At 37.5% G+C, this 144,179-nt stretch overlaps 2 protein-coding genes, 2 long non-coding RNA genes and 1 other non-coding gene across 5 annotated transcripts; 1 reads left to right on the top strand and 4 right to left on the bottom strand.

Annotated features, from left to right (window-relative positions):
- Window positions 1-63,172: 63,172 nt before the first annotated feature.
- On the bottom strand, window positions 63,173-68,160 carry LOC140512489 (uncharacterized). Its single transcript, XR_011969773.1, has 4 exons — window positions 68,068-68,160; window positions 67,028-67,164; window positions 65,688-65,786; window positions 63,173-63,493 (listed from the first exon to the last, which is right to left on the bottom strand). It is a non-coding gene; the product is annotated as an uncharacterized lncRNA (long non-coding RNA).
- A 2,869-nt stretch (window positions 68,161-71,029) lies between these two features.
- Window positions 71,030-94,153, top strand: CNOT11 (CCR4-NOT transcription complex subunit 11). The gene is made up of 7 exons (XM_072621609.1): window positions 71,030-71,563; window positions 74,877-75,041; window positions 79,788-79,940; window positions 84,354-84,556; window positions 85,689-85,891; window positions 92,258-92,354; window positions 92,437-94,153. Exons 1-7 carry the CDS (start codon window positions 71,068-71,070, stop codon window positions 92,632-92,634), a joined length of 1,515 nt encoding a protein of 504 aa, XP_072477710.1. The 5' UTR covers window positions 71,030-71,067; the 3' UTR covers window positions 92,635-94,153.
- Window positions 94,154-95,407: 1,254 nt separating this feature from the next.
- Window positions 95,408-104,366, bottom strand: LOC140512488 (uncharacterized). The gene is made up of 3 exons (XR_011969772.1): window positions 104,227-104,366; window positions 103,782-103,856; window positions 95,408-95,533 (listed from the first exon to the last, which is right to left on the bottom strand). It is a non-coding gene; the product is annotated as an uncharacterized lncRNA (long non-coding RNA).
- Window positions 100,268-100,381, bottom strand: LOC140512954 (small nucleolar RNA SNORD89). The gene has a single exon (XR_011970006.1). It is a non-coding gene; the product is annotated as a small nucleolar RNA SNORD89 (small nucleolar RNA).
- A 1,272-nt stretch (window positions 104,367-105,638) lies between the features above and the next one.
- RNF149 (ring finger protein 149) lies at window positions 105,639-126,864 on the bottom strand. The gene is made up of 7 exons (XM_072621610.1): window positions 126,179-126,864; window positions 114,726-114,976; window positions 114,168-114,236; window positions 112,513-112,595; window positions 109,988-110,084; window positions 108,122-108,317; window positions 105,639-106,368 (listed from the first exon to the last, which is right to left on the bottom strand). The coding sequence occupies exons 1-7, from the start codon at window positions 126,651-126,653 to the stop codon at window positions 106,325-106,327; spliced, it is 1,215 nt and encodes a 404-aa protein (XP_072477711.1). The 5' UTR covers window positions 126,654-126,864; the 3' UTR covers window positions 105,639-106,324.
- Window positions 126,865-144,179: the final 17,315 nt, after the last annotated feature.

Below are 144,179 nucleotides of genomic sequence, written 5' to 3'. Positions count from 1 at the left end.
ACAAAATTTGTATGCCAAAAATTAGTGAAAGGTTTTCAAATTATAAATTTTGAAACTATTTTCTATTTTAGAGGTTTAGTTTAATCTATTAACACCCAAAGTTATAATCATCCTATTGCTTTTAGTTTTTAAAATTAAAATGCCAGGGAACCAGGTAGCTGCAACTTGTTTTACTTGAAACAACATAATTACATTTTTTCCATCACCTGGCAATACCCTTTTTTTGTAGTAATACTGAGCCAGAACAAAATCAATGGATGTTGCTTTATTTGCTTATTTTTAAAGTAAGTGTACCAGGTAGCTTGTTTTACTTGCAGTAATTCATTCCGAGATTTCACCATAGGAGTGGGATACAACCCATGTTGGCTTTTTTTAAAGTGGTTTTCAATTATAATGATTTGATTTCAAGAAATACTAAGTCCCTCCCTCCTTTCCATCATATTCTTCTGGAGCATAACTTATGGAATACAAAAATTCATTTTTTTTTGTTGTTTTTGTTTCCTTGATGATGCATGGAAAAAGTGAAGCTCTCATGGGACAAGTATATTCTTTTTATTTGTCTTTTTTTTTCACTTCATTGCTGTTTTCCTTTTTGCACTTCACAGACACTGTTGGGGTTTTTTTTAATAAATCAAAGGTCTGTGGCAACCCTATAACAAGCAAGTCTATCAGAGCCATTTTTCAGCAGCATGTTCTTACATCTTGTTTCTGTGTCACATTTTGGCAATTACTGAGATACATCTTTTTTTTTTTTAAAGAAAAATAATCCTGGGGGAGGAGCCAAGATGGCGGAGTAGAAAGACACACTTATGCTACCTCCAAAACCACAGACCATAAAATACCTATAAAGAAGAACTCCCAACAAATTCTGGAGCAGCAGAAGCCACAGAACAACAGAGTGGAGGAGATTTCTGTTCCAGAGAGCCCTGAAAAACCAACACCAAAGATCTGTCACACCCGGGACCTGGAGCAGAGTCCAGCCCTGCTTTGGCCACACGGCACCGAGAGGAGCAAATCCAAGCAGGCTTCAGAGACGGAATCTCCAGCAGCTGTGCAGGTCCCTCCACTCACAGGCAGGTCCCTCCACTCACAGGCACAGAGAGGTTTTTTGGCTCACCAAGACGGGAGCTGGGTGTCTCGATAACTCAGGCCTCCTCGGGAGGCAGAAGTGGAGGCGGCAGAGGACAAGGGCTCCCAAAGCAGACAGGAGCTCGGATCCATTGTTGAAGGTCTCCACATAAACCCCCTAAGGGAACTGACCCCCGTGTGGCAGCCCTGCCCCCATCTGAGCACCTGAACTTAATCTCACACTGAATAGCAGCCCCACCCTGCCAAAGCCCTAAGGCTGGGAAGCAGCATTTGAATCTCAGACCCCAGCACTGGCTGGGCAGAACTGGAGGCAAGGTGGGTGTGGAGAGGACACTCAAAAGTCAAGTCACTGGCTGGGAAAATGCCCAGAAAAGGGAAAAAAATAAGACCACAGAAGGTTACTTTCTTGGTGAAGAGATATCTCCTCCCATCCTTTCAGATGAGGAAGAACAAGGCTTACCATCAGGGAAAGACACAGAAGTCAAACCTTCTTTATCCCAAACATCCAGAATAAATATTCAGTGGGCTCAGGCCATGGAAGAGCTCAAAAAGGATTTTGAAAATCAAGTTAGAGAGGTGGAGGAAAAGCTGGGAAGAAAAATGAGAGACATGCAAGAAAAGCATGAAAAGCAGGTCAACACCTTGCTAAAGGAGACCCAAAAATATGCTGAAGAAAATAACACCTTGAAAATTAGGCTAACTCAATTGGTAAAAGAGGTTCAAAAAGCCAATGAGGAGAAGAATGCTTTAAAAAGTAGAATTAGCCAAATGGAAAAGGAGGTTCAAAAGCTCACTGAAGAAAATAGTTCTTTAAAAATTAGAACGGAACAGATGGAGGCTAATGACTTTATGAGAAACCAAGAAATCACAAAACAAAACCAAAAGAATGAAAAAATGGAAGATAATGTGAAATATCTCATTGAAAAATAACTGACCTGGAAAATAGATCCAGGAGAGACAATTTAAAAATTAGGGGACTACCTGAAAGCCATGAGCAAAAAAAGACCCTAGACATCATCTTTCATGAAATTATTAAGGAAAACTGCCCTGATATTCTAGAATCAGAGGGCAAAATAAGTATTCAAGGAATCCACAGAACACCGTCTGAAAGACATCCAAAAAGAGAAACTCCTAGGAACATTGTGGCCAAATTCCAGAGTTCCCTGGTCAAGGAGAAAATATTGCAAGCAGCTAGAAAGAAACCATTCAAGTATTGTGGAAATACAATCAGGATAACACAAGATCTAGCAGCCTCTACATTAAGGGATCAAAGGGCATGGAATAGGATATTCCAGAAGTCAAAGGAACTAGGACTAAAACCAAGAATCACCTACCCAGCAAAACTGAGTATAATACTTCAGGGGAAAAAAATGGTCTTTCAATGAGATAGAGGATTTTCAAGCATTCTTGACCAGAGCTGAAAAGAAAATTTGACTTTCAAACACAACAATGAAGAAAAGCATGAAAAGGTAAACAGCAAAGAGAAGTCATAAGGGACTTACTAAAGCTGAACTGTTTACATTCCTACATGGAAAGACAACATTTGTAACTCTTGAAACTTTTCAATATCTGGGTAGTTGGTGGGATTACACACACACAGAGAGAGAGAGAGAGAGAGAGAGAGAGAGAGAGAGAGAGAGAGAGAGACAAAGATCACAGAGTGAATTGAATAGGATGGGATCATATCTTTAAACAAATGAAATTAAATGGAGAGAGAAATATATTGGGAGGAAAAAGGGAGAAGTGGAATGGGGCAAATTATCTCTCATAAAAGAGGCAGGCAAAAGACTTTTTAGTGGAGGGAAAAAGAGGGCAGGTGAGAGAAAAACATGAAGTTTACTCTCATCACATTCCACTAAAGGAAGGAATAAAATGCACACTCATTTTGGTATGAAAACCTATCTTACAATACAGAAAAGTGGGGGAGAAGGGGATAAACAGGGTGGGGGGGATGATGGAAGGGAGGGTAGTAGGAGGACGGAGCAACTTTAAGTCAACACTCTTGGGGAGGGACAGGATCAAAAGAGAGAATAGAAGCAATGGGGGGCAGGATAGGATGGAGGGAAATATAGTTAGTCTTTCACAACACAGCTATTATGGAAGTCATTTGCAAAACTACACAGATATGGCCTATATTGAATTGCTTGCCTTCCCAAAGGGAATGGGTGGGGAGGGAGGGATGAAGAGAAGTTGGAACTCAAAGTTTTAGGAACAACTGTCGAGTACCATTCTTGCTACTAGGAAATAAGAAATACAGGTAATGGGGTATAGAAAGTTATCTGGCCCTATAGGACAAAAGAGAAGATAGGGACAAGGGAAGGGAGGGATGATAGAAGAGAGGGCAGATTGGTGATGGGGCAATTAGAATGCTCGGTGTTTTGGGGTGGGGGAGGGGACAAATGGGGAGAACATTTGGAACTCAAAATTTTGTGAAAATGAATGTTAAAAGTTAAATAAATAAATTTTAAAAAATAAGAAAAAGAAAAAGAATCCTGTATTTTCAGACACTGCCAGTATGAGGATTTGTTTTGCTTGACTATGTGTACTTATTTTGTTTTCTTTTTGCTCTGAACTTAAGAAATATAACCAGCATTTCCATGACAAAGTAGAATTTTTTAAAAGGCTTGCATATGAAACTGCAAATCAATTATTTATAACTTGCTTTTCTTCTTACATATGTAATAAAGTTATCATTTAACTTACTTTTTCATTCCCCTTCCCCCACACTAGAGATGGCTACCATTAAACATGTGTGTGCATATATATATGTATATGTATATATGTACGTATATAGGTACATATATACACACATATATGTGTATATGTATATAAACACATACACATGTGTGTATGTAAAAATATATTAAGCATACTTCTATTTATGGTTCTTTCTCTGGATGCAAATAGCATCTTCCTTCAGAGATCCTTTGTAATAAATTTGGGTGTTTATAATAGTCAAAGTGATGGTCATTCACAGTTGCTCTTAAAACAACACTTCTTTTAACGTATACAGTATTCTCTAGGTTCTGTTCATTTTGCTCTCATTATTTTATGCAAGTCTTTCTATATTTTTCTAAAATCAGTGAGCTCATTATTTCTTCTATCAGAATAGTATTCCATCACAATCATATACCACAACTTGTTCAGCCATTCCCCAATTGATGGGCATCTCTGCAATTTCCAGTTCTTTGCCATCCCCAAGGGAATTGCTTTAAATATTTTAGAGCATAAGTTCCTTTCCTTTTTTTCCTAATCATCTTGGGAAATAGACCTAATAGTGGTATTAAGGAGCTTAATGATTCTTTGAACATAATTTCATATTGCTTTCCAAAATGGTTCGGTTAGTTCACAGTTCCACTAACAATGAATTAGAGTCCCCATTTTTCCATATCCCCACCAGTATTTTTTCCTTTTCCTTTTTATCATTTTAGCTAATCTGATAGGTGTAAATGACATCTCAAGGTTATTAGAATTAGTATTTCTCTAATCAGTAATGATTTAGAGCCTTTTTTCAAATGACTATAAATTATTTTGACTTCCTCAGAAAACTGCCTGTTCATGTCCTTTGACCACTTATCAGGTGTGGAATGACTCATATTCTTACAAATTTGATAATATTCTTCATATTTTTGTGATGTGAGAACTTTGAGAAACTGTCTATAAAATTTTCCCCAAATTTTGTGCTTTCCTTCTAATTTTGTCAACATGGATTTTGTTTATATAAAATTTTTATATTTGTTACAATCAAAATTATCTACTTTATACCTCACAATGCTTTCTATTGCTTTATTCAAAAATTGTTTATCCATAAATATGAGGACTAATATGTTTCATGTTCTTCAAATTTTCTTATAATCTCCCTTTACATCTAGACCATGTAGCTATTTCTACCTTATCTTGGTAAATTGTGTAAGGCATTAATCTATGTCCGATATCTGCCAGACTGCTTTGCAGCTTTTCCAACAATTTTTACCAAATATTGAACTCTCATCCCAAAAATTTGTTTTCATACTTGTGAAACACAAGGTTACTATAGTCATTTGCTGCTGTAAATTGTATGCCTGCTGTTTTCCACTGATCTACCTTCCTTTTTCTTAGACAGTACCAGATAGTTTTGATGATTACTATCATATAATACAGGTTAAGATGCAATACTGCTACATCTCCTTCTTTACATTTTTTCACTGATTTCTCTGATATTCTTGCTTCAGATAAATTTTGTTATTCTTAAGTAAAAAATTGTTTGTTAATTTAATTAGGATGGCATTGAATACATAGATTAATTTAGGTAAAATTGTCATTTTTGTTGTATTGGCCCTATGCTTCCATTAACAATAAATAGTTCTCCAATAGTTTAAATTTGACTTTTTTGTATCAAAAGTATTTTATAAATTTGTTCCTATGTTCCTGTGTTTGTTTTGGTAGGTGTACTCCCTGGTATTTTATATTGTCTAGATCCCTATATTCCCAGAGTGAATGATACTGCCCCTGGGGGGTGCTGGAATAATCCAAAGTGGCAGTAGTAATCTCAGATCCAATTGGGAGCTATTAAATAAAAATTAGGGAGTGGTAGAAGAATAAAGAAAGAAGAAAAGAAAATTTTGAAAAAACATTTGTGCATGTTTCATCTGCTGTGTAACAAAGTTAAAGTCCTTGTGGTTACATTATTTTCCAAATAAATACACAAAATGCAAGTTATAACCCATCAGTGGTCAAGTCCACAAGCGTTGGCAGAGGAACATGTTGTGCATTGTCAGGAAGTTCAGCATGTGTCAGCTTGCATATGTGCATGCAATAACCTGTTTACAACATGATACTCTATGATCACATGATACAATATTGTGTCATCAAGATTTCAGTAGAGGGAAAAAACACAAATTTATAATGAATTACTAAATTTAAGCTGTGCCTTTTTAAAATATATATTTTCTATTTTTTTTTGAAATGACATAAATTTCAAAAACAAACTGTTAAAGACTTAAAGAAAGTAGATTTCCAGGGGGGCACTGAGTAACTTTTTTAAAGAGAAAGGTAGACCAAGTAAGTTTGGGAACCTCTGGTCTAGAGTTAATTTCAATTGGATATCATTTGCGATCTCTTCTTGCAGAGTTTCGCTGGTGATATATAGAAATGCTGATGATTTATATGGGTTTACTTTGTGTCCAGATAATTTGTTAAAATTATAATCGTGTCAAGTAACTTTTTAATTTGGTAGGACCTCTTCTTTGCCTTTTCTTTCAAATAATTTATTTAATATTTGAATTGCTTGGTCTTTAAATGTTCGATAGAATTCACTTTGTAAATCCATCTTGTCCTGGTGCTTTTTTTTTGGAAGCTCATTTATGGCCTATTCAATTTGTTTATTTAAAATAGCTCTATTTAAATATTTTAATTCCTCTTCTGGCAATCTAGGCAATTTATATTTTTGTAAAAACTTCCATTTCAGTTAAATTGTTAAATTTATTGGCATATAGTTAGGCAAAATAAGTCTTTAAAGTTGTTTTGATTTCATCTTTGTTAGTGGTATATTCACCCTTTTCATTATTAATATTAGTGGTTTGGTTTTCTTCTCTCTTTTTAAATCATATTACCTAATGGTTTATTATTTTGTTGGATTTTTTCATAAAACTAACTCCTAGTTTATTTACTAATTCATGCTCACTTTTATTGATCTCATTTAATTTTTAGGATTTCCAATTTAGTATTTAAATGGAGATTTTTAGCTCATTCTTTTTCTAGTTTTTTAATTGCATACCAAGTTCAATGTTGTACTCTTTCTCTATTTAGTTGACGATAAATTTTCCTTTTATTACTGCGTCCTCTAATTACTACTTTTTATTAGAGATAAATTTTCCTCTAATTACTGCTTTTGCTGTCTCATAGGTTTTGATATGTTGACCCATTATTGTCAATCTCTTCAATGAAATTATTGTTTATTTTTATGATTAGTTCTTCAATCCTTTAAGATTAAGTTGTTTAATCTCCAATTGATTTTCATTGTATGTTTCTCTGGTCTCTTATTAAATAAAATTTTAGTGCATTGTGGTCTGAAATGGATGCCCTTAATATTTCTGCTTTTAACTATAAAATGTTTATGTCCTAATATATGGTCAATCTTTGTAGAGGTACCATGTATCACTGAGAAAATGATGTATTCCTTTCTCTTTCTGTTCAGTTCTCTCCAGATATCTAGGTTATCTAAAATATCTCTCCAGATATCTAACTTATCAAATAAATTTTCACTTCCTTGATTTTTTTCTTGTTTATTTTTTGGTTAGGTTTATCTAATTCTGAGAGGGGAACATAAAGTCTTTCACTATTCTCTATTGTCTATTTTCATTAAGTTTTTCTTTTAAAAATATAGATGTGATAATATTTGGTGCATATAGGTTGAATATTGCTTGTCTGTGGTATCATTATCATAATGCCATTTCCCTGTTTATCTCTTTTAATTAAGTCTATTTTAGCTTTAGCTTTATCTATAATCATGATTGGTGTCCCTACTTTTTCTTACATCAGCTGAAACATAAAAATTTCTACTCCAGTCCTATATTTTAACTCTTATGTATTGAGAACAAGTATTTTTTTATCCTTTTTACCTTATAATCAGTAGATCATCACTCAGATCAGGAGGTCCTAACCTTATTTGATCTCCACACCTTTTGTCTTTCAGAAAAATATCTTACGACTCCTATTTAATATGAAATTTGAAATAAATTCTAGATTTTACTGTGCATATGTACATAAGAAATGAGAGATTAAATTTTGAAAGCATTTTGAGATTTTATTTTCCCCAATTACATAGGAACACAATTTTAACTTTTTTTAATTTAGAGTTCTAAATTCTCTCTTTTCCTCCCTCTCCCACCTTCCTAAGACATCAAATAATTTAGTACAGGTTATACATTTGCAGTCATAAAAAATGTATTTCCATATTAGTCATGCTGTGAAAGAAAGCACAGAGAAAAAAACCATTAAAAATAGTATGCTTCATTCTGCATTCAGACTCCATCAGTTCTTTTTCTGGAAGTAGATAGAATTTTTCAACATTAAGTACTTCAGGGTTACATTAGATCCTTGTATTGCAAAGAAAAGCAGAAGATATAGACTTTTTTAAAGGGTTGGATTTGTTAACTTTTCATTTATTTCTTTTGCCTATTGCATTTTCATTTTAAAATCTAGTTTTCTCAAAGACAATGTTTAAAAATCATTCATTCTAATAAAATTCATTTAGCACTGGAAGATAATTCTTTTTTTACTTATTTTTGCATTTTTTCATTGTAGATAAGGAGTTTTAGTGGGTTCAGACTGATACTGCTTCACAAGAAAACTTAACAAAGTCTGTTTCAAGATTTTTTGCTGTGACCTACGAAGTTAGGATATTAATAATGATTTCAGTGTATATTCAATCAGGGGTTACGTTGTTTTAGTGACTTTTAGATTCTCCCAAGCTATATAACCCTTTAGTTCTAGGTAATTTTCTTACATAATTTACTGCCACAATACATTTGGATTTTTATTATTTTTGAGAAGCAAATAATAATCTACTATCTCTAATAAATCATTATTTTTCATATTGTTAGAGTTCTGATTACATTTTTATCAAATTTCTTAACAATTGTATTAAGATTTTCAACCACTCTAAGCTTTATTATTGTTGTTCCAACTTCTGAATTTGAAACTTAACCATTCTCTCCTCCTGGACACTCTCTTCTGTCTACTTTATCATGACACTACTCTCTCCTACCTCTCTGAATCATTATTCTTGTTATCTTTTTCTGGTCATCATCCATGTCATATCCCCTCATTGTGGGTGTTCTCTCAGGTTCACTCCTAGGCCATCATTGCTTTTCTCTTCATATCCTGTTTCATGATAACCTCTTCAGTCCTTAAGATTAAATTATCTCTATGCAGATGAGGCATATATTTGTTTTTCTGTAGAAGGCACCACTGCCCTTCCAGTCTCTAAGATATATAACCTCAGTATTATCCTAGATTCCATCATACATATCTAATCAGTTGTCAAATTTTGTCATTTGTATATCAAAAGCATCTTTCACAACTGATACTTTTGTCTTTACTCATTCAGGTACTTTTTAAGTTCAGGTTATCATCCCATCTCATTTTAATTATTGCAATAGCCCCCTACATAATCTTCCTACATCAAGTCTCTCACAGCTCTAGTCTATCTTATACATTGTTATCAAAGTTGCTTGTATTAAATACCGAAATTTTATTAAATGACTCCCTGTTAACACCCATGTGATACCCAAAGCCACTGTTATGAATATGCATACATATTTCCAGGGTAGATTCACAAAATATAATGAACTCTCTTCCTCAAAGGCAAAGTCAAAATATTTATGTAAAACATCACTATTAGGATACCAGGAAGTAAGATTTAGCAAGGTACTCCTCACCAGTTCAGAGAGTGCCAACATCTTAATCATTCATTCTGTTCGGTCTCCCTACAAATAAGTTCCCCTACACAAAATTCCTCCATCCATTGGTCAAGCTCCTCCCACAGTGGGCTCCATGTGACTCAGGAGCCATGTGACTCAGGTTTTATTACAGTTGTGAGCTGGACCAGAGTCCAAAGCAGGTCACATAGGCCTATTACTGGATAGGGATGATCTTCCTGTTCTATTAGCATTACACTCCCCTACTTAATCAACTCCAGTGGCTTCCTATTGCCTCTAAAATTAAATATAAATATATGTATAGTTTTTAAAGCCCTTTACAACTTTGTACCATCATTTCTTTCCAGCCATATTGGAAATCACTTCCCCCTCCATCACTCTGCAACCCAGTCCAATTGGTCTTCTCTCTGACCCTCACACATAACACTCTACCTTGTATTTCCATGACTTTACAATGGACATCCTACATCTGGAGCTCACTCTCTCCTTTCTTCCACCTCATGGAGTCCCTCTCTTTCTTTAAAGAGACAGTTCAGGTGTAATCTTCTAGATGAAGCTTTTCTTGATCACCCCAACTGTTAGGGTCCTCTTTTACTATATTGTATTCATTTCTATTTATTCATTTCATTGGGTTGAATATACATATATATGTACTTGCAGTCTGTTCCATTAAAATGTGAACTCCTACTAATCATGGATATTTTTTACTTCTCTCCCCAATGACTAGCACATTAATAGGCCTGTTGATTCAATGATTTACACTTAAACTCTAGTTATAACTGTGTCACAATTATTCCTTCCATCTTCTAGAGATAACTTCTCCACCTCTTAGCCTATAAAATTTACTATGTGATAGAATATCAGGCTATCTAATATGTATAATATCAATCAGGAATTCTTTTTTACTTATCCATTTCTTTAGTTTATCTACTAATTTTTGTCTTTGTGGTTTTCCTTAAACACACTTCATTCATTTCCCCACTTGTTGTGGGGAACACAGCCTGTAAGTGGAATAGGCTGCCTGAATGGGGATCCAGCTAGCTGGGTAACTCAGATCATCCTCCCCCTCTTCTTCTCTTCTCCAAAGGAAGGTAAAATTTGGTTGCCTGAAGCTGCCCAGCTAACTTGGGGTTTACTGACTAGATTTCTTTCTGTCTGTCTTTCTTTCACAAAACCTTAAACCCAGTTACTCTGAAGCTCAAAGACTGGACTACAATATGTCCCTACCCAAGCTCCTCTCAATGGCTGTATTTTGGGGGCTCCTGGCTTAGAGTGAATGTCAGTGGTAACTATTTCTCTTTGAAACAGCTACTCTGAGGTGTTTGCTCTCCCAGCTTCATTTTTTTTCTAATTAAAGAGCCTTTACTTTGACTCACTTCTTAAAGAGGCCTATTCTCCAAATTAGCATTACCTCACTCTAAGAGTAAGTAAAGGCCTTAGCCTAAAAGGGCCAGGGTCTCCCATTGCACCCTGGGCCTTCTCCAGTCATACAGATGACTCAGGAGGAGAAAGTGAGGTGGTGACCTTGCACAAACCTCCCTCACTCAAATCAAAGTCAACTGCAAGTCATGTCATCATTTTCCTAATGCCATGGTCTTCCTCGAAAACGAGGGACAAACACAACCTATTGCAATGGTTCTTTTTATTTATTTATTATCTTTCTTACTGTTTGGGGGGAATTAAAATTAGATAACTTTTCCTCAATTACTCAATTAATTTATTTTGCAAAACAAAGATATGACATTCAAAATATAAATCAGCAATAATTATCTTCAAATGAAGAAATCAACTATCTTAAATAGGGTTGCAAATATGAGAGGACATTATTTGCTATTCTGCAGCTTCTTCTACCCTGATTCTGACTTCATTTTATTTTGAAGGTATTTTTTCAATTTATACTCCATTTCCTATTTCCCAACGCAAATATGAGTTTCTCCCTATCTTTTATCTCTATGGAACCTGATGGTTGATAGGGAGATAACATTGTATTTCTATTAATGATCCATTCAAATTCCTTAAGAGATCATTAATGATATAGGATGTAAAATTTATCAAAAAAAGATCCATATTTTTATTATATTTCCCATTTTATTATATTCCCCAATTTCTCTGATACTTGCTTAGAAGAATAACTTTTGATTCAAAAGTAACTTTACTTCAATTTTCCAAGCAGAATATTTATGAACATTTGCAGAAAAGATATTTGGAAGCATAACAAGGTTATGCCATGTGCCCACCTCTATGTAGAGAATACAAAGGAGCTGATCCAGTATGAACTGGGCCAATGAAATAAATATAATTTTGTAGAGCTACTCCATATTAAATAGTTAAATGGAAGTAGAGTGCTAGTTACTAGGCTCCTGAAATAAGCGAACACAGTCAGGGGTCATTAAGCTAATGGCATTTGATAAGAGATCACCTTTAACTGCTCCAGATACCTTGTGGGGTTAGATTAAACTCATTCCAAAGCACTTTTAAGAGTTATTTTTGTATGCTTTGAATTACAGTGAACTAATTACAATTATTTAAACATAGCACTTCTCACACATTCACCTGAAAGGTTTTTCATTGCAATTATACTTGCCAATAATTCCAAAACAGATTTTCATGACTTTCCAGAATTTTTATTTTAGTTAAGCACATATAATTAGAATTAGCCATTTAAACTAAAAACAAACTCAATTGCTATTTTCCAGAGGACTTTTAAAAATCAAACAAGTCCTGGAGGTGATTACAAAATTAAACAAATAATTAGAATTACAGGAAATAAAGGTTTTGAGTAAACAAAATCATAGCAACTAAGATCAGAAGGAAAGCAGTTTATTCACTTTGCAATTTTGTATTTAAAATTTGGATAATATACACTGAACTAACAGAAATGTAAAATCAGTCAAAAAAACACTTTTAAATGCACCTACTATGTGCCAGGCATTGTGTAAAGAATACTACCAAAAGCCATTACTCAACTGATACATGTTCAAAGGCTATTGCCAGGCCTAGAGGCCTGAGGGCTACCCGAGTCTTACCTTACCTCTATCGCAGGTCTTCGGCTGGCCAAACCGGATAAACGTATGAGAGAAGAGACTTTCCGGAGTCGAACAAGGGTTAAGCTTTATTCAGGGTCCTGGTTACAAGTGCAGGGGGAATTCTTCCTTAGGAGGGAGAGAGAAAATCTCCCAAGGAGGCAAAGATCTTACGATAAGAGATTGGAAGCAGAAGTGTAAGTGGGGAGAGAGGGGGAGGGGAGAGCGAAGAGAGGAAAAACGGAGCCCTCTGTCCTGTAACGACCCCTCCCGAGCTAAGAGAGCCTTCAGGATTTCCTGACCCTAATTAAGCTCTCCGGCCGCATAGTTTGCACCTGAATACCGTGCCTGTTAGATAACAATAGGTGTGCCCAGATCTGGGACAGTCTCGAGGAGGATGCTCCTCCCATCACGTTTCTCACGGGAAGAGGTGGAAATACACGAGATTGCTCGGTCTCACTCCTCGATTCCCTGGTGTTTTATGGGGGGCCTCATGAGAACTCTAAGATTTAGAAGTTCCCACCTTTACCCGCCCGAGACTGTCCACATGGAATTGAGCTTCCATCCCCAGCAGCTATAAACAAACCAATCTTAGAAAAATTGTAGATTAGCATCAACGGTGTAAAGGATTTCCCCAGATAATAGATAATAACAAATGCAATTCAAATCAATCTAGTTAATGTGTTTTATTAGGTACTAACACTGCTAAGTACTATGGGACATCAAGTGCATTTTACACACATACACACAAAGATATATAGGTACTGACACATCATAATAGAAATGTAATAAATGAGTGCCAAGTCTATTCCACTTGTCTACCTCTCTGTTTCTTAGCCAATACCAAGTGGTTTTGATAATTGCTGCTTTATAGTACAGTTTGAGGTCTGGTACTATAAAGCAGCAATTATCAAAACCACTTGGTATTGGCTAAGAAACAGAGAGGTAGACAAGTGGAATAGACTTGGCACTCAAGATGCAGTAGGCAAGGAATATAGCAACCTTCTGTTTGATAAACCCAAGGACCCCAGCTTCTGGGATAAGAACTCATTGTTTGACAAAAATTGCTGGGAAAACTGGATAACAGTGTGGCAGAAATTAGGCATAGACCCATACCTGACACCGTACACAAGAATAAAGTCCAAATGGGTACATGATTTAGGTATAAAGATTGATACCATGAATAAACTGGAGAAGCAAGGAATAGTGTATTTATCAGATCTATGGAGAAGGGAAGAATTCTTTACTAAAGGAGAGATAGAATGCATTATGAAATGCAAAATGGATAACTTTGATTACATTAAACTGAGAAGTTTTTGCACAACCAAACCCAATGCAACCAAAATCCGGAAGGATGTAGTAAATTGGGAAAGAATTTTTACAGCTAAGCTCGGGGATAAAGGCCTCATTTCTAGAATATATAGAGAACTGATCCAAATGTATAATCATACAAGTCATTCCCCAATTGATAAATGGTCAAAGGATATGAACAGGCAATTTTCAGAGGAAGAAATTAAAGCTATCTATAATCATATGAAAAAATGCTCTAAATCACTATTGGTTAGAGAGATGCAAATCAAAACAACTCTGAGGTACCACATCACACCTATAAGATTGGCAAACATGACAGAACAAGAAAATGATAAATGCTGGAGAGGATGTGGGAAAGTTGGAACACTAATTCATTGTTGGTGGAGCTGCGAGCGCATCCAACCATTCTGGAGAGCAATTTGGAACTATGCCCAAAGGGCTACAAAAATGTGCATACCCTTTGACCCAGCAATATCGCTACTAGGACTATATCCCCAAGAGATCATAAAAATGGGAAAGGGTCCCAGATGCACAAAAATATTTATAGCAGCACTCTATGTAGTTGCCAAAAACTGGAAGTCAAGGGGATGTCCATCAATTGGGGAATGGCTGAATAAATTATGGTATATGAATGTAATGGAGTACTATTGTGCCATAAGAAATGATGAACAAGAAGACTTCAGAGAGGCCTGGAAGGACTTATATGACCTGATGCTGAGTGAAAGGAGCAGAACCAGGAGAACTTTATGCACAGCAACAACCGCAGTGTGTGAGAGTTTTTTCTGGTAGACTTAGATTTTTGTAATAACACAAGAACTTCTTACCAAAAAAAAAAAAAAAAAAATCCCAATGGAGGATCTCAAGGCAAAATGCCTGCCACACTCAGAGAGAGAAATATGGAAGTCACTCACATATTGTAGCAGATCATGTTTGTGTATGTGTATGTGTTTGTGTATCATGTTCTGATTTGTTATACGATTTCTTTCATTTATCTTAGTCTGACTACATAGCATGACTATAGTGAAAATATACTCAATAGGAAAGTATATGTAGAATCTATACAGAATTGTATGCAGTCATGGGGAGGGGGGGGGGGATAAAATCACAATTGTATGGCAGTGATTGTTAAACATTACAAAATAAAAAAAAAAGAAATATAATAAATGTAAATCTAAACAAAATATTGAAATATAAGTTGATCCAGGGTAGAGGACTCTGAGGTTTTGCCTCAGACTAAACATATTAACACAGTTGAAAAGAGACAAGAATAGGCAGTATTGGAGATATTATGAAAAGATAAGTAGACTGACGCAGGCCCAGGTAGAACTATGAATTGATCCAATTTTGGAAAGCAATTTGGAATTTTATGATTAACTTATATCATTTGATCTAGAGATCTCTTTAATAGGTATATTCCCCAAAGCTGTCAGTAGTTGAAAGAAATGCCCTGTATACACCAAAATACGTGGAGTAGCCCTTTTTCAGGGACCAAAAATACTTGGAAAAGAACAGTCTACTGGGGAACAACTGAACAAATTGTGGTTCATGAATATGATGGAACATTACTATAAGAAATAATGAATTTGATGATTACAGGAAGCATGGAAGATTTATAAGAACTTATGCAAAGTGAAGGAAAGCCATGAAAACACTGTAAACAATTCCTACATCAACAACAACAAAAACACATGAGAAACTGAATATTGTGAAATAACATGACTCCCCAAAACATATGTGTTTAAATCATTTGTCTCCTTTCTTTGCTGAGATGAGAGATTAGGGCATGTCACATTTAATATCAGCTTGATTAATGTTTTGTTTAGTTCTGTCAAAATAATTTGCTTTGTATTTGTTTTTTTCTTTTATATTAATTACTATTAGGGATTGTTCTGTGCACAAAGGAGTGATATCTTAGGGAATCCAGATGTCTTAAACAAAGAAGATGTCAATAAAATTAAATAAATTAAATATATAATGGAAAGAAACCATTTGCCATTGCCATGGAAGCTTGCAGAAAGACATTCACATAAGATTCCTCATGTACCACATAATGCTGTTCTTTCTTCTGAACTATGGAATATCTATATAGTTTTCAAATCCCTGTTCTGCATAATCTTTCAACTCTATATTATATTGATTTTTTTAAAGGATCAAGTCTCTCTATCTTACCTAGATTGTGGGTACTGGGGCTACACATGAGCCTGATTCCATTCTGATCTGTATAGTTGGCTTAACCTGCTTGTTTCTAACTTGGGTGAGTTTTTCCTTCCTTACATATCATGATATAGCCTTTCATTAACATTTGTTGTTGTTCAGTAATTTTCATTCATATTTGATTCCTCTCAACTCCATTTTGAATTTTTTTTGGCAAAGATACTAGAGTAGTTTGCTACTTCCTTCTCCAGCTCATTTTACAGAGGAAGAAACTGAAGCAAATAGCTTGAAGTGATTTCTCCAGAATCATTCAGCTAGTAAATGTCTAAGGTCAGATTTGAATTGAGAAAAATGAGATTTACTGGCTCAAGGTACAGCTTTGTAAACACTGCATTATTTTGCTAACCATTTCATTAACGTTGCTAATCAAATAAATTGACTTAGAAGAGAAAGGCAGATTTAAGAAGCAAATATGTGGTTCAGAAGATGTTGTCTGGGAGGCAGAGCCAAAATGGTGGAGTAGAAGGATGAACCTGTAGAAGGTCTCCTCCTATTGCCTGTAAAATACCTGTAAAAAATGACTCTAAACAAACTCTAAATCAGCAGAAGCCACAAAATGAAAGAGTGAAAGAGATTTCCAGCCCAAAATAGCCTAGAAGACCAACAGGAAAGGACTACTGCACAAGGTTCATAGCAGAGAGCAGCCCAGGCTTAGCTGCAAGGTGCAGCTCATATAAGACTGGAGAAGGTTTCGGGTCACAAAATCACAGGTGCCAGTTCCCAGATTCTTCAACCCACAAATGCCAAAGACAGCTTTAAAGGTCAGTGAGAAAACTCTTTCACCTGTGTGAGAATGGAGCAGGGTCCTGCCTTAACCCTAGCCCCAGGTGGCCCCAGGTGGCCCCAGGTGTTGGCAGCATCCATTTTTAGAGCCCTTGGCCTAAAGATGCTGGGGAAATTAAACAGCTGATCTTGATCTCAGCCTTGAGCAGTAATCCTGGGGTGAGGAGGAGCACTGGTTGGTGGAGCTTCTGGAGGCTGTGGAGAGGGATTTCCACGTGCAGATCCTGGGCAGAAGTGCTTGTGGTTGCTCCAAGACCAGAGCACTGGCCAGGAGAGGAGCAAACTCCTCTCCCTTGATTGTGCCACCTTAGAGGAACTAAGAACTTACAGGTCCCTAGAGGATACCCTCTTCTTGACAAAGGACTCAAAAGTGAAATTACTGACTGGGTAAATCTCAAAAAAGGGGAGGGAAAATAAGACTATAGAAGGTTACTTTCTTGGTGAACAGATATTTTCTTTCATCCTTTTGGATGAGGAAGAACAATGAATACCATCAGAGGAAGACATAAAAGTCAAGGCTTCTACATGCAAAATCTCCAAAATAAATATCCAGTGGTCTCATGCCATGGAAGAGTTCAAAAAGGATTTTGAAAATAAAGTTACACAGGTGGAAGAAAAATTCAGAAGAGAAATGAAAGCAATACAAGAAAATCATGAAATGCAAGTCAACAGCTTGCTAAAGGAGACCCAAAAAATGCTGAAGAAAATAACACCTTCAAAAATAGACTAACTCAAATGTCAAAAGAGGTCCAAAAGGCCAATGAGGAGAATGCTTTAAGAAACAAAATCAGGAAAAGGAGGTTCAAAAGCTCACTGAAGAAAATAGTTCTTTAAAAATTAGAATGGAGCAGATGGAAGCTAATGACTTTATAAGAAACCAGGAAATTACAAAACAAAACCAAAAGAATGAAAAATTGAAGACAACATAAAATATGTCATTGGAAAAATAACTGACCTGGAAAATAGATCCAGGAGAGGCAATTTTAAGATTATGGGACTATCTAAATGCCATGATCAAAGAATAACCTAGACATCATCTTTCATGAAATTATCAAAGAAAACTGTCCTGATATTCTAGAACCAGAGGGTAAAACAAATATTGAAGGAATCCACTGATCACCTCCTAAAAGAGATCTGAAAAGAAAAATTCCTAGGAATATTGTACCAAATTCCAGAGGTTTCAGGTCAAGGAGAAAATATTGCAAGTAGCCAGAAAGAAACAATTTGAGCATTGTGGAAATGCAATCAGGATAACACAAGATCTAGTAGCTTCTACATTAAGGGATCGAAGGGCTTGGTATATGATATTCCTGAAGTCAAAGGAGCTAGGATTAAAGCCAAGAATCACCTACCCAGCAAAACTGAGTGTAGTACTTCAGGAGAAGAATGGTCATTTAATGAAATAGAGGACTTTCAAGCTCTCTTGATGAAAAGACCAGAGTTGAATAGAAAATTTGACTCTCAAACTTAAGAATCAAGAGAAGCATGAAAAGGTAAACAGGAAAGAGAAATCATAAAGGACTTTCTAAAGTTGAACTGTTTGCATATCTTTTCTCATATTTGGGTAGGTAGAGGGATTATATATATATATAAACAGAGGGCACAGGATGAGTTGAATAGGAAGGGATGATATCTAAAAAAATAAAATTAAGGGGTAAGAGAGGAATATATTTGGGTGAGAAAAGGAGAAATGGAATGGGGCAAATTATCTCTCATAAAAGAGGCAAGAAAAAGGATTTTCACTGGACAGGAAAGGGGGCAGTGAGAGACAAAAAGTGAAGCTTACTCTCATCACAATTTGCTTAACAAGGGAACAACATGCACACTCAATTTGGCATGAAAATCTATCTTACACTACAGGAAAGTAGGGTGGAAAGGGGTAAGTGGGGTGGGGGGAATGATAGAAGGGAGGGCAAATGGGAGGAGGGAGTAATTAGAAGTAAACACTTTAGGGGAGGGACAAGGTCAAAAGAGAGAATAGAATAAATGAGGCGGCAGGATAGGATGGAGGGAAATATAGTTCATCATTCATAACATGACTATTATGGAAATCTTTTGCCAAACTACAGATATATAGCCTATATTAAATTGCCTGCCTTCTCAGTGGGGATGGGTGGGGAGGCAGGAAGGGAGAGAAATTGGAACTCAAACTTTTAGGAACGAATGTTGAGAATTGACCTACTTTATGCTGACCTGAAACTGAATCAGATCTGAAGTCGGACTTAAGTACTTTGAGCAATCTTCTTCCATTATACATCTCAAGAAACCCACATGACTTATCTGGAAACTGACTCCATGCTGGCCAGTCAATTACTATTTTCCTTATTCCTATTTTTGAATTCTATATAAAGTGTACCTTGCAGACATTTGAGGGGAATAGGCCACCTCTTCTTTTTCTGCTCTCCTTTCAGCTACATGACAATAAATTTATTTCAAAACTATTTGAATTAAGAATTTTGTTCTCAGGTAACAAAAGATATAGCTTGAAACCTTAAATGTCACTAGTATTAGTGAAAAAGAGAGTATTTTTCTTCCAGGGAACAGTCATTAAAAGAATTGCATAATAATTCTTCAGGGATTGAATAAAATGTATTTTGATTTTCTCAGTACTTTTCAGTGTTCAAGTTTTGAGTAATACTAGATATAGGAAAGAATGCTTTTGATAGTCTACCTAAAATACTATAGATAGTTGATTGTATGTGTATGTGTGAGTGTGTGTGTGGGTGTCTATTTTAAGATTGTTTCATATAAAAATAAAGAATTCTAGTCTCTTCACCAACCCTTCTCAAAGGGAGACTTTTTTCCAAGAGAGGAAGCAGGAAGTTGCCCACAAAATCACTGCTCAGACCTCCAAAAAGAAATGGGGTACAAGGCTAGACGTATCTCTATCTTCTCCCTTTTATATTGATTATCTAGGACACATGATCAAGTTCAAGCTAACTTTTTATCTCTTTCTCAAGTGATATTTTTTTTTTGGAAGGAAGGGGTACCCTAAGCTCTATATCTAAGGTTTGACCCCTTTCACATCTAATACTAGTAGAAATACCAGTTAGCAAAGTATCCCATTTATCTAAATCACTGCAAAACAGATATCAAAGAAGGATGCATACCAAAGAATAAAAAATGAAAGTGCTCCCCCCACTGAGAGATAGCTCAATTAAGAGAGAATATTCTGGATCTCATGCAAAGGAAAACTAACTAAAGTCTCCACAAGTAGCAAGTTGGAAATAGGAATTTGATGGAGATTACTGGCTCTTCTTATATCTTCCCAGAGCTTTTCCTTAGACAACATGAAGTAGAATTGGCCTCTTCCTTCTTTCCCTTAAAGCCAGAAGCCAGGAGCACCTGAATGATGGAGACTGGCTGAGAACTGAAGATTTCTTCTCCTGCCAACTTTACCCCACCCCTCACACAAGCAAGGCATTCATTTCAACCAATAAGGAAATGGATTTTGGGACAGGGATTATATAAGCATAAAACAAAAAACATAGGAAAACAAAATTACTTTTATAATGTACTTTATAAATGTAATTACTTGTGTATGAAACTTTTAAAAGGTGTTGTGGTTTTACACAAATAATTAACAAGTGTTTTCTTTAAATTAATCAAACTGGTGAACTGTTAAAATGAAAGAAACCCCAGGTCCAAAAAGTGGGAACTGGAATGATCCAGAGTCTGATCACAGTTTATAAAGATTATAAATGCATTTATTTCCTGAGAAAGAGTTTGCAAGTTAGAACAGTAAGACTGAGTCCACAGATTTCCACATAACTACATGGTATACAACCTATTTGTGTAAGATCTTTTGAAAAGCAAATTGCAGTTTAAAGCCCAGTTGAAAAGGGTAAGGTATTTATACTTTTCAAACAAAGGAAGGTAGGTAATTGGGGAGAAAGACAAGAATTTGGCAGGTCCAGGAAAGGAATGAGTCAGAAGCCCCATTCACAAAAGGAGGAGGAGAGCTAGTAAATGAGGCAGTAAGGAATTCCAGTTGTCAGAGCTGTAGCCTTTTGATACACAAATCAAAAGATTTTCTTGGTGATAAGTACAGCAGGTAGTTCAAGACTTGAGTATAAACAATAAGATAAGAGGTTGTCACCCCAAACCATAAAACAGGATGTGTCCAAGAGCCCTATAATTAACTGTTGGGGAGTCTATAAAGATAAGGATGTCTGTTGAAGGTCCATAAACCACCATTTGGCTCAGGGTCTGCTTCAAAGCTGGTAAGAGTTTAATTGACTTCAAAACTGCTGATTTCCTGCATGTCCAGCTAGGTTTACTCTTAGTAACTGCAAAGAATTATTGGTATGTCAAGCAGCCCTGTATTTTAGCTAATACAGCCAATCTTCATATAGCTCTTCTTGGTTACCTGGATAATTGCGGGGCTCAAGCAAACTGAGGTAGTTAGAATATCTATTTTCACACTGGCTCTGTGACAGGGGAAAATGTTAAATGGAGAAATTTTAAATGGAGAACTTAAAGAAATTGTATATAATAAAGCAAATATTTATAAAATTTTGTTCTTATTGTAAGAGCATATAAATACTGAATAAATGTAACTTCAAGAAAAGTTATCACTTTGGGTGAAGTAACCTTGTAATGTTTTCTCTTCACAATGAATCACAGAAAAGTGCAGTCAAAGAAAAATTTAAGGGGAAATGAAATATAGCTCATTAATACCTCATCTTGTAAATAAACCTGAAAATTTTAAAATATTTTTGTGAGGAATTAAAGTTTTTATTTGTCTGTTAAGTGTAAATTAGTAACCCCTCTGTTTTGCTCTAGTTGTCTAGATAGAAAAACTATAATTTGAATTTCAAAAGATCTTTGAAAAATAAATTGTATACCATGTATCCATATACCATGTATCCAATCTATCATCAAACTACCAAATGCACTGACTTCATTAAAACGAAGTGTGCCTATAACTTAAGTTGAAACAGAGATGGTTTTATGGCATTAATACTTAAGGGAAAAAAGCATCTATTTTAATAGGGATGATATTTTCAAAATACTATTGCTATTAAGGCCTATTTTTATCAAGAAACATTTTTAACACATATGTTTCTTACTGAAAGTAATAACAATTAGGTTTGTCAGATCCTAAGAACAAAGAAAAATATGAATTGAGAAAGTTTTCTAAAGTCATAAGCAAAAATAGTCAGATATTCAATTTATCCCATGTAGTCCTATATTTGGATGCCATCTTTTCTTATATAGTTAAAAACATGTCTTGAACTGTTCTCAATAAGAAAAAAAGCTAAAAATATGATTACGTTATTAATAAATTCATGCACATCTGTCAGAGGGAACATTGAATCAGGTTTTAAGGGTTAAAAAGATCCTTTGTACCTTTGGAATTAGTGCCTTAATGATCTACTAATCTTTAGGCTCATGATATGCTAATCTTTCTTCAGTTTGAAACTTGAAGCAGAACCTCCATTAATTCCTTCAGGGAACTGAACTGCAATTACTTATATATTTCACTTTTTCAGGCTTTTGTGTTTGATATTGCTTACATAGTTATTTAAATGACTCTTTGGATCAATTCTGAAAGTATGACCATGTTTTCTCCAATCCTTAATGATAGAGTTCATGCTTTCTCATCTTGAAACACTCAAGATTCAGGCTGCTTCACAAATCAAATTCCAGACAAGATGATTTGTTGAGGTGGATAGTTCAGAATTTCAAATTAAAATGCATACATGCCTATATTCCTGAAGAAAAATAAACTAGAAATAATTTAGAGATTGATGCTGGTTTCGTGTCATTCAGAATAATCTCCACCTTTCCTTATTCTTGAATTTAAAAAGACACCTCTTTGAAGTGGTGAGGGGCAATGAACGAAGAACATTGTCAGACTCAAATATTACTGAACTTTCTCTTTCTTTTTTTCTTTTTGAAAAGTATGGTCTCATTTGTAAGGGAGGAACATAGGATATATTCAGAAATGAGATGATGTAAAAAACAAAATATATCAATAAACATAATTTTTTAATGTTAAGGAAAACATAGTTTAGTATCTTTTGGAGAGAAATATTAAATGGAAATGCATTATTCACAGTATTCTAATCCAGAGCTACTAAGTAATTCCTGAGCCTCTGTGGCAGCTACCATACAAGAAACTATACTATATTTTGATTTGATGTTCTATTGTGTGTTTTTTTAACCCTTTATTATAGACCACATTCATTTTGTCTGAATTCTGTGATGAATATTCGTTCTATATGAGTTATATATACTTGGCTCTGCTGTCAATAGAATAGGTGTCACAGTATCACTTGACCTCAAGGAATAGTCACTGTTTGGTAACCACTCTATTCCTGAATGATTATTGGAGGCTGAAAGTAAGCCATGGGAAGGTTTGGGGGCCAAAGGAAAATGAATAAAATTGCTGACATCACCATTCTTTCCCTGCACTAATTTTTTTGTACTATGTTTGAAATATAGCAGGTAGGTGGCAAAGTGGATAGAATTCTTGGCCTGGAATAAGGAAAACTCATCTTCCTGAATTCAAATATGTCCTTAGACACTTACTGCGTGACCCTAACAAAGTCACTTGATCCTGTTTGCCTCCATTTCTGTATCTGTAAAATGATCTGGAGGAGGAAATGTCAAACTATGCCAATATCTTTGCCAAGAAAACTCCAAATGGAGTCAGGAAGAGTTAGACATGACTGAACAACAACAGCAAATGTTTGAAATGAAGTATCATGAACAGCTATCTCCAAGGAAAAAATTGTGTAGGATGAAGTTATATTCAACTTTCTAGAGACACAATAGTTCTAAGCACATAAAAGTATCCCTAGAAGTATATGAGTTTATGTTATTAGTTTGCCTTAAAGTCCTTTCTAATTCCATCCTCCTTTTCTATGGCTTCACAAACACTGCAAACTTAGCACACTTCTTTTAAAATACAAAATGACTTTCCAAGCAAGTAAAATAAATTATATGAAATGTTTAATACAATGACTACAATGTTGCAAATGTGCTAAAGAAATAATAAGATAGTGCTCAAAGAACGGTCATTCAAAAAGTAAATTATGCAAATACATAAGTAGCTACACATAGATCAGATGTATATATATATATATATATATATATATATATCATATATAGGATGTAGGGAGTGGGTGGGGATATATGTTTGCACAAATATAAATTTGTATGTATTTAAAATTAAGTCAGGACAACATGAAATAAAAATAAAAAACCATCAAAATTCATTAACTGAAGAAACTCATAGTCATTATCATGATAAGGTATTTCACATTCATTCAAAAAACATATGCAAAAATTACATTAAAGTATCTTATACCATGTTTGAATCAACTATCAAACACTATGGATAACTCCCAAATGTTGTACATGTACCTTATCCTTTAACCATCCCCACAAAAGAAAGTGAATCAACAATCTTAAGAACAGATAGCCAAAACTAGAAGAGTGAGTCAAACTAAACTCCCATGCTCCTCTGATCTCCAATATTTGGTAAAAGGTTTATGGGTGATGGAAAGCAGAAAGTGAATAAATGAATAGAGAAAAAAAGAGGAAAGAAAACAAATAAAGGAGAGGCAGAAACCATCGCAAGTAAGATGCATGAGGCAGAGGGGTAGAAGCAGAAGGGAGTTTTAGTGAGAGGCAGAGAGTAGAACCTTGAAGAATATTTGGTAAGGACATGAGAATAGGATGTCAAGCCTATACAAAAATTCAGATCAACAAGGTGATCAATAAACAAAATAAAGGATTTGTTCGGAGTCAAGGAATTGAGATCTGGAACAAGGGGAGTTACAAACAGAGATTATATGTGCTCAGAAGGGGGTTGGGGGAGAGCTAGGTAGATAGATGGAACAAGAGTTCACAAATTATTTGTTTATTTATTTTATATACATTTAAAGTTCTGGACTATCTCCTTCCCTCTCCCCAACTCTGCACTAGTGAAGGCCATCATTTCATACCCACAAGAGTGCAAGCACACACATACACACCTGATAAATAGAAGAACACATGGTATTGGTTAAATATATATGTAGGACCAAAGATATGGGGGACCTCTTGGAGGGGTGGGTAAAATAGGATTGAGAGATTGGAAGGAGAAAATAAGGTAATAAGGATAAGGCAAAAAGACAGAAAGAATACGGTGAATAAAAACAAAATGGAGGGAAAATTCCCAAATAATAAGTATAACTGAATATGAATGGGATGTTTATACTAGCTTTCTTTGTGTAGCAAAGAAATGGAATTTGTAAATATTCCCATCAATTGGGAAATAACTGAACAAGTTATGATGTATGGTGGTAATGGAATACCACTATGCTATAAGAAGTTATGAACTCAGCGATCTTAGAAAGACAAGGAAAGGCTTACTCAAAATGTTAGAGTAAAGAGAGAAGAACCAAAAGAACATTGTATATAGTAGCAGCAACATGGTTTTAAGAATGACTTTGAATGAATAAGTCATTTTGACTATTATAAATACCCAAATTACTGAAGAAAGATACTATCTGCATCCTGACAAAGAAGTGATAAATAGAAGTGTATAGAATAATTTTACATACACACCTACACAGACATATATACACACACATCATATTCAGTTCGCACATTTACTCTCTATGTATACTCCTTCTAACTACCCTAATGATAAGAAAGTTTTTAGAAGTTACAAATATTGTTTTCCCATGTAGGAATTCAGTTTAACCTTATCAAATCCCTTATGATTTCTCTTTTCTGTTTACCTTTTTATGCTTGTCTTGAATCTTGTATTTGGAAGTCAAATTTTCTATTCAGCTCTGGTTTTTTCATCAGGAATGCTTGAAAGTCTTCTATTTTATTGAATGTCCATTTTTCCCCTGAAGGATTATATTCAGTTTTTCTCGGTAGGTGACTCTTGGTAATCCTAGTTCTTTTGCCCTCTGGAATATCATATTCCAAGCCCTCTGATCCTTTAATGTAGAAGCTAATGAAGAATGTACAAGAAGTAAATCTTGTGTTATCCTGACTGCGGCTCCATGATATTTGAATTGTTTCTTTCTGGCTGCTTGAAATATTTTCTCCTTGACCAGTGAGGACTTTAGCTATAATATTCCTGGGAGTTTAAATTTTGGGATCACCTTCAGGACTGATTGGTGGATTCCTTAAATTTCTATTTTACCTTCTAGTTCTAGGATATCAGGGCAGTTTTCCTTGATAATTTCTTGAAAGATGATGTCTAGACTCTTTTTAAAATCACAGCTTTCAAGGAGTCCAATAATTCTTAAATTATTTCTCCTCAATCTGTTTTCCAGGTCAGTTGTTATTTCACTCCATCTTTTGTGGGTTCTGTCCCTGAAGAATTCATTTAGAGTCATTATTTAAAGGTATTTGGAGGAATTTGGGGGAGAGCTCAGGTGAGTCCCTGTCTTTACTCTGCCATCTTGGCTCCATCCTGATTCAATATATTTTTAGAAACAATTTATATAATCAGAAGATGTAATTAATTTTTTAAAAAAACAAAATGACACATAAGGCATTAGTTTAAAAATTAATAAGGATATAATTATCAATTACTACTGTTCCCTAGCTACGAAGAATCTTTAAATTATATAATTAAGAAACATTATGAGAAGGTTGAGGGTGAGTAAACATGCTGTCCCATCTACAGGAAACCTGAAAAGGTAGATAATAAACTGTCTGTGAAAGCTGTATTAATTAGCAAGCTTACATCAGTCTTATTAGCAATATTTTTAGTGAAGCCAAGGTGAAAAATATTATTGCTTTATGTGCATAGATTTATCTTCATTTACATCATCACATCATACTTTATTTTTTCCATATTGTTCCATCATATAGCCTATAATGGCAAAAATAATTCTGGAAATTCTATGATAGACAAAATTCCATTTAATATTATGGCTTTGGAGATAATTAGAAACTATAGAAACATATTTTGCAAGACAAAAAAGAGGTTTTTTGGTTTTTTTTTTACTAAAGCAATGTTGTTAGAACATAAATATTTAGATATACATTTTTTTTCCTGCTTTAGATTTAGATTTCATTATAAAGTCAACTTGTTTTCTTTTTTTTTTATTTCCTCAGCCAATATGTCTTGAATGGACAGCAGAACCTGAGAGACAGGAGATCTGGTATTGGTAAAGGCAGAAACCTGAAGCAGAAAAGAGGGGACAGGATTGCAGAGACTGAGAAAAACCAAGATTCAAACAGAAGAAAATTATTAACTAGACAGAATATCAAGAGAGCTAGAATTCTGAAACAGACTTACCAAAAAATTGAAACTAAATCATTAAGACAGGGTTAGAAATCAAGTAGAGATCACAAGTAGTGATCAAATAGTGGCTGCAAGGTGACTCAGTGGATCAAGTGCTGGAATCAGAAGGCACTGAGTTCAGATTTGGCCTCAGACACTAGCTGTGTGACCATGGGCAAGTTTTCCTTAATCCGTTAGAGAAGGAAATAGAAAACCACTACAGTATCTTTGCCAAGAAAATCCCATATACATTCTGGTCAAGAAGAGTCGGACATAGCGGAATGACTGAAGAAAAACAGAGGTTACAAACTAAGCAAATCTTAAGTATGAAAAATAAAACAGAGATTTTATTGAGTTAGTAAAGGCATCTCCTTGTGTGAATCATCTTAACTAATGCGGTGTGCCCATTTGGCAGCATTAACTGTTCGAAGCCAAGTATAAAATGAAATATGAATTTACAGAGTATAGAGGGCTGGAATCAAGAGTTAGAGAGCAAGATAAAGAAGTATCAGACCAGTACTTGAGATTTCAGAAATAAAGCTAAAAGGGAACTTAGAAGCCATTTAATCTACTCCCCTCATTCCATAAATGTAGAAACTGAGGCCCAGAGATTGACTTTAAGTCATATAGTTAGTAAATGGCAAAATAAAGATTTGAACTCAGTTTCTATAACTGCTGTACCATGCTTTTGCCACCACCACATAGTCCCACCACTGATATGGTTTACCTTAGCCAGTGATATGTGTCTGAAAAAGTATATGAACTTATGTCTATGGAACAATGCTCAAATTCAATATGCTATGCTGCTTCCTAGATCACTTCTACATTTAGAATATGGGTATCATCAGACTTTTCTAGCTACTTCCCTTCTCTTCACACTGATCTCTTATCAAGTCCATTGGGCCCAATTCTAACAAGAGGGAATCTCAGGTGACTTTTGTCAAATAGAAAAATGGGAAGACAATGTGATCCACTGAGGCTTCTTAACAACCCACCAAGCAACTATTGCTCTTAAGCAGGTCTTTTGCCAAAAGGAAAATGAAATCCATTTTTTAAAATTATATTTTGGAAGTTTGTATTTTTGAAGATACTCACTTATTTAGAACCAAAGTCCCCAACCATGATGAACCCAATGATTCCAAGAGAGAAATGAAATTTTATATCTCATTTATCTCTCTTATGCATAACTTAACAAATATTTAAGTACATATATTTGCAAGGCACTGCCTGTAACAGCAAAGACCCCCACATACGCAGAAGGGCATACTGTACAGATTCTTAGATCTGCTTTTCTAAAAGGAAAGCAACTTTTGAGGGGTCAGCAATCTACAATCTACTTTAATCAAGCACATATATCATTCACTTAGTTTAGGGAGGAAAGTCAGCACCCTGAACTTCAGAGAAAATACAGAGAAGTAAAAATCAACAGACAGAGCTTCCAACTGATTGATCATAAGCAATACATACATACCAGAGAGAGAAGTACCAAAATCTGGGTTTTCAAAATTTGAGAAGTGAGGGTGTGGGGTGTGGGGGGAGTGGGGGAGGAGGGAAGCTCCTTAGTGACTACTCAGAGTCTCATCTAGCCAAACACTTTTAATGAGTAAACCACCCCCCCCCAAAAAAAACCTCACCTCAGAGTATTTATACACTTTTCAGAGCAGAAGGGCAGGACTTTGTGACCCACTGCCTCAACAGAAACCAACAAAAGGTACTGAGGCCTATTAATGGGTAGGGAAGATCTTTAACTCTTCTCCCCTCACCCACCATTAACCTTAAATTACCATTACACTGTGCTAAGCATTGGGGATACCAAAAAAGTCAAAAAGCAATGCCTACCCTCCAGGAGCTTATAGTCTAATGGGGAGACAACATACAAACAACTGTATTTTTTAAAAAGCAGCATGCGGGATAAATTGGAAATAATTAATACAGGGAAGCCACTTGAATTAAGAGGAATTGGGAAACTATTCCAGGAGAGAGAGACAGAGACAGACAGACAGAGAGATTTATTGGGACTTAAAGGAATCCAAGAAGGTCAGTAGGCAGAATGGAGAGAGTTCCAGTTATAGGGTGTCTCCTATGGGGTGCCAGGAGAACAGTGTCACTGCACTGAAGGATATGTTTTGGGAAGTAACATGCAAGAAGACCAGAAAAGTAGGAGGGGGTTAGGTTATGAAAGGCTTTGAATGCCAAACAAAGCATTTCATATTTGATCCTGGAGGCAATACCTACTAGTCATAGCATGCCTCTCTAGCTCCTTTTTCACTATAAATGGTCAAGCAAATCAAAACTTTATCTTAAGTCAAAATTCAATTATAACTAAATCACTTTCAAAGAAAAGAGAAAAGCTTTTTAACACATATTCTCTCTCCCTGGGTGTTGGGATTGGAAGCTCAAATCTGTGTGGATGGTCTCGGGCGGGTAAAGGTGGGAGCTTCTAAATCTTAGAGCTCTCACGAGACCCCCCCCAGGAAACGGCAGGGGATCGAGGTGAACCGAGCTAGCTCGGGTATTTCCGCCTCTCCCCGGGAGATACGTGATGGGTGGAGTCTCCCTGCCCTTGAGGTCGTCCCGGATTGGAGCACACCTAGTTACCTAACAGCACGGTATTGAGATGCAAACTGTGCGGCTGAAGGTTAAGTAGGATTGAGGAAGCCTGAAAGCTCTCTCTTAGCACGTGTGGAGCCAAGAGGACAGTAGGCTCCGCTCCTCTTCTTTTCTCTCTCCCCTCCCCCTCTCTCCCCGCTTGTACTTCTATTTCCAAGCCCTTAAGATCCTAGCCTCCTTAGGAAATCTCCCCCTCTTCCTCCTAAGGAAGACCCCCCTGCACTTGTAACTAGACCCTGAAATAAAGCTCAACCCTTGTTCGACTCTGGAACGTCCTTTCTCTCATATGTGCATCCAGTTTTGGCCAACCGAAGACCTCGGAGGTGAGGTAAGAAAGACTCGGGTAGCCCCAATACAGGCCTCTAGGCCTGGCACCTGGGATGGACAAAGGAGACAAGAATGGAAAAAAGAGGAAGCTTACTTTGAACAAATATTCAATTCAAGTCTCTCTCTCTCTCTCTCTCTCTCTCTCTCTCTCTCTCTCTCTCTCTCTCTCTATCTCTCTCTCTCTCTCTCTCATCTCAGTTCTGGGTGACATTCAAATGACTTAAATGGCAATGATTATGGCAGTTAATAACAATAGCAGCAGTTATGGAAGCTGTGGTGCTGATCTCCAGGTCAGCCTACTGTCTATCCCTTGTCCTCACTAAAATCACATGACAAGCATCCTCTTGTGCCAAAAGGATTCTGTTCAAATTTCCTTGCTCATTTCTTTCTTCTTACAATATTTCTTCTCTCCCCAGAATTATTCTGACCATCTCCTAAGATTGGTAAATTTTCAGTTTGAGTATTTACAACTTAGGAATTGTTAAATGCTAGAAACAAAGTTTAACTGAATGTATTATTGATTATCTATACTTAAGATGAGAGATAAAAATCTTAATAAAGCTAATTAAACTTAAATATAAGTGTATTTTTTTTCTCAGACAGTTGAATATTAAACACTTATCAACACCCTCTTGCTTTCTTTAAGGACTGGGAAAGGGTGGAATGTTTTTTTCCGGGCCAGTGACAGCATCATTTTTCCCATAAAGCATTGTATGCTGGTATGAGCAATGTTACTCTTTCCAGCAGGAACCAGTCTCCAATTAGCTACCCATGCTAATTTGTTGCCAAACTGAGCTTTTACCTTACCCAGGTAATATAATAATGCTTTTAGGGAAATAAAAGATCAATTTTCTTTCTGAGTGCAGAATGTCCATATGAGGCCTTAAGTTTTAAGAAGCTGCTTTGTAGTTAAATGTCTAGTAAGTCACTAAAGGTCATTAAATTTCAGAGATGGAATTTGAAACCAGATGTTTCTGACTCCACGACTATTCCCTAAGTCTTCAGGAAACCCTTGATCACTAAAAAAGAGGGTGAGAAAAAGCTTGAGGATAAAATAAAATCAGTGAAGGGAAAATTAGAGCAAATAGGTTTTTTTTCACCCCCCAAGTCACCATGCTTAATCATGAAAGTGACGGAGGAATGCAGAGCACCTAGGAGGAAAGGAGTTACTTCTTCTGATTCTCTCCATCTTGTATGTACAGTCTGTGTAGGCCTCATCTTTAAGCTACTGACCATTCAATTTAAGCATATCCTCTTACAGTCTTCTGCTAGTTCTTTACAGTAAACCTGTTATCATTATTATTCCAAGACTAGCTTAAAGGTCAATCATTTAGACAAAAGATGATTATTTCTTTAAATACTTTAGTAAGATGTTTTGATTTCATCTAGACAAAGCCTGTAGGAAATTTAGCTTAGCATCTTTCAAGGGTAAAAAATAAAACCAATATTTTTGCCTTTTTTTTTCCTTTAAAAATTTTAACCACCTTCATGTAAAGAAATACATGGAAATGATGAAGCCTAATAACTGCTTACAGGTAATATTTGTTTTGAATATCTTTTAATTCTTCAATGTAGCCATAAAAAGTAACTGTTTAAAAAGTATATTGCTACAATCTGGGGAACAATAGGGAAAGACTGCCCTCTTGTGACAATGTAATTTAGAACTTCCGTGAAAATTTCTCAGTCTATTTCATGCTCTACTGACTAAGATTATTCTAGGTTCAGTCACTTAGAACAGAAATAAAACTTGCACGTAGGAAAAACTAGTCTTTTCAGGAGAATCAACAATTGAGTCTTTGTTAGATAAGTGAATGTTCATGAAATGATTTAGATCTTTAAAAAATGTAATAATGTTTATATCAATTCTTCATTGTTAAGCATTAAGCAGTGAACCCCTAAATAGCAAACTAATCAGTAAAACCTGTGTAGAAAGAGAGGGAACATTCAGGTTGAGTGGATATAATGAGACAGTTCAGACAAGATGCCACAGGTCTTTCAAAAATAGAGACAGAGAGGGGCGGAGCCAAGATGGCAGAGTAGAAAGACACACAAAGGCAGGCTCTCCACACACAGCCCATAAAATACCTGTAGAGAGGGACTCTCAACAAATTTTGGAGCAGCAGAAGTGGAGAACAACAGAGTGGAGGAGATTTCCAGCCCAGGGTGACCTGAAAGGCCCACGGGAAATGTCTGTTGCACTGGACGCAGAGCAGAACCCGGAGCCCAGTCTAGCATTGGCCTGCCAGAGGCTCTCAAATAGCCCTTGGGGGTGGAATTTCCAGTCACAGTAGCAGCAAATCTCCAGTCCCAGCAGCAGCGGTCCAAGATCCCTCAACCCACAGGCAGCAAAGGTCAGTGATGGGGTTTTTTCAGCTGGCCAGGAAGGGAGAAGGGCCTTCCCATAGTTCTGGCCTTAGGGAGCCACCACAGAGGCCACAGCAGGCTGAAGCAGTTCCCATCTCAGCCCCTACAGCAGCCCGCATCCATTGTTGGATCGCAAAACCACTGGGGGCACTGACTAGCTAATTATTACCTCAGCCCTGTGTAGAGGCCCTGAGGGAGCTGGTCTTTGTCTCACACTGAATGGTGGCCCTGCCCCCACAGCTTGACTGAATCCCAGCCCCCCAGTGCTGGCTTGGTGGAACTGGAGGCCAGGTGGCTGTGGAGAGGTAACTGCTAAGATTCTGGGCACAAAAATCTCTCCTAACTCCCAGACCAGTGTACACGCTTGATTGTACCACCTTGAGGGAACTGAGATTTTACAGATCCCCAGAGTATACCCTACTCTTGACAAAGGATCCAAAAGTCAAGTAACTGGTTGGGAAAAGGCCCAAAAAAAGGAAAAAAAAATAAGACCAAAAACAGAGACAGACAGGTGAGGCAAATGAGATGGCAGAATTACTTCCACAGGAGTAGCTCTTTACAATGTTTTATTTCAATTGGAATAAAGAACCACAACTCCATAGATAAGTGCTATGAGGGAAAACATTTGTTATGTGATAAGCCATTTAATGAGCAAGATTGTATTTCATCACGACTTGTTCTCTTTCATTAAATTCATTATAATAGGATAAGATTAGTACAGCTTTGAGTATTTTAGGTCCAATTAAAACTTTTTTTTTGCCTTAATTGGCAGAAAGGACTTTCTTATGTAGAACATTGATTGAAAGCAAAAAACTCTTCAGCAAAGAAATCACGATGGAACCTTAATGAACTTAATGCATTGATGATAAGTAAAATAAGTACCCAGAATAACAGCAGATTTTCTGTCTTTCTGTGGAATGGTTTCCATTTACAAGAAAACAATCTTGCCCTGTAATCTCTGGCCTAGCTTTAGAGGAAAGCATGACACTGAAGTACCATACATTTTCCCTGAGGTCAATGCAACATTGGGGCATTTTAGTAATACCCTACATTTCAAAGCACAACCTCTACAAAACAATGTGGGAAACCATTCAAAAAGATTCGTAATGTAATCTGCTGGAATTAAGCAATGCCTTCAATGCCTTAGGACATTCATTGACAACTCTTTATGGCTGTAATTCTCCTGGCTCAGTACAGACTGTTTGCTATTCATCTCTACTCAGTGGACTGTGATCATTCCATAGAAAGCAAAGAGATGGGCATTCAAGATCATTTACTCGGTATAATCATAGCAAATCTATCTGTTATTACTGAAGAATTCTTAAAAGGATAAACATATTTAGGCTTCAATAAAGCAATTGACATGTAAGTCAAGGGTTCAGTTTAACTGGACTGAGGAACATCAATTCCATGGATAAGACTAGTGCAATGAAGAAAGATGGCATGGGACACTTGGTTTTGTTGGAGTATCATCTCAATTTATCCCAATTAACCAATGAATATCCAATGTTGTTCTGTTCATCCTCCATTGCTGAAGAAGCCCATGCCATCAGAGAAATGATGACATGACTTGCACTGGATTTGGTTTTGAGGGAGGGAGGGCTGTGCAGGTCACAAGCCTCACTTCTCCTACAGAGTCATCTGAATCCAGTGACCAGACATTCATCAGGATCACTGGAGATGACCCAAGGTATACTGGGAGACCTTGGCCCCTTTAGGTCAAGGTCTATGCAGGTACTCTGCCAGGCCTAGAGGCCTGAGGGCTACCCGAGTCTTACCTTACCTGTCCCAGGTCTTCGGTTGGCCAAACTGAATAAACGTATGAGAGAAGAGACTTTCCGGAGTCGAACAAGGGTTAGGCTTTATTCAGGGTCCTGGTTACAAGTGCAGGGGGAATTCTTCCTTAGGAGGGAGCGAGGAATCTCCCAAGGAGGCAAAGATCTTATAATAAGAGATTGGAAGCAGAAGTGTAAGTGGGGAGAGAGGTGGAGGGGAGAGCGAAGAGAGGAAAAACGGAGCCTTCTGTCCTGTAACGACCCCTCCCGAGCTAAGAGAGCCTTCAGGCTTTCCTGATCCTAATTAAGCTCTCCGGCCGCATAGTTTGCACCTGAATACTGTGCCTGTTAGATAACAATAGGTGTGCCCAGATCCGGGACAGTCTCGAGGGCGGGGAGAGCTCTCTCCCATCACGTTTCTCACGGGAAGAGGCAGAAATACACGAGATTGCTCGGTCTCACTCCTCGATTCCCTGGTGTATTCTGGGGGGCCTCATGAGAACTCTAAGATTTAGAAGTTCCCACCTTTACCCGCCCGAGACTGTCCACATGGAATTGAGCTTCCACCCCCAACATCTCCCCTTTTTTGTTTTGCGCTGAGCGCACATGGCTCTAGAGCAAATAGCAGCTGGAGGCTGAGTGGGTTAGGAAGGCCTTTAGCATATGAGTACCCCACAACAAGAACTTCATTTACACAGAAATCTGCAGCTAGCACAACTGACAAAGAGAGGCATCCAACAAAACAAAGATGAAACTAAATGGCTGAATTACGACAAGGGGAAGGGCAATCACTAATTCCAAAGCATATTCCAGGAGAAGTAGCTCAGTGCTGGCGCCTTACACATCACCACCCCCTCAGTCATGCAAATGGATCTCAACAGCCAAGCCTGTGGTATTCAGGCCAAGCCTGTGGTATTCAGGCGAAAAGTTGGTCACCTCCCCCCTCCACCATGTGTCCTGGGTTTGTGATGCCAAAGTCCTCCTTCAGCCGCTGAAAGGAGATGTCTAGATGGAGTGGGCAGCAATGTCAGTGGTTGGGATGAGTGCTGCTTCCTCTCTGGGCAGCAAGGTTAAAGCTGTCAGCAGCAGACTCAGGTGGTGCATGATCCTTCTCCGGGGTCTCCGGGATCTCCAGGCTCGTCGCCTCCTGCGTCTCCGTCATTTCCGACCGGTTTCCACCTACGGATCCTTCTAATGGGAATCCACACGTCCCCTTTTCCTGTGGAGACACAAACATACCCTGGACCCCATATTAGTATCTTATACGGACCTTGCCATTTCCCTGAGGCCATATCCTTTACCATGGCCCATGTGTCCTTATTTCCAGCCTGGGTATTACTTTCCTTGCGGGGTTATCGTGGAATAGTCACAATATGTCTCATAGCTGGAGTAGTATGTGAGTTTTTTGAGACATGCAAAAAATTGTGTGTATACACAGCTGTATCAAGCTCTGATTGTTTTAGGCGACCTCTTCCCCTTTTTTGTTTAGCGAGGATCGCCTTTAAGGTGAGGTTGATAAGGCTGTTACTTTGGTATTGCTGCTGCCAGGTGCTTACAAATGCTTGATTAACATCTGTAAGGAACCTGAATTTTATGGATTTTTTCTTTATAACAAACACAGGAGCATTCCAGGGTGCTAATTGCTCCTTAACCAGTATTTGTAGTGCTTGGAGTTTTTCTGGAGTCAGGGGCCATTGCTCCACCCAAATCGGGGTGTCTGACTTCCAATTCAAGGGTGGGGACTCCAGTGCAACTGCAATGGCCCTTACTAAAAATTTGATAGCCTCATCCCCAGGCGGCTCATGATGTCTCTTCCCCAGATGTTAAAACTAAGTCCTGGAATCACCAACGGCCATACGGTCCCTTGGCGATCCTCTGCCTCCCACTTTACTGGGTGCATTGTCTCTAAGGTATTTTGGCACCCTCCTATTCCCCACACTGGTCTCTGGCTTCTTTGAGCTTCCAGTGCCGGGGTACTGAGCGACCGCTAAGGCAGGTCCTATCCGCTCCAGTATCAAGGAGGCCAGTCATGGGAATTCCATTGAGCCAGATTGTACACTCAGGTCTATTCTGTCCTATTTCCTTTAGTAACTGGATTTGAACTGAGTGCTTTAAGGGAAGGGCAATAGCTATGGGAAGCTGATTGTCTATATGAGCCAGCTCGGCTACCACATTGGAGCATGGAAGTGCTGTGGTGCCAGTGGGATAAACTCCTGTATATATAACTACGGGTGCATGAGAGGGGTTCTGTAATATCAGGGATTCCTCCTATATGGGGTCTCTCAGGGGAATCATAGTAAACTGATGAGCTGCAAGCTGGCACTTATCTAAGCTGTAAAGGTGTTGCATTCCTTCCTCTGGCCCCATAATCTCCTGTATTCTCCCTCCAAGGGGCCGTCCCAATTCTCTGCCAAAGGGTACACTTTCGGGGCCCTCGAGGGGCCCCTCACCCCGTTTCCCGACTTCCTACATTGTCTAGCTAGGTGACCTGGCTTTCCACATGAAAAACAAGGGTCCTGGCCCCTCCCTGTACTTATTTCTTTCCTACACTCTTTCTTAAGGTGTCCCGGTTTTCCACAGTGAAAACATTTTCTCTCCAAAGAGATATTACTTAAGGCTGCGGCCAGGTACTTCCCTTGCACCTGTGCCAAGTAGACCTGACTTCCTACCCTGTCACATCTCTGTATCATTTCTTCAACAGATGCATTCTTTGGCAGTCCCAGCATTGCCTTTTTGCAGTCATGATTACAATTCTGCCGCAGCAATGTCTTTAACACTATCTCTGTCCCTTGATTCTCCTCTCCCATGTCTCGACCCACTGCCTCCTGCAGCCTGGCCACAAAATTAGTAAATGGCTCATTGTTTCCTTGCGTAATCCTAGTCATGGGAAACTCTCTCTCTTTCTTAGAGGCTATAACCTTCCAGGCGGCAATAGCCATTCCGGCAATCAAGACATAATTGGTGGCCGAGTACTGTAATTGATTCCCTGTAGCCTCAAACTGCCCTGTTCCTGTAAATCACTGATAAGCCTGGAGGGCCTGAGCCCCCAGCCCACTGGTAGTGCTCTTTACCTTCTGAGAAAATTCTGATACCCAAATCACATTCTGCCCAGGGGTAAGGCAGGCTCTAGCTAAGCTCTTCCAGTCATTAGGAGTCAGAACGAACTGACCACTGAGAGTCTCAAGCATGGCTATGACAAAGGGTGAATTGGGGCCGTGCTTGGTACAAGCCTCTTTGAGAGTCGCTACTCTCTTCCACTCTATGGGTATGTGGCTCCTCCGAACCCCACCGGGGACACTGGGGTCCGCTATTTCTAGCACAGGGAATGTCCCTACGTCTTCTCCATTCTCTATAGCCTTTCGTATTCCCTTTTCCAAACTGGACTGTGGCCCTAGACTGTCTGACCAATGGAGCATGCTATAAGGAGGCGCAGAGGGAAGACACAGTGTATGCTCCCCTGTCTCGCCTTTCCCATCTGCTAGATGGTGCTCCGAATCTATTTTTTCTCTACACTCCTTAACTATCTGCTTGCCAGGGTTCTCCCCTCCCCTCTCTCCGCTTCCACTCTCATTCCAATCCCGCCCTGGTCTCTCCGGGCCTTCCAAAAGACTTTTAATCACACGGAATATCAGGAAATCTAAATCCTCCAGCTCCCCGGGGCATTGTTGTTCATAAGCGGTCATTTGTTCTCCAACCGCTCCCCATCTTTCTCTTGATATTCCGGTCTGCTCGAGCCAGGGAGAAACTTTCCAAATCCTTTTACAAAATTCTCGGAGGTCGTTTAACTCTATAGTGACCCCCGCCTCCCTGCATTCCCTGTAAAGTATCTCAGCCCAGACCTCCTGTTCCTCTGGCTTTATTACTGGCAATTGATTCCCCATCCCTGCCCTTTTCCCATGGGTGTGGGAAGCTACTCACTCTTTCTCTCCTTCCAAATCTAGGATTTGGGACTCGCATCTTTCATAGCCCCTTCCGGGTGTTCCCAACCACCCAGGATATCTGCGCTCCTGTCCCTGTTTGGAATGCACCAACTGCCAGGCCTAGAGGCCTGAGGGCTACCCGAGTCTTACCTTACCTGTCCCAGGTCTTCGGTTGGCCAAACTGAATAAACGTATGAGAGAAGAGACTTTCCGGAGTCGAACAAGGGTTAGGCTTTATTCAGGGTCCTGGTTACAAGTGCAGGGGGAATTCTTCCTTAGGAGGGAGCGAGGAATCTCCCAAGGAGGCAAAGATCTTATAATAAGAGATTGGAAGCAGAAGTGTAAGTGGGGAGAGAGGTGGAGGGGAGAGCGAAGAGAGGAAAAACGGAGCCTTCTGTCCTGTAACGACCCCTCCCGAGCTAAGAGAGCCTTCAGGCTTTCCTGATCCTAATTAAGCTCTCCGGCCGCATAGTTTGCACCTGAATACTGTGCCTGTTAGATAACAATAGGTGTGCCCAGATCCGGGACAGTCTCGAGGGCGGGGAGAGCTCTCTCCCATCACGTTTCTCACGGGAAGAGGCAGAAATACACGAGATTGCTCGGTCTCACTCCTCGATTCCCTGGTGTATTCTGGGGGGCCTCATGAGAACTCTAAGATTTAGAAGTTCCCACCTTTACCCGCCCGAGACTGTCCACATGGAATTGAGCTTCCACCCCCAACAGTACTCCCTTAGAGTGAAGTAATGCCCATTCATTGAATAGGCCTGTTTAAGAAGTAGCCAGAGCATGGCCTCTTTAATGAGGCAAAGAACATAAAGACATCAGGTTGGGAGGAAAACAGCAACAGTTACTATTGATAATGATTCTTAAGCCAGGAGGGTCTAGAAGAGAGTCTTCAGGCAGGGGCAGGGGGCCCATGAGATCCAAGGGGAAACTATTACTTATAAAATAAGTCGTTCAATAAGCAAGATTGTATTTCACCAAGATTTGTTTTCTTCTTTGAATTCAATACATTTCAAAAAGCCTTTTCTGTTGCAACTTTGAGTACTTTTTGGCCCACTTAAGACTTTTCCCTTCCCCTTAATTGGCAAGAAGGATTTCCTTAAGTAGAACATGAACTAGAAGAATTCTACCTTGGAGAAAGAAATTCCTACTGGAACCTTATTGGACTTGATGCATTGATGATAAGAGTAAAAATCTAGAAAGTCAAATACCCTGAAATAAAGCAGATTTTCTCTTTCTGTGGGATGCTTGCCATTTAGGAGGAAACATTCTCCCCCTATAAATCCCTGGTCTAGCTTCAGAGGAAAGCAAGATAATGAACTCCCATTCATTAAAGAAAGACAACACTGGAGCATTTAAGTCTTTCCATAGATGTCAAAACACAACCTATAAGAAGAGTGCTGGAAAGCTTTCAACTCCCTATATAGGCTTCCAGGAGCCAAGATGGCAGAGTAAAAAGTAAGTTACTCTCACCCTCCCTTTTTTGACCTCTGAAAACCTAGAAAATATCACCCCAGGAAAAACCCTAGAAGAGCTGAACCAGCAGAAATAGTGGGCACAAAAGTCTTGTAGCCCAGGAAGTTTGTGGGATTAACTACAAAGGTCCCTCTCACTCTGAAAGAGGAGAGCAGCGCAAGACAGATGTCCCAGCAAGGCCCACCTCAGCAAAACAGGGGGAGATCCTGAGCCTCACAGTGGGAGAGCAGGCAATTGCCAACACCAGGACCCTGAACTGTCTCAACACAGACAGGATAACTGGTAGACATCAGCTCAGAAAACTATCACATGCACCAGCATTCTCCAGCAGCCAAATATCCCAGTGCTTCAGCACAATTCCAGTAAACAAAACTCCCAGAGACATAGCTCCAGGTAGGTAGACTTACTCCAGCAGCCAAATATTCCAGTGCAAAGTCCAGGTGAGCAGACAACCCCCTGGGGCCAGACTTTCCAACCCTATCATGAGAGCTCCAGGGTTGCCAACCCCAGGCCAGCACCAGATAAACTGTCACAACCCAGTGGCCTCCAGTTCTCAGAGCTTGAGGCCCCAGCACAAAACCAATAACCAGGTCCCAGGCTTCCAGAACAAGAAGTTTAGGTCAGTACCCCCTGTATTCCAGCAGGGGAGCTCAACTTTCAAAGCCCCAATAATAGGCAAATACTATGAGCAAAAAGCAGAAACAGGCAATGACCATAGATTCTTATTATGGGAAGATCAATGTACAAATTCAGAAGAGGACAACATTGTCAATATACCCACATCCAAAATGTCAAATGGGAATATGAACTGGTCTCAAGCACAAAAAGCCTTTTTGGAAGACCTTATAAGGAATATAAAAGTCAAATAAGAGAGGCAAAAGAAAAATTGGGAAAAGACATGAAAGGTATGAGAGAGTCAATAGCTTGGAAAAAGAAGGACAAAAATTGACTGTAGAAAACAAGTCCTTAAAAAATACAATTGGCCAAATGGAGAGAAAAGTACACTGAAGAAAACAATTCCTTAAAAAGTAGAATTGGCCATATGGAAAAGGAGGCACAAAAACTTGCTGAAGAGAAGAACTCCTTAAAATGTAAAATGAAAAAGAGTTGCAAAATCTAATAGAAGAAAACAATTTGTTAAAAACTAGAATCGGGAAACTGAAAGTTATTGACTCTAAGAGATATCAAGACTCAGTCAAATGGAAACAAAAGAAAGAAAAGTGGGAGAAAATGTGAAATACCTCATTGGCAAAACAACTGACCTGGAAAATAGATTCAGGAGGGACAAGTTAAAAATTACTGGCCTACCTAAAAACAATGAAAAAAATAGGCTAGACAGCATCTTTCAGGAAATCATCAAGTAAAACTGCCCTGATATTGTAGAACCAGAAGGTAAAATAGTTATTGAAAAGAATCCACCGATTGTCTTCTGAAAGAGATCCCAAAAAGAAAACTCCAAGGAATATTGTATCCAAATTCCAGAGCTCCTAGGTCAAGGAGAAAATATTACAAATAGACAGAAAGAAACAATAACAGCATTGTGAAACACAATCAGGATAACATAGGATCTAGCAGCTTCTACCTTAAGGGATCAAGGGACTTGGAATAGGATATTCCAGAGGTCAAAGGAGCTATGATTAAAACCAAGAATCACCTACTCAGCAAAACTGAGTATAACACTTCAGGAGGGGAAATGGTAATTCAATGAAATAGAGGACTTTCAAGCATTTTTGGTGAAAAGATCAGAGCTGAATAGAAAATCTGACTTTCAAACACAAGAGTCAAAAGAAGCATGAAAAGGAAAACAGAAAAGATAAATCATAAGGGACTTACTAAACTTGAACTATTTACATTCCTACATGGAAAGGTAATATTTGTAACTCTTTAGACTTTTCTTATTATTAGGGTAGTTGGAGAGATTATATACATATAGACAGAGGGCACAGGGTGAATTGAATAGGAAGAGATGATATCTAAAAAAATAAAGGGGTGAGAGAAGAATATATCAGGAGAAGGAGAAAGGGATAAATGGAATGGGGTAAATTATTTCTCACATAAAAGAGACAAGAAAAAGTTTTTTCAATGGAGGGAAAGAGGGGGAAGGTGAGAGGGAAAAAATGAGCCTTACTCTCATCATATTTGGCTTAAGGAGGGAGTAATATGCACACTCAATTTGGTATGAAAATCTGTCTTACACTACAGAAAAGTCAGGGGGATGGGGATAAGCAAGGTGGGGGGGGATAATAGAAGGGAAGGCAAATGGGAGGAGGGGCTAATTAAAAGTAAGCATGTTTGAGGAGGGACAGGGACAAAAGAGAGAATAGAATAAATGGGGGCAGGATAGGGTGGAGGGAAATATAAAAGATAGTTAGTCTTTCACAACACGACTTTTATGGAAGTCTATTGCATACCTACACATGTATAACCTATATTGTATTCTTTGCCTTCTCAGTGGGGATGGGTGTGGAGAGAGGAAGGGAGAGAAGTTGGAACTCAAAGTTTTAAAAACAAATGTTAAATATTGTTTTTACATGCAACTGGGAAATAAGATATACAGGTAATGGGGTATAGAATTCTATCTTGCCCTACAAGAAAATAGAGGAGATGGGAATAAGGGAAAGGAGGGGTATGACAGAAGGGAAGGCAGATTAGTAGAAGGCATAAACAAAATGCATGCTGTCTTGGAGTGGGCAGAGGGCAGAGATGGGGAGAACATTTGAAACTCAAAATCTTGTGGAAGTGAAAGTTGAAAACTAAAAATAGATTAAAAAAAAAAACATGCCATTAATATGAGCAAACTGTTTATATCCCTACAAGGACAGATGACACTTGTAACTCTTGAGAACTATATTATTATGTTATTTAAAATGGGCATACATATCAGAGGGCATGGGTATAAGTTGACTTTGATGTGATGATAAAAAAAATATAATTAAGTGGTGTAAAGGGATTGTACTGGAAAAAGAGGAAAGAAGGAGGCAGACAAGGTTAAATTATATCATTTGAAAAGGCACAAAAACCTTTTAGAGTAGAGGGAAAAAAGGGAGGGAGATGAGCATTATTTGAATCTTACTCTCATCATATTTGGCTCAAAGAGGGAATAATACGATCACTGAGGTACAGAAATCTAACTTACCCTATAGGAAGTAGGAGGGGAAAGGAGAGGGGAAAGACAGAAGGGAGGGAAGAAGTAGTCAAAGTAAAGGGGAATAAAAGGGAAGGGCTGATAGAAGGGAAGGCAGACTGAGGGAGGCAGTGGTCAAAAGCAAAACACCAGTGAGGAGGGAAAGTGAGAAAGGAGAGAGAAAAGCATAAATAGGGAGGAAAATAGGATGGAGAGAAAAATACAAATTGTAATCATAACTGTGAATGTGAATGGATTGAATGCGGATGGAAACAAAATATTTGTGCTCCTTTTCTTTTGTTGTTTTGCTTTGTTCCTTTTTTTTATCATGGTTCCTCCCATTAGTTCTAATACTTCTCTATATCATGACTAATGTAATAGTATGTTTAATATGAATATAAGTACAGCCTACATCAGATTGTCCACCATCTTGTGGAGGGGGGAGGAGGGGGAGGAGAAGAAAATTTTAAATTTAAAATCTTATGGAAGTGAATGTTGAAAACTAACAAAAAATGAATTACTAAAAATAAAAAGATCCCTATTTAATCTACTAGAATCAAGGAATGGCTTTAGTGCCTTGGAATATTCACTGGCAAAGAGATCTTTGTTATAATCCTTATGGTTGAGTACATATTGCTTGATTCACTTCTATTCAATGGACTGTAGTCATTACATAGAAAGCAAAGAGAAATTCACATGGGCATTCAAGATTATTTACTCGTAGAATCATAACAAGTCTGCATTTTTAGTGAAGAAATCATTCTTAAACAGATAAGCACATTCAAGCTGGAATAAATTAATTGAGATGGAACTCAAAGATTCATTTCAATTGGACTGAGGAATAAGAATTCCATGGATAAGATTCATTTTTCAAGGAGGGATCATGAGGGGATATGGAGCCAAGATGGTGGAGAAAATTAAAGGATTCACCTCATCTCTCCCCAAAACCCCTCTGAACACCTTTAAATAATGCCTCAAAACAAATTCTAGAGCAGGAGAACCCACAAAAGGATGGAGTGAAACAATTTTAGAGCCCATGGCAATTTAGAAGGTTAGTAGGAAAGCTCTAGTGCACAAGAATGAGCAGAATATAGAGGAGGATCTGCCAGTACAGACAAGGCCCCCAAAAACCAGGAGCAGCCATTTGGAGCACCTGAATCAGCAGTGGATGTGGCTGCTTCCAGAGCTTTCAACTCACAGACAGTAAGGGAGTCAGACAACTGGTCAGGAGATTACAGGAACTGGGGTAGGACTACTGTATTGCTCATACTCAAATGTGGTTCATAGTCCAGGGTGGCAGTCCTAGGGCAAAGAAAAGTACTAACACACCAGAGCTTTCAGCCACAGTGGGGTTGGGCTGCTGATCACAGTTTCAGGGTAGGAAAGAGAGCTTGTGCAACTCACACAGCAATGGACAGTACAAGAGGGCACCTCTCCTTAGACCATATTACCTTGGAAGAACTGAAAACTTACACATCCCTAGAATTATCTCTAAAAAACAACAGTACAAAATCTTTGAGGCTTGGAACAGTGCAAGCTCCACCCTGGAAGCAGAGTTGTACTTCAGCAAAAAAAGAAACTGGAAAATGAGCAAACAACAGAAAAAAAAATCTGAATATAGAAAGTTACAAGATAAAAACACAGACTCAGAAGAAGACAACAAAAGCCCCTGACATCCAAAGCCTCAAAGAAAAATATGAATTGATTTTAGGCCATAGAGGAGCTCAAAAAAGGATTATTTAAATCAAATAAGACAGGGGAAAAATTTGGGAAAGAAATGAGAGTGATGCAAGAAAATCATGATGGAGGATCTTTGACTTTGTTTTCTTCTGTTTGCAAGCTTTGGTCTTCCTTGTCACCAAAGTAAGATTCTATAGTCTGATTTTTTTCCTGTTTTTGCTCACTTCCCCAGACATTTACTTGACTTTCGAGCTCTTTGTCAAAGAAGTTGTCTGCTTCTGGGCGGGGGGGGGGGGTGGGGGGTGCAAACACTGCCAGCCACTCCATCCCCCCACAATCTGTGGGCCTAGAGCTCCAGAAGCAGTGACTGCAGCTGCCCTGATGCTGCTGTGGCTGCTGAGGGTTCCTCCACTCTGATCCCCTCTGCTGCCCTACAGCTAGGACGAGACCACCTCACTCTCCTGAACTAGTTCCACAGACTTTTTCCACTGACCTTCCAATTTATCCTCAGCATTTTGTGGTCATAAAGTCTGGAAACCACTACAGATGTGAGAGATTCAGTCCCCCCCAAGGCCTGCTCAGATCCCCTCTGTGCACTCACAGTCCAGACTGGACTGTACTCTCCTACCAGCATGGCACAATAGATACTTCCCAGTGACCTTCCAGGCTGTCTTGGGCTAGAGACTTACTTCACCCTGTCATTCTGTGGGTTCTGTAGCTCCACAATTTGTTTAGAGACATTTTTTACAGGTATTTGACTGGGCTTGGCAGGAGTGCTCTAGAAAGTCTGTGTTGTTACTCTGCCATCTTGGCTGTGCCCCCTCCCATGAATATTATAGTCAAATTCCAGACCTCCAGTTTCGAGGAGACAACCTTGCAAACAACCCAAAAGTTGATGGAACTATATTCAGGACAACATAAGGTTTAGCAACTTCTGTATTAAAGGATCAGAGGACTTGGAATATGATATTCCAAAGAGCAAAAGAGCTAGGATTAACACTAAGAACCATCTAACCAGCAAAACTAAGTGTAATCCTTCAGAGAAGATATTCAATGAAACAGAGGACTTTCAATCATCATTTGTGATGAAAAGACTAGAGTTGAATAGAAAATTTGACTTTTAAATAAAGACTCAAGATAAACAGAAAGGGAAATAGTAAGAGACAATAAGGGTGAACTCTTTATCTTCCTACATAGGAAGATGATACTTGTAATTCATAAGAACTTTCTTATTAGAGCAGCTAGAGGAGTATTTATAGACAGAGGGCACAGGTATGAGTTGAATATGATGGGATGATATCTAAAAATAATAATAATAAAGTTGAGGGGTAAAAAAGAGGATACACTGGGAGAAAAGTAAAGGACAGGTAGAATGAGGTAAATTATCTCATAAAAGAGGGAAGAAAGGGTTTTTGCAGTAAAGGTAAAGATAGAGAGTTGAAGGGGTATGCTTGAATTTTAATCTCATTGGAATTGGCTCAAAGGGGGAATAAAATCACTCGATTGGGTATATAAATCTATCTTACCCTATAGGAAAGAAGGAGGGGGGTAGGATAAAGCAAGTGAGGCTCCAGTAAAAGGGAGGGTAAATTGGGGAGGTGATAGTCAAAAGGAAAACACTTTTGAGGAAGGACAGGATGAAAAGAGAGATAATAGAACAAAACAGGGGGAAACAGGATGGAAGGAATTACTGTTCACAATTATAACTGAAAAAAAGTTGAAGTCTCTGATAAAGGACTTATTTCTCTATATAGAGAAATGAGTCAAATTTATAAAAAGAAAATTTTATATTTTTGTAAATATTCTTCCATTTCACTTAATTTGTTAAATTTATTGGCATGTAATTGGATAAAATAACACATTATCATTGCTTTTATTTCATTTTCATTAGTTCACCCTTTTCACTTTTGATATTAGTGAACTTCAATTTCTCCTCTTTTTTAATCAAGTTAACCTACTGGTTATCTATTTTAATTTATTTTTTTAACAAAACCAACTCCTTGTTTTATTATTCAATGATATTTTATTTTTAATTTTGTTAATCTTTTCATTTTTCTAGGATTTCCAAGTTAGTGTTTAAGTGGGGATTTTTAATTTGTTCTTTTCCTAATTTTTTAAATTGCATACCCAATTTATTAGTCTGCTCTTTCTCTGTTTTATTGACGTAAGCATTTAGAGATACAAATTTTTTCCTCTGACTACTGTTTTTGCTATATCCCATAGATTTTGATATGATGTCTCATTATTGCCATTCTCTTTAATGAAATTGTTTCTATGTTTTGCTCTTTAAACCACTCATTCTATAAGATCAGGTTGTTTAATCTCCAATCAGTTTTAAATCTGTTTCTTTTGTCCTTTATTAAATATAAATCCTATTGCATTGTAATCTAAAAAAGGATACTTTTATTATTTCTGCTTTTAACTATAAAGATTTTAGGTACCTAATGTATGGTCAGTCTTTGTACATGTCTTTGTACATTTGTACCATGAGCCACTGAGAAAAAGGTGTATTCCTTTTTAATTCCATTCAGTTCTCTTTAGATATCTATCATATCTAGTTTATCTTACATTCTATTCACTTCTTTAACTTTTTCTTATTTATTTTTTTGTTAGATTTATCTAGTTTTGAGAGAGGAAAACTAAGGTCCCCTATTACTATACTACTACTATCTATCTCCACCTTTAATTCACTTAACTTCTCTCTTTAAGATTTACATGCTATAGTATTTGGCTCATTTAAGTCTAGTATTCATATCGCTTCATTGTCTGTGGTACCTTTTATCAAAATGTAGTTACCCTGTTATATTTTTTTTAATTAAACGTATGTTAGTCATAACTTTGTCTGAGATCATATTTTTACTGCCTTTTTTACATTATCTGAAACATAATAAATTGTACTAGAGGGCTTCATTTTAACTCTATGTGTATCTCTCATTCTTAAATATGTTCCTTGTAAACAACATATTGTTGGATTCTTATTTTTAATCCATTCTGTTATCCATTTCTGTTTTATGGGTGAGTTCATCCCATTCACATTCAAAGTTATAATTACTATTTGTGCATTTTCATCCACCTTATTTCTACAAACCATTTTCCTTCTCAGTCTTTTTTTTTATCCTATCCCTGTAACCTTATCTTCTTCCTTTACCCTCATATTCCTTATTATGCTATATCCTATATTATATCTAAAAGTCACTCCATCACCCTGTCCCCCAGTTTTCTCATCCCTTTAGATGTTCAAAAGACTGGTAAACTATATATGAATGTAATGGAATACTACTGTGCTATAAGAAATGATGAACAGGAAGACTTCAGAGAGACCTGGAAAGACGTATATGAACTGATGCTGAGTGAAAGGAGCAGAACAAGGAGAACTTTGTACACAGCGACAGCCACAGTGTTCGAAGAATTTTTCTGGTAGACTCTACTTCATTGCATGCAAGGACTTAAAAAATTTCCAGTGGTCTCTTATGGCAAAATCCCTTCCACATCCAGAGAAAGAACTATGAAATTCAATCGCAGAATGAAGGAAATCATTTTCTTTTGTATTATGTTTTGGTTTGTTTTATGATTTCTCCCATTTATTTTAATTCTTCTATGCAACATGACTAAGGTGAAAATGTATTTAATAGGAATGTATGTGTAGAACCTATATAAATTTGTATGCCGTCTCAGGGAGGGAGTAGGGAGATAGGGGGGAAGGAGGGGAAGGGACGGGAACAAAATATAAGATAGATGGAAGTGATTGTAGAATATTGAAAACAAATAAAATTTTTAAAAAAGACTTGTAAACTTCCCCAGGCATATACACTGCTTCCTCTTCAAACCAGATTAGGGTAAAATGCTAACATTACTACTTCCTGCTCCATCTGTATTAGTTATCTTTCAGTTACTTTTTTTATGAGAAAATTACTCCTTTTTTGCCTTTTCCTACTCAACTTTGTTTATGAGCATCACCACATCATACATAACTCAATGTCAACCTTTCTTTCAAACTACCTTAGTAAGGATGACAATTTTAAGAATACTGATAATATTTTCATATCACATTGTAAGTAAATAATTGGACCTTAATGAGTGCCTTATAATTAGCCTTTAATGTTTTACTTATTTTTCTGATATTTTATATCAAATTTTCCATTAGGTTTTTTTTCCTTTTTAACCACTTGAGATTATTTTATTTTTTCTAATTCTATGAAAAATACTTTTCAACGTTCATTTTTATAGAATTTTGAGTTCTAAATTTTTCTCTCTCTCTCATCCCTCTCCACTCCCCAAGACTGAAAACAATCTGATAAAGATTATTCATGTACAATCATGTTAAACATATCTTCACATTAGTCATGTTGTGAAAGAGGAATCAGAACCAAAGAGGAAAATGCCAAGAAAGAAAAAATTAAAAGACAAAACAATGAATAAAGTGCTTTAACCTGTATGCAAACTCCATAGTTTTTTCTCTGAATGTGGATAGCATTTTCCATCCTCAGTCTTTTAGAATTGTCTTAAACCTTTTATTGCTGAGAAGAGTTAGGTCTATCATAGTTGATCATCATACAATGTTGTAGTTATTGTGTACAATGTTCTCCTGGTTCTGCTCACTTCGCTAAGCATCAGTTTGTCTAAGTCTTTCCAGGTTTTTCTGAAATCCAACTGCTTATCATTTCTTACAGCACAGTACTATTCCATTACATTCATATTACAATTTGTTCAGTCATTCCCCAACTGATTGGCATTCCCTCAATTTCCAATTCATTGCCACCACAAAAAGAGATGCAATAAATATCTTTGTACATGTGGATCCTTTCCCCTTTTTTCTGATCTCCTTGGAATATAAACCTAGTAGCAGTATTGCTGGATGAAAAGGTATGCACAGTTTTATAACCCTTTGGGCTTAGTTTAAGTTGCTGGTCTTTGTGTTACAAATACCTGAAAGTCTTTCAGTTTGTCAAATATCTATTTTTTCCCATTCAGGATTATATTAAACTTTGCTAACTAAGCTATTCTTGGATGCCACCCCAGTTCATTTCCTCTTTGAAATATGATGTTCCAAGACCTAAGGTCATTTAGCATAGAAGCTGCTAGCTTTCGTGAAATCCTGACTGTTTTTCTGCAGTATTTAACTTGGTTTTTTCTTATTGCTTGCAATATTTTCTGCTTAACTTGGGGATTTTGGAACTTGGCTATGATATTCCCAAAAGTTTTCTTCCTGAGATTTCTCTCAGGTGGTGAACATAGATTTTTTTTTTTCTATTTCTACTTTATTCTCTTCTTCTAGAACTTCAGGGCAATTTTCCTTAATCATTTCTTGTAATAGTGTGTCAGATTCTTTTTCTTATTACAACTTTTAGGTAGCCTGACAATTCTTATATTGTCTCTTATTGATCTGTTCTCCAGATTAGTTGTTTTTCTAATGAGATGTTTCAGATTTTCTTATTTTTTTCTAGTTTTATTATTTTTTGTAGTCTTATAATGTCATTTGATTCCTCTTTTCCAATTCTACTTTTCAAGAAGGTTTTTTCTTCCTTAAGTTTCTGGACCTTTCTTCCAACTGGTTAACTTTCTTTGCATAATTTTTTTGAATTGCTTTTATTTTTTCCTAATTTTTCCTCATTCTCTTTTATTTGATTTTTAAATTCCTTTTTAACTTTGTCTAAGAGTTCTTTTTGTACTTGTGACCATTTGATGTTATTCTTTGGGGTTGGAGTGGCTTTTTTAATCTCACCATGTTCCTCTGAATATGAACTCAGATCTTCCTTTACACCAAAGTAGCTATCTATGATTGGGTGCCTTTTCCTTTAATTATTCATTTTTATTTTTATTTCATGTTATTTTACTTTTACCAACTTTATATTATTATAATCAAGTTTTAATCCCAAGTTGTGGATAGTGTTGCCCTAGGCCTCAGGTCCTTCTTACTATTGTTTTATGAATTCTGTCTGGGGTTTCAACTGCAGGGACTCCTCTCCTCACCTAAGCTACAATTAGGACTCCCTGCCACATTGCCCAGAAAAATATTCTTTCTCCTTGTTGTCAGGGTATGTGCCCACAGCCACAGCCCAGCATCACTTCTGGTCAGCAGGGCTAGTCTTGGCTTCCAGAAACAGCAGGAGGTCTTTCATTCTACCCATTTAGCCATCTGCTGCTTCTGGAAAGAAAGTTTCTGAGGTAAAAGTTCCTGAGGTGAAATGGCTTGAGAACTAGTTGCTTGCCTCAGAACCTAATCATTTGTTGATACAGTAGAATCATTGAGAAGGTGTTTACCCTTCACTCAAGCCAAACTTCAGTCCTGGAGACTTTTCTGAGGTCTTCTCAAAGACCATTTTTAGGAGGACATCTTTAGTTTTGCTGCTCTGCATTCATTTTGTGGTAATTTTCTGTCTCTGGAAGAAATCTGGAGAGTCTGGAAATTTCTAACCTACTCTGCCATTTTCATAGAATGCTTTCCCTGGTATATAAGGCAAAAAAGGGATCCTACCAAACTCCTTTTGTGAAACACATATGATATTGATACCTAAACCAGGAAAACTATTAATATAATTGATTATATTAACAATAAGATTTTTAAAATCATATGATGATTGTATCAATAGATGCAGAAGAAGCTTTCAATAAAGTTCTATACTAATTTTTATTAAGAACACTTAAAAGTATTAGGATAAGTGGATTTTTCCTTAAATTTATAAAAAGCATTTATCTAAAGCCATCAACAAGCATTATTTATAATGGGGAAAACTGGAAGCCTTAAAATGTGATCAGATGTGAACCAAGTAGAAAAAAAATGAAAGAGATGCCAGGAAGAAAATTTTCAGGAATACCATAACCACTGTCACCAATATTATCCAGTATTACATTGAAAATCATAGCAGTAGCCACAGGAGAAAACAAAGAAATAGAAGGAATCGGGATAGGGAATGAGGTAATAAAACTATCTCTTTTTGCAGATGATATGATGATGTACTTGGAAATTCTCAAAGACTCAACTAAGAAGTTAGTTGAAATAATTAATTTTAGCAAATTAGGAGAATATAAAGCAAATCCACATAAGTCATCATCATTCCTACATGTCACAAACAAAATTCACCAAGAGAGATAGTAAAAAAAAATTTTTTTTCATTTGAAATAACTTTAGACCAGGTCTGAACAACATATGGCCCACAAGATTTCAGGCAGCCCCCCAAAAATGCAGAGAATGTAAAAGAAAATAGAAGTATAACAAGTGCTTTATCTGTTCTCTGCTTAACATACCTTCAACCACAACACTATTGTGTCCATCGTGTAACTTAGTGGATGGATTGCCACTGTGAACTCAATCCTGTTTGTCACATGACCCCCAACAATCAACCATCATTATTCTGTCTCTAGTCTGAGAGGAGCAAGAATTATATTTTCACTGTGTTTTCTGTCATTACTGGAATTGAACAAGAACAAAGTGAGTGCAGCCACACACCAAACCAACTGATGCCACTATATGATGACTTGCAGCAATGTGAGAACTTCTTCCCCTCCCTCACTGCATGGCTACTCTCCAAGTTACATGAGTGTCTGATGCTCTCTCCAAGGTCAGACACTCAGTTCAGTATTTCTTTGTATGTGGGCAGTTTCTGTGGAGATTTTTTGGTTTTGACATTAAGATTTTGGGGTGACTTGCCTCCACTTAACAAAGCTCAAAAGTCAAGTAATTAGCTGAGAAAATGAGCAGACACTTTGGGGGAAAGAAATAGACTGTAGATTCTTACTTTCTTGATGAAGAGGGATTTTCTTACATCATCAGTGACAAGGAAGATTAAAATATACAACCAGATAAGGGTCGGCATCTCCAACCATTATTGCAGTTTTCATTACTTCTTCCTTTAACTTTCTCATACAGTGAATACCAGGGTCTATCTCCACTAGGCCACATAGGGTCAGTGGGATACTGCTTACTGCATCCCTTGGCAGCTAAAGCTAACAGATTACTTCCATTGTTACCTCCTTAAATATGGTAATCCCTAAAAGCTTGTTGTACAAAAGGAGTCTGACTAATGCCTATGAATTTGAAACAATCTATTGTTATCTATCCATACTCCTCCAGCCACTTCATCACTGATTCTCACCATCTAAGGTACTAATTAGACTCCCATTTTGGCGGTGAATCAACTTAAAATATCTGTGACTTCCTGCTGAGTAAAATCTTCAGTTACTTCCTTAAACACTCCTTCAGAGTATTGGATGTGCACCCACATTCCTAGAAGCCTAGAAGCCTCCTCATCCAAATTTGTCTTATTTTCCTCCCATGCATCTTCCTTCCACTGGGCCCCAATCAGATGCAAAGGTTGCATTCACTTTCCTGCTGTAAACTTTCCTCTTCTTTCTTTTTTCTGAGACACTCCCACAATTTTCTTTTTTATTGCTTCCTGATTCTTTTTAGCTTGCTCTTCTAAAGAAAAGTTTGGGCACTGTAGCATAGAAAATTTCTCGTGCAAATCAGCTAACTCCTTTTTCAGCTAAACCTTGTCCTCTAGGAATGTGTCTCTACTTTTACATGTAAACGATAATTTGTTAACGCCCATCCTCTTCTACATACCCTCACCATTTCTATCCCCAGTTCTAATGGTATTCTTTGCAAACATCTTTCTAAATCTCTGAGTTCTCCCTGCTGTAGCCTTGGTTCCCAATTTTCACAAAGTCCTGTGCCTTTAACCCATTCTCTTGCAAAGGAGGAATAAGGTATGTGTTCCCATACCAAGATACCCATTTTCTTCCCTAGAGCCTTCCTGTCTCCACGTAGAGGTTCTATATTTCGCTATCCCATCCTTGTCACCATTTGTAGTGCTAATGTGATACCCACAGCAGACTCTATGGTTATACATATGCATTTCCAGAGTAAATTCATGAAATATAAACTCTCTTCCTCAACGGTAAAACCAAAATATTTGTTCAGGTACTAGAAAGCCAATTCCATCATGGTAACAAGGAAGTTCATACACATCACCAATATAGGGAGCCTTGCCATCCCCAAGCCTTCCTTCTGTTAACCTTCCCACAAATAAGCTCCTTTAGGCAAAATTCCACCCTTTCTCACTCATGCCAGCAGCTCTGCCTCAGCTCCACCTCACTCTCTTTTCTTGCTCCATGCATTCAGCAAGCTCCTTGTGACTCAGGCTATGGGCTGGGCCAAAGCTCAAAACAGTTCACATGGGCCTATTAAAGAACAAGGAAGATTTTTCAAATTCCCTTACCATTAAAAATATGAGATAAAAAAAAAAAATGAAAGATTGAATCAGAACACAGAATGCTTAATCCAGAGCGGAAAAATAGATACTTCTTTACTTACATGAGAGACAAAATATTGTGCCTTGTTTGTCAAGAAGTAATAGCCATTCTGAAGGAATAAAATCTTTGTCACCATTTTGAATCAAAATGTCCTGACTTAGGCAAATTCGACACCAATGAAAAACATATTAATGCATCCAAATTGTTGAAAAAGTCTCAGTGAAAAATAATGGTTTTTCAAGAAAGTAAACTCAGAAAATTATGTGACTACTAAGGTCAGTTTTCAGATATCTAAAGAAATCCATTTTAAAAATGATTTCAGAGTACAATAAACTGATTGCTAACAAGAAGTGTATGTAATACATTACATTAACTAAATATAAACAGCAAGAAAACCTGAAAAATGTATTAAAATTTGTATTAGTAAAGTGATTTTTGACATTAATGTGATTTCATGATAAAAAGAAATCTTAAGTAATAAATAATTAATTGATATTGATTGAAATTTGCATTTTAATATGGTTCATTTGCAAAATAGTTTAATCATTAATTATAAGTTTACTTGGAAAGTGAGGCACTAAAAACCTATCTGTGGCTCTAAGAAGTTTATTCTGTTTTAATTTTGGTCCCTATCTGCTGCCAAGTTCTGTAGGTCTGCTCTGGACAGTAAAAAATACCTAAGAGTATACCTACCAAAACAAACCTGTGAACTATGCAAACAAAATTATATAAAAAAACCTTTTTGTACAAATAAAAAATTGCAAAGATATTAATTGTTCATGGACAAAAAGGGTCAATATGATAAAAATGGTAATTTTGTCCAAACTAATTTAGATTTTCAACACCATCCTAATTAAAATTACCAAAATTTATTATACTGGATTAGAGGAAATAACAAAATTCATTCGGAAAAACAAAAAGTCAAGAATATCAAAGGAAATAATGAAAAAAAATATACAGGAAGGAGGTTTAACAGTAGCAGATCTTAATCTATACTATAAGACATTAATTATCAAAACAATCTAGTCCTGGCTAAGAAATAAAGAGGTAGATCAACAGAATAGAGTACTGATACAATTTACAGCAGCAAATAAACATAATAACTTTATTTGACAAGTGTAAAGACTTGCCAAATAAGAATTCATTAATTGGTAAAAATTGTTAAGAAAACTGGAAAGTAGTATGGAAAAAACTGGGTCTCACACAATTTATCTAGATAAGGTCAAAATGGATAACATGACCTGGATATAAAAAAAGATGTTATAAGAAAATTAGAACATGGAACATATTACTTATTAGACTAATAGTTGGTGAAGTATTTATGAATAAACAAGAGATGGACAATAAAATTAGGTGTAAAATGGACAATTTCAATTACATTAAATTTAAAAGGTTTTTTTTTATATTAATGTGTTTAATCTTTTTTATTATAATACTTGAATGTGTACATGCTTTTCCTTCCTTCTCCCTGCCCCCATCAAGTAGAAGCTATTAGGTCATGAGCTCATTCCAATTACCTGAAAGGAGAATCTGTCATTTCAGCCTCTTATTAACCATTAGTCAAGTAACAGTGGCCTCCTTTAAACAAGGGACTTCTCCCCCACTCCAGGACATGGCCGTTATGTGTTATTAAATGGACATTCTATGGATAGAAATTCCAGTTCAAGAATGGGCTGAATTAAGTGGCTTCTGAGTTTCTTTCCTTCTTCAATATTTCTTGAAATAAAGGTGTAATCCTTTTTCTGTGATCCAAGTTCATAAACCCCTTGAAATCTATCCATGGAATCTTTAAGCATCTATGAACCCCAGGTTAAGAGTCCTTGCTCTAGAAAGTGATCATCACATACACACTGAAATGCCCTCCTTGCTTCATTTTTACCCTTTTTACTGGGCACCTACACATTTTCCATGTGCCTCTTCACCCCGTCTTCCAGCCTGAACAGAGCAAACAAAGGGACAGGGTTCCTGACACTTGCAGAATTTCAAGCTGTTATTCAAGAAGGAAGTCCCAAGAATCTTGTCAGAAATCCTGTTTGGGCAAGATTCCCAGCCCAGTTTTGTAGACTCAAGATGTCTGGGTAGTCTTGGTATGCCTAGGATAAGCAGTTGAGGATTTTTTATCTGAACCAAATTCAAACTCCAAACTTCTAGAAGCCAATGCTTGTCTTCTTACCATCCTTGGTCTACTTTTCTGAATTCCTGTTGTATGATCTTAATTTCCACTGCATGGTCTTATTGTCTTAATCCTCCTGGAAAGTCCCTTTTCAGTGCCATATTTGGGTTATTCTAAATAACTATGATGAATTGCATTTCAAATACTTTCACACATCATCTTCTGAAGTTAGAGCAAGCAACTTGTCAGAACTTTTTCAAGCCAGTCTCATGTCAATTTCATACCTTCCATCTGTCTTTGCAAGGTGAAAAGGGGTTTTTTTAAACAAATAAAGCAAATATAGCCAAGATCAGAAAGAACACAGGGAGAAAATTGGGGGAGGGAGGAATTTATACATTTTATCAGATAACAGTCCCATCTCTCAAATATATAAAGAACTTTGTCAAATCTATAAGAATATGATGTTCCCATATCACCTCGAATATTTGTCATTTTCCTTATGTTTCACACTAAGCAGTCTAATAAGTGTGAGGTGGCATCTCAGAATTGTTTTAATTTTCGTTTCTTCAATCAGTAGTGATTTTGAACATTTTTTCATATAGCTATAGACAGCTTTGATTACTTCATCAGAAAACTGACTTTCTTTACCTTTTGATCATTTATCAGTTAAGGAACACCTCTTTTTTGTTTTGTTTCATTTTGCCATTTTATTTTTTTACATTAATACTTATTTATGGAATAAAATAAGCATTTCTGTAGCACAGTACAATAAAAAAAATGATTGCACATGAAGCTGCAAATCTACTAAGCACAACTATTCCTTTCAAATATACAACAAATTGTCACATAAAATTTTTCCCCTTTTCTACCCTCACCCTAGAGAAGACTACCATTACACACAAAGATACATACATACATACATACACACACACACACATACATGTAAGTTTACTCTGTCTTTTTCAGTTCTTTCTCAGGATGCAGATAGCATCTTTCTTCATATGTCCTTTACAGTTAATTTGGATATTTATGATAGTCAAAATAACTTACTCAAAGTTGTTCTTAAAAAATATTGTTGTTACTATATACAATATTCTCTTGTGTTAGGGTTAGAATCACAAAGAGCAAACCCCCAGACCATCTCTCAGGTGGCTGGGGAGGGCTTTGCTGCCTCCACTGCTCCTTTTCCTGCATAACCTCAAGTCAGGTCCAACATTCAAATTTCTAATTCCTCAGTCTTTTGCAATAGTGACAATTACCAGGTTTGCAGTCCCTCACAAGGTCAGGGTTGAGGTGTGGATTCAAGCTGGGAGTTCTTAGTTGCTGAGGCTGCATAGTATACTGGGTGATAGATAAAAGCGTAATGGTGGGCTTAAAGTAATAGGTCCTGATGGTTAAGATCAGGGATTTGGTCTGTAGTCAGAATAGAGCAGTTCCTGTCAGGATCAGAGCCTTTAAGGAGAGAAGAATTGCAAGGAAGCAACAAGTAGGGTGGAAGAGCAACAGAGGGGAAGTTTGGGATCATAGGACAGGAGGGGAGAACAGAGGATGGAATGGGGGAAGGGTTCTGAAGGTGAAGTGGCTCTGTGAGTATTAAGGCAAGAAGATTTTGCCTTACATTCTTGTCTGCCATTTCAGCTTTTCTTTTTGACTTTTAAATTAATTTGTTTTTAAGATAATTCAATTCAGACCAGCTAAAAGAACCCCAATGAGGTCAACACAATTCAGGGCTATCTTTGTCTAATTGTCACCAGTGCTGGCAGTATTTGTCATCATCAGAGCGGTTCAACATATAAAATGCAGCAATTTTGTTAGTCAGATAACTAATTTTAGTTTCTGACTGAACCATAGCCCAGTGTTCAAAGGATACTTGTTTTCTAAGGAGATCTAAAAGTGATGTGACCCCACACCCCCAGAGTTAGCTTAGAAAGAACTGAGATCTGTGACCAAAAGTGAAAGTCCTCAATGGAAGCTGGGAATAGAGGGAGACTTATCCACCCCTAAAAAAGTTAAAACTACAGGAAAATAGATCCTGAAGTGCCTAAATCACTAGTGTTGTTGGACTATTGAATGTTGGTCATATATGTGTTGTTTATTCTCTATAAGCTAGTAGAAACATACATGTATGGGATTCTGAGAATCCAAGAAAGGTTAGTTGAAGGAGATCATATAACTATAAATTAAGGAAGTGCTCACCCCTCCCTTCTGATTCAGGATGCCCATATCAGTCAAAATTATATTTTCATAGAAGAATAAGTTGCCCCCATGATGTCTGGTTCCTGTCAGTCATAAAAATAGAGATGTCATAACAAGAAGAGTGTCATAACAGATAAGTGTCCATAAAAACAACTAGATAAAAGAAATGTCATTAATCAAGATAGTGTCCAGTGGAAGGTGTCTGATCCTCGCCACTCATAAACAGAAAAATACTCCTAGTTTGCTTAATTTGGGGGTTCACTCAGCATTTCAAAAGGGCTCAAGCAGGTCCACAGTTGTCATTCATGTAAATGTGAGTGAAAACAATGGAGGATTTTTATTGTTTTTCTTTTGAAGTTCAGTTTCCCAGACTTATGGTAAATTATAAACATCTGAAGAACAAATCTGCTTTGAACCCTAGTAATGTGCTACAGCTGTAACACATTAGGTGCTAAGGCATGTGGGCTTTTGTGCCTTTGGGCACTGAGCCAATCAGATGCTGAGTTTTGGTGCTATACATGTGCCTTCTATGATGAGCCAGTCAGATGCCAAGAAAAACTGTATATAGAGAGAGCATTGAGAAGATGAGTGAGAAGATTAAAGTGTGAAAAAAAGGAGAAGAAAAACAATCATGGTGAAGAAAATTGAGCATGAAGAGAGAAAATGAATATGAAGAAGAAAATGAGTGTTGAGAAGCAGCAGCAGGAGGAGGAACTTGCTGAGGAGGAGGAGTCCCCTCTAAAGAGAACCTCCCTGGATGGGGGACCTACCCATGGAAAGAATCCTTAGCTTAAGCCCCTTTTAAGTAATTGTTTTCAAGGAGACTTTGACTGTGAAAGTGAATTGAAATGGCTGTGCTGGTCATGTGTGAGAATATTTTTGTTGCCCTATTAAGCTTTGTTTTCCCAGAGACAGAAGCTGAGGTCAGGAGCCCCTAAAACCTGCTGTGCCTGAACTCAGGCAAGAGCAGGGAGAGCTTGGAGTGGAGCTGAGACATGGAGCAAGAGAGGTGCTTGGGTGAGAACCCAGCCTGAAGAGGGCAGCCCATGGACCTGCAGGAGGGGGAAGGGCCACAGAGCTTGGGACTCAACCCTGAATGGAAATTCAGCAGGGCAAGAGCAATAAGACTGCTTTCTTGACACACAACCCCAGTGGTTTCAGATCCAGAAGTTGGAGTTGTTTATGGTGGGTGGGGGAAATGTCATACTCCCAGAGACCCACCCTATTGGCTTTGTCACCCATTCATCCTCTCAGAACTTGAAAGCAGGGACTGGAGTAATGTTAAGACTTGGACTCTTTGGCTCATTTGAGCATGCATGCACCTGAGAGCGCCAGATGGGAGCCTCCAACAGCAGCATGGAAATGACATGCTCCCAAGAAGATTTTTAGGATTTGGACACTTTATTTTAATTGAAGGGATTGTAGCCTATTGTAACCAAAGGATGGAGTGTGTTGTGTTTTCTGCTACCCCTGGGGATTTGTTGTGCTAGGGAAGACCCTGGCCCTGATTGTAAAAACAAGTATTTTGGGATATATTGATTGATATGTTTTGTTTAAAGCCATGTGGCCAATCTGGTAATAAGTTGTTATGTTGTAATGTTATATCATGAATGCTTTAGTTTCTTGAATAAGGCTGAGTTTTGAGTAAATAGAGGACTTATTGTACCTTATAATTAGACCCATTAAATGAATATATATTTACAGCAGCAACCTTCAAGAGTGTTTATTGGTGTTACAGTAAGTTATTTGACTTCCTAGATCCTCACTGTTATTGTCATTGTATCAAAATGTAATCAAAATCATTTGAAGATCAAATTTTCCATTGAGCACTGGCCTATTCATCAGGAAGGTCTGAGAATCCCTTATTTCACTGAATGTCCATCTCCTTGCCTGAAAGATTATGTTCAGTTTTGCTGGGTAGTTGATCCTTGATTGTAGTTCAAGCTCCTTTGTCTTATGGAATATCATATTCCAATCCCTCTGACTTTTCAATATAGAAGCAACAAGATCCTCTGTGATTCTCACTGTAGTTTCTCGATATTTGAATTGTTTCTTTCTGGCTGCTTGTAATATTTTCTCCTTGATCTGATAATTCTGGAATTTGTTTACAATATTCCTTAGCATTTTCAATTTGGGATCTCTTTCAGGAGGTGATCAGTGGATTCTTTAGATGACTATTTTACCCTCTGATTCTGGGACCTCAGGGCAGTTTTTCTTGATGATTTCTTGTAAGATACTGTCTAGGCTCTTTTTCCATCATGGTGTTCTGGTAGATCAATAATTCTTAGATTTTTCTCTCCTGAATCTATTTCCCAGGGCAATTGTTTTTCCAGTGAGATATTCTATTGTTTCTTGTACTTTTTCATTCTTTAGCTTTTGTTTGACTGACTCTTCATGCCTCATAGAGTCACTAGCTTCTACTTGCCCAATTCTAATTTTTAATGAATTATTTTCTTCAATTAACTTGTTACCTCCTTTTCCATTTGTCCAATTTCTCTTTTTTAAGGAGTTATTTTTCTCCAGTTGGATTTTGCACCTTCTTATTCATTTGGACAATTTTACTTTTTAAGGACCTGTTCTCTTCAGTGAATTCTTTCTTTCATTTTGTCAATTGTATTTTTAAAATCATTGGTCAATTTTTCTTCTACCTGTCTAATTTGACTTCTAAAATCCTTCTTGAGCTTTTCCAAGAACAGTTTTTGGGCTTGATACCAGTTCATATTCCCTTTTGAGGTTTCAGATGCGGGTATAGTGTCAATTCTGTCCTCTTCTGAATTCATATTTTGATCTCCCCTGTCCCCATAGTAGGATTCTAAGGTCTTTGCTTTTCTAATTTGCCTCTTTCTCATGGTGGTTGCCTTTTCCCTGACTTTTAAAGTGGTTCTCTGCTCCTAGGACACAAGGGGCTCTGTCCAACGTTTCTTGTGCTGGGAGCTAGGGGCCTGGTAACTTACTTTGTGTGCTGTGGTCTCTGATTCTTTCAGCTAGAAGCAATATAATGCTATAGATTACCTGGTGCTGAGCTGGCTGGTGTGTGCCAAGGCCAAGCCCAGGTGAAGTCTATCTGAGTTTACCCGGGGTTATACTGAAGCTTGCAGGGTAAGGAGTAGGGGCTGAGTGGTCTCACCATTGGAGACCATCCTCTCCCCTATGGATGCTCTAGAGCATGGTCAGACTCAATAGCTGGTGGACTCCCATCCTGTGCTGGTGTCTGTCCAATAACCCTGGTTGTGCTAAGGCACACCTGGGGTCCTGGTGTTGGTATTTACTGGCTCCACCCCACTAAGGCTCAGGATCTCCTGCTGGTCAGCTGAGGTGAAGCTTGCTGGGACACCTCCAGTTCTGCACTGGTCCCTTTCAGCTGCAGCAAGTAGGACCCTTCACATTAATCTCCCTAGCCTCCTAAGTTAAAAGACTGCTGTAGCCCTTCTGCTGACCCCACTATTCCAGGATTTTTCCTGGGACAATATTCTCTGGGTTTTTCAAGGTCAACAAGGGGAGGAAGAGAGCACTTGCAGATTACTCTGCCATCTTGGTTGCCAGAAGTTCAGATAGGTGACTTTCAAACATTTAGTCTGTGGGCTGATAGTCCCAGGAGTAGCTGCTTCTGCTGCTGTGGGCCTTGCACTTCTCTTTCTTACTCACTTTTGCCAGACTACCATTCTATGCTGAGAGGTTTGGGAATCACTGCCTCTGGTGATTCAATTCACTTGGGCCACCCTCACTCGGCTATGGCAAAGACTGTGCTGGTACAGCCCATGTACTCTAAGCTCCCCCAGACCCTTCCCATAGACTTTCCAGGTTGTCCTGGGCTGGAAATCTGCCACACTCTGTATTCTAATGGATTTGTTCAGATTCACTTTTTAGAGGTATCTGAAGGAATTTGTGGAAAATCTCAGGTGAGTTCCTGCTTTCACTCTATCTTGGCTCTGCCCCTGTATCAAAACTTTTAAAGATGAATTTGATTGTGTTAGCTCCAAAAGGGTTCTTCTGTTTCAGTGAATGTTCTCCAAAGGAAAATCCTTTCTACCAATTGAGGAAAAGAGAAAAGCCTTCACAGAGCCCAAAGACTAGAAATTCCACCTTCTAGGCAAATGTAATGTATTGAATTCAATGAAACAAAACAAGTCTTGATGAAATATAATCTTTCCAATTCAATGGTTTATCATCTAAGAAAATATTTTCCTTGTGGCAGTGATTTCTTGCTTCACCAATGTGAAGCTCTAAAAATGCTCAGCCTAAAAAGAATAATACTCATCACTGAAGACCGGAAAGTTCTTATTTTATTTTGCAATCTTGTGAATGGGAAACTCCCTAAAGGAGCACACTTGTTAAGGCAAATAATACAAGGCTTTTTATTTGTTGTTTCCAATTCAGATTTTCCCACTTTCCCCCCTTTGATTGGATGCAACTTCCTGAAACACCTATTTCACGTTCTTCTCCTAGATATATTCTTTCCTTCTTGTCATGCATTGCATGAGCATTTAAATTAACTAGCTGCACTCCAGGGGTGTGTGGAATAAATAGTAATAATAGTAAATAGCTCATTAAGCATGCATACAAGCTTCTGATCTTTTACTTGGTCAGAAGCCTGGTTTGGTTAGTTTACAGCTCCAGGTGGAACCAGTTACTTCTAATTTACATCCTATTATCTTTCCTGAAAAGGTGGGAGTGTAGTGTTAATCCCATGGAAACAGAATTCCTTCTTTTGCTTCTCATGCCAGGAACAGTTAAAATAGTAATTAAACAAGTTAGACTGTGTTTCTTACCATTCTTGCTCCTAACAGTAGTTTGAAACATCATGTTGTTTTTCCTCAGTCCAATACAAATGTAACTTTGAATTCAATTTACCTTATTCTGCCTGGAATATGCTTATCCTTTTGAATAATGAGGTTTTTTTTTTCTTTGAAGCCTATGTGCTTCAGTCCCTTTGGGGAAAAAACATTGAATGTTCAAGTTTGGATCTCTTGGTTTTCTCTTCAATGACTGTGGTCAAAGGAAGAGAGCCAAATTCTAAGAAATCAGGACTGAATGTTTGGGATTGGAGCAAACTGCTTTGAAAGCTTTCCTTTTAATATCTAGTGTCAGACTCATAAGACTTAATTTTGCCTCAGTCTCAATGTAAATGAATGGAAATTGTGTATCTTTCTTTTCTCTAAAGCTAGGCAAAAGTTTTACAGGCAAAGAATGTTTCCTTACAAGTGAACACAATTGCACAGAAAACTAGAATAAAGCTAGAACAGCTGTTGTCATTCATAGGACTTATTAGAATTTAGAGATCAATGGGGAAAGGGTTGAAGTTTGGGGAATACATATAGCAAAGGGGTAATCCACAGCTCCTGATTGCTGAAAGTTCTTTTCTCTCCTTTGTAGGGAAACTCATGATGTTTCCCATAAGCATGTTGCATTTTTTCTTCTGTGTTTCTTTAACAGCCTTGAATCTCTCTTTTCTCAAAGCATCTAGTATATTTTTGTCTCCTGAAGCAGATGTTGCTGCCAGTCACCGTTGTCCCAGGAAGAATGATAGAATACTGATGAGAAGATAGGAAATCCAAAATCCTATGGGTCTGTGAAGTATAGGTGGTCCTCTTTCAGTTAAGGGAAAAGAGAAATGAGGCTGAGGTACTCTCTCCTGGCTCAAATTCCTGATTCCAACTAGCTCAGTTGTTTTATACAGAACCAAGAAGGATTGGCCAAGTCCCTCAGGCGACAGGACAAGACTTTCTATTGAACTTAGAGAAATGCCTGCATCTTGTTCACTCCTAGTAAATGATCAGTCTGTCTTCTCATCTAATGAATATGGAGTGTTGAAAAAGTCTTCAGTGCAGCTTTAAGCTTCATAGCTTCTACACCGAAGACTTTTGGGATACCCAAAACTATATGAGGGTTAAATGGGATAAGGTAATTTCAACCCCAAAGCAACAATTTTATATAATCAAAATTGTCCATTTTATCATTTATCTTCACTTCTGTCTGTCTCGTTTATTTGGTCTTGTTTTAAGAACTTTTCCCTCCAAGATTCCCATCAGTTGGAAAATGGCTGATAATGTTATAGTATAAGAACGTGATAGAATACTATTATGCAGTAAAAAATTATAAACGAGATTGTTTTAGAAAATCCTGGGAAGGCTTGGATACACTGAAACAAAATGGTGAGCAGAGCCAGTAGGGCAATTTATATAGTAACTGCAATCTTGTAGAGAAAATTTAATTTGAAAGATTTAGGAACTTTGATGAACACACTGACTAACCACAATTCCAAATGACTAATGATGAAACACACTATCTATCCCCACATAGAGAATTGAGGGAAGTACAGACTGAAGAATATTTTCATCTATTTCTTTCTTTTTGTTTTTTTTGGGGGGAAGGGGAACACAGCTAATGTGGGAATACACGTGTGCCTGTGAATAATAAACTACTTGACCTATTTTCCTTTCATTTTGTTCCCTCTCAGTACTCCTGTCAGCCTTAAAAGAGTTTGTTCTAAGAAAGTCAAACAAATTGGGTTGTATGTGCATGTTTATCTCTCTCAAAGTGGCAGACATGCACGCGTCCATACACTTGGGAGTTCATTTGAAAATAAGCTCACTTTGGAGTTAGGTCTTACAGATTACATATCCATCCATCTTCCCTTTCCCCTGACTCAGGCTGCTTGTGTCCTTTGTCAGCCAAAATTACAGTTCCCATAGAACAAGAGATTGCCCCTAGAATGCCTGGTTTCTGTCATCCGTAAACAAGAGAATGTCATAACAAAAAGAGAGCATTATAACAGAATAGTGTCCATAAAACACAAGATAAGAGAAATGCCATTAATGGAGATTGTCTGGTTCAAAGCACCTGATCCTTATCAGTCATAAACAAAAGAATGCACCTAGTCAACTTAATTTGGGGCTTCACTCAGAGAGCATTTCAAAGGATCTAAAGTGGGCTGCACATTCCTTACCCCCAGATCTCCTTACAGTTACATCTAAAGTTACCAAGCATCTTGAATATGTGCCAAGGTTGAGCTACCTCAAATATCAATCACATAGAAGGAAAAAACTGTCCAGAGTCAGGCTCATCCACACTGGCTTATTGGCATTCAAAAAATACTGTCCCAGAGTTGGGCACAAGTGCCTTGCCCAACTAGTGTTCTTAAATCATCAGACACTTCAAGTACAGGAAACCTCATTAATTAGGAATCAAAAACAGAGCTTTTCCTCTGTTTAAGAAAGAGCAATCTGATTTCAAATGGCATTATTGTTGAAGAATTCTTATGCTGCCCTTCCATTAATACTACTGCTTGTACTATCATGGCTAGCATAGGAACAGATCTTTACAGAACTAGAAGAGTGTGGCCCTCATCTGGAAGTATCCACCATGGGAGTTTAGCAGCATTTGAATTCTCTGCATTTGCTTTTCATTCACAGTTTAGCTGCATGTCATTCAAATCGTTCAATAAACCCTATTGGAACATGTGCAGTGAGTGCTGGAACCAGTTTGTACCAGTCTGAAAGGATTGATTGTTCAATTTTCACTATAAGAATTTATACCTTGGAAATCTGTAGATGCCACAAATCAGGCTTCAGTTTGTTGATGTGTTTGACTTATTGTTTTGTTGACTGTGACAACTTAAGAAACTGATAGAGAAAAATGTTAATAATATAGATTAATTTCAAAGTGTGTCTTCCATTCATTTTGAAAGCCAGTTGTTTAGCATTTGTCAGCACATCCCCTGGATATATATGACTGCTATGTTGGGTTGGAAGTAATGCTTACCATTTAAATATTCATTTAGAATGCATTTGCTGGTATATGTTGAGGAATTGGTCAAAGGGCCTAATCACATCTCCAGCCCTTGGAATTAGCCCCACAAATCTAGAACAGAAGCAGATAGATACTATTTGATTAATTTCTGATTTACACATTTCCTGACGTTCTACATTGCTGTAAGAGCAATTTTCCAGAATTATTCCTGTATTTAATTGTGGACCTGACTTCAGGACATGGGGCTTAGGCGTAGTTGTACTGAGGACTTCCACTTTACAAACAGGAGAAGCAGACTATAACTAACAGAAATACCTCTAGGCTTATAACCAGAAATCTTTCACTGGTAGTAATTTCCTTATCTTGTAATTCAAACTTCAACACAGCTGCTCTGGTCCATCATACAAACAGACCTGCTGTCAAAGGCTTCCCCACCAAGTACAGGTATATGCCCCTCTGAATATAACCATAACTATTCATGGTGGTTCTAATCTGGCTGCATCCTGTCTCTGACATGAACAGGACAAGTTTATGTCTCTGTTGACATTGTGTTGGTAGTTGAAGTGCCCAAAAGTCCTCTTGCTAAAGTCCATCCTGCTTTCTCTGTAATCAATTTTATCTTACTTAGTAACTACTTATCAGAAGTAGAGGAGGGAGTTCATAATTTAATTTCCAAGTACCCTGTTTCCCAGATAGCTCTAGAAAGTTGAGAAGACCTCAAGCTTTTAGGTAATTAGCACAAAACAGTAGCTTTATTGTCTTAATTTTTTATTACCTTTCCACTTAGTTATATTCCCTTCCCAAAGAGTTGACAACACAATTATTATTTTGTCACTTAATTCAAAATAAATAATCTTTGGATTATACCAATCATTGCGGTCCAGTTCCCCAATACCTAGGCAGCCATGCTGGCTATTCACCCTAGCAGAATTATAAATTTTTTCCTAGGCTTAAACCTGCTTGGTTGTTCATAGGGTCAGAATTAAACAGAGTACTACTACATGTAGAATGATTCACGTTCTCAAAAAGTTTACAATCTAATATATTAGAGGTGGTGGGAGGGTGTACAAGAGAATAATATTTATACTACTTATATATTAAGGTTGTTTGGAGGAAAGTGCTTTGTAAAACTTTGCAAAACTTAAAGTATTTTATACATATGAGACTCTCATATTTCTCCTGAAGGACTTCAAGTCAAGAAACCTGGGTTCTAATTTTGATTCTGATATTTATAAGCTGTGCTCCCATGTTCATCTGATATTCAGTCTCAGATGAGAAGTCCTCTGGTAATTTGTGCCTTCTGTCTCCTGCTGTACCTTGAACAAAGGCTGCTAGGGGCCAGCTCAACTTACCTTGGTGCCAACTTGATTTTCCCCTGCCTGAGACTTCTACCTCCTGCTTCACCTGATCTCCAGGCTTGGGTGTGAAAAGTAGCACCATTCCCTTTGGACAGGCTTTCCATCACCTGCTGCAGCATCTCCTGCCTAGCCTTTGGAGCCAAAGAGGAGGAGTAAAATGAGACCTCCTATCTTCCCTTCTAACTATGTGCCTTCCATCTTTTGCTGCTTTTGTCTCCTGCCTGATATCTAGCAGATAATTTTCAGATCTACCTATCTTTCCCCAACCTCTCTGTTGAGGAAAATTAATATTGTACTATATTATTTAATAATTAATATTTCTCTGTGATACATGCTTTTCCTCATTTGGACAGATCCCATTTCTGAAAGACAGGCCGTTTCTGAAGGGTATGATCTTGATTAAGATGAGCACTCCCAGCCCCAAAGCATCTGCTCAGTAACCAGACTGGGCAGGGCACCTTGCCTCTGTTTACCCCATAAGCACAGAAGTCAGCTTGAGCCCTTGTTTTTCCTGACCAAAGTTAGGGATGACCTGGTCTACCTGACAGAGACCCAATCAGAGATATTTGACTGAGATGACTTATGTTTTTGTAGCTAAGATTACTAGAAGCAGCTGGATCTCATAAAACAACTAGCCTCCTCTAAGTGTCAGAGAGGAGGTAATCAGCCACATCTGAAAGCCAGCCCTAGCTTCACATTAACCCTTTCACCTGAGGACTGGTCCTTCCCTTGGGGAAAGGGGGAATGAACTCATAGGAAGGTGTTGAGAACTATTTACAGCCTCTTCATTAAAATGTCCATCAGTTACAACTGCCACAATGTCAGATGTAATGAAATAGCAATATTATCAGGGGAGGGCCAAATGATGTACTGTAAGGCCAGTCAGAAGAAAGACACACCTGGGTTTAAAAAGCCCTGTCACTCTAAATGCACTCTTTTGGCACCATTGGAGGCAGACCATAAGAACCCTTTACTAATAGGTTCTGCACCCTATTAATAAATGATGTCTTGCTCAGCAAATTGCCTCAGTTTACCTTTTGTTAAATTTCAATCAAGACATTGATGACTTCCAGCCTTTTCATCTCCAATTGGCATTCAGATATCTCCAGCTTGATGTCCAGGAGACACTTTTAATTCAATATATCATTAGCTTTCCCTGTAAATACTCCCTCACCTCATAACTTTCCTGTTATTATCCAGGGCAATATCTTCTCAATCTCCTCAGTCTACTCACTATCTTTCACTCCCCACTCACTACACACCATCTGTACTCAAGGTCTATTGATTTCAGCTTTGCAACATCTCTTGAGTATATGTTCCCTTCTCTCCTCTAACGTTACCACTCCTCTGGTGCAGGCCCTCATCACTTCATTTCTGGACTACTCCAATAGCCAGCTGGAGAGTTTGCCCTCCTCAAGTCTCTCCCTATTACAATCCATCCTCCAAACAGCTATCAAAGTTATTTTCCTAAAGATCATATCTGACCTTATTAAACCCCATCCCCAATAAACTCCAGTGGCTCCCTATCACCAGAATCAAATGCAAAGTCCTCTATTTAGTATTCAAAGTTCTTTATAAGCTACTGCCTCTCTCCCCCAAATTTCCAGTCCTCTCAAGCCTTATCCTCTGCCATGTAATTTATGATCCAGGGACACCAGCCTCATTGCTCTTCCAAAAACAAGACACTCCATCTCTTGGCTTGAGGCATTTTCTCTGCCTATCTCCCATGCCTGGAATGCTCTCCCTCCTCATCTTCACCTACTGACTTCCCTGGCTTCCTTCAAGTCCCAACTAAAATCCCATCTTCCATAAGGAATCTTTCAGAAAGGCTCTTAATTCTAGTGCCTTCCCTCAATAATTTACTTCCTTGATGTTCAGGAATGGTTTGCCATTTCCTTCTCCAGCTCATTTTACAGATGAGGAAACTGAGCCAAATACGGTTAAGTGACTTTCCTAGGGTCACACAGCTAGTAAGTGTCTGAAGCTGGATTCACATTCAAATCTTCATGACTGCAGACTGGGCACTCCATCTACTGTCCCACTTACCTGCCTTCTTTTACTTCCTACTTATCCAGTGGGTGCTCTAGCCAAAGGAATGTAAATTTTGATTGCTGAAACCTTGCAAGATATCTTGGAGTTTACAGGCTAGTTTTTTTTTTCTCTTCTCTACTTATTTATTCTAAATTTAAAAAAAACACTGAGACAATTAATATTTTTTGCCCCATATCGTTTCATTTACGATTTCTTGAAATACAGCACTGGAAAGAAAAAAACTGGCTTTGATAAAACCCCTTGGGCTTCCAATTGAGCTACTTGACCATGCCTTAAACCCAAATCACTTTGGCTGTCACTGATTGGCCAACAGTAAGTCCTAGTCCAAGTCTCTCTTGGGCCTTGTTTGCAGTTTTTATAGCTCAGAGTAAATAGCAATATTTCTGTTCTGAACTGAAAACCCCGAGAGTGTTCCCCTCCCAGACTGATTTTTTTTTGAGTAGGTGAAAGCGGCTGATTTTTGGTCTCATTTCTTCACTAGCCTTAAACATTGATTGGGGGTTGCCTGGGACAGACTGAGACCTGGGAAAGACCTTAATTAAAAAAGGCCAAGATCTCCCACTACATCAGGGGCCACCGCCAGTCATTTGGCACTGGACCCAGAGGGCTCTGGAGGAGAGAATGGGGCTGGTGACTTTGCGCAGCCCTGTCTCACTTCAGTCCAACTCCCTTGCAACAAAGGACAAACCACTTATCCTGTATGGCTTATTTGCATATTTTCCCCATTAGATTGTGAGCTCCTCACAGCCAGAAGTCTTTTGCCTCTTTTTGTATCTCCAGAGCTTGGCACATAGTAGGGGCGTAATAAATGTCCTGACTTTGACAAAGCAGCTAAGCTCTCTGCGATTCAGATTCCTCATTTGTAACATGGGAATAACGCCTGCTGCACAGGGTTTGTGGGGAGGTTTACTGAGGTCACATTTCTTGCCTCCAACTCAGGGCCTCAAGAGGTCTGTGTAACGGTGTCGGCACTGAGCAGGGTGACCTCAGGCTCTCGGCGTCCTTCACTGTAAGATGGGTATAAACCCTCCCAATGCCAGTGTAGGAAGCTCCAGGATCCAGCTGTCATTAATGAAGGAGGGCCATCCGCAAGCCTCACAACAGCGTGTAAGAGTGAGCCGGTGGCAGAGTTTAGCTCCAGCTAGGACCTGGTTCTCTCAAAATTAACGCATTTTCCCCAGTTGCTAGGTGGTGCACCGCAGTCAGGAAGACTAATCTCGTAGAGTTCAGACGCTTACTGGCTGTGTAGCCCTGCTTGTCTCAGTTTCCAATAAGCTGGAGAAGAAAATAGCAAACCAAGAAAACCCCAAATGGGGTCACAGAAAGTTGGACGTGACTGAGCTGACGGAACAGTAAGACAGGAAAAAAAATGACAAATCATTCTTCCAGCCAACAGGGGCGCTCAACTGCGGCTCCACTGGCACACCCAACTGCGCAGCCGCTCTCCTCTTCCCTCGGAATGGAGGAAGTCGTTGATACCAAGGGGCCCGACTCGCCCCCGCCTCTGCCCGAGGCCCCGCCCCTGGTCCCAAACCTTCTCCATTCTTTCCTAAGTCCCACTCCTTCGCCCTCTCTTCCCAGGACCCCGCCTTTTTCTTTCTGGCCTTGCCCCATCTCCTACTTTCTCTCTTCCCAACCAACCTTATCCCCTCTGTTCCATCCCCTCACTCTGAGCACGTCCGTTCCATTACGTAATCTCCCTAGCTCCTCCTCCCCTCCGCCTCTCCGTCTCCTCGATTCCAGCCTGTCTCTCTTCTCTTCCCAGCCGTAGGAGCGATGCTTTACGACACTGTCGTCTAACGGCGGGTCTTTACGGCAGCGACCGGCGGCAGGACGGCAGCGGCCGTGGCAGCGGGAGCGGGAGTTTGGGCGTCAGTGGGGGCGGCAGTGCTGGACGGAAGCGGAGGGGGCGACGGATCCGAGCGTTTAGGCCAGGCCAGGGCCGGGGCGCGGGGCCGGAGGCGGCGGCGGCGGGGGGGTTGATGCCCGGCGGCGGGGGGAGCCCGGCGCCCTGCAGTCTCCTGGCCGCCTCGGAGCCGCGGGGGGGCGAGGAGGCAGCGGCGGCGGGGCCCGGCTCGGGCGGCCCCGGGGGCTCCTCTTGCGGCCCCGGGCTCGGCGGCGCCGGCGGCGGCCCCGGCGGCAGGATGAGTCTGACCCCGAAGGAGCTCTCCAGCCTGCTGGGCATCATCTCGGAGGAGGCCGGGGGCGGCAGCACCTTCGAGGGCCTGTCCAGCGCCTTCCATCATTACTTCAGCAAGGCGGACCACTTCCGCCTGGGCTCGGTGCTCGTGATGCTGCTGCAGCAGCCGGACCTGCTGCCCAGCGCGGCGCAGCGCCTCACGGCGCTCTACCTGCTCTGGGAGATGTACCGCACCGAGCCGCTGGCTGCCAACCCCTTCGCGGCCAGCTTCGCACACCTGCTGAACCCGGCGTCCCCGGGCCGGGGCGGCCAGGAACCGGACAGGCCGCCGCTCTCAGGTACGGAACTGCCACCCGGCCCCGCTCCGGCGCGGAGCGTGTCCTGGGGCGTTGGAGCGTCTCGGGGGCTATCTCGGCAGGTGTGCTAGTGGGCTGTGAGCCTGTCATGGCCCCCCCTTGGCTCTGTGTCCTGGGCGACTGAGCCTGTCATGGCCCCCCTTGGCTCTGTGTCCTGGGCGACTGAGCCTGTCATGGCCCCCCTTGGCTCTGTGTCCTGGGCGGCTGAGCCTGTCATGGCCTCCCCGCCCCCCACCGGTGTTCTCAGCTGGACAGTGAGGAGTTGTGCTGCCCCATCAGGGGCAAAAAAAAAAGTATGCTTCAAAAAGCATTGCTGTATAGTTTTAGGATTTGTCAGTAAGCATTTATTATGTACCTATTTATTAATTACCTATTAGTAACTATCACAGGCACTGAGGATCCCGAAATAAAATGAAGCTTTCAGGGAGCTTGTATTCGTTTGGGAAATTAACAAATGCAAATATAATTAAATATAAAACTTATACAAAGTAACTTCCAGGAGAGTAAGCACTAGCAATCAAAAGGACCAAGAAAGGCTTCTTGTAGGAAGTGGTCCTTGAATTTAGGAGAGTAGAGATTCTGAAAGAAGAGTGGAAGTGACGAGGTTGTAGATTCCATCAATAGGTGGACAGTCTGGAGGTAGAGCATCAGTCTCAGCAAGGAGGTCAGTATAGCTAGAATAAAAAGGAGAAATACGTAACATCTGGAAAGCTAGCTTGTGAAGGACTTGAGTGCCAAAGGGAGGAGTTTTTATTTTAGACTAAAAATAGTAGGGTACTAGTAATAGCTACCCCAGCTTTTTGAGCCAGGGAGTGACATTGTCAGGTCTAGATTTTAAGAATTTCACTTTAGCAGCTGTGTGGAAGTTGGAGTGGAGAAGAATAACTTTTATTTGAGTTAATATGAAACAAATTGGCTCTGCTGTAACTTTTAAGTCCCACGGAGGAATGGATAAACAGGTTAGAGGATTTCAAGAGAATTCTTTTAAAAGTGTACTTGTCCAATTGTGTGTCCTAGTGGAAATAGACCTGGACTAGGAATTAGACCAGTATTCTAATCCAAGCTTGTTGCTTATCTTTGGCACCTTTGACCAAGCTGCTTCACCACTTTGGACTTCAGTTTCCAAATAATTTCCAAAATGATTGAGACTAAGAGACCTCCAAAGTACTTTCTAACCGTAAATATTAAGACCTTAAGTTTGAATAATAAATAGTCTGCTTTTCTAGCCTTATCTCAACCAAGCTGAACTACTTTTTCCCATTCTCTTTCTTGATAGTTTTTATGTAAAGTTTTCAAATCATTTTCATTATCTGTAGTTTTAAGTCTAATCTTCATTCTAAGCATTATATGGTGAGAAGGTAGGGATCATACTCAAGTTCATCTTGTCTAAAGTAGATTACTGCATGCCATATATAAAATGAACAGCTATGTAGCAAGGATAAGGATAGATCACCTGGGGCTAGGTTCAGGTGTTTTCTTTAAGGAAAGCTGCTCAACAGAACCAGGAGAACATTATATACACAGTAATAGCCACAGTGTGTGAGGACTGTTTCCGATACACTTAACCCTTCACAGCAATGCAAGTAGAGCACATAAAAGATTGCATGCTATCTCAGGGAGGGAGGGGGAGAAAAGTTAAATCTTGTGGAAGTGATTCTTGAAAACTGAAAACAAATTGAATTTTCAAAAAAAATGTTTTTAATCCCTCAAAAAAAGGGGGGGGGGGAAACTGGTCAATATCTGGGCTTCTTATTTAAAATTTGAGGGACTTTGGCATCTATGAGATTTAGACCCTAATAGTATGAAGCAGAAATTATAGTCCACAGATGACTTTTCTGGGACTAAAAGCCCCTAGATCCAATGTAATATCCTTTTGTACAAGGAGAGATGGTAGGAGTGGTGCCTTCTCCCTTCAAGCCTATATGAATTATTGGAGGCAGTATGTTCAAGTGGAACAGGAAGCTCTAGATTCACATTCTTTCTCTGACACTTAGGAGCTGTATATCTAAATTAGTTAATCTCACTGAGCCTCAAGTTCTAAATCTGTAAAATGAGAGTGATAGTACCTGTAACTTTACAGTTTCATTGTGAGAATCAAAGATCATATACACAACAGATTTGGAAACCTTAAAATGCTTCATGCATTTTATAATAGGCACTTAATACATTTTTTTTTATTATTTGAAGGGACTGGAAACAAGTAAAACATCTTTTATATATTATATTCCTTCTTCTTCTTTCACCCCTTACCTTAGAAATTGTGACACCAGTATGGACAACTCACCTTTTGCTTTTTGGAAACTTTCATGGGCTGCCAGTGATCTGGCTAATGCTCTTGAGCTGTGGTTTATGAAATTCCAGTATTAATCTCACAATATGTAGCCTTCCTTCTTCCACTTTTTTTTTCCCCGACAGGGTACTTCAGTCAACTAGAATATCTTTTACAAGTCAATGGGTCTCTGACTTTGAAGATCATTACTGTATTGGGAAAAAGAAGAATAAATCCTGCAGGTGCCACCAAAGTAATAGCTATATTCTTAAATTCAAAAATAGAATTTTTAAAGGAGGACAAGGACTTTAAATAGTATAGAATTCCGAATAAGCCGGGACAGATGAGAACAAGAATTCATTTTTTAAAATTTTACATTGAGAACAGACTTTGATGAAGATGGTAGATTTCCATGACATCTGGCCTTAAGGATGTTCTAATCTATCCTTTATAGTACTTTCTGTATATTTTTCCTAGTACACTCCTCTAACTACATCAGCTCTTTCCACTCAAAAATTTGAGTGGCATTCTATAGCTTACCAAATAAAATTTGTCACATCCATTATTCAAAGCTCTCCACAGTTTGGCTCTAGCCTGCCTTTCTAGCCTTATCTCAACTATTTCTCCCATTCTCTTTCTGCCCTTTCTTGTCTCCATCTCAGTCTACATCTGTCAAATATTCTCCCTTCCTTAAAGGTTTAAGGACAGCTTCCTCAAAGTCTTATTTCACACACTCCACTGAAAGTGACCTCTTCCTCCTTAAATTTCTCACAGGCCTTTACGTGGACTTTTCTTTTGGCATACTATCCCTTTCAGGTATTTATTTACAAGTCATCTCATTGGATTGTAAGTTCCTTGAGAGTAGAATCTGTTTCTTATTTATATTTGTATTCCTGTTGAGAGTCTTTATCTTACACATGTTAACTATTTTACCTTATGCTTGTTGAGTGTGACAGCAGTAATTTTAAGAGACTTGAGGGTTTTTTTGAGTAATTGTATTGAAGCCTTTTTTTTTTTTTTTTGCAGGGTTTTTGCCTCCTATAACTCCACCAGAAAAGTTTTTTCTTTCCCAGCTAATGCTGGCCCCACCAAGAGAACTCTTCAAAAAGACACCTCGACAGATTGCCTTAATGGATGTAGGAAACATGGCCCAGTCAGTGGACATCAGTGGGCTTCAGCTAGCATTGGCTGGTAAGAAAAGAACCAGCATATAATCACTTCTTTATTGAGTCTTGAAAAAAATGAATTTATCTATATGTTGTCCTTAATTAAAGATCAAGGTAAACGTGCTGGGAGCACAGATACCTTCTGTGGAAAAGAAATTCTTTAGTTCTGAGTCTTTATATCTTTCTGTTTTAACATTATATTGTATGAACTCATTTTACATTTTGACTGAATCATTTGTTTTCTTAATTGCCTCAGAGGAAAACTGGATGTAATTTAAAGTCTTTCTTTGCTAATAGGAACTTTCTTCAACTATAAGGTAATAACTTCTTGCTATCATAATTTATTTTGCATTAAACATATATTTAAATTTCTCCTTTTTTCTAATACATCCTTTTCTCTCTAAAACAGTATTTTACATCTTTAATGAAGTCAGTAGTAGTTTAATTGTCTTAGAAATAATATTTCTTAAGGCAACATACCAAGGTTTGAAAAGAAAATGCCTTAAAAAGTTTGGAAAAATTGTTTGGAAAAATAATTAGGAGTTTGTATTAGGAAAATCCAGCCACTAGCCAGCTATGTGAAATACACTATAAATGTCAATTACTTCAACTTATCAAGTGTTTAATTAAACATCTACTGTTTCCTAGGCACTATGCTAGGTGTTGACAGTACATCAACAGAATTAAGAGATGTCCCCATCTTGAAAGGCTTATATTATTACAACATTGGCACCACTAAGTAATTATGAGATCATTTGAGAAGGAGGGAATAAGAGGGAAAAGGAGAGAACAGAGGAATAAGAGAAGGCATCATCTAGAAAGTGACACTTGAATTGAGCTTTGAAAGAAAGTAAGGGATCTAAGAGGCAGGGATAAGGAAGAAGTCTGTCCCAGACATAGGTTACAGGAGAGGGAATGCCAAGTTCAGATTGATTAGTTTGCTTCCTTTCCTGCTCTGCATTTTAGCCTATTTGACATGTCAGAAAAGTAAGGCAATAAACCAACATAAAAGCCAAGCTAAGAAGTTTGTACTTTATTCTAGAGTAAGTTAGGCCACTGGAAAAACTTAAGCAGGAAATGACATGGTCATAATTGATTTAGGGAAGATTACTTTGGCAGCTGATTTGGGCAGGGGAGTCAGGTTCCTAGATTTCTCTACCATGTTACCTTCTATCAAAAATTGTGATTACTTTCTTATAGGTCTTTTTTGCAAATACTTAATGAGCATTGCAATAAAATGTTTGTATTTATCTTTAAATGTTTGATATGGAAATTTGCCTCAAACTAAATGATGAAATTGTACTGTAAAGATCTAATACAGGAATTGACCTTTGAACTCTGGTCTGAGTTCTTCTCTGTCATCTCTTCTGTGCTGAATTATTTACTAAGTTAAATGGATTACTTTCCCCAGAATAAGACTATGGTTAAACCATAGTGTTTAAAGGGACTTTTCTTTTGAAAGAAAAAATAAGAATCATAGTCTGATATGTTCACAGAGAAAATAATTGAGTTGTTAATGATTCATTAGAGAAATATATTTATCTTTTATTTCACCCTTTTCCGATACAGAAAGCAGTTGTGTGGAGTAACATAAACTTATCACAAAAGACTTTCTTAGAACTTTTTTATATAATTGCCATCATTTTGTTGAATCTTATCAGATCTCCCTCCCCAGCTTCATGTCTTTCTTTTAATATAGAGGTGCTTGTGATTGTTCACGTTATTTGGGGTGCTAAAGATATTTGAATGACAACCTCACTTTTTGACAGAAAGGACTATCCTGGTAGATGAATTAGGATTAAAGTGGGATCTGGTCATAGGGAACAGTCTTAAGAAAAGAGAATATGCTCAGGGGAAAACTGATTGTGCTCCCTCCCTTCCCCAGTATCACCGATTACCCTCTTGGAGTCTATAGCAGCAAAGCAAGATAAAGTGTTGTTTTTTTCCTCCTGTATTATCTTCTTATCTGAAGTATTTAGCCATTTCCTCCTCCATTCTAGGATGTCCTAGATTTCATCCTTTGCAGTTTCTGCTTTGCCACTATTTTGACAGAGCTAACTACCTCTGGTAGTGAAGGCCCTCTTTTCTCAAATCATTGGGGAGCAAGATGTTCACGCGAGTGAACTTCCCATCAAATAGCTGAAAGTTTTTTAGCACCTAAACTTTTACAGTATTTTAAAATAATTTTTTATGTAAACCTTTGTGGCACATTGTATGTTTCTTGACTTAAGCTAAATTAATTCATCTTTAATGATCATCTTGATCATCTACCTTTTGAATTGTGATGACCCTCAGGCCTGTTAAGCAGTGTCAGTGTCAGCTACTACTAGAGGCAAGTACATTGATAGTAACAGCAAATGACAAAAATCAGCCTAAGAATCTTAGAGTCATTTAGTGCTGGGGCCATCTGTGTCTTCAACCTCCAAATCTTCTACGGAGCAGGGAAACTGAATAAGCAAGTTTCTTAGATCTATGACAGTAATGTGTAAATTAAGTGCAAATATATTAGAAGTAAGGTCCTGAAATGCTTGGGGTCCTTTTTTTTCCCCTTCTGGGATCTCTCTACTAAAAAACTATCAGCTAAATAATCTCTCCAAAAGTGAAATATTACTGGTTAGGCAGTACCTGCTCCTAGATGTAACATTCTTCTAGATAATTTTATTCAGATCAGAGCACAAAGTCTTGATTGTCTATAGTACAGGCCCAATGCCAGCTGTCAGTTGGACCTGTAGACCAGAGACACGTATGTGAAACCTAGCAAAGCATTGCCACAATTGACAGTTAGCTTTTTGTATGACTTTTCAAATCTCTTCTATGACGCATATTGGTTTTTCTTTCTTTATTTACATTTTTGTCTGTTTGGAGAGCTGATCCTACTAACTTTCTAATCTCCTTGAAAAAAAGGAGTGTCTGTGACTGAGAGAAAGGCCTTGTATATATCCAGACCACATATGACACAAATTATTGCTTTTTAGATAGAGCAAGAGATAAGTGGTGTTAATGCCATTCTCTAGTGTGGCATCAACCTTTTAGCGGTGTATAAGTGAGAAAAAAGATGCATGATGTCAGTTTCCACAGTACTTGTTTACTGAGTGACTTTTTAGGTTAACTGGATGGAGTACTTTATGTTATTGTATGTTACGATATTTTATGGTGTTTTTCTCTTATTTCCCAACTCTGTTTCTCATCATTGTTGCATATATGTTGTTATTATTTAAGTGAAATTACCCGTTTAATGATCTAAAATTGTTCTAAATCCTTAAGGAATTGTTTTTTGTAGGTGATTTAAACTTTACATTGCCCATCCTGCTATATGATTAGGTGATCTTATTATCTTGGAATAATGGATTCTAAGACGTTACCAGACACCTAGGTGGCACAGTGAATAGAGTGCCAGGCCTGAAGTCGGGAAGACATAAGTTCAAATGTAGCTTTGGACTCTTAGTAGCTATGTGACCCTGGGCAAGTCACTTTACCCTGTTTGCCTCAGTTTCCTCATCTGGAGAAGGAAATGGCAAACCCCTCCAATATCTTTGCCAAGAAAAACCCAAATGGGGTCATGAGGAGTTGGACACAACTGAAATGACTGAATAGCAGCAGGATATATTATCCATAAACTGTTGCAGTAAAACAGTTTTGATAACCTTTAAATTGGTGCTTTTGATATTTTTGTTCATTTGTTTTGGTGTAATAAACTTTAGGAATCAAAGTATTTCAGTAAACTCTTTCCTCTTATAATTCTTTTGACTTTGATTTTAGATGCTAGGTTAGTGTTATCTAAAGGCATAACTTTAATCCCTATAAGAAAAAGATTCTGACCAGTTTGAGGCTGAGTGAGTTACTATATTCCTACAGCTGCATATTGGCATATGCACAAACTGTTCATGGAAAGGGAAATAAATATACGTATATTTTGGTACTGCTGTAATAGAAGCTAGTAAAAGAACATAGTACATCAGAATATGTAGATTATCTCAGGGCACTTAAATTTCATAAATGTATCTTGTGATTACTATTTAATAGAGGGGAAATCAAATCCAAAACAGCTTCTACTATCTTATGATTTGTTAGCTTCCAAGAAAGGTTTATACTACATCTAGCACAGCAATGAAAATGTGAATTAAAGATTGAGAAATTTGGCAAGGTGCTGTAACTGAGCTTGTAGTCTTCCTTTACCTAGACTGAAGATTTCCCAATCCATTCATTTTCACAAGTGCAAAAAAGTGCAGCTGTCTGCTTTGGAACTAGCTACACAAAACATCTCTCTGGAGGTCTAAAATTCAGATGTATTGCAGTGGGATTGATTAGCTTCAAGCAACATTTTCCAGGCTGGTAGGCAAAAAATTTGACGTACCAATTACTTTTATTTATGAATCGTGCAATGCATGTGTTCTTAATTTTTTTTCATAAAAACTGGAGGAAATAAAAAATGCTGGTACTCCCAGTAGGAACAATCTTTTCCCTCATGACACTAAGCATATTCATTTTATGGGCTGGGTTTTGTCAGAAATTACTGTCAAATACATGTTATCTACTTAATTAGTCTACGATTTGCTAACTTGTTTTTTCTTTCCTCTTATTCTACCAGTAAGAATTATTTTAGGACAGCATTACCCCTGTTTGCCAGTACCCTAGGAGGAGCATCATCTCCTTGGAAGGCTATAAAATGTTTCATTTCTGCCTGCTCAAGCTTAGACTGTGTTCTAACTGCACTATGAATAATAAACTGTTAACTTTATATTATTTAAAAGTCCTCATTTTTTTTTTCCAGAACGGCAATCTGAATTACCAACACAGAGCAAGGCTAGCTTCCCTAGCATTCTCAGTGACCCAGATCCGGATTCTTCAAATTCTGGTTTTGATAGTTCTGTTGCCTCACAAATCACAGAAGCTTTAGTCAGTGGACCAAAGCCACCTATTGAAAGTATGTATATAAATTAAATTATATTCATTTTGTTGGGTTTTGCAGTGCTGTCATATGAATTTCAATGTTTCTGTAATGGCTGTAATATGAGAATATAATGACTCTGCTGTTAGGGATCTTGTGAAAACTAGATATGATCAAATATGTGAATGTTTTATAAACCCAAATATGTAGTTATTATTATAAAATATTGACCTACAAGGAAGATGATCTTCCCCTAAAAAAGGACTTTATACAGTTTATCAGATACCTATAATCCTTATACAAGAAGTACGTAAACTTTTAATAAGTAGTTGTATCTTGAATTTTAGCCAAGAGTGAAATATGATGCTTCTTAAATGTTTAGATATGATTTCTGGTGCTGCCTTAATTCAGTGACAAAACAGTGTTGCACTAATATTATAGTTAATCTTCTTTATAGTACTACTATGAGTGTACAGTAAGTATTATGGTTAGTTCTCCTTACGCTTTGTAATATTCCATTTTGGCCTCATCTCGTGATTTTTTCACAAAAATAAGCATGTGGAGACGTTAAATTGCCAAAAATCACAGTGGAGTTTAAGTAATCACTTCTGTAAGAGAGCTAAGGAAAATAATGTTAAACACATTACAGTCTTCTTTTTGCATTGGTTTAGCAGGGTTTATTTGCCATGTGGTTACCTGTTTTCACTACTAGACCACAATAGCTGACAAATTTAAGATGATTTCTGGTGTTTGAGGAGGGGTGGAGTGTGATTTTGTTTTTATTTTTAAGAAAGCTTTCCTCCGTTTAGGTAAATACAGTATGTAGTTGAGCCCAAACTAGTGACTCATGTTTGAAATTAAGTAGTGCTAAATAGTTTTATGTTGCAATGGTATTTTAAGTTAACGATATTCACCCACGTATGCATGAAACTTTATGTGGATGAGCTTTACTTCATTTCCTTGCAAAAGTCTAGAACATATCAGAGAACTTGTAAACTTAACTTCCTGAGAACTAGCATAGATGCTTCAGGAATTTGTTCCAGACTAATTTCATTTTAATTTTGAAAGGGTTTCTATACGTGCACAATCAATAAATCAGAAATTCATTTCAGCAAGACATTTGACAATGCTTGTGTTATTCTTGTTGGCTAAACAGACATGGTTTAGATGATGTTAAAATTAGCTGGATTCAGAACTGAGAGACAGGATCCAAAGAATAGTGACTGTTAATAACTACCTGAAGAAAGGAGATATCTAGTATGGCAACACTGAAAATAAATGACCAGAGTGACAGAGGTTGTGTCCCCACTGTTAACTCTAAAAATACCAAAGAGCTTTCACAAGTTATCATAACTGCAGTTAACTCTGAAAAATAAAATAATACCAAAGAGATAACAATGATCATAAACCAAAAACTTTCTCTATTCCATTGAAGGAGAGAAACTAGACACATGCTGGGATCCCTCTAGTAGTGTGGGCAAATATATATATATATATATATATATATGTACATATATATATATATATATATACACATACACACACGTATGTATATACTAGTGGCTAAGCAGTGGGCTGTAGCCTTGACAATGAGGAATAAGAGCAACAGTGAGGCAGGTTTGATTCATAGGATTTGATGACTGGAACATGGGTACTGCAGGTGCTTGTCTGAGCTCAGAGACCACCTGGTGCTCAAGTGAAAAAATTCTGGGGTTTTGCTATGACTGAGTTCATCCAGAGGGTGAGTGCAAAGAATTGTTATGCCAAGCTCAGCATACACCTTGCTTCCTGGATCTTATCTCTGGAAAACAGTTTCTCCTAATAGTAAAAAGAGCGGTGATCTTGGCATGGGAAACCTGATAAGACAATGCCCCAGGCATCCTTGGCCCTATGCTATTTAACATTTTTATCGTGGACTTGATTTGAAGGCATTGGTGGCATATTTATTAGATTTGTAATTTATACACTATCATCCCATATCTCTGCTTTTGTTAAGGATGAACTCCTTAAGGTCATCTGTAATTGGTGCCTCTGCTTCCTTTCCTCTCACTCCCTTTAACTCTCCCTAGTCTGGCTTCTGATCTTCTCCAACTGAAACTTCTCTCTCCAAAGTTATCAGTAATCTCTTTTTTCCCCCTTTCAAAAAATTTATGTTTTGTTTTTTATAGTACCGTGGTTTTCTCCCTCATCTCCCCAGTATCCTTTTCCCTCCTCCCAGAGTACAATCCCATATAACAAAAGACAAATGATTATCACATCTCTTTGTCTAGCCCAATCTCTAGGTCTTTTATCACATCCAAAATAGAATTCTTTATCTTTTTCCATAAACCCTCCCCTTTTCCTGACTTCCCTTTTGCTTTTGAGAATACCACCATCTTCACAGTTACCCAGGCTGACAATGTAGGTGTCACTCTTCACTCCTCTTTAACCACCAGCCCTATATCCATTCTGTGCCAAGTCATGATAACTTTACTGTAGTAACATGTCTCATATGTACCCTGTTCTTCTCTTTGGTGTGGCCGCCATCTTGACTCAGGCCCTAATTATCTCATACCTAGACTTTTGCAATAGCCTTGTGATTGATCTTCCTGCCTCAAGTCACTCCATATTCCATTCAGCTATCAAAAATTGATCTTCATTAAGCTCAGGTCGTGCCATGCCATCTCCCTATTCAATATCTATCACTCAGATATAATATTTCATCTCCCTTATACAGATATTTTTACTAGCTGTCCTTCATTCCTAGAATTTTCTACCTCTTGGCTTCCCTGGCTTTCTTCAGGTCTCAGCTAATGTCTCACCTTTGCAAGACCCTTCTCTAGTCCTCTTTAACTTAATATCTTCCCTCTGAGATTATCTCCAATTTATCCTGTTTATATGTAGTTCTTTGCATGTTGTCTCCCCCATTAGACTGTGAACTTCTTGAGAGCAGGAATTTTTTTGTATCTTTTGTACCTTTTTTTGTATCCCCAGCACTTAGCATAATACTTGTAATGTATTAGGAGCATAATAAATGCTTGTTAACTTGACTGACTTTACACAAAGCTGAAAGGAACAGCTGAAAGATGACTGAAGACTGAGTCTACCTAACTGGGACAATGGAAATAATTTTTTTGTTTGTTTTTAATGAACATTAAGGGAAGAATAGCTTTGGGCAACAGTGATGCATTGAGTTTTTATAACATGTTGAATTTAAGATGATGGCAGGACATTGAGGTAGAGAGATCCAGCAGGCAACTAGAAAATAGGATCTAAAAAGAAGCCAAGTCTGAAGATTTGGGGAGACATCTGTTTAGAGGTGATAATTAAAGTAGATAGAGAGCAGAAGGCAAAATTTTGAGGAATTCCTGAATTTAGAAAACATTAGCCAGTGAAAGACCTATCAGAGGTAGGAGAGTGTGTCATGGCACCCAAGCGAAATGACTGTCATGAGGGAGGAAAATCAGACTAATTCAACATCATCAAATAGGTAAAGGGGAATGAGGATTGAAAAAATCCATTGGTGGTTTTAATTTTTTTTTCAGTAAAACAAAACTTTTAATAATGCAGGTGTTAGTTAACTTGAAAAAATATTAGAATTTTTAAGGTGTTCAGACATTGTACTGTCCTAACAAATTAAAAGTTACAAATTTGGGAATACTGTTACAGAATGAACACAGTGCTTTGGAAGATAACTATTGCTATGCCAGTGTTATAGTGTTGCAGTATTTAAATATGAGATTCTTAATATAATTCAACTTATTTTTCCAAAATACTTTGTTGTATTTAGTAACTGAGTATGTTGTGTGTGTGTGTGTGTGTTATTTTGTGGTTCTTTTTTAAACATTCTCTTAAAACTTGGTAACAGCTGTTCATAAATGGTGATTTTTAATAAACTTTTTGGTCAGAAACCTGAAGGCATGACTTGCAGGTGATCTGGATTTAAGTGAGGGAGGGCTATGCAAGGTCATCAGCTTCACTTTCTCCTCTGGAGCCATCAGGATCCAGTGGCAGTATATGGATCAGGGTGACTAGAGATGGCCCCCATGTAGCTGACCATTATTAACCTGGAGGCATATCTCTGATATGCTATAGATCTCTTTTCCCAGCTGTGCCCCATTCAGTAATTTTACTAATTGAATAAACACTACAAGGCATATTTACCAAATTTGTGCAATATATAGAACTGCAATGGATTCCAATATATTGTATGATAGAGTTAGGGTTCAAAAAGATCTCTGCAGATAACAGTGCTTCTCAGACTAGTAGAAATTTATTAGAGGGAAACATGAATTCCTTTTTCTACCTCTGATTATAAAGTTTCTGACAAATCTATCAGTGGAATATATTTTTATTACAAGTGTTTTATTACTGTGTTAAGTTGCATGTGTAAATGTAATGGTAGAATGATGTTTTTTTAGGAGCCCATACTTTATTCAGAAGTGGGGAAATAAAATCTTCATCTTACAGGTCACTTTCGACCAGAATTTATCCGCCCGCCACCTCCGCTCCATATTTGTGAAGATGAACTTGCATGGTTAAACCCAACAGAGCCTGATCATGCAATTCAGTGGGACAAATCGATGTGTGTTAAAAATAGCACTGGTGTTGAGATCAAACGTATAATGGCTAAAGCTTTTAAAAGTCCCTTGTCTTCTCCACAACAAACACAGGTAGGTGTTCAGTTTCAAGCATGTTGTTTTGTTTTCCATATTTGCTGATCTGTCTTGGTCTTTAGGTTTTAAAAATTCTAGATAAAAGTGTTGGATTATAAACCAAGTAAACTTACACTAGCACTAAATAAGCAAAGGCATTTAAATTCACCATGTCTTGAGCTCTTACTGTTAAAGTAGACATAATCACTTACTATTTTTTTCTTCCTAAAAGGTTCTTTTCAAACTCGTGCCACCCTAGTCAGAAAAATGATGAAGTTATCAGCTTTTATAGTGTTACATCAATTTTCACAGTCCCCACCCCCATATTATGAATGGGTGCAATTGTGTGAGCAATTTCTAAATAATTTATTTGATCTAGGAATCGTTTCTTGTTTTAATATGGCAACCAAGCATTGAATTCAATTTTTTTCTTCCATGGGCTTCCTTCTTCCACTCTCTGAATTCAGTGAATGGCTATTGCCACTCAAGCAAAGCACCAACCTCATATACCATCCATTTTTATGGTTTATATATACTTTTCTTGGAGGATAGAATAATTGACTTATTTACTATAGTTTTATTTTAGCCCCAAAGTCCAGTTTCCATCAGCAAAATTCTAGCAGAGTAGGTGATATTGTTGTGAATTTTTAAGCATAAATTGCTTCAGGAGATGAGATAATTCAGATTTGAGTACACTGAAGATTCAAATACATATTCTAATGTATGCTGTGCCAGCAGGCCACTTGTGGCACACTAAAGGATTTCAGGTAAAAAATGTAGCAACCTTTGAGCCACAAGTTGTGCAGACCTGTTCTAATGATTTAGCTGAGGTAGTTGGAGTAATGGCATCGAAGTCAGTGAGCACAACAGAAAGAACTGGGTTGAAGCCTTTTATTCTGACATACTATCCTCAGAACTTATCTACATTGATAGATTTTCTTCACTGGGAAGTCTACAACATATTATGGGGCTGGGCAAAAAAAAAAAAAAAAGCTTAAGACTTTATGGGAAGTGAATCAGAAATCTAGTTTATTGAGAATGTATTTCATAAAGATGTATTTTAGACTTATGTCTTATGCATGTGAAATGACAGTTTGAAGGTTATGATTAAAGTATGACTTATTTTCTTTTATATTTGGCTATGTTGTAGCTCCTTGGGGAATTAGAAAAAGATCCCAAGCTCGTTTATCACATTGGTCTCTCTCCCGCCAAACTGCCTGACCTCGTGGAAAATAATCCTCTAGTTGCTATAGAAATGTTACTGAAATTAATGCAGTCAAGCCAGATAACAGAGTATTTTTCAGTCCTGGTCAACATGGATATGTCTTTACATTCAATGGAAGTTGTAAATCGGTAAGTGTTTCTTCTTTACTAGATTGGGACATGAATTTCCTGTATCTAGTATGGGGAACTCATTTGTATTTTTCTATAGATTCTTTCTTAATGTCTAAAAGGAAAAAAATCAGTAAATTATGAAGCAAATAGGTATGTTTCATAGAGGAATTAAAGATATCAATGGCCTTGATTATATTTTGTACCTTCTAGAAGCAGTTCCCATTAGTGATGAAGTGCTAGACCTGGAGTCAACAAAACTTAAAAGATTCAGGTCCTACTGAGGAGCTGTAACTGGGCCAGTCATTTCTTTGTGCTTCATTCAGGCTTATCTACTGTTTTTCTTCCCAAGAGTATTATAACTCCTTTAATTATACCTTGATTGTAAATGCCAGCAAGTTAGTGTTAACTTAATATTTTAGTACTTAATTGGTTTAGTCTTTTTTTTTCTATATTCCTAGCACTTAATAAAATAGTAAAAATATTATGGCAAATAGTAAAACACTTAATAAACGCTTATTTACTTACCTGCTTATTGAAATTCAAACACATCCGTCATTAGCAAGCACTAACTTTATTTCAGACAGTTGACACAGTTGCACAGAACAAAAGGAAGGCCAAAAGAAAGCACAGACAAGGAGTACGATGTTGAAAGTTACATGTTGAATTTATTATAGATTTAAAAAGAAATGCTATATGTAATAGATTTCACAGATTTTGTGTGAAATCATCAGTTCTAAAAAGGTTTTATTAATAGTTGACACCAAGTTCAGTAGGATTCTAGCTGAAGAATATGCTAATAGGCTTTTCTTACATATATACACTAAACTCATGTTCAATATAGTCAAGGAATTAAATATTCTGGTTAATGAAAATTCAGAATTAATCATAGCCTATGTTGTTCCATATTTCAAAAGAAACTTTAGTGAAGACAATACCCTTCATACTAAAACACTTTTGAACATAATTTAATCTTTCTAAGATTGTCCAAAGGAAAACTTAACATATGTTAAGCCTCTTATGCTGAATTTCTTCAATAGACAGCTCTCTTCAACTGAGAGCTCCCAGCTCTCATTTACATATAATACCCACTTACCCATTTACTTTAAAACTAACTAGAAGATCAACCACAAACTTACTGTAGAATTAAGGGACTCCTCAAAAGAGGTTTCGTATGTATGCTAAAAGTCTTCCCTATTAGAATATTTACATACCTGGATTCCTTTGGAGGTGGTACAGCAGCAGAGATAATGCATAATACCGATGATCTACATGTAATTTCTTTATGGCTTTGAAACGTATTATGGGTTTTATACCTCCACTTTGTTAATTCTATTTAAGCTGTTGTAAATCTGGGGGAGATTCCTTACTTATACAAGCAGCATCCCTAAAACCCAAAAAATTGGTAGCAGATTAGCAGGTTTTCTTATTAAATCAAAATCTGATTCTAGTGAACTTTAATTCCCTTTTCTTTGAATGCAGCAGAATAAGCCTGAGCCATTATCTATATGACTACCCTGTAAACACCACCTACTTTTCATTCTTTTATCTTCCCTTCTCCAGGATGAACACCCCCAATTCCTTAAACCAGCTCGTATGTGATATCATTTTTAGCTCTTTTAGAGACACACTTGACACTAATAGGTATCAAGGAAAATTTATTACAGCATTAGAGGAATTGAACACTTTGGCCAAACTCTTTTCAGGAGGAGAGATCACTGCATACAAAGTGAGGTGAACTAGAGTCTGTTCATTCAAGACAGATCCTCCCACCAGGAGACGGATCAATCCATTCTCTGTTAGGTCACCATCTTCTGTACATGCCCCTTATATAACCACTCTTGTTGTGATTCCCCCCTTCCAAACATGCTTTAATATAGGACCCATGATCAGAAAATGCAGGGATAATTTTATGTTGGGTGTGTCTGCAAAATGCAGGGATAATTTTATGTTGGGTGTGTCTGCTTATACACGAGGTTCATTCAGCTTTCTCCAGGTTATTCTAGATCATTTTCCCTGACTGGTTCAGAATGTCAGGCCTGGACCTTCTTATCAAAAATTTTGTGACTTTGTGAAGGCCACTGTCTGTCTCCTGATTGGTTAAGCCCACCTGCAGTCTGCTAGCTTTCTTATTATCTGACTTATTCTTAGTGACTTCATCAATTAGTAACTCTGTGGAAACTTAACTCTTGACTGTCTCTCACAGCCTTTATCTTATGATCCTTGCCTTATTGGACATGCTGCACTGTGTACATAACTTTTTTAAATGTACTCAAAATAAACTCAATTATCTGAAGGTGCTCTGGCCAGGACAGAATACATAAATTTACAGTTCCCCTTATTCTGGAGACAGCATGATATAGTGGATTTAGAATCAGAGGACCTGCATTCACATCCTGCATCTGCTGTTGTATCAGTGTTAACTAATCTCTGAGCCTGTTTTCTGTCCAACGGACTAGCTGTAGTGACCTATGGATACTATACTTCTCCTTCTGTACTTCATTTCCTATGGTGTTTTGGGTAGCCTTATTTGTTATTGCCTCACACTACCCCTTCTGCTCTAAATCCTTTGAATTTATCATTGTAAATAGCTATCTGCTAATACTCCCAGAATCTTTTCACAAGAACTGAATTTATTGGTCTAAATAGCAGACTACAATCCCTAAAACTGAGGTCTGCTTGAGAGGGAAATTAGACATATTTATAGGGAAACAAAGAATACTCAAACTGGAAGACCTTTTTTTAGTAACTACATTGAAGGCTAACCAGGCTGTAATTACCCTGGCTTTTCTTCTCTGACCCCGCCTCCACCCACTCTTCATTCCTAGAGCAATCCCTTACCTCCTTTGTACTACGTCTCACTAGCCTTGAAGTGAAATATTGATTTGTAAAGAACTGGGGCATTCGTTTCCTCTCAAGCAGGAGGGATCTGCTTACCTTACAGCACAAGGAAGCAAAGAGTTCCCCTAGCCCAGGGATTTTTTTTTTTTAAGTTTTTAACATTCACTTCCATAAGATTTTGAGTTCTGAATTTTCTTCCCCAAGACAGCATGCAATCTGATATAGGCTATATATACATTCATGTTGAACATATTTTCACATTGGTCATGTTGTAAAGAAGAATAGAATCAATGGGAGGAACCACAAGAAAGAAGAAGAAACAAAGCAAAAAAAAAAGAAAATAGTATGTTTTGATCTGCATTCAGACTCCATAGTTCTTTTTCTGGATATGGTAGCATTTTCCATTATGAGTCTTTTGGAGTTGTCTTAGCAAGGATCTAAAAGTCTGTCAAAGTTAGTCATCACACAGTGTTGCTGTTACTGTGTACAGTGTTCTGGTTCTGTTCACTTCACTCAGCATCAGTTCTTCTAAGTCCAGAATTTTCTGAAGTCCGCCTGCGCATCATTTCTTATGGAATAACAGTATCCCATTACATTCATATACTGCAACTCGGCCATTCCTCAATTGATGGACACCCTCTCAGTTTCCAGTTCTTGGACACCACAACAATTTTGTGGGTCCTTTTCCCATTTTTATGATCTCTTTGGAATACAGACCTAGAAGTGGTATTGCTGGGTCAAACGCTATGCAGTTTTATAGTCCTTTGGTCATAATTCCATATTGTTCTCCAGTTGGATCAGTTCACAACTCCATCAGTACATTTGTGTTCCAGTTTCCCCATCTTCTCCAACATTTATCATTTTCCTGTTTTGTCATGTTAGCCAATCACATCATGTTAGGTGTGATGTGGTGTCTCAGAGTTGTTTTGATTTGCTCTTCTCTGAGTGATTTAGAGCATTTTCTCATATGACTAGAAAGCTTTAATCTCTTCTTCTGAAAAATGCCTGTTCATATCATCTTATCATTTACCAGAGAGTGAATGACTTGTATGTATTCTTATAAATTTGAATCAATTCTTTTTATATTTGAGAAATGAGGCCTTTATCAGACACTGGTTGTAAAAACTGTTTCTGCTTCCCTTCTAATCTTGGTTGCATTAGCTTTGTGCAAAAACATTTCAATTTAATGTAATCAAAATGATTCATCTTGTCCATATTGTCCATAATATTCTTTATCTCTTTTCTTGCATTTTCCATAAATTTGACTCACTTAATATGCTTATAGTATCAGCCTTTATATCTAAATCATTTACCCATTTTGACTTTATCTTGATATGGAGTGTAAGATATTGGTCTATGCCTACTTTCTGCCATACTATTTTCCAGTTTTCCCAACATTTTTTCTTTAATATTGAGTTCTTATCCCAGAAGCTGGAGTCTGTGTTTATCAAACAATAGATTACCATAGTCATTGACTACTGTGTCTTGTGTATAGCCCTGGGATTCTTGGCCTTTTTTTTGTTGTGGACTCCTTTGGAAGTCTGAAGCCTGTAGACCCATTTTCGCAATGTTTTTAAATGCATAAAATAAAAATCAAAGAACTATAAAGGAAAGCGATTATACTGAAATAATGAAACCAAAATGGTTTTTTAAAACAAGTTCAAAACCTCCCCCACCCCCCTTCCCAGCCTTTCTTTAGTAAATTAGTATAACTGGGGATGGGTAAGTAAGGTAAAGAATAGCCTATGTCTTAGAGCTACGAGGTCACATGGACCTGATAATTATAATCTTGGACAATTTGCTTCAGCTCTCTGAACCCAATTTTCTCATTTATGAAAAGGCAGAATACTTGAACAACCCATTTCACATTGTTTTAATAATGAGTTTTAAGCATCTAGAATTCTCTCTATAAAGAACAAATACCTCATTCATTACATAAATGTTTTCAGTAAGCACCGATTGTGTGTAAAATGTCATGATAAAATGTTAAGAGAAAACAGTACCTACTCAACAGCTAAGATATAAAGGTAAATACAATGCAAAACAAAGTGCTATATGATTTTCAAGTGTGGAAAATAGGAAGCAAGTTTTATTTCCACACTTTGATGGGGGGTTGTGACACAGCATGGACAGGTTAGAGGTCAGAAACTAATACGCAGGCCCAAGGAGCTGAGTGGGGAAGATCCTATCAGAGGAGAACATGAAGTCATATGACCAGGGTATGGTATCTCGGGAAATCCAAAGTTCAGAATTCTATAAGGGTCCTGCCTCATCATGACCTGGTCGCAGTCCTAATAGTGGCTATGCCGAAAGCTACCCATTCCTTCTGGGGAAGGGACGTAGGCCTTCCCTACTCTGAACTCCATTTTTTAAATAAATTTTTCTTGATACCTTTTTTTGTGAGTCAAGTTCATCTCTAACTCTAGCGTAGGAAAAGTCATGACCAACTAACCCTAAATCACGCAAGGCCTTATGGAAGAGGTGCCATTTGAGTTGGGCCTTAAAATGGTTCAGTGGGCAAAGAGAAAGAAGGAGGACACACTTGACCTGGAATAGAGTGAGCAAAAGCAGAGGCAAGAAAATACATGGCATGTTCACATGCTATTTGGCTAGAGCATAGAGTATGCAGAAGGAAATTAGAAAAGTGTGATAGTTATCAGATTATGACATTGCTTTAGTGTCAGGCTAAGAAGTTTCAACTTCATGTAGTAGGCAAGAGGGAATTGATGACATCTTTGTAGCAGAGGACTGCTTCATGTGGAAGACTGAACTGACGTCGATAGGGAAGGATAGGGATTGAAGGAGGAAAAGAAATGAGAACAAGATTAGGTGACTATTTTCCAAGAAAAAGATGGTGGCAGGAAGTACATATAAAGAAATAGCATGATTTTTTTGTAAGTACTATCAATATTGGTAATTGATTGGGAATTGATGAGACAAAGGAGAGGGAAGTTTAAAAAAAGACCCAAGATTTTGGCTGTGGAGAGACTAAGTAATGCCACTGACATAATTGAGTCAAAAAGAGGAACAGTTTTAGGTGAAAGACATGTTTGGTTTGGGATATGTTGAATTTGAGGACTTGGTGAGACATGCAAATAAAGTTGCTCATCTAGGCAGTCAGAGATGTAGGTCTGATGAGGAAAGAAGGGTCAGGGCTAAAAAGAGATTTGGAACTCATCCCTGCAGAAGCCAAGGCCATGAGGTACCACATACTGCAAAGGAAAAGTGGGGCCAAAGACAGAACCTTGGGGTTCTTAATTGGAGGTGTCTTGAAAGATTAAAACAGTTTACACTTGAATTTGCACTTGAACGTTGCAAAGATCAAATTCCTATTTTTTTACTTAAATAAATTGTTTAATAAAAATAATCCATTTATTTTTATTTTGTTTTTTATTAAATGGGTTTAATGCCATGTCTTAAGAAAATTTCCACAGATGTAATTAAACAAATTAATTAAATGCTGGAAATTCTTTTCAAAGAGAAAAAACTCCGATTGTCTTTTTATTTGTGATCTTGCTTTTTGTGCACATTTTTGTTTTCCAACAGACTCACAACAGCTGTTGATCTACCTCCTGAGTTTATTCACCTTTATATATCAAATTGTATCTCCACCTGTGAGCAGATTAAGGACAAATATATGCAGGTGAATAATGAAAATTTACAAAAACTTACCCTGGCAAATAAAATGTGCTTTAAAAAAACTAAGCTTTCTTTTTCCATTTCAGAATCGTTTGGTGCGGCTTGTATGTGTCTTTCTCCAGTCTTTGATCCGCAACAAAATAATTAATGTACAGGATTTATTCATAGAAGTGCAAGCATTCTGTATTGAATTCAGTCGAATACGAGAAGCAGCAGGCCTTTTCCGATTATTGAAGACACTGGATACAGGGGAAAATCCTTCTGAGACTAAGACATCAAAATAAGGCCTCACCAGTTCTGCCTATCACTTGTACTGTTTTAATTTTCAAAACTGTTAGAACCCTGAATGGATGGACGGCTTGGACTAATACATTTTGCCCACTTGAAGCAAAACTTTGCTTTTGCTTTTTTTGCTACTGATTTTCCTTTAAATTAATCTTCTGGGATGAAATAGAAGGTTTTGTCTTTGGCTGCCTTGGTGGACAGTGATCCATGGAAAGAACTACTATCCTGAACTATGAACACAAGTAGACTAGAGAGCAAGCTTCCTGTTTTGGTTTATGAGAACAGCTAATTCCCTGTGAATAAGTCATGACTCAAGCTTCCCAAAACTCAGGCAAACTTTTAAGGAATTATTTAAATGGGAATAAAGAAAAGACTACAGAATTTATGAACTGAATTGATATCTTACTTTAGATCCTGAATCCTATAAGCTTTAATTTGTGATTTAATCATTCTCAGAATAACAAATTGAAGGAAAATTTTAACTTTCCTTAAAAGTTCTCATTACGCACACTATGAACTTGATAAAGAAAAATCTTTTACCCTTTAAGCTGCTGAGACTTTTAACCTGCTCTTTTGACTTTCCATTTTTGACTTTCCAACGTGGGTAACTCATAAAAAGTTCCTATTTTCTAGATTGTTCTACCTGGTTCTTTTTTTTGTTCACATTTTAACTCTCAAAGGCTACTTCTGTTACTGGGTTTGAAAGAGGTGACATCAAAAGGATGTTCCATCTAAGGAAAAGTAAAGTTCCTACATGTGGTGGGTATCCTACCAGGGTTATTAGAACTTATGTTAAGTGTCATCTTTTTACTGGGGGGGAAAAAAAAAAAAAAGCAAAGTTCACTCTTTCCAAAGAGTGACAAATACAACTAACTGGAAGCTGGTATTTAAGCCCTAATCTGTCTCCTTCTGGGCAACAGTGCCTTACCTCAAAAAAAAATCATTTTTTACACTATCCCTTTTCAACAAAGTGCGTAGTGCTTTTATTAGGAAATCCTACCTTGCCTGCCTTTCCTGTATCAGAAGGAAATCAAAGTAAACCTAAAGCATCTATATTGTTCCTTCCTATAATTTAATTGGGGGGAGGGGGAGGGGTATATTCTATATGGGTTTGTTGAATACAAACAGCCTGTTCTTATGAGCTGGAGGATTTATGAGTTCTTAACAGTATATTTGCTTAGAGGAAGAACTAAAAGGTTTTAAATGCCTTTTAAAGAAAAAAGTGGTTTAACCTGAAGACTAACAACTTCTAAGAAGACTATGGTACAGTCTTCTAAGACTTACGGTACAGTGGCTAATTACTTCCATACCTTTCTATTATTTTAGTTTGCTTTTTTTTTTTTTAAGAACATTTTAAGAAATTAAGGAAATTAAAATTTGGTGTGGAAGAAAAGTTACTAGATATGTTAATATTTTCAAATGGAATTCCAATCCTTTAAACCCCATAGCCATTTCTAGCTCCTCTTCTCTCCTGGATAGAGAACTCAAATTGTATGAATAAAATTGTCACTAAAAGAAGACTTGTGTGACCATTTATTCAGTATTCCCAAGACAATTTTAAGTGTTCACAATAAGCTTATAGATGTAGATTATTGCTACTGAAAAATAAATTTTCTCAACTCTTCAGGTCCACCCTTGGTAATTAGATAGTAATTGGGTTTTGTTCTATTTACAGGGTTGTTCTTGGTTTAACTTCACTCATCAGCTTATTGGTCTTATGCGTCAATTCTTTGTACCATTTCTTATGACATAGCAATAGCATTTATTTTATACATACAATTTGTTTAGCCATTCCACAACTGATGGGCAATTACTTTAAACCCTTTTTGTCTCTTATATGCCTAAAAGTATGAATGCTGAATCAAAATGGATGGACATTTTAGTAACTTAAAGCATATTCCCAAATTGCTTTCTACAAAAGTTGAACCAATTTGCAGCTTCAACTAAAGTGTATTCATTTGCACCTGTCTCCTTGCAGCACTTTTACTTTTTGACAATTTGAGTGCTAGGTGAAACCTCAAGTTGATTAGATTTCTAGTTTTCCTTTAGTAACACGGAACAATTTTCATATCTGGCTCTGAATCAGTGATTTACTTCTGACACTAACTTAAAACAAGTGCAGAAGGTTAGGTAAATAGAGCAGTTTTGCAACTTGTTAGATTATATGTATACGTATTCACTATACATTGAGAAAATTACATGAAACAATTTGTTACATGGCATTTTTATTTATTGCACACAGATGAACTCTTAAAATTCATGAATAGGGCAAAATGGAAATAACTTGAAGAACAGTTTCCCCATCCCACTATCAGTTCTTTTAAAATGTACTTTCAGATTCTTGATTTCTCATGGCTAAAAGGATAATCTTAGCTAAGCCAAAAATTTTATTTTTAATTCCTAGTTTAATCTCCATCCAAAATATGAATGCAGTAAACTTTCAAAAGAAATTTACTGTAGGCAATTTTTAGTTTTCACATGATTAATAACCAAAGACAAGGATCTTGAATTCTTTAGATTTGTGATCTTGTCTTTAAATTTTTTATTGTGAAATTACCAACACAAGCACTGTGTATGTGTACATACATGTATGTATGTTTACGCACACACACGCACAAATGTAGCAAGCTGTTTCATATAATTTTCTCATTGAACACTAGATATGTATATGTATAATCTAACAAAAAGAAATTACAAAATTGCTCTACTTGCCTAACCTGCACTTGTTTTTATTCATTAACCTGCCACCTCCCCAGAAACCCTCCCTTGTAACACAGAGTCTACCATAACTCAGTACATTGAGAATGCATATCTCACTGCATCTCTAGCTCACTGTCTTCACCAAGCCATTCAACATCTTTTGAAATCACCAATGCAGCTTCAGTATCTTCAAAGCACCTGTGAAAGACATAATAAGCATCAGTCTAAAGAATATTCACATTCCAAAAAGAAATGAGTTAAGGGGTCTAAAATATGCCTTCTTTAAGTGATATCTTATAGAATACAATATACACAAACTTTTAAAAGCTTATATGTGGTAAACTAACGCATGGTAGAAATTATTACTGCTTAAAGCATTTAGCATTTTGCTGACAGGTTTGGTTTTAAAAGGTTATAAAGATTACCGTCCAATACTAGACTAAAAACTGGACACTTTTTGAGGTATACGGGCTTGAAAACTCCATAGGTAACGTCAAGAAGACTTGCCCAGATTTTCAACAGTAAACTACACATTTTAAAGCTTATTTTTGACTGGAGGAAACGTACTCCTAACAGAAAGCAGATGGGCTGCAAAATTTGAGGGAGAGCCCACATCAATAAAATCATATATATATATATATATATATATATATATATATATATATATATTCAATCAAATCTGAGATAATATAAAGCCTTTTCTCAATATGATTAGCTTAGATTTTTTAAAGGCTTTTTTTTCTCTTAATCTTCAAACATTTCAACCTACTACAAACAAGCAAAAAGAAAACTCATGCAACTGCACTTCTGCCATGCAAGCTTTTTTAAAGTATTAAGTTTGAAGATGGCAGATTAGGGGGAGGAACTGAGCTGAACTTTAATATTGCCTTCCAAACTTTAAAATTGCACTTCAGATGAAATTCTGGAGTGGGAGAGCCAATCAGCCTTAAAAAACTTAGGAGATAGGCAGGAGAAATCTGTCTATCAAAGTGGAGGTCCGTCTGGCATCCACATATGGCAATGGCAAAGCAGCAACTTCGGGAGCTCTCAGCCCAAAGATGGTGAGGAGGTGGGCTAAATTGGTCAGAAATTACAAAGGGACACTCTGTTGGCAGTGGGTACAGCTGGCACTGATGAGTCACAGTTCTAGGGAAGAAAGGAGTGCTGAGGGTTTGGTCACAAGGGAAGAAGGACCAAAGCAAAGAGGACTGTTACTGTGTGCAGCTGCAGGGGACCACAAGCCCTTCCTTGGTAAAGACCAGAATGCAGATCAGGAGAGCAGTGGTCATACCTCTCCTAGGACAACACCTTAGAAGCACCAACTTGCAGATCCCTAGAACTAATTCTGAAAACAACGGCATAAAAAAATGCCTAATGTTTGGGACAGTGCCTCCCCAAACCCTGAGGAACAGAACTCAACTTTAACATAAAGTTCAAAGTCAAGAAACTTGCTAGAAAAACGAGCAAACAACCAAAAAACAATTTGAACATAAAAGGCTACTAAGGTGGCAGGGAAGACCAAGATATAAACTTAGAAGATAACAATGTGAAAAGGGCTACAACCAAAGTCTTAAAAAAAAAAACAAAACTACTAACTGAATATAAGCCCAACAAGCATTACTAGAAATTAAAGAAAGTTGGATAAGAGTAACAGAGGAAAAATTGGGAAAAGAAATTTGAGTGATGCAGGAAAACTATGAAAAGAGCTTGGTAAAAAAAAATATATAATACATATATACACACACACACGTGTATGTGTGTGTGAGAGAGACAGACACAGAGAGAGAAACAGCTTAGTAAAAGAGGCACAAAATGGTATAAGAGGCAAGAAATTTTACTGAAAAAAAAGAACTTAAAAAGCGAAGTTAAGTCAAATAGAAAAAAGTAGGACAAAATTCACTGAATAAAAAAAACTTTTAAAAGGCATAATTGGTGAAATGGAAAATGAGGTAAAAAATCTCACCGAAAAAAAATAATTCCTTAAAAATCAGAACTGGGCAAGCGGAAGCTAATGACTCCATGAAACATCAAGAGACAATAAATACAAAACAAAGTTCAAAAAATTAAAAAAAAAAATAGAAAATGTGAAACCTCATCAGAAATACAAATAACCTAGAAAACAGATCAAGGAGAAATCATTTAAATTATTGGACTACCTGAAAGCCATGACTAAAGAACATAGCATTTCAATAAACTATTAACTGCCTATCAAGAGGGTAAGAGAAATTGAAAAGAATCCACCAATCACTTCTGAGATCCCAAAATGGAAACTCCCAGGAATATTTCAACTAAACTCTAGAGCACCCGTGAAAGTTTTACCAGATGGAAATAATTCAAATATTGTGGTGCAACAGTTCAGATCATGCAAGATTTAGCAGTTTCCATGCTAAAGGAACAGAGAATGTAGAATATGATAGCCCAGAAGGCAAAGAAGCTAGGACTATAACCAAGAATCACATACTCAGAAAAACTGAGTGTAATCCTTACAGGGGAAAATGGATATTTAATGAAAAAGAGAACTTTCAAGACTTCCTGATGAAAAGACCAGAGCTGAATAGGAAACTTGACATTCAAACAGAACACTATAGAGAGGCATAAAAAGGTAAATATGAAAGAATAATTATAAGAGACTCAAAAAACTATTTACATGTAAAGATTTAACTTTTAAGAACTTTATCATTATTAAGGAAGTTAAAAAGTTTATACAGTCAAGGGCATGGATATGAGTCAATGTTGGGATAATCTCAAAAAAAAAAACAACACATTTACATGTATATAGGTATGTATATATTCACACTCAGTTCTGTATAAAAGTGTAACTTACCCAATACAGAAATAGGAAGGAAAGGGGACAGGGAGACATGGGGGGGAGGGGCGGAATAGAGCAGGGGGAAGGGGCAAGATACAGGGGGAATGATATGCAGGAGGGAGGGAATGATACAGGGAGGGGAGATCAAGGAAGGCAGGTGTTAGAAGTAAAGCCTTGAGAAGGGACACATTAAAGAGAGAAAGGAAGAAACAGAAGATAATAAGATAGAAGGAAATATACAGGTAGTAATCATAACTGAATTTGAATGGAATGAGCTCAGCCATAAAACAGAAGCAGAGAGCAGAATCAATTACAAACTAGAATCTAACAACACATTGTTTACAAGAGACACATCTGAAACAGAAAGACATACACAGTGAAAATAAAAGGATTGAGCAGATCTAATATGGTTCAGCTGAAGTAAAAAAGGCAGAGGCAAAAACCATGAACTTAAATAAGACAAAAGTAAAAGGAGGACTGATAAAGATAATCAGGGCAACTCCCATTTTGCTAAAAGGTACCACAGACAATGGAGTAACATGAAAATTTTTTAAAGAAAGTTTCTCATAAAGATCTCATTTCTCAAATACATTCTGAGAACAGAACTGAGTCAAATTTATAAATTTTCCAACTGATAAAACAGTCAAAAGCATATGAATAAGCAGCTGAAATCAATGCTAACTATAATCATATGAAAAACTGCTCTAAATCAATACTGATTAGAGAAATGCAAATTAAAACAACTCTGAGGTACCGCCTCACACCTATCAAAAATGACAAATGCTGGAGGGAATGAGGAAGGGAAAAATAATGAACTGTTGATAGAGTTGTGACCTGGTCCAACCATTCTGGAAAACAATCTGGAACTATGGTCAAAAGGCTACAAAACCGTGCACACCCTTTTTGATTCACCAATACCACTACTAAGTCTTTATCCCAAAGACATCAAAGAAAAAGGACCTACATGTACAAAAATATTGACAGCAGCTCTTTTTGTGGTGGCAAACTACTAGAAACTGTGGCATATGACTGTGATGGAATACAAGTGTGCTATAAGAAATGATGAGAAGAGTGGTTTCAGAAAAACTTAACAGACCTATATGAAATGATACAAAGTGAAATGAGCAGAACCAGGAGATCATTGTACACAGTTATAGCAATGTAATAATGATGATCAATTTGGATATTCTTATCAATACAATTCCAAAGGTCTCGTGATGAAAAAAAATGCTATCCACCTCCAGAGAGAGAACATGAACAGAGTGCAAACTGAAGCATAATTTTCTTACTTTCTTTATTTTTCTTGCTTTTTTTGTAATATTATTTTATTGCTTTACTTCTCCAGTAGATTGAGGAGGGGGCGGGACGGAAAATTTGGAACTCAAAATATAAAAAAGTGTTAAAAATAATTTTTTAAGTCTTAAATTTAGTAAGATAATAAAAAAGTATCCTCTTCTGACCTTTTATATGTGTACTAAAAAATCGTTTTATTAATGCCCTTTCCCTTTTATTACCTACTAAGTGACACAGAGAAGCAAGCCTTTCTAATGAAAAAGTATATGCAGAATGAATAAACACATCAAAAGCTATTTAATTCAACTCTCTCCTTTCACTAATGATGAAATCTTAATAGGTCACCACTAATCAGAGACAAGTCTTTCAAGGGTGTTTTCCCTTATGTTGTTCTAATGATGTAAATTGTTTCCTGGTACTTCTCATTTTACTAGATTAGCCTATTCTTCTACTTCCTGGTGAGGTAGTGGAAAATTTTGAGACCTAAAGTCAAAGGAGCTGGGTTCAAAGTCATCATCTATATGAGGCCGGGGCGGGGTGGGCAAGTGTGGAGGAAGGGGTATTAGACTAAATTATTTAGTCCCTGCCAATACTAAATCTGTGATCCATTTCTACTTGCTGTCAGAATGACTGCTTTAGGACATTATATTTATTACACTATTTACAAATTAAGCATGTCAGTCAGCACTAAATTTTATTGTAAAGGGTGAGCAAAAATGGCTGTAGAGTTGAGTTAAAAAATAAGTATCAATAAACTTTAAAAACTAGTAGGTCTGTAAATAACATAGTTTAGGAAAGTATTCACTCACATAAACACGCTGCAATTGGTTACTGAGGTCAGACTAAGTTCGCTTCTGTAGACTTTGTCATTGTGCTCCATACAGAGAGCAAACTGCTTATGGACAGCACTGCAATTCGGCCTTTTACTGTCATCATTCCTCAGTTACAGAAATTTGCCTTTTAGGTAAATATTTTTTTTACTACTTACAAGTTTCTACTAATTTTTTTTTTGTCTTTTTTTTTTTATTTAACTTTTAACATTTATTTTCACAAAATTTTGGGTTACAAATTTTCTCCCCTTTTATCCCCTCCCCCCCCTCAAACCCAAGCATTCTAGTTGCCCCTGTGACCAATCTGCTCTCTCCTCTATCCTCCCTCCCTGCCCTTGTCTCCATCTTCTCTTTTGTCCTGTAGGGCCAGATAGCTTTCTTAACCCCTTAACCTGTATTTCTTATTTCCCAGTGGTAAGAACATTACATTTGATCCTAACACTTTTGAGTTCCAACTTCTTTAGCTCCCTCCCTCTCCACCCCTTCCCCTTGGAAGACAAGCAATTCAATATAAGCCAAATCTGTGTAGTTTTGCAAATGATTTCCATACTAGTTGTGTTGTATAGGACTAACTATATTTCCCTCCATCCTATCCTGTCCCCCATTACTTCTATTCTCTTATGATCCTTTCCCTCCCCATGAGTGTCGACCTCGGATTGCATTCTCCTCCCCATGCCCTCCCCTCCATCCTCCCCCCCACCCTGCTTGTGCCCCTGTCCCCCACTCTCCTATATTATGAGATAGGTTTTCCTATCAAAATGAGTGTGCATTTTATTCTTTCCTTTCGTGGAATGTGATGAGAGTAGACCTCATGTTTTTCTCTTGCCTCCCCTCTTTATCCCTCCACTAATAAGTCTTTTGCTTGCCTCTTTTATGAGAGATAATTTGCCCCATTCAACTTCTCCCTTTCTCCTCCCAATATTTCTCTCTCACTGCTTGATTTCATTTTTTTTTTTAAGATATGATCCCATCCTATTCAATTCACTCTGTGCACTCTGTCTCTATGTATGTGTGAGTGTGTGCATGTGTGTGTATGTACTCCCACCGAGCACCCAGATACTGAAATGTTTCAAGAGTTACAAATATTGTCTTTCCATGTAGGAATGTAAACAGTTCAACTTTAGTAAGTCCCTTATGACTTCTCTTTGCTGTTCACCTTTTCATGGTTCTCTTCATTCTTGTGTTAGAAAGTCAAATTTTCTTTCCAGCTCTGGTCTTTTCATCAAGAAAATTTGAAAATCCTCTATTTCATTGAAAGACCATTTTTTCTCCTGAAGTATTATACTCAGTTTTGCTGGGTAGGTGATTCTTGGTTTTAGTCCTAGTTCCTTTGACTTCTGGAATATCCTATTCCATGCCCTTTGTTCCCTTAATGTAGAGGGTGCTAGATCTTGTGTTATCCTGATTGTATTTCCACAATACTTGAATTGTTTCTTTCTAGCTGCTTGCAATATTTTCTCTTTCACCTGGGAATTCTGGAATTTGGCCACAATGTTCCTAGGAGTTTCTCTTTTTGGATCTCTTTCATGCGGTGTTCTGTGGATTCCTTGAATATTTATTTTGCCCTCTGGTTCTAGAATCTCAGGGCAGTTTTCCTTGATAATTTCATGGAAGATGATGTCTAGGCTCTTCTTTTGATCATGGTTTTCAGGTAGTCCCAGAATTTTTACATTGTCTCTCCTGATTCTATTTTCCAGGTCAGTTGTTTTTCCAATAAGATATTTCACATTATCTTCCATTTTTCGAATCTTCTCACTATGTTCTGTGATATCTGTCTTTCTCATAAAGTCCTTAGCATCCATCTGTGCCATTCCAGTTTTGAAAGATCTATTTTCTTCAGTGAGCTTTTGAATCTCCTTTTCCATTTGGCTAATTCTGCTTTTGAAAGCATTCTTCTCCTCATTGGCCTTTTGAACCTCTTTTGCCAATTGAGTTAGGCTAGTTTTCAAGGTGTTAACTTCTTCAACATTTTTTTGGTTCTCCTTTAGCAAGGAGCTGATCTGCTTTTCATGCTTCTCTTTCATCCCTCTCATTTCTCTTCCCAGTTTTTCTTCCACCTCTCTAACTTGATTTTCAAAATTCTTTTTGAGCTGTTCCATGGCCTGAGCCCATTGGGTGGGCTGGGACACAGAATCCTTGATTTCTGTGTCTTTGCCTGATGGTAGGCATTGTTCTTCCTCGTCAGAAAGGAAGGGAGGAAGTGTCTTTTTTCCGGGAAAGTACCCTTCAATAGTTTTATTTCTTTTCCCTTTTCTGGGCATTCTCCCCAGCCAGGGGCTTGACCTCTGAATATTCTCCTCACACCCACCTCACCTCCTGATCCTCCCAGCCAGCGCTTGGGGACTGAGATTCAAATGCTGCTTCCCGCCTTAGGGCTTTTGGCGGGGGCAGGGCTGCTATTCAGTGTGAGAATTAAGTTCAGATGGTCAGGTGGGGGCAGGGCCGCCTCTCAGGCACAGTTCCCTCAGGGGGTTTATGCACAGACCTTTCACAATGGATCCAGGCTCCTGCCCGCTTGGGGAGCCCCTGTCTGCAGCCGCCTCTCAGCTTCTATCTCCCGGGGGGCCCGAGCCATGGGGGCACCACACTCCCCTCTCAACCCGCCAAAGAGACTCTCTCACCGACCCCCATCACCTGTGGGTGGGGGGGCTTGTGCTGCCGCTGCAGATCCCGTTCCTAAAGCCTGCTCGGATCTGTACCTCTCGGAGCCGCAGCCCCCGCAGGTCTGGGCTGGGCTCCACGTCTGCAGCACGACGGGCCTTTTGCGAGAGGTTTACAGGTCCCTCTGTGGGTGGAGGGACCCGCGTGGCCGCTGGAGATCCCGTCTCCGTAGCCCGCTCGGATCTTTTCCTCACGGTGTCGCGGCCGCTGCAGGGCTGCACTCAGCTCCCAGTACCGGCGCCCAGTCCACAGCGCGAAGGACCCCCCGCGAGAGGTTTGCAGGTCTCTCTGGAACAGAAATCTCCCTCGCTCCAATATTCCGTGGCCTCTGGGTGCAGAATTCACCGTGAGTTGGTCCCCTCTAGCCGTTCCGTGGGTTATGGATTCGGAGCTATGTGTATGTGCGTCTTTCTACTCTGCCATCTTGGCTCCGCCCTAAGTTTCTACTAATTTGTATTCTGTTTCATATGGTGGCTACTATCAAAGAAAACTGTGTGGGGATGGTTTTATAGGAATTGTTTTTAAAGGTTCACTTTTTTTCCCAAAAAAATTTTTTAAAAATCAATTATATATTTGCAGAAATGCTAATAAGGCCAATAAAAAAGATTTTAAGACATCTCAGCCTGAAAATATTTGTAAGGATTAAATTCACTCAAAGTGAATCAACTATTAAAATTTCATCTGTCAAACATTCTAAAGCACAATATCAATGCAAGTGTAGCTACTATTGCTATTAATAAGTTACATATTTTCTTTACATTTATACTAAAAAATATTATTAGCATCAAAAATGAGCAAATTCTTCCAATGATGATAGTTCCCAAAATGGCGGAACTCCAATAAAAATTGTTACCTTGCTTTCAATTGATGGGTTTATGTCTCGTCAATTATTTCTTCTGATTTTCCAGGTGTAAGAATGCCTGATATTCTACACAAGGAAACAAGAGAAAAACAAGTCAAATTATTAAGGATGATAGGAATGCAGTGACTTACAACACAATAAGCAACAAGTATTAATACTGTTATATGTATAATTTCCACTACTCTTGATTTTCACGGCGATAGTTGTTAAAGCCCTAAAAAAATGTGAGCTACTATAGGCAATACTCCTAGTTGTTTTAATTTTTAATATAATGCTCATTATCTGCTTTCCTGTCCTAGTAATTTTTAAATGTTAACTTATGGCAAGAATTTTCAGGTCAAATTTATTCTTTGTATGTAAGTACATACAACAAAGGAAAAAGAGTCACCTTTTTTCCTCCTAAATATTTACAATGACTTTGTAAAGCATCACTTACCATATACCACATGACAGATTTCTCAGTCTTCTACTGAATCTTCATAGCTGTCACAGGACCTTTGGGTTTCTGGAAAAGGGCTTGCAATCATTCTATCTTCCTTATTTGTAAATTTCACATTTAAACTTTTAAGTCAAGTAGGTGGCAACTGCTGCTAGAAATTAAAAATCTGGGAATTATAAATTATTCTTCTATATTAGTGGCTATACAGATTTTCCTAACAAAATTTCTTTGGGATGAGGTATTCTTCATAGATAAAAAAACATTTTTCTGTTAGAAAAGGGTCATGACTTCAGTGCTTCAGTGTTAAACTATTCAAATAAAGATGCTCAAAGCAAACTAAACCATTAAAATATATAAATGTCCCTCCTCAACATTCTGAATTGCATTATCAATGGAAGTGAGGTATTAATGACTGCTGAGAGTGACATTTTTTTCATACATATACAGTTAAGAAACAAAATCTATTTCAAACAATGATATTTCTATAAAGATATATTATTAAATTATGTTGTTAAAAACCCCACAACTCAACTGTTGGAGGGAAACAGGGCTTTAGTTTTAAAAATTCTTCTCTTGACTAACCTCCACAGATTTGGACTATCTACTTTAAGACACATAAGGTGACAAAGGAACAATTTCGGAGGTGTTATTTCTCTAAAGAATACCAGGCAATATGCTTTTCCTTCCACCCATCTATCCACCCTAACATTCCAGTACCTGGCAGCAGGAACAAAGTAGATACATAAAACGATAGTTGCATTCTCTCTTATTTTCTTAGTAAATTCAAAAGAAGTTCTCTGAAGGTTCATATACACCTAGTCCTAACCTAGAATTGTCTTTCATATAGAGAAAAACAAATTTGTTAAGATTAACATTAAATAATTAAAAGAACTAGGAAAACTAACTTCCTGATAGTTTTATTTTCACTCTCATCCTTCAAAGATCTCTCTCTCTCTCTCTCTCTCTCTCTCTCTCATACACACACAGAAATTTTTTAACTCAATATACTCTCCCTCCCGTCTCCATTACCCCTTTGCCCTCATGTTCATGTCTGGTTTTAAATGTAGGCAAACTAGTGTAAGAATTATGAAGATCTTGATTATAATAAGATAGCAAGGAGGGCATGGTGGCAAGCATTGGTAATCCCTGTGGCTGGGAGGATACGACTAGTAGATCTCTTGAGCTCAGAAATTCTGAGGTACAGAATGGCTAAAGTCGACCAGGTATTAGAATAAGTCTGATAGCAATATGGTGAGCCCCCATGATTAGATGCAAAGGGAGGAGAGGAACCACCCTATGTCAGAAAAACAGAGTTAGCTTCTGTGCCTTGTGAGTGATCCAGTCTCAAAAACCAACATGACAGATATTTTTGCTTAATTTCCTTAATGGAGCACAGAAAAACTCAGTAGTGAGGTAGAAGAGAATCTAAAGTGTTTATTTTTATTTATAGAAAATTTTGTCAACAACCTCCTTTTTCCCACAGCAAGATGTCACAAGGAACAGGAAAAAATATATATTATAGTTAGTGTTTTTTACAATCTTAAATGGTAAAAGAAAATAACCTATATCTAGTTAAGTTCTGAATTATTTACATATAAGACACAGAGACAATAGTGTTATGAACTTCTCATCTTTGAACAAGATTCCCTAAACCTCTAAAATATTTCCTCCAGGGAAAACATTTAATTACACAATGCCACCATCAAGAAGTATATCAAAATAAATTGTGCTTATTCTTAAATCAACTTTCAGAAAAATAATATTTCTTATACTTTAGCTATTGTGATAGTTTTTAGAAATGATAACACCAATATTTTACATTACAGTTTCTTTCTTAAGTTACAGTTTCTGTAACAGTCTGATATGACAAAATTCATCCAAACAGAAAATGCATTTTCAGCAGGTCAACATGAAGACTAATTAAAAACCATTCCTTTTTGAACAAAATATCTTAGCCCTTTTACAATATCTGAAAGATAAAAGAACATACATAATTTTTCCAATGTACAAAGTGTGTGCTAATAAGATAAAAAAATAAAATGTTCTCTAATGCAGTCCAAAAAGCTGCTGTGATGCTACTGAATGGAAACGTCCATTAGGAGCCAAGCTCTTCCTGCGAAGCATCGTTGTCATCTCTCTCTAAAAACAAAGTTAAAGAAAGTAATACCACATCAATCCATATTTCCTGGAAAATAAGCACCAGCACACTTGCTGGTCTCAAGAACATAACCATTATTTAACAATTATTCACTCCGTGACTACTTATTCATGAGAAAAATTACAGATTTTCTGTATTAACTTTTGAATTTGTGAAAATTAGATCAGAAAAATATTTTCCATAAAAAATAATTTAAATCTTATCTTCTCACATACTATTATCTAAACCTTTAAAAGCTATCAGAGGAATAGAGTAAAGCAAGGAAAGATAGGGGTGAACTGATGTAGAGAGCAGAGTGAATAGAGTAAAGAAGAAAAGACATGACAATAACTACAGCAATAGAAATGGACCAAAAATTCAAAGGAATGTAGCTAAACCGTAAAGAACAAAGAGGACTCAAAAGAATTGAAAGAAAAAATTTATTCTGGGTCACTTCAAAAGTAGAAACCACAAAAAGCAGATTTCAATTAATCTGGAAGCAGAATGAGTTCTGTTACTTACTACCTAGATATAACCCTGGTTAAGTCACTTAATCTCTCTGGGCCTCAATTTCCTTCTCTGCAAAACAGTCAGATTAAATGACAAGGTCATATAAATCAAGTCCTTAAATGGCTTATTTGCTTAAAAAAATAGCATATATCCTATATATCATATCCTCAAACTTAAAGTCACTATAGACAAATAATCAAATACACATATAGCCATAAAATATTACACTAGGCAAATATCTCAAGTTGTTTTACACACTTTTTGTGTTCGTCTTTTGTTGCCAAAGAAGACCATGTCATCAGAGAAATGACATGACTTGCACTTGACTTTGTTTTGAGTGAGGGAGGGCTGTGCAGGTCACCAGCCTCACTTCTCCTCCAGAGCTGTCTGAATCCAGTGACCAGATATTCATCAGGATGGGGTTAAGTGACTTGCCCAAGGTCACACAGCTAGTGAGTGTCAAATGTCTGAGGTGAGATCTGAACTCAGGCCCTCCTGACTCCTGCACCCATGCTCTATCTACTGCATCACCTAGCTGCCCATTACACACTTTTACACACACATGCACACACGTGCACACACATACATACACGCACACACACTCTAATACGGAAACGTTTTCCATGGCTGCACATGTATAATGTCTATCAAATTACTTTCTCAAGAAAAGGAGATGGAAGGAAGAGAAGAATATGGAACTCAAAAACATTTTTTTAAATGTTCAGTTTTTTTGCATGTAATTGAGAAAAAAAATATAAATCTACGTGACCCTTTTCTGGCTCTTGCGATCTCACCTTGCATTATTTCATATATGTCATTCCATATGAGGAAAAATTTTTAAAGTAATCATTAAAACCTGGAAATCTCCATCTCTGCACCTTATAAGATTTCCTCACTTAAGTGTTCAAGTAAAGACTGGAGAGGTGAATTATCCAATAGGGGGAGAGGCTTAACTTTTCTTCCTTTTTCTCTATTCTGGGGTTTATTAGATAGTAATTATTTTTCTTTACCACAACTATGTCTTAAATATTTATATTCATGTATTTTCTTCAAGTAAGTTATTTAACTTACTTTCTATATAAAATGGTTCAGAAAATACATACTTTTTATATTTTCTTGACATATTTTTGTGTTCTTTCTTCACCATAAAAAACATGTTCCCTTTTCCCCTCAAGAATTAACTTCTAATATTTTCAAGGTGCCACAATGATATAACAGCATCTGACACAAAGTATAACTACTTACCTAGTAATGCAGTATTTTCCCCTGTATCATCTTTAAAGTTGTTACACCGTAACCCAGATCCATCCGTAGAAGATGATGGCAAATTGTTTACTTCAGTTCTGTCTTCATCTTGTAAAGTGACACTCAAATTCATAATGGAAACACTACCAGGTATGGATTCTGGAGCTGTCATATCTTGTACATCCTCAAGATTTCCCTTAAATGGCAAAAAATGAATTTCCTAAGTAATCACATAAAACAAAACTTTTCTCCCCATATTAGGAAACAAAAGTTTGCCAGAATTTTATTTTTATTATGGCAACTTCTAATTGTAAAGATTAAAGAATATGTATTTTTAGTACCCCATTTTAAGTTTTCAAAAATTTATCATTGCTAGGGCATAAAAGAATAATAAATATAAAAAGCAAGTATAATAAATGCAACTTTTACAAACCATTAATAATAGTACAAGAGTACAAGAACCAAAAGAATAATCTGATGTTCCAAATGAGTAGATTAATGAGCAAATCACAGAAACATTAAATAACTGTGGTCACAATGAAAACAATAAAACATACTAAAACCTAGGAATTCAGATAAGGTAATCTTCAAAGACAGAGCTTACGTTTTACTGGAGAGACAACATATATGTACATAATTATATAGAAAATGAATACATAAATAAAATAATTTAGGGGAGAGGCCATCAAGTAGGAAGGAGAAGAAAAGAAGGTAAGATCAGAAAAGGTCTCATATACAAGGTGATACCTTGAGTTGAACTCTGAAGCAAAACTACCCAAAGTGACACAATCAGTGATTAGTTACAGACCAAAAATGTTCATAAGGAATTATATAAGGAATAAACAAGATTATAAGGGATAAAAGTCTGACCATGTCACTCTCCTACTCAAAATGTGGTGGCTCCTTATTAATTCTAGGAATTTATATTTAAAAATTCCTTTGGCATTTAAAGGCCTTCTCAACTTGTTTCCAATTTGTACTTACGCCCTAATTACACAAGGTATCCCAAAAATCTTAGCGTAGTATTAAACTTTAAGGAATTTAATAGTTCACAACACTACTAAAACTCGAACACTCACCCTATAAATGACTCCCTTTCACTATCTAGTCCAACTAGCTTTCTTCCTATTCCTCCCATATAACATTCCATGTCTCTGCACTGGTTGTCAATCATGATCAGAATTCATTCCCTCCCCTCCCCAATTACTTTACGTTTACATCATACATATACTCACTTATACATGCTGTGTGTCCCACCGCCAAACAGCGAAAAGGCAGATTCTGTATTTGTCCTCTTCTACTGTCTAAATACCTATACATTACTTAATGTCTTCCTTGTTTGAATGTAGCTCTGTGAGATTAGCAATTGTACCATTAATTTATTTGTATCTCAGGATCTAGGTCAGCTCCTGGCATGTAGTAGGTATTTTAGTATGTTGGCTGACTGATCACCTCTATTACTGTACACTTTGTATCATACCCATGTGTGCTAATGCCTTATCTCTTCTATATTAGATTGCTTAAATTTCTTGAAAACAAGTGATATTGAGTTCCTATTGCCTTAGATGGTATTTTACACGTGGTGCTTAGTGAATGCCTGCTGAATTAGAAACACCTGCCGCAAGTCAGTTAAGTTAAACATAGTAAAGAAATTGTTGGATGACTTCAAATAATACTAGTTGAGGATTACCTCCTCACTCTTGCCCAAAGTAATTTGTTTACATTTTGAATGTAAATAGTCTTTCTTCTTGGGAATTACAGTGATTTAAAGAGACCTTACACTTTTCTTCCTCCATTTAGGACTAAAATAAATATAGTAGGTAAAAACTGGATGGAAAATTGAATTTAAATAAAAATTTAACAAACCCAGTATCCTAGGGCTTTGATGACATCAAGTTTACACATTGGACAAGTTCGGTGGTCCAAAAGCCAGGGGTCAATGCATGTTCTATGAAAAATATGCCTAAAAAATATCAAGTATGTGTTAACATTTCAAAAGAAAAACACTTTTAAATGAATGCACACTGTGCTACTTGCTTATTATCATCCTACCAAAGTTACTTAGAATTTATATTCAATCACCAACCTATTAAACCATTCTAAATCTTCTGGGTTACATGTTACAATGTGAGAAATAAAAGGGAGTTCTTTATATTACAAGATAATTTTTTTCAAAATACTTAATGAAAAGCTTCCACTTGGGGTAATAGCAAAAAAAAAATCTACCTATCTGTATTGGTCAAATGAATTCTTTCCTTTGTATGATGTATTTTCCTTATTTGATAAAATCTTTATTTTTAAAAAGTCCTCAAAAGCCATTTCAGAAGATCTATTAACTCAATGTATATTTAATTATAACATGTTCTAGTACAATTTAGCTTTTGATATCTTTTCCCATTCCCAAACACATTAAAATGAATGATTAGTTAAAAATGGAAAATCACGTTAATTTTACTACTCAATTTATACATTATATCAAAAACAGTCACAAATTCCACTATAAATATATTATCTTCATTTCCAATATGTGGCATTAAAAGGAGAGTTCCACTAAAAGAGTTTAATGTAATGGACTAAAGTGCCTTATTAAGCTATTTGCTTGAGTGTAAGGAGAAAACAATTTTATTTTACATATTTATTTCATTACTTTATTTAAGATAAGGAAGAAAAGTTATGTTAGGAAAAAAAGTAACCTGGCACATAAATTTAAATATTCCTCTAGACAAAGAGAGTAAATAAGAAGGTATATTACAAACATGGTATGACACCTGCTTTAGAAATTAATTCAAATCCCCACTCAAGAGCTTGCTTCTTAATTCTGCATATTTAATTGATTTCTTATTTTCCACTTGGAAAATAAGATTGAAAAGAATTGTAAGACATTTTGATCTTTCCTATTGCCTTCTGAAAGGGCCACTCTAATCCATCCTATGCAAAGAAAAATCTTAGCAGGCCATGGTGCTGCATGCTTGTAGTCACTTTCTGGAAAGAAGACCGAAGCTGGTATATCATTTGAGTTTGAGAATACTGAGCTGCACTAGAACTAAAGCTAAAGACACATGCACTAAGTCTGGCATTCAGTGAGTTCCTGGGAGGAGAGGGAAACCAATATGCCTAAGGAGAGGTAAACTGGCCCATGTTGGAAAAACAGAATGAGTGAAAACTTCCACTATCAAGAACCTGGTCAAAAAAGTTAGAGACCAGTATCCCCTTCTCCACCTCAACTTTTCCTCCTGCCAAAAAAAGAAAATCCCATATAGCCCTCCAGATTATTACCCTCTAAAACTTCAGCTAATTCAAATACTACTAAATACAAATCAAGAACTACAGATATAAGCTCAGCTGTATTCAAGTAACTACACTTCAGTTTGGTTTTGATACTTGCTCCCATCTCACTCAAAGATACTTAATTCTTACTTTAATAAATGACTATGAAAAGTACTTTGAGAATGCAAAATAAAACAATTGTATAATAATCTGCTATATGCCTTGAAAGTATAATTAAACAGGAAAAAGACTTCTAGCAGGCTATAATTTCTTTCCAAGATAACATGTTATGCTGACCAAAAAGTTCTTTTAAAGGAAGGCATAATTAACTCCTCTTTCATAACCATCATGATTTTCCAACACTGACAGTCATTACAGGTGTAATGACAGAGGAATTTCATAGTTAGAGAAAAAACAACATTAGCAGTACACTCATTCTCTAAAGAGAATCTAGTATAATGGAGAAAAGTTTCATCACCAGCCTCTTTTGGTCCATCTTTTGCAATGTTCTGGCATTTACCACTACATATCCACTTGTCTTCTCCTTAAATTCTTGCTTTCTGTGTTTCTAATAACCCTCATTCTTGTTGTATTATCTCTTTTGGAACTCTTCCTGTTAGCTGCCTATTAAAATAGTAGTGCTAAGGTACAATATGGTCTTCAGGGGCTAGGATCCAATGGATATGCTCCCCAGCAGCAATAATCTCCTATTTCTACATTTCTAGATCATTCAGTTCTTTAAATCAAAGAAGAGGATTGGAAATAGGGTCAGTTCAAACACACAATGTGTACACATGCATGTATGCCTATGTATGGACAATTTTTTTTTAAGGACCCACAATTCTAAGTAGTTTACAATGATCCCTTAGCCATCAAAACAATCTATACCTACATATTATATTATGTATTGGACTTAAGTCTTAACAATACTAGAATTTTCATAGTAAGGAAAACACTTTTGAAGTGATATGGCAAGTTAAAGATATCACTAAAATAAGCTAAAGTAGTATATGAAAGACAGAGGAACTAAAAGGAATTAAGTTTATTAAAATTATTATTAATAAACAAACCTGTCAAGTAACAGTTCTTAAGACGGAAAACTGACATTGAAATAAGAAACATACTTGCATGGCAGAATTCTAACAATATCCTTTGGTTTATAATTTTCAATGCACACTGCGCAATTTTCAGCATCAACATCAATTCCCTATGGGAGGAGAAGTGATTATAAATATATTCTTAACAAAATAATAATGAATCACAAATTTATATCATGTGAGCTAAAATACTGAAGATGGAAGACTCTTGCCATTTTTTTTTTATCACAAAATTACCATACAAAGAAAATGGATGAAATGAAAAAAATCCATTTCAGTCCACAAAAGCTGTATAAATAATCTAACCTATTTTCATGTTCTAAAGATGACATAAATGAAAAAGTCTACCTTGCTTATATTTTTACATCTACTTTTAAAATGTATCCCAACAGGGTAAAAATAATATAAAATTCCATAAAATTTTATTTTAATCAATTCCCACCCACACACCCCAATCAACTTAACATTCTTAGAATACTAAGACATAACTCCTTAAACTGTCTCCCTTGACCACTTAATACTGAGAAACAAATACCATCATCTTCTTAAGGGCAGGAAAAACATTACGTATGCTCATTCTTTTAAAAAAAACAGGGTTTTTTTTTTAGAAAAACAAAAATATCAAGAAAATATTTTCTAATGCCATCTAAAGAACATTGATCATATTGATTTTTTTTTAATTTGCTTCCAAAAAGTATAATGGAATAAAATCACAAGTAGTATTATATATTTCTTTTTATTACAAAAAGTTATACAGTAATCACCAATAGCAGTAACAATGAAAATTGTTTTTAAATATTTTCATTTTAAATATACTTCATACTAACTACCAATATCTAATTCAGGACATCACCCAGCCATCAACTGTTGAGTGTCTATTATGCTTTAATCCCTTAAGGAAATCACAGAGGATCCATGAGCATGCTTTTTAGGGCAATCTTATTCTGGTTCAGTTATTCTGATATAGGGGTAGGGAGGAAGAAATGCAGAGGAAATAGCATTTAATAACTTGCTGCAAGAAAATAAAACTAGAAAGTCATTACAACAAATAAAATTAGTGTTGCATAAATCTGTGGTATGTAATGATGTAATGGTATTGTTATAGAGCACAAATGTATCAAAAAAAATGCCATAATTGTATGTTGCTTTTTTTTAATGTACACAGGAATCCATTAACTTTTTAAAAGAAATTATGTCCCAGTAATCTGAAGTACAGAGAGATGAGAATTCACAGAATGCCATTTCTCAAAGTCATTTTTAAAGCTTCTATTATTTTGAACTTACATTGGTCATGAAAATGTGTTTTTAAGTTTTAACATGAAAATAAATCAAGAACACAAATACTCCTTTCCCAAAGTTAAGGAAGAAAAATATATGTGTATGTATATAAATGTATATATGCATGTATGTGTGTAGATACATATGTGTATGTGTATATATAGAGAGAGATATATATATATATACATATGTAGGTAGGTATGTATATATATATATATGAAGGCTGCCAGAATCTTTAGAGACTTGTTTATAGACTTACATTTTCTTCTGTAACTTGTTTCTATCTATCCTAACTTCTCCTGTACACGTTTCCTATCTAAAAGATTAATGTTAAAATGAGTTAAAACCCTCAGGTGTATTTTTTTACATACAAACGTAAATAAACCAAAGGAATTAAACATTACCTTGTCTCCACGCTTTACAGTATGAAGCTGAAGTTGCCCAATAGCTTTCTTTGTTTCTTTTCTATGGTTCTTCAGAAGAGAATATATGTGTAATTATTACTTGACTTTAAAATTAACTTTAGAGAAAACATTATTTAAAGTTTTAAAGAATTTAAATGTAATGAATTTTATGAATGTAGGAAGCTCTTCCACCAATAAAGATCAGAAAACTTTCTGCAATTTATACTGGCACTTAGTCTTTTATATCTGTACCTTAGAATGACTAGAACAGACTGACTGACCTAAAGACAATTTAAATGCCATCAAGGGACAAACAAAATAAAATTATCAAAATCAGATGAAATTATGATCCACACCTGAAAATTACTTCCTAGAGAAATTAAGGCTGAAATTTCTCTCTATACTAAACATAAGTACATCCAAATTAACAAATAACTCAAAAATATTTCCCAAAAGATTAAATAGTAACAGCATCATAGTGAATTTTGATTTGCAAATGACTTCCAAATATTAAATGTCTTACTAAAAATTTTTTTAAAAGTTATTACCCATAATTACCTGATTTCCAAACTGTGAACCAGCATATAGGAAACGCTGTATGTAGTAAAATATTAGCCAGGCTAATGATATGATCATCATGGTGATGAAAGCAATGGCTACAAACACAACAGACTGACCACTGATGAACTCTTGCACATGACGTGTACCAACTTCTATGGTCATTTTAACTGGAATTCCTCTTTGCACTGGTCCCAAAATTTCTATTCCTTTTGGATAGCTAACCATAATTACCACTGTATTTCCTGTACCTGTCGGGAGAAAAAACAAAAACAAAATATTAAGTATGCATTAGGTTTAAATTCATTCCAACAAGAATTTAACTATGAATAATGTTAACAAGGAGTTTACAATCTTAAGTTGTAAGTTAAGTTGTAGCTCTGCCACTTACTTCCCAGGTGACATTAGGTAAGTCACTTCACCACCTACAGGAGATAAGGATACTACTACTGTAATGATGATTTAAAATGGAGAGATCTGGGAATGGCTGAATAAATTGTGGTATATGAATGTAATAGAATACTACTGTGCTATAAGAAATGATGAACAGGAAAACTTCAGAGACCTGGAAAGACTGATGCTGAGCAAAAGGAGCAGAACCAGGAGAACTTTGTACACAGCAACAACCACAGCATGTGAGGAATTTTTCTGGTAGACTTAGTACAATGCAAGGACTTAAAAAATTCCCAGTGGTCTCTTAAGGCAAAATGCCTTCCACATCCAGAGAAAGAACTATGGAATTCAATCACAGAATGAAGCAGATCATTTTCTTTTGTATTATGTTCTGTTTTGTTTTATGATTTCTCCCATTCATTTTAATTCTTCTATGCAACATGACTAAGGTGAAAATGTATTTAATAGGAATGTTATGTGCAGAACCTATATAAAATTGTATGCCATCTCAACGAGGAACTAGGGAGGTAGGGGGAAAGGAGGGGGAGGGAGAGGGAAAAAAATCTAAGATATATGGAAGTGATTGTAGAACATTGAAAATAAATAAAATAATAAAAAAAGACAATATCTATTCACTTGTTTTGGGTAGGGAGTGAAGCAAGATAAAATTCTACAACAAAAAAAATTTGTTTTAATTTTAATAAACAAGAATTCTCTTGAAAAAATAAACAAATAAAATGGGGAGATCTTTCATATTCATTAATAGGCCCAGGTTGCCGGCCTGGATCCCATGGAAGCCTGAGTCCCAAGGAGCCTGTGATGGGAGGAGTTTGCTGAATGGGTGGAATAGGAAGGGTGGAACAGAAAGAGGCAGAGCTAAGAGGAAGTTAGTCTTGAGCAGTCAGAGTCAGAAAGGATGCAGGCGGCTGGCTTGTGAGTATTTTGTGATTGTCTGTGATTTCGTTTAAAAGAGCTTGCTTGTGATTTGCTTAATGGACCTGGTTTGTGGAAACCTAAGAGGGGGAAGGCTTGGGGATGGTGTTGTTCTCTATATTGTTACTGTGTATAGATTTTTGTTACTGCGATAGATTTGGCTTTCTGGTGTCTGAATAAATGTTTTGGTTCTGCCTTCCATGTGGAGAGTCTACGGTATTTCACAGTTCAGAACAGCATGGGATATTCATGGCCACTGTGGGCCCTGTGAATATTGCACTGGCGCTATAACTACTTGCATGACCAAGTGTTGTCAAGGTAAACAAAAATGTATGTAAAGTGCTTTGATATAAATATAAAAGTGTAAGACCTTTTATCTATAGGCTTATCCCATATTATAGCATCTAAAACCTGACTATCTGTAATTACTCAAAATTCAACACTTTCACTGAGTAGTCCAACTATGGGAAATACAAAGATGAACAAAAAATTCCTGATCTCAAGGAGCTTACAATCAAGTATATGAGCATAAGAAATATAGAAAATACTGTATAATATGGAGAATGTGATAAAGACCCTAGGAAAGATCCAAAATGCTATCACATTTGCAGGGGTGGGGGGAGGGAGAATCATATGTAGAATCAGAGAAATTAGCTTTTGACAAGCAGAAAATGAATTGGCCAAGTTGGACATGGATGCTGGGAGAGCAATACAAGAAATAGGAACAGTGTGAATTAAGGCAGAAAGAAAGGGGTACCGCGGCAATTAGTCCAGCTTGGTTGGACTATAATTAGGAGTCACTGAAAACCATAAATATCTGATAGGGATATGAATGTTATATTGAGAGTGCTATTGACAACACAGTATAATATAGCAGAAAGTGCTATGAGTCAGGGGGATTGATTTGTATTTCTACCTCTGTCCTAGTTAGGTGCAGGACCTTGAGTAGCAAATCATTTCACTTCTCTGTCTATCCTATGATCTTGTTTTCCAATAAACCAGACTACAATAATACATTATTTCATACAAACAACTTTAGAAGCAGTTTGACTTTCCAAAAGAATAACTTCCTGAAACATAAAAATACAAGCTACTCAGTTATTATGATCTGTGTCTTTAATCTCTCTTTTGCATCATTATATTCTCTTTACAGTTACCAGAGGAGCCAGGCTTGTTTAACTTATATTATACTATTGTGGCTCTCCCCTAATTAACAGATTGAAGGAAAATACCATTTACTCCTAAAATAAAAGCTGTAACTCTTCCACATATCTGGCATAGGAGAAAAGAGGGGGAAAAAAATCCCTAAATTTCACTCTGAAATACTTCCCACATTTCTCTAGCTGTTAAACCTTTAAATATACTAGACATAATTTTATAAAGAAACCAATTTATACAAAAGCACAGTAGATATTTTTGGGGAAAAAGAAATATGCACTGTACCCAGTCCAGAAAAATATTGGAGGAATTTTATATCTCTGACCTAATGTTAACATTTTTATTCTCAGTGACCTTTTCTGGGTCACTTTAAATAAGGTACCTGCAGACATGATTTGTTTTATTCAAATGGACATATAAATAACTAACTATAATAGCAAACACTGCAAAGTGATTTACATATATAATCTCACTTTATCATCAGAACAACCCTATGAGATAAGGAAACTGAGGCTGAGAGAATTTAAACTTTATATGACTTGCCCATGGTATAATGCTGCATTGAAATCATGTCTTCTCACTCCAGAAACAGCACTCTATCTATTAGGTTACCAAGTTGCCTCAGACCCTGGGTATCTGTTTTCTTTATTCATAAAAAGAAAAGACCTTTCTCCACTGAAAGAAAGGACCTCAAAGAACCCAAAAACCTTGAAAATTTTATGATTCAGTTTACCACGTAAGTCAAATCTTGACAAACTACATTTGGATCCAGAAGCCAACTTGAAATTTAGAAACCAAACTAAATTTCAAGGGGAAAAAAAAGGAAAAAAAGGGTCATGTTTAACTTTAGGTCAATTCTTAAAAGAGATCTCAAAGAATCTAGAAAGACTCAAAGAAATGAGTTGAATCTCTCTGACTTGGCTCAGTCCACTAAAATGGGTGGAGAAGCAAAGTATATTAAATTGTTAAAAAGTCTATTATTGGCAATTTCAGGTGTTTTCTTGGTTCTGAATTTCTTATTGTTACAGTTCTCAAAACATCCAAAACACAACCAATTTATTAAGAATTAATTTAAAATAGCTGAGGGGTGAGGAAGAAGGAAAGAAATTTTCAAGACAATAAATTTAAAATATTCTTCTTTTTCTTCGCCTTACTTCCAGCTTCTGTTAAAGGACCTAAGGAACAGTTTTTGTTGTTGTTTTTTAATACAACAAAAGAGACTAAAGTAGAGGGAGGGGAAAATCTGAAACAAATGAGCAGGATAATAGAGCAAATTAACTCTTTCCTCTTAACAACTAAGGAACTGGTAATAAGTTTGTAAAGCTAGGTCCCAGTTAGTGAGAATAGCTTCTCCAGAAGTGATCAGCCTAACTCAAAAATCACAATGTAGCTGGAACCAATTACCATATTTTACATAATTATAATTTTGAAGAGCTCAAATTTTGTGAACACAGTAGATTCATTATGTTTCAGTCCAATTAGGGAGAAATCCTGAAATTTCTTGTTTTATTTTCCCAAAGTGAGTACAATTCTACCTAGTTTAAAATATGATATTTATTAACTTCTTTTTTAACCATCTAGGTGTCAGAATGGATAGAGTCCTTTACCTATAATCAGGAAGATCTGAATTCAAAATAGGTGTCAGACACTTAATAGCTATGTGACCTTCAGCAAATCATTTAACCCTCTGGTTTGTCTGTTTTCTCATCTGTAAAATAATGATAATAATAGCACTTACTTGCCAGCATTGTTGTGAGGATCAAATAAGATTTCTAAAGTGCTTAGCACAGTGCCTGGCACATAGTAAGGACTATATAAATGTTAGCTATCATAATTATCACTGTGGCTGAGACACATTTCAGACCTGAAAATGACTTGTTACTAAATAAATCTATGTCTTCAGTAAAACTCTATTTCAGTGCTGCATGGATATAACTAAGACAGTGAATAATATCTAGTAAGTAAACACTACAAAGCCAAAAAGATGGCCAGTTTTAGTTAGGGCTTGAAAACCAGCCTAAGTGTTCAATATGAGAAACAGGGTCAAGATACTGCATCTTGTTTCCAGAAGTTAACAAACTCTCAACAGTAGAGGTGAGAATGTAAGACCTTCCCTTCTAAAGAGACCCATAACTTTGGGTCAGGAATGACAGATATACTTCCAGACATGGCCACCGTTAGGGTATTTTTTTACTGTTCTTGTTACAAAGGAAAGTTCTATTAGGAATAGAGTGAGAATCACTAGGAGATACAGTGATTTTTTTTAAGAGCACATAATACAATATTTAAAAAGAAAAAAATAAAGTCTCTAAAATAACAGTTAGACCGAGACATCTACTATCTATCCTGGTACTAAAACTATGACACTTTTATTATTCCCTAAATACAAAAGTTTCTTTTCATTGTATAGCATTTTTCATTTGTAAAACAAAAGGCAGAAAAAAAGAGCTTTAACTTGGAAAATTACAAATTTTAAAAACACTAAAATATCAGGCTGGCCATAAAAATAAGAACCTCTATTGAGGGGAAGGGAGTGTGAAAAGCACAATGCACACACTTCACCTGAGGAAGCTGTTCTAGTCCAAACATTAACCTTTTTTGTGATATGTACCCTTCTGGCAGTCTAGTGAAACTCAGAATAATAGTAAATGCATATAATAAAATACATACGATTACAAAGAAAACTATTTATACTGAAGAGCTGTTATAATTTTTTTTGGCAAGGCAATTAGGGTTAAGTGTGCCCAAGGTCAGTCATACAGCTAAGTAAGCGTCAAGTGTCTGAGGCCACATCTGAACTCAGGTCAATGCTCTATCCACTGCACCACCACCTAGCTGGCCTTATCAAAATATTTTTTTATAATGTTCATGAACCCCAGGTTAAGAACTTCTGTTCTAGTCCAAACCCCTAATTTTACAAATGAAGAAAGTGAGTCTCTGAATATGGTACCCACTTGGTACTCAGAAATGATACCCATTTCCTGACAAAAAGAGTAATGGATTTAAGATGAAGAATGAGATATGTTTTTAGATGCAGACAATGTTAGGATCTGTTTTGCTCATGTAAGGTACAAAGGTATTGTTTTTCCTTGGGATGGGGGGATGGGCAGGGTGAGGAGAAGAGGTGGGAGGAAAAGAAAATAAATGCTTGTTAACAGAAAAACCTTCCTGCACACACATTAGAAAATTATTTTACCTTTTACTCAAAACAAAATGTAGGTCTTTCAGTCTGTAAATTCTACTAGTCGATAGTTAACAAGCATTAAGCACCAAAGTTTGACACTGGGGATACAAATACAAAAAAAAAAAAAAAGAGAGAGAGAAACAGAATCCCTGTCTAAAGAAGACAATGCACAAAAGGAAAATGGGAGGGGGGAGAGTACCACAAAGGAGAGCATTTTGCTGAAGTTCCAAAGTAGTGCAGCCAGGTGGGAAATGAGGAGATGTCTATGCTAAGCCTCCTCCTTAAATGGGGGTTTGGAAATGAATTCTTGAGAGCGGGAAAGAGACTTCAGAAACTGTTATGTTCCCATAGTACCAAAATTTAAAAGCTGAAAGGGGCCCAAAAGATCAGCCAGTCCCAACCCCACTGTTTTACAGATAAGGAAACCAAGGCCCAGATAGGTCATATGAGTTGCCCAAGATCACACCACTATGAAGCACCTCCTAGAGCTAGAATTATGGCTTCTGTGTGTGTGTGTATATATATACATATATATGTATATATACACACACACACACATATATATATATATATATATATATATATACTAGATAATCAATACCACTTAAAAGAACAAATCTGAATTCTCCTATATAGCCACAAGATCTGAACAGAAATCTAGGATCAGAGTTTAGCAGCCAAATGTTGTAGAGAAAAGTGGAAAGAATACTGAACTTTGGTGGTCAGAGTATTAAGATGTATCTGATGCTGCCATCTGAACTAGTTTTTTTATCTGTAATGTGGATATTAATTACAAATAACACTATCTGATTCATAGGGTTGTTATAAAGAGGAATTAAGTAAGATAATGTATAAAAGCAAGCAAATAGAGCATTAAAACTAAGAGAAAGTTCCATTAGGAAGATGAGATGAAGACTGTACTAAATCAGGAAATCATCTTGTGGGTCCACAATGTAACTGGGCAATCCTTTTATTCACACAATCCCATAATCCTAAAATGTCCTCCTAAATGATAAAAAGTCATCTAATCCAACCCTTTAATTATAGAGGTGAGGTTGGGGTTAAGGGACTAAGAAACCCTGAGAAGTTAGGAAACTTCTTGCTCAAGGATATGAAACTAGTTCAATTCCATCTGTGGCAGGCAAAAAAAAACAGTCCCTATCTAAAGGAACTTAAATTCTACTTGGAGGCTACACTACACGTACACAATTAAGTTAATACAAAATATTTACAAAGCAAATATAAGGTGCAGACAGTGTGGTATGGTGAAGTGATAAGAATGGGAGATTTGGAATCAGAATGGTAGACTTGAATATTTCTTCAGATACTAACTAGCTGTTATGATTTTGGGCAAATCATCTAACTTCTCTCAGCTTCAGTTGCCTCATGTGTAAAACAAAAGGGTGTGAGTACTATGTAACCCCTACAGTCCCTTCTAGATCTAATTCTATGTTTCTGTAAATACAAGGTGTCTTAGACGAGGCTAGTTGTTTAGGCTGATATTGGAACAAAATGAGACGCTAGCAAGCCATAGCAGGTGAAGAATATTCCACAAGAATAGGCACAAAGAACCTCTTAAACTGAATCAGCTAAGTAAGTCCCATTTCAATCCACCAGCAAAACATCTGAGGTCCCTCCAGTTCCTAGTGGCTTCTTTGTGCTCAGGTGATGAGGAAGTGAAGTCAATCAAGTCTCAAGGTATGTCTCAACACTTTTTAAGAAAAAACCAGCCTAACCTGCATAGGGGAAGGAAGGGTGTTATGTTGCCTTTGTAATTTGTTTTTGTTTTTGTTTTTCAAGGGGAGCCCTAGCAACTTGTTAGGAGAATCAGAAGCAGTCTCATTTAGGAGGTGGTGTTTTAACTGAACTTTGAAGGAAGCTAGAATCTAGCTCTTAGTAGAAAAGTCTCATTAGAACCCAGGTAGCTTAACTCTCCCATCCAGCAGTCATTACATTGCTGCCCTATCTCAACCATGCCAGTTGATGTTTTTCACTGTTTCTATCCATATTATAATTAAACAGTAGAGCAGAAAGTCAGAATTCCTTCCACATCACTCAACATATTTGTAATTGTAGCCATCTTCTCTCCCCCATTCCTCTACTCAAACCATTTCTTCCTCTTGATTCTCCCACTTTTCATTCCCAAAGTCACCCAGTCTCAAAAACTGGATTTGGTACTTCCTCTAACAAATTACATTCAAATCAACTAATTCCTGTTCATTCTCTTTTTCCCTTTCCCATTCAATTTCTAAATCCACTAACTTGGATCCTATTCTCACTTCATGTTTAGACTACTGCAACTTCAAGCCTCCAATTTCCAGCTCACCTCCCACAGCACACAGAACCTAACTGTAACCTAAACTTTTTAATTTGGAATTCAAGGCCCAGTTCAAATGCCATCTCCTCTAAGAATTACAATCCCATCAGAAAAGGATCTTTTAATGGTTACAAGAGAGGGCTTCCTACAGATTGAAATGTTCATGTTTAAATTTATAATAAAAAGATCATTTTTTTATCTTTCCCTCCTATGAATTCTATTGTTTATACTTAATATGTTTCACTGGGCATACTTCATATGTTTATTTATGAATGACTTATATTTCCTACTGAAGAACAAAACATCCTGACCACAAGGGCCAAACATTGTTTCATAGTCTGTATCTCCTATTATGCCAAGCATATATGATGGCTATTCAATGAACTGACTGGTTACAGAACTACACGGTTTACATACTAGCCTCCTATACTATACTCATCAAATCAGATTATGCCTAAAAAAAAAAAAAATCACAAAAGTGCGAATACTCTTTGACCCACTTTAAGTCCTACATCCCAAAAAGAACAAAGAAAGGAAACAAAAGGACCTATGTGTTTTATGTATAGCAGTTTTTTCAGAGGTGGCAAAGAATTGGAACCTAAAGGAGATGTCTATCAACTGGAGAATAGCTGAACAAATTATGTTATGTGAAAGGAACAGAATATTAGTATACTGTAAGAAATGATAGAAGAAATGGTATGAAACAAACTTGGGAAGTATTAGTTTGTACAAATTGACACAGAACTGAGAGCAATTTTATACAGTAGACAAATTTTGAAGATAAACAACTTAGAAACACGAACTCTGAACAATTTAATTACAAACCAAGATTCTAGAAGATCTATTATGAAGCATGCTACCCTACCTCTAAAAGAGGCAACAGACTCAAATTGCACACATACATTCTTTGACAGTTACTGTACAAAAAATATCTTCTCTCAAGTAAGGAGATAGGAAGGGGGGAGTTAGGGATAAAGGGAGAGAGAGGCAGAGGGATGGAGGGAGGAGGAAGGGAAGGAGGGAGGGAGGGAAGGAAGGAAGGAAAGAAGGTAGGAAGGAAGGAAGGAAGGAAGGAAGGAAGGAAGGAAGGAAGGAAGGAAGGAAACTCACTGAAATGTTTTTGAAATGCACAGTACAGAAAGCCAGAAGCAATCACAAACAAGCATCAGTGCTTTGAAAACTTATATGCATAAAAAGAAAAGCAAGCTATATATATATATATATGAAATTTGCAATTTCAAACACAATTTCCTCTAGTCTACAGTATATGTAACAAAGTGATTATTTTAGTTGCTGTTCTAAATTCAAAATAAAAGGTTTTCTAAAGTAAAGTAAATAGTCTAATATGGGGAGACAAGTGCTGTTTCTGTGTAGATGTTCTATGATGTTCCAAATTCTAATTTCTTAACTTTAATAAAGGTTGACTAGAAAATATTGCTAACAGCACTTTTCTTAAGCCTCCTGCTCAAAAATGTTTAATCCTTTGTTTATTTATGCTCTTCCTCAACTTTCTCAACCAAATCAACCAGCTGAAAGATCAAGTCTGCAGGCTTGATTGTCTTAGAACCACTGATGGAAAACCTTATACAGCAACAAAGGGATGCTTTCTAAAGGGAGGGAGACTTGATGTCTAATGTTGTCCTGCCTTCGCTCCTCTTCCGGAAGCTTGTGAGAAAGAATTTTGCAGCAGCATTCTGAGCAGGAATAACAGAAGATTTAGTTTGGTGCTTTGCACTTCCATCTCCTTTGGATTTTAGCAACCTTTACTGATAAGACAATTATTGGCATAAAGCAATAGCTCTCACCTTTTATGTGTCAGACCCCTTTGGCAGTTCTATGTACCTATATAAAAAGTATAGTCCCTTCTCAACATTTTTAAATGCACAAAATACAATGATTTACAAAGAAAACCAATCACAATGAAAGTTATCCAAAAAAATTTTTGAGTAAGTTCACAGATTCCAGGTAGGAAGATAAGTTAGCAGTCAGGTGGCTCAGTGGATACAGCACTGCACTTGAAATCAGGAAGACCAGAATTCAAATACAGCAGATACTTACTAGCACCTACTTCCCAAAGTGGTTGTGAGGATCAAACTGAAGGATATTTGTGAACTTCTACATAAACTGTAGCTATTATTATTTCATATTATGTCATATTATCCTCACAACAATTATGAGGTAAGTACTATGATTGGTGTCACTTTACAGAATTATTACTATTTGACAGATAAGGAAACTGCCTCTTTTCTGTATCCTCAGAGCTTAGCCCTGAACACAGTAAGCACTTAATATCTGAGCAGCCTAAAAAGGCCTAAAAACTCATCTTCCTGAGTTCAAATCTGACCTCAGACACTTATTAGCTGTGTGACTCTGGGCAAGTCACTTAACCTTGTTTACCTCAGTTTCCTCATCTGTAAAATGGGCTGGAAAAGGGTAAAAAAAACCTCCACTATCTTTGCCAAGAAAACCCTGAATAGGTTTACAAAGATTCCTTCACGAATGAAAAAACAAATACAAATGATTAAACAAACGACTGGGGCTGAGAGAGATTATTGCAACTTGCCCCAGTCAATATTTATGCGGCAAGCTCCAGGATGAGATACAAAAAAGAAGCCGTTTCCTCATCTGTAAAATGATAATAGTATCTACCTCACAGTTGTGATGGGGACCATATGGAAAAGGTTCGAAAAGAATCAGAACTCAAGTCTTCCGAACTTCTACAACACTGCACCACCTTGCCCACCCCCCAACACTGGCTTAAATTGCTTCAAGTCTTAAGAGAGTTGTCGACGATACAGAAGTTTTGAATAGTAGGTCCCAGGTTATTATTCATTGAGCTTTGCGCCAAAGGACAGCTCTAATCCACCTATCCCACATAAATCAACGAGTTTTATTAAGCTCCAACTTAGTGCTTAACCCCAGAGACAGGAATTAAAAAAAAAAAAAAGGCAATCCCTCGCTTCCAAAATGCTCAGAATAGGGGGAAGGATGGGGAAATGAAGGGGAAAAGAGAGAAGAGGAGTAAGGAGAGATGGACAGGAGGAGAGTGAAAGAAGAAGGGAGAGTGGAGATGGGGAAGGAAGTGATGTGGGAAGGAAGGAGAGGGGAAAGTCTTAGCAAATAGGAAGGATGTCATTCTAAGTACGCCCACAACCAGGACCGAAGGCGCTTGTAGAACAACAGAGGCAACTTCCCCACGTACTTAGGTGGCAAGCGGGGCCCTAGGCCTCTAAGGAGGGAATGTTTCAGGAAGCACCAAGGCAGAGCCAAGGGCGCCCCGCCGCCGCCGCCCCCTTCCCCTTCCTCCTGGCCCCTCCCCCTCCTCCTGGCCCTTCCCCCTTACCGCCCTCTCCCCCTCCCCCCCGCCGCTCCTTCTCCCCCTCGCCGTTGCCCCTCCCCCTCGCCGTTCCACCCCACCCCCACCCGCCCTCGCCGCTCCCCTCCCCTCCGCGGCGGGGCGCCCCTCACCCAGGTGGGACATGGAGTTGGTGCCGTTGCCGTAGTGCTCCTCGTTGTAGATGACCACGGCCGAGGCGTTTCTGCGGGCGGCGTTGAGCACCTTGTCCTTGAAGGTGCAGTCCCCGCGGGCCACCAGGGCGATCCAGGGCTCGCGCCTGCCGGCCGCCGGTCTCCCCAGCTGGGGCACGTAATACTGGGTGTCGGGCGCGCAGCCCTTCCGGTCGCGGCCCGGGGCGCGGGGTATGCCCACCAGGCCCTGCAGGCTCTCCTTGGGCGAGTTGTCGCCGTAGCGGCCGCTCTCGGTGGCGCCCTGCACCGTCACGTTCGTCAGCGGGTCCACGTACACCGTGCTCACCAAGGCCGAGTACCACTCGAGGGCCCGGCCCTGGGCCCCCGGCAGCTCGCACAAGGCCAGGGCCAAGAGGACCACAGCGCCTCCGAGGCCGCCGCCATCGCCCCGCCGCCGCCGCCGCCGCCGCACCATGGCCGCGCTGCGCCCAACGGAGGAGGAGGAAACTGAGGCGGCGGCGGCGGGGCCGCGGACACGACGGGGAGGGGGCTCGGCCCCCCCAGGGAGCCCCGAGCGCGAGACCCGGGAGGAGGAGGAGCGCGCCGCAAGGGGGCGGGGAGGAGGAGCAAGTGAGGAGAGGGCGACGAGACGTCGGCCGCCCGGAGCCTCTGGCCCAGACCCAGGCAATGGCGAGGCGAGGTCGTGAGGCTGAGGGGAAAAGGGAGAGGAGGGGGAGGGGGGAAGGCGCAGGGGGTGGAACCGAGACTCTAGAGCGGCTGGGATTCGTGGTCGTGGAGGGGGGCGGGGCCTGAGGGGTCGTGCTGCGGCGCGCGCTCTCTGCCCTGACTCGCGCGGTGACCTGAGGCCGGGAGCGGGGCGGGGCTGCGCAGGGACCGAAAGGTCCGTGGGACTGCGCCTGAGGGCTGCATTTCCGTCACCCCTCTGTCTTGTTTTGGGAAGTGGATTGGACTGAGGGATCCTGGCGTTATGTTCTTTACCTCTTCGTGTGTCATGGAGTTTTCTCAGGACAACATTCTAAAATCCATCTAACTTGCAGTTGAAACCTTGGGTGGTGTCTCCCCGTAGATCGTGAGCTCCTTGAGAGCAAGGTCTGTTTGTGTTTGTATTCGATACAAAGATTCCACTTGTATCCCTGTTGTGGCTAGCACAGTCTTCACTTCGTAAGTAAGCGAAGGCCCCCACCAAAGCAGGTTGTAACTCCTCTCTGCCTTGAGAGTCTTAGAGAGCTGAGCTCCAGAGCAGGGGTCCGAGACCTCTCCCATGATGACACGTGCGTGTGCATCCTAGGCGGAACGTGAACCCTTCTGAAAGGTGGGGAGAGGGCTTCGATTTAACAGGCAGTTGACCCTAAGGTTAAATCCTAGCGTCATAGAGCGTCAGAAATGAAAAAAACACCAGGACTGAATGGCAGGCAAGAAAACAGGGCCCTGAGAGAAACGGACAAGTGTCTGAAGTTTGAGTCTGATGCTTTAATTCAACCGGATTGCGTAAATGGGACGCAGGCACCTGCTGAGTGAGGAGAAACGGGATCTAGTTATGGAGCTCGCCAGTCTGGTAGGGGAGACATGACGTGGGTGGGTAGATGGACAGACAGACGTGTACGTATGCCTATGTTATGACTTCAGTAATAAGGTCCTATGAACTGTCTGTTGGTGGGTGTGTGAGTTTGGGATTTATCTTGCGATTTCTCACTAGCACCGCACACAGTTTTTTGGATAATAGTTACTGAGTGAATAAATTATCAGATTTTGCCCAAGGACAGATAAATAGCTAATTAGTGACAATGTAAAACTATCCAAAGGCAACAACGTAGGTAATCTTTCTTAAAAAGTATCCAAGTTTTTAAATTAACTTTTTCTTTATTACAAGAAAGGGGGTATCAGATTCAATCTACAAGCATTTTTCACCTCCTATGTGCCACGTATTGTGCTGTTAAAAACTGAAAGCATCAATAAAATTTTTATTTAAAAATTATTCTTTTAGCGGTAATCTTAGCAGAATCCAACCAAGGTAGATTTTTAACTGGCATACATTATTAGCATAGTATCCAAGGGCTTGCCTCTAATTTAGGAATAGGTTGAAGTCCCACTTGTGATGAATTCTTAGTAACCCTAACCAAGTCATTTAACTTCTGAAGGCCTCCATCAGTTCTGATATACTTTGGTGGAAGAGATTTCCTCCCTGTACCAATCAAATCACTAGTTAGAACACGTACCAAAAAATCGATACTCTTGTAAAATCAGATAAAGGAAAACAGCATATGACAAGCAGTCCTATTCTGCAAAATTTTTAAACAAGCAATATTGCTTAAACCAAAGGTGGCTGTGTAAAATGGGGAATGTTTGCTGAAATTTAGCAAGTCCTCTCTTGGACCATCCAGAAAACAAGCTCATCATTTCTTAGAAATATTGTTATCCAGTCCTAAAGGACTCATAATGAACAATGTTATTTACTCACAGAGAAAGAACTAATGGAGTCTGAATACAGCCTGGAGCATACAATTTTTCACTTTCTTATTTTTTTCTTCATTTTCTTCTACAAAAATATGGAAATATATTTTACATGATTGCACATGTATAACATGTCAGATTATTTACCATTTCAGGAAGGGGAGAGAAGAGAGTAGGGGGGAGAGAGTTTAGGACTCAAAATTTTTTTAAAATTAATGTTGAAAATTGTTTTTTTCCATGTGATTGGGAAGGAGAGGAATTAAATCCTATAAAAATTATAGATTGACTAACATGACAACATGGGAAAATGATAAATATTGGAGATGTGGGAAAACTAAAACACTGATGCATTGTTGGTGGAGTTGTGAACTGATCCAGTCATTCTGGAAGAGCAATTTGGAAATATGCCCAAAGGGATATACAAATGTGTATACCCTTCAACTCAGCAATATCACTTCTAGGTCTGTATCCCAAAGAGATCATAAAAATGGGGAAAAGACCCACATGTACAAAAATTTTTATGGCAACTCTTTTTGTGGTGGCAAAGAATTAAAAATTGAAGGGATACTCATCAATTGAGTAACAATTGTACAAGTTGTTGGTTATGAATGTAATGGAATACTATTGTTCCATATGAAATGCCTTCAGAAAAATCTGGAAAAACTTACATGAACTGATGCTGAGTGAAGTGAGCAGAACCAGAACCTTGTACACAGTAACAGCAACACTATGCAATAACTAATTATGATAGACTTAGCTCTTCTCAGCAATGCAAGATTCTGACACAACTCCAAAAGACCTGTGATGAAAAATTCTATCCACATCAAGAAAAAGAATTGTGGAGTCTGAATGCAATTCAAGGCATACTATTTCCTCCCTTTTTTTGTTTGTTTCTTCTTTCTCATGTTTTTCCCATTGGTTCTAATGCTTCTTTACAACATGACTAATGTGAAAATATGTTCAATATGAATGTATATGTATAGTCTATATCAGATTGCACACCTTCTTGGGAAAGGAGGAGGAGAAGAAGGGGGAGAAAATTCAGAACTCAAAATCTTTTGGAAGTGAATGTTGAAAATTAAAAATAAATATTTTTTTAAAAAGAAATTATGTTGTCTGAGAAGATCCCTCCCTCCCAGATTCCTCTTCCTCCCCCTAATCCTTTGCCAGAGGTAAAGAGTTCACGTGGATGAAATATTGCATATATTTTCAAATTTTTTTCAATGTATTGCTCAGTTTTACTGTTCTTTTTTTCTTCATATTTTTCTTATAATTTTTTTTCCTATATGAACTACAGGAAGAAATTTAGGCTTTGTAAAAGCAAAAGATGTCAATAAAATCTTATTTCAATAACAACAACAAAAAATGCTATGTTCATATATTATGACCTTGAGAGTAAGTTCATATGAAAAACTAACAGATGGTAACAGTTAAAAGGAAGCCTCTCACTCAGCAATAAAAATAGAAGCTTCTCCCTCATACCAGAAAGCAGCATGTGTACAACAACTGGCCAAAGGAGAAAATTATTCTACTGCTTCAGATCACTCTCAGATGTGGAGCTAAGTACCTTTGAAGGGAGCTTGTTGATTTATTTTGCTGTGATGACTTTTGTTATTATAGGTAAGTGCTTTTCTTGATTATTCTGAACATCTAAAATATAAGCTCCTCATAAAATCTATTGCTACATATCTGCATCATATCCTGACAAAGCAGTTTTATTTTAAAACAAATTTAATAAGAGGGATAAATTATAGCTTCTTTAAAGTTGTATACTAGCAACATAGTCTTTTCCATGACATTATTTTATATATAACCTATAATGCTGAAATACCATCAAAGAGTACCCATGTGGCTACCATAGATTGAATTCGTTACGAGGCTGTTGGCAGCAAAATAATCATTTATTACTTAGAAATATGATTGTACTGCTAAAAAGGTAGAGCATATAAAACTAGCGTGATTAAAAACTACAGCTATATGTTAAAAGCTCATCACATTTCCTTCTGACTGACTCATTTTTGTATCTTTTGATGATGGTATTCAGTCAAGAAAAGTAGTTGACTGTCAACACATCAACTTCAGGAATCCTTAAGTCATCCCTTTCAGTGCCTCTTTGGGTGGGGCAATTTAGGAACCCTAGTCTAAAGCTCTTTCTGTCTATAATCTAGTGAATTTTGTTAAAACTTTTGTAACTGTGGTGAGAAAAGTCACTGGATTAGGACATCAGGAGACTTACATTGTAATCTAAGCTCAGCAACTAACTTGCCAAGAGACTTTGGGTAAGTCACTTAACAGAGAACTAGGGGTTCCAGGTCACCTGTAAAATGAGGTGATTGAACTACATGATCTTTAAAGTCCTTTATGGCTCTAAAATTACAGAAGTCTGCCATCCAGTCTGTTACAAGTTCTGATAATTCTTTCTAGAAGGTGTCCTTTCAGTTTCATTCCTACAGCATCTGTGGGTAGTTTTGAAAGAGTGCTAAGCCGGGATTCAGGAAAATCCTAGATCTGACCAAAAGTCTGAGCTTAAATCCATTCCTGACCTCAATTGAGCAAGTCATTTTGACTCTGGGCCTCAGTTTCTCATTTATAACATATGGGGCTTGGTTTAGATGATCTTCCAAAGGTCTAACTTGGCATCTGGTACACAGTAGGCACTTAATAACAGTTCCTTGCATGAATATCTTAATATGCCTTTGGGGTCAATAAGTCAAAGGTTCTGTTATCTTCAATATAATTGTAACTTCCAGAGGGACAGGGATCAAGAATTGTGAAAGAATTATTCTAGCTGCAAGTATAGACTAAGTCATAGAAGAAATGACTAATGTCTTTTTTTTTTTGAGGGGGGGAATTTATTTTATTTTACTTTATTTTAATTATTAATTTATTTATTTTAAGTTTGCAACATTCATTTCCACAAAATTTTGAGTTTCAAATTTTCTCCCCATCTCTCCCCTCCCCCACCCCAAAATGCCTTGCATTCTGATTACCCCTTCCACCAATCTGCCCTCCCTTCTAACATCCCTCCCTGCCCTTATCCCCATCTTTTTTGTCCTATAGGGCAAAATAAATTTCTATACTCCATTACCTGTATTTCTTATTTCTCAGTTTTATGCAGGAACAATACTCAACATTTGTTCCTAAAACTTTGAGTTCTCAACCTTCCTCCCTCCCCACCCATCCCCACTAAGAAGGCAAGCAATTCAACATAGGCTATATATGTGTGGTTTTGCAAATGACTTCCATAATAGTCATGTTGTGTAAGACTAACTATATTTCCCTCCATTCTATCCTGCCCCCCAGTTGTTCTTTTCTCTCTTTTGACCTTGTCCCTCCCCAAGAGTGTTTACTTCTAATTGCTCCCTCCTCCCATTTGTCCTCCCTTCCATCAATCCCCTCACCCTGCTTATCCCCTTCTCCCCTACTTTCCTATAGTGTAAGATAGATTTTCATACCAAATTGAGTGTGCATGTTATTCCTTCCTTGAGCCGAATGTGGTGAGAGTAAGCTTCACTTTTTCCCTGCACCTTCCCCTTTTTTCTCTCCGTTTCTCTCTCTTGCCTCTTTTATGAGAAATAATTTGCCCAATTCAATTTCTCCCTTTCTCCTCCCAATATATTCCTCTCTCACCCCTTAATTTTATTTTTTTTTAGATATGATCCCTTCCTATTCAGCTCACCCTATACTCTGTCTCTCTCTAAAAAAAGAAAAAATATATACATACATACATATATATATATATATATATATATATATATATATATATATATATATATATATATATATATGGGTGTGGGGGTGTGGGGGTGTATAATCCGCCCAACTACTTAGATACTGAGAAAAGTTTCAAGAGTTACAAATATTATCTTTCCATATAGGAATGTAAACAGTTCAACTTCAGTAAGTCCCTTATGATTTCTCTTTCCTGTTTACCTTTTCATGCTTCTCTTGATTCTTGTGTTTGAAATTCAAAGTTTCTTTTCAGCTCTGGTCGTTTCATCAAGAATGCTTGAAAGTCCTCTATTTCATTGAAAGACCATTTATTTCTCCTGAAGTATTATACTCAGTTTTGCTGGATAGGTGATTCTTGGTTTTAATCCTAGTTCCTTTGACTTCTAGAATATCATATTCCACATCCTTCAATCCCTTAGTATAGAAGATGCTAGATCTTGTGTTATCCTGATTGTACTTCCACAATACTTGAATTATTTCTTTCTAGCTCCTTGCAATATTTTCTACTTGACCTGGTAACCCTGGAATTTGGCTACAATGTTCCTAGGAGTTTTTCTTTTTGGATATCTTTCAGGAGGTGATTTGTGGATTCTTTCAATATTTATTTTACCCTCTGGTTCTACAATATCAGGGAAGTTTTCCTTGATAATTTCATGAAAGATGATGTCTACGCTTTTTTTTGATCATGGCTTTCAGGTAGTCCCATAATTTTTAAATTGTCTCTCCTGGATCTATTTTCCAGGTCAGTTGTATTTACAATGAGATATTTCACATTATCTTCCATTTTTTCATTCTTTTGGTTTTGTTTTGTAATTTCTTGGTTTCTCATAAAGTCACTAGCCTCCATCTGTCCTGTTCTAATTTTTAAAGAACTATTTTCTTCAGTGAGCTTTTGAACCTCCTTTTCCATTTGGCTAATTCTGCTCTTTAAAGTATTATTCTTTTCATTGTCTTTTTCAACCTCTTTTGCCAATTGAGTCAGCCTATTTTTAAAGGTGTTATTTTCTTCAGCATTTTTTTGGGTCTCCTCTAGCAAGCTGTTGACTCTCTTTTCATGATTTTCTTGCATCTCTCTCATTTCTCTTCCCAGTTTTTCCTCCACCTCTCTTACTTGATTTTCAGAATCCTTTTTGAGCTCTTCCATGGCCTGAGACCATTGAATATTTATTTTGGGTGTTTGGGATACAGAAGTCTTGACTTTTATGTCTTTCCCTGGTGGTAAGCATTGTTCTTCCTCATCTGAAAGTATGGGAGAAGATACCTGTTCACCAAGAAAGTAGCCTTTTATAGTCTCATTTTTTTCCCCTTTTATGGGCATTTTCCCAACCAGTTACTTGACTTTTGGGTTCTTTGTCAAGAGTAGGGTATGCTCTGGGGACCTGTAAGATCTCAATTCCTCCAAGGTGGCACAATCAAGCCTGCACACCAATCTGGGAGCAACCAGAAACTTTTGTGCCCAGAATCTACGAGTAGTAGAATTTCCTCTCCACAGCCACCTAGCTTCCAGTTCTGTCATGCCAGCACTCTGGGCTGAAATTCAGATCAGCTGCTTAATTCCCCCAGGGCCTTTGTGCTGAGGCCTCCAACAATGGATGTTGGCTGCTGTGGCCCCTGCCATTGCCTGGGGCCAGAGCTATAGGGGGACCGTGCTCCCTTCTCGACCAGCTGAAAAAGCCCTCTCACTGACCTTTGGAGCCTGTGAGTTGAGGGATCTGTGAACCGCCGCTGCTGCCGATAGGGATTCCGCGCCCCCAAGGCCTGCTCCTATCCTCCTCCCAACGCCATGTGATCAAGGCTGGGCTGCACTCTATTCCGGCAGTATGACATACTTTTCCCATCAGCCTTCCAGGTCACCCTGGGCTGAAAGTCTCCTCTGCTCTGTCGTTCTGTGGCTTCTGCTGCTCTAGAATTTGTTGAGAGTCATTCTTGACAGGTATTTTATGGTCTGTGGGTCAGGAGCTAGAGTATGTTGGTCTTTCTACTCTGTCATCTTGGCTGTGCCCCCAAATGACCAATGTCTTGAGGCTGATGTGACTACTTCAAAGTAAAGGACACTGAAAATACTTTCAGGTGCTTTGTAACTGTTCAAACTCATCATTTACTCCCTTGCCCCATTCAAGCATGGGTCTAGGCAGATATAATAATTGAAATAATAATTCAATACTTTTTCCTTTTCACCCTTCCACTTGCCCCCATCTCCACTCCTTTATCACCTAGTTAATAGCATCAGCCTCCTCCTCAAGGTCTGCATTCAAACCCTCAAAAGTTAATTCATTTGCTGTATGTAGTTCCTGGCCTCAGGAGCCTACATTCTGCAGGGAGGTGAGAAATGCAACCAGTACACAAATAAGTATAATTCAAAAGAAAAGGGAGGAAGGAGAGAGCATTAAACAACTGAGGGGGAGGGGGGGAAGGAAGACTTCACTGAGGAGGTGACATTTGAATTAAGCTTTGAGGGAAGATAAAGACAAAGAGTTTTCATTGACATGGGCACTGGAAACTGTATACAAATACATAGAATATCAATTTTGAGGACTAATTACTGGTCCAACTTGAGTGGAATGCAAAGGGAAATAGCATTAAATAAACCTGGAAAGGTAGGTGGGAATCAGATTCTTGAAGGTTAGTGGGAAGGAGTTTGAATTTCATACTGTAAGTACAAAGAGACCCACTGAAGGTTTTTGAGCAGGGGATTAGTTAAGAATATTTTGGAATTTTATAACTAGCAAGATAGTGGATTAGGCTCTTTTTGCATGTCTCTTTAACCCTTTAATTTCAAAATAAGAGAATTATGCATCAGATGTGATTATAGCTAAATGTACAAGAGAAGACAGAATACTCAAATGAGGTAAAAATGTTATGAATTAACACTGGAGGAATTTAATCTCTAAAAGTCTCATTCATTGCCCCTTTCCTATCAATTTCTATGATGCTTTGGTGATGAGCACAAGAAAACTTTCAGGCTTGTGCCTTGGGTCCTGTCTTGAGATCCCTCATGGCTACAGTGTCTCTGCCTAAGCATTATGACAGAGAAGAATTTGAAAACCAACTGGGATGAGTAACCCTGGATGTTACTCAGGTCAGATGTACAAGTCAGTGGCCTTCTCAGCCCTATCTCACCCCCTCTGTATTCTACAACATAAGGAGGTTAGAGTATTCTAAATCTGAAGGTCTTCTCACCAGTAAAGTGACCAGAGAATGAGTGATACAAGAATACCAGAAAGATGTTGAAACACTAAGGATCAAGATAAAAAGTTTCAGTAAAAGTCCCATCCACAGACAAATTAACAGAGAATACTAAAACAACAGAAGGAAGAAATCCACACAAAGAGAAGTCAAAATATGCTTAGCAAATATGATAATATAAAATTGAACCAATAGTGCATGATGAAAAACGGAATCTTATAGATCCCACTCCCTAACTCCAATAATGAGAAGAAACTCCAGAACGATTCAAAAGAGAAATAAAATCAATAAAATAAGAAATTCGAAATTAATTTAGAACACAGATTAGAGCTATCAACACATAATATAGAATTTCCAATGCAGAAATAAATAAATGTACATAGATTAGTATATAAATATATATGTATACACACTTATGTTTAGCATATATGTATGTATGCATGTATATGTATACATATATATACATACTCATGCATGTGTTATGTATAAAATTAGCAGTACAGAAACAATTGGGGGGCGGGGGGAAAGCCAAGGTGGTGGAGTAACAGCATGGACTTGCTAGTGTTCTCCCCCCAAACCCAGCCAAATATCTGTAAAAAATGACTAAACCAATTCTGGAGCTTCAAAACCCACAAAATGAAGGAGCGAAGCAAATCTCCAGCCCAAGATGGCCTGGAAGGTCACCAGGAAGTGTCTATAGTGCTGTGCTGGGAGCAGAGCATAGTCCAGTGGGAGCCATGCCAGCACAGACTGGACTTGAGTAGGCCTTGCGGGGACTGAATCTTAGGTACTGTGGTCATTTCCAGACTTCACAAGCCCAAAACACCAAGGACAAGTTGGAAGGTCAGTGGAAAAAACCTATGGGACCTAGGTAAAAGAGTAGAGTGGTCTGGCCCCAGCCCCAGGACAGCAGAGGAGGTGGAAGGACCTGCGTAGGAGGAGCCCATGGAAGCAGCAGCATCAGGGGCAGCAGCAGCAGCAGTGACAGTTTCTGGGCTTAGACCCACAAATTGTGTGGGGATCGAGCATCTGACAGTACACCCCCAAGCCCCAATGGAAGCAGAGAACTACATTGACAGAGAACTCAAAAGTCAAGTAAATAGCTGGGAAAATGTGCAAAAACCAGAAAAAGAATCAGAATATAGAATCTTACTTCGGTGACAAGGAAGACCAAAGAATACAAACAGAAGACAACAAAGTCAAAACTCCTAAATCCAAAGTCTCCAAGAAAAATATGAATTGGTCCAGACTGTGAAAGAGCTCAAAAAGGATTTTGAAAATCAAATAAGAGAAGTAGAGCAAAAAATGGGAAGAGAAATGAGAGAGATGCAAGAAAATCATGAAAAATGTGTCAACTGCTTGCTAAAGAAGACCCCAAAAAATGCTGAAGAAAATAACACTTTAAGAAATAGACTAACCTAAATAGCAAAAGAGATCTAAAAAGCCAATGAGGAGAAGAATACCTGAAAAAGCACATTTGGCCAGATGGAAAAGGAGGGAACTCACTGAAAAGCTCTCTGAAGAAAATAATTCCTTAAAGATTAGAATGGAGCAGATGGAAGCCAATGACTTTATGAAAAATCAAGAAATTATAAAACAAAGTCAAAGGAATGAAAAAAAATAGCAGACAATGTGAAATACCTCCCTGGAAAAACAGCTAACCTGGAAAACAGATCCAAGAGAGGCAATTTAAAAAATATTGGACTACTTGAAAGCCATGATCAAAGAAAGAGCCTAGACATCATCTTTTAAGAAATTATTAAGGAAAAACTGCCCTGATATTGTAGAACCAGAGGGTAAAATGATATTGAAAGAATCCACCAATTACCTCCTAAAAGAGATCCCAAAGGAAAGCTCCTAGGAATATTGTAGCTGAATTCCAGAGCTCTCAGGTCAAGGAGAAAATATTGCAAGCAGCCAGAAATAAACAATTCCAGATTGTTGAAATACAATCAGGGTAGCACACAATGTAGCAGCTTCTACATTAAGGCATCACAGTGTTTGAAATATGATATTCCAGAAGTCAGAGGAGCTAGAATTAAAACCAAAAATCACCTACCCAGCAAAACTGAGTATAATACTTCAGGGGGAAAAATGATCATTCAATGACATAGAGGACTTTCAAGCATTGTTGTTGAAATGACTACAGCTAAATAGAAAATTTGACTTTCAAACACAATAAATCAAGAGAAGCATGAAAAGGTAAACAGGAAAGAAAACTCATAAGGGACTTACTAAAGGTGAACTATTTACATTCTTACATGGAAAGATCATATTCGTAACTCTTGAGACTTCTCAGTATTAGGGTAGTTGTAGGGATTATATATATATATAAACAGAGGACACAAGGTGAGTTGACTAGGTAGGGATGATATCTAAAAAAATAAAGTTAAGGGGTGAGAGAGGAATATATTGGGAGAAGAAAGACAGAAATAGAATGGGGCAAATTATTTCACATAAAAGAGGCTAGAAAAAGCTTTTTTCAATGGAGGAGAAGAGGGGGGAAATGAGAGAGAGTGAACCTTACTCTCATTGCATTTGGCTTGAGGAGGAAATAACATGCGCACTTAATTTGGTATGAAAATCTATCTTACACTACAGTAAAGTAGGAGGGAAAGGGATAGGGGGAGAATAATAGAAGGGAGTATAAATGGCTGGAGACAGTAATTAGAAGTAAACACTTTTGAGGAGGAGGTTCAAAAGAGAGAATAGAATAAATGGGGGGCAGGAAGGGATGGAGGGAAATATAGTTAGTCTTTCATAATATCACTGTTATGGAAGTATTTTGCATAATTCCACATGTATAACCTATATTAAATTGCTTGCCTTCTCAGTGGGAATGGGTGGAGAGGGAGGAAGGGAGAGAAGTTGGAGCTCAAAGTTTTTACATGCAACTGGGAAATAAGATATACAAACAATGGGGTATAGAAATCTATCTTGCCCTACAAGAATATAGAGGGGATGGGAATTCCAAGAGAAGGGAGGGTTGTGATAGAAGCAAGGCCAATTTGGGGGAAAGGGTAATTGGAATGCACGATGTCTTGGAGTGAGTGGAGAGGAGAGATGAGGAGAAAGTTTGAAACTCAGTAAGCTTGTGGAAGTGTCTGTTCAAAACTAAAAATATATAAACTTTTTAAAAGAAAAAATTGAATTCTTGATAGAAAATCTTTTTAAGAAGTAGAAGCTATGTGAGAGGCTTACCAATTTGGAAAAAAAAGTCTGAAGTGGAGAAATAAAACAAAATGGATTATAATAAGTACACTTCAGGAAAAATAAAAGATCATTTTCAAATGAGAAGATCGTGGAATAGGTCGTATTTATGTTGGGTCTTAAAGAATGAGTAGGGTAGGGATCACAGTTCACAGTCCCTACCTTTACTGACAAGATAAGTTTCTCCAACATGATTTTCATAATAACGATACCTTATGTTTATAGAATACTTCATAGCATGAGTTGCACAATGAGTAGAATGCTGGACCTGGAGTTCGAATCCAGCCTCAGGGACTTAGTTGTGTGACTGGATGAGTCATTTTAAGCTCCCTCTCAGTTTCCTCATCAGTAAAAATGGGGATTATAGCACTACCTCCCCGAGTTATAAGGATAAAATGAGATAATATTTGTAAAATGTTTTGCAAACTTTAAAGTACTATATTAACTATTAAAAAAAAAAACACGTTAGTGCACACCTCAGCTGCCCCTCAGTCCAGAAAGGTAAGTATTTTTGTGGTAGAGAAAAGAGACTCAAGCAAAGTGATATTGTTTGGCCAAAGTCACATGGTTGATACAGCCAGGACAGTAGACCAGTTCTTAAAATCCCTAGTCCAATGTTCCATATCCTTTTTGTGCTGCAGAATCTACAGACTCCTTATTTCATCAAAATCAAACTTCTCAGTGAGGCATTCTAGACCTTATTCCTTCTCTGTCATCATCTCATATTGCTTCTCAATCTAGAGACATCAACTTCTGCCAAGTTCATTTGTATCATGTTATATCATTAATCTAAAGTTGGAAGGACCTCAGAGGCCATGTAGTCTAACCACCTCATTTTTGCAGGAAACTGCAGCCAAGAGAGATTAGTGAGTCACTCAAGGTCACATAGGTTATAAGCATCAAAGACAGTATTTCTTTGTGTTAGACCATACTACTTCTGATTTCATTCCTTACAGTATTCCTTGTTGCTTCCTTCTCCTCCACCCTGCCAATTCATACATACTATCTATTTTGAAACTTGGCTAAAATTTACCTCCTACCTGAATCATCCAAGCTTTGTGTTTCTGTATGCAGTTTTCATGAATAAAAGACCATAGAGGTAAAGAAAAAAAATGGATAATTAACATAGGCTCTAGTAAATGTCTGAATGATAATTAGATTATTTAATATGCCAAAAATTGACAGAGGCAATTTAAAAGCAACTTTTGATCGTGTGCTCTCAGAGTAAGACCGGAGTGATTCAAATTTGATGGTTCCTGGGAATTATTTCAAGGATCCTCAAATGGGCAAGAATCTGGTATAGGCTGTGGCTTTAAAAGTCAAGTGTTTGAGAGTAGTGATATGCAAAGCAGGAAGTATTTAAACACCATGTACAAATTATAGACTATCAGTGTCAAATGGAATAGGAGTTTACTGTCCCCAAATTCTCATTTTTCAGATGAAAAAATGTGTCTTATTCCCAGAATCCATATTTGCAAATTCATTTACTTATTAAAATACCAAAATCAATGCTAGCAGTATTTTCCTGGTCTTTCACAGACATGTGAAATTTGAGTTACCCAATGTGTCCTTCCCAGCTGAGGCCTAACCAGGCCATGCTTTGTCTTCTTGTTTCAGCTCTCCTAAGGTAAGTGTCCTTTTCATAGTTTATTTGGTGTCATATTTTCTTCAACATTTTTGTGCTTTTTGTTGGCGATCTTACTTTAAAATGGCCCCCAAGCAAATTACTGAAGTGCTGTGTTGTGTTGTTCCTAAGCATAAGGAGGCTATGATGTGCCTTATGGAGAAAATACCTGCTTTGTCCTGGCATGAATTATGTAATGCTGTCTTTAAAGCGAAACACACATAAAACAATATTATGTATTGATGAGTTGTCAAAAATGTGACCAGAGGCTTACAGGAGACTAACCTTGTGTTTCCTCTAGAGGTAATGGTTGAGTATTTATTAATTCAGTGTTCCCACTTCTACTTCACCTCTCTTCTCCCATACCATGCACCTTCCTGTTTTCTCCCCCTATTTTTGTTGGACTGTCTTAAATATGCAAATTTCTGTAAAGTCTGTAAACTCTTTGTGTTCCACATGCACATTTATTTCTCATGTAATAAAACTGGTTTTCACATAAGTTTCTTGATGTTATTGTGATTGCCTGTTGACAGCACTATACTAAGCACTGGGGATACAGAGGAGGGAAAATGTATTTGTATTTTGAAGATCTTATATTCTACTAGGCAGATAGAATATAACGTGAGATAATGATATACATGATTATTCACATGGAAAGGGGCATATCTGAATAAAAACAGGGATTCTTAGAAGGAGAGGGGAGGTTAGAATGCATTCCAGGACTGGGGACAATCTATGCAAAGTAATGGAGGTGGGAAACAATTCTGGAAATAAACAGTATGTCAATTTGTGTTGGAACAGAGTGCATAAAGAGGAGTAATGTAATAAGCTTAGCAAGATAGGCTGGAACCAGATTGTGAAATGCTTCAAATGTGCAGCTAAGGAGTTCATATATAATCTTAGAAGTAATTTAAAATCTGAGAAATACACATTTAGACTTGTTCATTAGTAAGATTATTTTGGAAGGTATATGGTGTTTGTTTTCATCCTTTGTTGTGGAAGAAGACCATGCCATCACAGAAACGATGACATGACTTGCACTTGACTTTGTTTTGGGTTAGTGAGGGCTGTACAGGTCACCAGTCTCACTTCTCCTCCAGAGCCATCTGAATCCAGTGACCCATTATTCCTCAGGATGACTGGACATGACCCAGGATGCACTGGGAGACTTTGGGCCCTTTAGCCCAAGGTCTTTGCAGCTACTCACTTAGGCCTGTTTAAGAAGTAGCCAGGGCATGGCCCATTTAATGAGGTCAAAAAAGAGAAAGACATCCGGCTGGGAGGGAAACAGCAACAGTTACTTTGATAATCACTGTAAAGCTAGGAGGGTCCAAAGGAATCTTTAGGCAGGGGCCCATTGGAGTCTCAGTTTCAGAGTGCAGTAGGTTTAAGGTTTTGCAACAGGACAGGAGGAGAGGAGAGGAGAGAGGAGGGGAGGGAAGGGAAGGAGAAGAGAGGGGAAAAGAGAGGAGCCGGTAAAACCCAAGTCAACTGGGCATCTTTTGGCCATCCAAATTTACCTTCTTTTGGACAGGAGAAGGAAGGTATATAGGAAAGATTGCCCAGGAGTCCAATGAGTAGGCTGTTCAGGTTTATGCCAATTAGTACGCAGGCAGGAAATAAGCATTGATTAAGTGCCTTTTATGTACCAGCTACTGCACTAAGTGATTTAAAAGTCATTTATTCCTCACAACAACCCTGTGAGGTAGTTACTCTTCTTATCTCCATTTCACAGTTAAAGAATCTGACACAAGATAAGGTTAAGCAACTTGCCAAGGATCATGAAGTTAGTCTGAGGCTGGATTTGAACTCAAAGCCTTACAGGTTCCATCTAATGTGCCAGCTAACTGCCTCCTAGAGGCAGGATGGTTGGTCATGTTGAGTAGAGAAAAGGAGATAGGTGTAAGATATGCTATGCTGCTCTACCATTTAAGGTAATTTTTACCATTGATCCTGACTTTTTTTCTTCAAACTAGGCAAAATTCTGAATAATATAAGCATATACATATACATACATATATTCACACATATACATACATACACATATGTGTGTGTATACATATTGACCAGGGAGAGAATCTGGTCAAAGATATAGATAGATTCTATAAATAATCTACCACACCATACTTTGGACTTTTATGATGAGATATGATGACACTACTCCGTCCTCCTTGAGGATGATTGATTGAGTCATGGCTAGTCTATGCCTGAACCACACCTTTAGCTTGGCTCTTATAACAAACAGTAGAAAGAGGTGGTAGAGAGAGAATGTAGAGATCCAGTACTCCTTGGTTTTCCAGAACAGAAGTCTATCCATCTTCTGGGTCCCTTCAGGGAATGGTGCTGGTAGGAGAGGAAGAAACACATGACCTTGGAAATGGCCACACTCATAAGCAATGGAGGAGTCAGTGAAGCCCTGGGCCAGCAGTCACACCTAATCCCATTCTGACCAAGCAGGTTAGAGAATGAGTAATTGCCAAGAATTTATAGACATACCAGGTGGTTCCTGCTTGTCTGTTTTCCTAGTCTCCTCATCCTCACCCTGAATGTGTCATGGACAATGATTAAAAAATGTCTGTAGTTAAGTCAAGGACAGATGGGTGTTTCTGAAACACAACTGCTGCCATCAACAAGAAGGTTGTTTTGCTGACTGAGATAATATATTCACATATTACATAGCTTTAAAAGATCTCTTCTCTGAAATTCCCAAACTGGGTATTAAACTTATCTTTTATATACCACAATTCTGAATTCTCTGGAGTTTTTATTGAACAAAAGCTTCATTACTTATAAAATGTTGAAACAGGATTTATATTGACTGGTTTTTCTGAACAGAATCAGTTGGAAACCTTGCCTGACTACTATCCTATCCACAAATAATTCAACCCCAGGAAGAAAATGCTATTTATCCTATGACCAAATAACTCTATGTGGTTCATTATTTGCCATATTACTAAATAAAGTACTTGAGCAAATCCTTATCTGTATAGGATAATCTAAGAGTGCCCACAATCTAGCAAAACATACATTGTAAGTGGATACTAAAGGCCCATTAGCATACCATATGTGGGTGAAATTCCATGGGTGTAGGTCTCTGATTTATTGGCTCTTAAGCACACTCTTGATTATACATCACCCAGTCATTATAGCTTGTATTTACAGAATCTCTTTTCTAGTGTAATATTGCACTATTACGAATAATTCTTCCCTTTCCTCCTACTTGTTATCTGGGGTATTCTTTAGGAAATAAATAGTATACTTATTTATTAGTATTTGCACCATGTGCCACTTCTAAGGAAATAAGAATGTTGGCTTTTTTTTATATGTTCTTCAGTCATCCTTCATGAATCGCAAGAGGTAGGTGTGGTATGAAAAGGAACGAACAAGAAAAACAAAAGAAGTAAGGCATGTGATTGTGATGCAGACTGCTTGGCAACAATATGATTGTCTCCTCCCTATAACCTTCCAATCACTGTTTGGAATCTATGCACAGGATTTCATAAATATAGCCCCTTTGGAAAAGGAATATGTATGTATTTTCCAAAGGGGCTACATTTATGAAATCTTGTGTATATATATATATATATATATATATATATATATATATATATATATATATATATATATATATATATATATATGCATACACACATGTATGGGCTACCATGAGATCAAAGGCACTCTTTTCACCAAGAGCAGATTTAATTTTAAAAAAACCTTAAGAATAAACAAGCCATCTTTTACATGTAAAGGATTAGATGAAAAGAAATCTCAGTA

The sequence above is a fragment of the Notamacropus eugenii genome, chromosome 6 (genome assembly GCF_028372415.1).
Source record: "Notamacropus eugenii isolate mMacEug1 chromosome 6, mMacEug1.pri_v2, whole genome shotgun sequence".
Lineage (NCBI taxonomy): Eukaryota > Metazoa > Chordata > Mammalia > Diprotodontia > Macropodidae > Notamacropus > Notamacropus eugenii.
Note: the sequence above shows the minus strand (reverse complement) of the source record. Positions and strands in the feature narration are given on the sequence as shown.

Coding starts and splice junctions, on each gene's coding strand:
- RNF149 (XM_072621610.1), bottom strand. CDS start 126,653: ATGGTGCGGCGGCGGCGGCGGCGGCGGGGCGATGGCGGCGGCCTCGGA. Junction 114,237..114,725: donor GTTCACAGTTTGGAAATCAG/GTAATTATGGGT, acceptor TCTCTTCTGAAG/AACCATAGAAAAGAAACAAA. Junction 106,369..108,121: donor GGAAAATACTGCATTACTAG/GTAAGTAGTTAT, acceptor CTTTGTTTTTAG/AGAGAGATGACAACGATGCT.
- CNOT11 (XM_072621609.1), top strand. CDS start 71,068: ATGCCCGGCGGCGGGGGGAGCCCGGCGCCCTGCAGTCTCCTGGCCGCC. Junction 71,564..74,876: donor GGACAGGCCGCCGCTCTCAG/GTACGGAACTGC, acceptor TTTTTTTTGCAG/GGTTTTTGCCTCCTATAACT. Junction 85,892..92,257: donor TCAATGGAAGTTGTAAATCG/GTAAGTGTTTCT, acceptor GTTTTCCAACAG/ACTCACAACAGCTGTTGATC.